Source organism: Anguilla anguilla, chromosome 2 (assembly GCF_013347855.1).
Source record: "Anguilla anguilla isolate fAngAng1 chromosome 2, fAngAng1.pri, whole genome shotgun sequence".
Classification (NCBI taxonomy): Eukaryota; Metazoa; Chordata; class Actinopteri; order Anguilliformes; family Anguillidae; genus Anguilla; species Anguilla anguilla.
Window position 1 is genome coordinate 17,437,552 of NC_049202.1, and position 119,065 is coordinate 17,556,616.

General features: G+C 43.0%; 6 protein-coding genes across 14 annotated transcripts in view; 3 read left to right on the forward strand and 3 right to left on the reverse strand.

Moving 5' to 3' along the window:
* The window catches only part of r3hcc1l (R3H domain and coiled-coil containing 1-like), a 6,469-nt gene extending 3,983 nt beyond the window's left edge, over window positions 1–2,486 (forward strand). Inside the window, exons 4-7 of the mRNA XM_035406870.1 lie at window positions 83–153; window positions 558–653; window positions 1,088–1,228; window positions 2,310–2,486. Of these exons, the coding sequence (XP_035262761.1) occupies window positions 83–153; window positions 558–653; window positions 1,088–1,228; window positions 2,310–2,362 (361 nt within the window). The 3' untranslated portion in view covers window positions 2,363–2,486. The remainder of the gene's footprint in view (window positions 1–82; window positions 154–557; window positions 654–1,087; window positions 1,229–2,309) is intronic.
* A 4,010-nt stretch (window positions 2,487–6,496) lies between these two features.
* Window positions 6,497–42,338, reverse strand: LOC118219716 (lysyl oxidase homolog 4-like). The gene is made up of 18 exons (XM_035403051.1): window positions 42,321–42,338; window positions 41,664–41,702; window positions 39,865–40,140; window positions 37,561–37,994; window positions 37,149–37,223; window positions 36,977–37,042; window positions 35,973–36,187; window positions 25,686–25,724; window positions 24,739–24,952; window positions 24,227–24,407; window positions 20,165–20,319; window positions 19,080–19,247; window positions 17,370–17,532; window positions 17,016–17,259; window positions 13,892–14,007; window positions 12,640–12,776; window positions 9,136–9,247; window positions 6,497–8,960 (listed from the first exon to the last, which is right to left on the reverse strand). Exons 3-18 carry the CDS (start codon window positions 40,121–40,123, stop codon window positions 8,890–8,892), a joined length of 2,649 nt encoding a protein of 882 aa, XP_035258942.1. The 5' UTR covers window positions 40,124–40,140; window positions 41,664–41,702; window positions 42,321–42,338; the 3' UTR covers window positions 6,497–8,889.
* Window positions 42,339–47,279: 4,941 nt separating this feature from the next.
* On the reverse strand, window positions 47,280–69,444 carry zgc:123010 (uncharacterized protein LOC641500 homolog). Of its 5 annotated transcripts, none has more exons than XM_035406420.1 (16): window positions 69,212–69,441; window positions 61,048–61,124; window positions 60,851–60,931; window positions 60,084–60,140; window positions 59,461–59,646; window positions 58,607–58,732; window positions 57,561–57,606; window positions 56,786–56,876; window positions 56,148–56,289; window positions 55,380–55,484; window positions 54,398–54,488; window positions 53,871–53,904; window positions 52,533–52,610; window positions 51,931–52,033; window positions 51,617–51,747; window positions 47,280–50,942 (listed from the first exon to the last, which is right to left on the reverse strand). In XM_035406420.1, the coding sequence occupies exons 1-16, from the start codon at window positions 69,267–69,269 to the stop codon at window positions 50,807–50,809; spliced, it is 1,542 nt and encodes a 513-aa protein (XP_035262311.1). In that variant the 5' UTR covers window positions 69,270–69,441; the 3' UTR covers window positions 47,280–50,806. The 5 variants fall into 5 exon arrangements, with proteins under 5 accessions (XP_035262311.1, XP_035262310.1, XP_035262308.1 ...); XM_035406419.1 differs by having other exon boundaries at window positions 59,461–59,643; window positions 61,048–61,127; XM_035406417.1 differs by having other exon boundaries at window positions 61,048–61,127.
* Window positions 69,445–78,280: 8,836 nt separating this feature from the next.
* atpv0e2 (ATPase H+ transporting V0 subunit e2) lies at window positions 78,281–81,293 on the forward strand. The gene is made up of 4 exons (XM_035401248.1): window positions 78,281–78,508; window positions 78,868–78,915; window positions 79,656–79,762; window positions 80,015–81,293. Exons 1-3 carry the CDS (start codon window positions 78,405–78,407, stop codon window positions 79,747–79,749), a joined length of 246 nt encoding a protein of 81 aa, XP_035257139.1. The 5' UTR covers window positions 78,281–78,404; the 3' UTR covers window positions 79,750–79,762; window positions 80,015–81,293.
* Window positions 81,294–85,394: 4,101 nt separating this feature from the next.
* Window positions 85,395–100,701, forward strand: LOC118220315 (CREB3 regulatory factor-like). 4 transcript variants are annotated; one of them, XM_035404134.1, is made up of 9 exons: window positions 85,395–86,151; window positions 88,240–88,371; window positions 88,691–88,807; window positions 89,019–89,598; window positions 92,251–92,457; window positions 93,380–93,569; window positions 94,408–94,481; window positions 96,109–96,231; window positions 96,515–100,701. In XM_035404134.1, exons 2-9 carry the CDS (start codon window positions 88,363–88,365, stop codon window positions 96,619–96,621), a joined length of 1,407 nt encoding a protein of 468 aa, XP_035260025.1. In that variant the 5' UTR covers window positions 85,395–86,151; window positions 88,240–88,362; the 3' UTR covers window positions 96,622–100,701. The 4 variants fall into 4 exon arrangements, with proteins under 4 accessions (XP_035260025.1, XP_035260024.1, XP_035260026.1 ...); XM_035404133.1 differs by having other exon boundaries at window positions 85,395–86,089; XM_035404135.1 differs by having other exon boundaries at window positions 85,395–85,823.
* Window positions 100,702–100,880: 179 nt separating this feature from the next.
* On the reverse strand, window positions 100,881–116,387 carry LOC118220314 (ectonucleoside triphosphate diphosphohydrolase 7-like). Of its 2 annotated transcripts, none has more exons than XM_035404131.1 (13): window positions 116,195–116,387; window positions 115,548–115,633; window positions 114,566–114,742; window positions 110,361–110,566; window positions 109,694–109,844; window positions 108,567–108,670; window positions 108,391–108,450; window positions 107,411–107,562; window positions 106,486–106,652; window positions 105,179–105,500; window positions 104,905–104,990; window positions 104,531–104,692; window positions 100,881–103,445 (listed from the first exon to the last, which is right to left on the reverse strand). In XM_035404131.1, the coding sequence occupies exons 2-13, from the start codon at window positions 115,553–115,555 to the stop codon at window positions 103,229–103,231; spliced, it is 1,812 nt and encodes a 603-aa protein (XP_035260022.1). In that variant the 5' UTR covers window positions 115,556–115,633; window positions 116,195–116,387; the 3' UTR covers window positions 100,881–103,228. The 2 variants fall into 2 exon arrangements, with proteins under 2 accessions (XP_035260022.1, XP_035260023.1); XM_035404132.1 differs by having other exon boundaries at window positions 115,548–115,709.
* Between the last annotated feature and the right edge of the window lie 2,678 nt (window positions 116,388–119,065).

The window sequence follows — 119,065 nt, forward strand, 5'->3', positions numbered from 1 at the left end:
CGTCAGAGCGGTAGCCTTACACCATGCGGGCCAGCTGATGAAGCGATGTTTAACCGTTACATCTTCTCTCTTTCGTGGGCAGGCAGAGGGGCTTCGACATCCAGTGGGTGGATGACGCGCACGCTCTCGGACTCTTCTCCAGCCCCATCGCGGGTGAGTCTCTGACAGACGGGGGCGCTTGGCGGGGTTTCACATTGCTTATTGGAGATCCCTTTGTCCTACACCTGCCTCAGGACAGCTAGGCAGTTCCGAGTCCAGAGGTTAAGCAGCGCGCACCTTCTACCGCGGTGTTCCTCAGGCCTGGTCCTGGAGGTCCGCGGCTCACACCGCTTTTTCTTTGCAAGCCCGCGCTCGGCCAATCAGTCGAGGCGGTCTGTTATGCGGCTGGCTCAACTTGCTCCTCAGGTCCTGAATTGGGTTTTGGTTTTAAGGTGAAAACGGATGCAAACAGACCGCACAGCCAGTGTTGGGCATCAGTGTGAGTTACCTTGTTACAGTGTACACACCCTCTCCACTGCCGCCCTTACCCATCTTCCCCTGCTCTCTCCCCTCTTCAGCCAGAGACGCCCTCATGTCCAAACACCCCATGATGAAGGTGCGCCCCCTCTCCCAGGCGTCGGCCGCCACCAAGGCCAAAGCCCGCAGCTGCTCAGGTAACTGCGCTATTAAAAGCGCGCTTATGTGTACACTGCTAACAATGCACCAGTATGCCAGAGCTTCTTCCTGTACAGCACACCGTAGCAGTTCTTTGCAGAGTTCTCACTGGAGCTTGGAAGAGCTTCATTTCGGAAGTGGGACATGGAAGGTTATGAAAGGGCTTGATAGTTGTGAATGTGCTCTATAATGCGTAATGCTGTTGGGGTATGCATTTTAGTAAAATCCTCAGCTGTGAATCAAAACTGTGGTAGGGCAGAATCGTTCCAATTAAGTCAAATTGCTCTTCTTGCAGCGTTTTATGTGTATGAGATTGTTCAATGATACAAAATAATATCTTGGAAAAATTGGTCCTTAAATGAAGGATGTGGCAGTAGATGTATATGTGTGTGTGGGGGTGGATTCTTAAGTGAAATGTGTCCCCCTCTCCCAGACTACCTCCTGCCCGCTAAGGAGCGCCCCCAGACCAGCGCGGCCCTGGCCCGCAGGCTGGTCATCGGGGCGCTGGGTGTGCGGAGCCCGCAGAGCCGCGACGACAGGGAGGCCGAGAGGAAGAAACTGCAGGAGGCGCGAGGTGAGAGTCTCCCCCATGCCCTTATCTGACCGCCCCTTTCTTTCTCCCTGTCATCTGTCCTGTCTGCTGCCTCTGCCTTCATGCTGAACCCACCCTGAAGCCTTTACCTCTTTTCAGTTGGTGGCCTCCACCACTAGATGGAGCTATATTTCAAAGAATACTCTTAGCAAAGGTTCATTATAATGTGTATAAGTCCTAGATATCCACATTTAACTAGACAGGAAAGCGCGCCTTCCGCTAACTTAAACTTGTAAACCCCCGGAAGTAAGTCTGCTGTGCGTGTTGAGGGCAAAGCATTGGAGCTTCCGTTGAATTGAATTGGTAATATCAGACATTTGAAGGCAAAATAAAACTTACCTGATTGTATTTTGAAACGTTATTAACAATCATTACGTTTCATATGAAAAGCATATGTAATATATAAATATATATATGTACATTTTAATCAAAATTTTCCCAAAATGTCTGGACCAAAACAACCATTGTTTCACAAACCACTATACATAATGAAATTTGAAATGAATCATCTTGATTTTCTACATTGAATTCAATGGGCAGCAAGCTCTTTTTCCTTCAACATTGTGCAGTAGAGGCTAGTTTCCTGTTACTTCCTTGGCTTCACCACCTGGAACCTCCTACCCTCTCCAGTTCCTACGTACGCTCTGTGGTATTAATTTGTTGTGATTTGTGGGTGAAAAGCAATAGCAATTTACAAAAAAAAACATTACACCTCCTCCCCCCACCAACTAAGTGTCCTGTATTCTGTGTGGAAGTTGTTCTCCCCTGTCCACCCTATAATCAGCTTAATTCAGCAACCTTGTAGCCTTTACAGTTAGCCCACTTTCCTGTTTCCTTTCACAGCCAATCAGCCATGAATAACCAATCTCAAACTCATACACCCCATCACACCCTCGGATCACATGATTTGTTCTGTGATAATGTATGAATGTATAAATGTATGTAGATGTTTTGAGAAATGGATGGAGTTGTTTAACCCCAGAAATTGTACACTTTACTTCCGCAGAATAAAATTGAAAATGGCTGTGAAGCACACTGAGTTCGTGTTTCTTTTTCCTTTCAGAGAAAAAGCGTCTGGAAGCTAAACAGCGCGATGATGCGTGGGAAGGGAAGTGAAGGAGGAGTGCTCTCCATCTCTCTCTCTGTCTCACACACAGACACACACATGCACCCACACACACACACACACACAGACACACACACACCCACGCACACACACAGACACACACACACCCACGCGCGCACACACACACACACACACACACACACACACATACACCCGCACACACACACACACACACACACACAGACACACACACACACGCACACACTCACACATACACCCGCACACTCACGCGCACACCTACGCACACACACACACACACACCCCCCAGTAGGAGATGGCAGTTTCTCAGGTGGATCGCCACAAGTTATGCCACTTGTTTAGTGTACTGAAGTCAGAATCACCAGAATGTTCTGACTTCTGCAGCTGCAGATTTTTGCAGATGGCAGCAGCTCTAGCGAATAGTCATTAGAGTAAGAGAACAGAGCACAAGAAAGCCAAAATCATTTCCAAATTATTGGAAACCAAAGTCCAAAAAATGTTTTTACAAGACTGGAATTCAACTATAGAGAATTCTAACAATTTATCAACAGGGTATGCAAATTTAGAAATTCTTTTAATGGTATTTTCAAACAAAATGTCCAAAGAGAGTCTGAAATGGATATGATGGAAATAGAGAGGGAGATTACTGTCCCTTCCCCAATATGCTTTCTCTAAAGCTGTACAGTCACTTTAGAAATGTGCTTGAGTGAGGAGAAGTGGTTTAGTTGCTCTTGCCTCATTTATTCTAGTCTTGTACATTAGACTTACCCAGTCCAGTAAGTGACGTCAGGCATTAGGCCCCGCCTCTACTATGTTCACTCCAGACATTTATTCAAGAGCAGGTTATATGTGAACATCTGTATTTTTAGAACCAAAAATGGCTGCAGTATGTGGGTTGAAACCAGGACACACAGAACTTGGCGAATCCCTTTGCTTCCGGATGCACAGCTTTGCTGCTTTGACAGTGGAGCCTTCGTTATCCGCTCACAAGCCCTTTTGGCTTCTTTGCTGAAAGGTGATTGGACGGCGCATGGTCGCGAGACAGCGAGGCAGCCATGTTGGGATTCATCCGGAGATAAAGGACAGGCAAAGCACCCCACAGCAGTCCGTCTGACTGGCCTAGATTCAACCGACTATCTGATTCGCAAGTTATTTTCAGCACAAACACAGTTAAACAGTCACCAAAATGAATCCCCCAAATTGTTCTTATGAAGAAAAAGGGACTGAGGTGTTTATTTGCAAAGTTTGGCCCTTGTGGGTTACTCTATTCCCAGTCACCTCGCCTTTTAGGACATGTGAGAAAAATAATTGAATATTTTATTGCTGCCTGTGATTCCAGCTCTAGGATCTGCACTTTTCAGGTGTCATAGAGAATACCTGTGGAAGGTCACACCAAATACCCTTTTCTGCAGAAACACATCTGTCTATCCTGAAAGTGTGTTCATTTTTATACTTTTTACCCAGTATACTGTACATGGTGTCTTCACTCATTTGTGATCTAATAAATAATTTTAAACGTCAACGACTTGTTTCTTATTATTGTTTTGTCGGGGGGCAGAGAGGCATTGAGTTCGGTGATTGGCTCGAGAAAGAACCTTGTCATGAATTGGTCATTGGTCTTTGGGGTTACTGGTTGTTTTATTTGTGAAGGCAAGGCAAGTGATGGAAGAGCTAGTCTTCCTCAAACATGTGCAGCTGCCCTGTACTGACCCAGATATTTCATCCAGTCATACTGTTTGGAAGTAGTCAGCTAGGTAATTTAGTTGGTTCAGTATCAATGACAAGCATCAACCAATGGAAGGTTGTTAAGGCACGAAATGGCTGGCCAGTGTCTGTAAGCAGAGAACCTTGGTTGTAGTAGACGAAGTGATGAGCCGAGATGAGCTGAGTGGCCCGTTCTCATTTTCAGAAATCCTTATGTGGCAGGTCCAACCACAGCTAGGTTCACAAAGCCTCACTTTCCCATCACTGAATATATTTAAGTACCGGAGTTCAGTTTCCTATGTTTTGCTACCATCCTGGTGTAATGTAAAGTCCAGAGGTTGTTGGAGAGCTCAGTTGAGCTTAGCCTGTAATTTTACCTCCCATTAGCAGTTCTTTTCCAGGGGGAGCTCAGACCCCTTGTTCTTGGTGAAGGCTCGCCTCCAGCCATACACCAGAACTGTCAAAGGAACCCCAGTTTTGCTAGTGTATTGTTGAGCGCTTCAGTTCATCAAGGTGGTGTTTGCAACAATACTCCATCCCATAGACTTTGGGGTGTGTCGTTGGAAGCGCGTAATTCTTGTGGGCTGACTGAAAACATTCCTGGCGTCGTGGACATGACGCCAGATCTGGCTTTCCCCCGGCACAGCCGAACCGGAGCCCCAGGGTGACGCCATCATCCGCGCTTTGTTTGCCGACAGGAGCCGAGGCAGCCGGAGGCGCAGCGCGACGGCCGCTGCCAGCAAACACAGACGTCCTTGTGGGGCCGCGCTCCCCAGAGAGCGCCGGAAAGCTCTCCCGTACAAACACGCACCTTAAAATAAAAGCCTGCTCTGGCAAACAGGAAGCCGGCTCTCCGGGATGAAAGGAGAACAGGTCCACCGGCCGCTCACAGAAGCTCGTGATCTGTTCCCATCTCTGACGGGAAGAACCGAGACTGGGACGCGCAATGCAAAGTTTGGCATCGGACGTGTCCTCTTTCAAGTCGGTCCGCTTGTTTACGTGTTTCAACTAAAAACAAAAAAACAGCTTTTCATAGGATTTAGAGTTCTTGGAATGACCACAGACGTGGGCTTTTTTAAATGGGCAGGCTGAAGTGGTCGCAGTTCTTTTAAGGGGGAAACTTGCGCATTTGAGGTCAGGTTTCTAGATTTCTGGTTTAAAACCAATCTGACAGTTAATTTTTTTCACAAAATGTGAGAATTGTTTTATGAAACGTTCGTTAGTAAATAAGAATTTTTCCTTTTGCAGTTGAGTATTTTGCTCTTGGACATCCATTTTAAGATCAGCTTCTTGCTTTGCAAAGCAGTTGTAAGCATAAAACAAGCGGCATGCTATTTTAAACACAAACCTGGTAGGTGAAGAACAAGAATCTTGGTGAAACAAAGCTGATGCTTTGGCCCTTGAGTATGGGCCCACCATTAAAAAAAAACAGCTTCATTATTTTTAAAAACTATAATTTGGAGGTTGGAGAGGTTTCTTCCTTCCATAAAAGCTATGACCATCTCCCGTAATTTTTAAACATGTTGTGGTGTGTAAGGATTTAACAGTTCCAAGAATTGGTGGGTTTTAGCTGGCTTTGTGACCGAGGATAACTCGAAGTGCGTTTAGTTTGGCTGCCTCCACAGGAAGAATTCATTCATATTAAGTAATGGAGGCATCCTTGTTTTTCACAGTGTCAAATGGACCAAATCAAAATAAGGGTAAAGAAAATGTTTGAAAATGGAAACATAATTGCACATTATAGACTGTACATTGTAATGTTGTTGTAAAACCAATCAACATACAGTATACTGTTGTTGAGTAATCTCAGTTGGTCTGCATTTTTATAACGGACAACTATAGAAAGAGTAGCCTTAATTATCAGGCTCATAGCCTGACAGTTCTATGTAACATTTAATTCTGCAGTCTAATTCATGCACTTAAAACAAACAAATAAACAAACAGAAAAGGAAAATTCAGACATTCAGTTTGCATCAGGATACTTTATTGGTTCACAGAAGACAGCTGTCCGTGGAGAGCCTGAATATGTAATAGTACACCTAAAGCCATTAGTTTGCATTGCCTGTTTTTTCCATTGACATTATTTATTCAAAATGCCCCGTTTATGTGTAGTGCTGTTCATGAAGGTTAAGGATCCATTGGTTCCTGAACTGACCACAGATTCTCTAAGATTGGATGGCAAAGCAATGAGCACAGGCGTTTAAAATTCTTGAGCACACAGAACGTCCGTCACCTATTGACTTTAGAATATGCCTCCTCTGTTTCCTCGCAGACAACTTAGACAGCTAGCAGGAGACTCTGAGGCAGTATTATTCCAAGCTAAATTCAGAGTTAAAAATATAACAGGCCAAGGGAAAGCAACAGTAAGCAAGGAAATGTTAGAAATACCTGTCCATTAATAAGTTAAATGATTTTAAAACATTTGCAGTGTGCTAAATGTATCCATTTCCAAGTCTTTATTTTATTTCTGGAGTAATCTCGAAAAAAACATTTCTTTGCTTTGCACTTCTACATCGTACTTTATGTGGGGGCACTGCTGGTACAGGTAGCACAGCCAAAATAGGATTTTGTTTAGCTGAGAATTTAACAAAGATAAAATTTTATACACCCGCATGCATGCACATAAAATAAATTCTAAAAGAAGAAATGCTTAACACTATTTTGCAGCAGGGAGATGAGAGACAGTATTTACATTATTTTTAAAAGACGAGCATTTTAATGAATATTAAAGTACATTGACTTGTTAAACCAAATAAAACAAATAAAAATAAACCAACAGCATCTCTAGCAGAACTTAAAAAGATCTGTTACTTTTTTAAGATTAAAAAAATGTTTCCATCCTCACGGAATCCTCTCAGCCAACAGTAAGATTTGGGATGGCTATAAATGTGGTTTTGTGGTGAGGGGTGGGTGTTGGGGGGAGGTGGGGGGTAGGGGGGTGGTTTGGGGGCTGTTTTCATGTCCATGTTGTCCTCTCAAGGAGTTTTCCATCCTTTAGCAAGAGAAAAGGGGGAGGACGTTACACAGTCCAGGCTATCCTGGTTAAAATGGGGTTTCTCCTTTTTGAGAATCCATGCTCTGCACTGGGTTTGTCGCCCATTAATGAATCTGTTGAGCTGATCTTTGCTGAGGAAATTTGTCCTGGGAACACATTAACAGTACTGACACCATTTCACATTACCATCATTGAACGATTGTAGCTGACTAATTAAAAAGTCAGACTGCAGACTACCCTACTACTATCATATAAACTAAGTTAAACTTATGTTATATAAAAAGTTACTTGTACTATACACAAATGTTTAAGCCAAATAATATGGTCTTTTTGTGCTGTCACCATTGAATCTGTAATATTTAATAAAATAGCACTAAATATGAAAGCTTGGATATTTAAACTGCAAGGTCATTCAGGAAAAAACAATCTTTAAATAACAATAGTCTGATGACCATTTTGTAAATTTACACTGTTTATTTTTTCAATGTTGGGTATCTTTATTGGGCAATTCCAATTCCAACAAACAGAACTGCTTGAATACTGACGATAAAACAGATAAAAGTGCATCCTTTCATTAATATAACTTCACCTGTTATGACAGTATTTCCTAAAACAGAGTAAAAGACAAAACATTTTCATCTGAAATATCTAAAACTACAGCTCTACCGGAATTTATGTATTTGTTTTACTTTGGCAACACTGAGAACTGTACATGACAATGCATGTGCATTACCTTATAACATTTATTTTAAAATAGCAAAATCTAACAACAAAAATATTCCTATTTATACACAATAACACACACTGTCTTTGAAGGTAATACTGTGTGATAAATAGAAGAAATAGCACCATGATAACAAAAAAACACTGAAGCACCAATATCCAGATAGATAGTATATATCCGGGGAAAAACAAGGTAAACCTGCATTTTCAAAGCAGCTTCTTTTGTAATAAAGAGATATGTTCCCTGCACATGTACAGCTGGACTTGTTATAGGATCCAACATGAAATTATCTTACTTGTTAATTTGTTCTCTGTCTTGTTCATTCACAAAAGAGTGTTACATATTAGCGACAGAGGGCTGCCTTTGCTTATAATGTTCAATAATACCATTATATTTGAACTTATTGAAGACAAATGCCATCTTAAAACTTGTTTTTTTTTTGTCTTAGTTTTAATATATATAATAATCTGTGTGTAAATTCAAGCTTTGGTAGGTGTTAAAACATACCTTCGATTAAGTTATACATAGTGAGGAAAAAATGAAAGAAAATTAACAGAGGAATCAATGTCTGTTTGGATCTGAGATTTAATGGAGAGGCAGTTCTTAAGTACACTATGCCCGTTGCCACGGCAACACCTGTCCCCTGGCATTGCGGTGAAGAGCCCTCCTTCCTCCTGGCAAGTTCTTGGGTGCAGGCAAGTCAGAGTTTCAGGGGAATCATGATGTTCTCGCTCATGTAATTGATGAAACAGTCAATTCAGTTGAGGAAGAGGAGGACTAATTGATGTGATAGCCATGCCCTGCTCCTTAGTGGCCATGGTGAGACTAACCACAGAGCTGTTCGCTCTCTCTCTCTCCTCTCTTTCTCTCTCTCAGCTCTCCCTCTCTCTCTCTCCCCATCTCTCACTTTCTCTCTCTCTCTCTCTCCTCTCACTGAGTGGGCATCCATTGTCGTGTGCAATGCTCCATAAATGGCCAGGTGCCGTCAGTGACCCCTGTGATGTGACGTGTGCACCGAGACGCGTGCCTCCGTGACCCCCCCCCCATCCTGACCCCGTCCCATCCCGCCCCGTCCGTGGGGCGTTCCGGACTCGCAACCCGGGTCAGAGCTGGGGTTAGATGAAGTTGTTGGAGAGCTGCTGCTGGTGATCAAACAGGTCCTCCACCTCTGCACTGTAGGCATCTCCTGGTAGATGCCAGAGAAGACAGGAAACAATGTGTATTAGTGTGTGTGTGTGTGAGAGAGAGAGAGAGAGAGAGAGAGAGAGACAGAGAGAGAGAGACAGAAGCATAGAGTGAGTGTGTGTACAGTGCAGAAGTATGTATGTATGTATGTATGTATACAGATTACATGGTTGTACCTGTGTGACAGCCATGGAGGAAGACTCTGTTCCCATCATACTTGCAGCGACAGCGCATCACGTTGTTCAGGAAATCTGACTCTGCCATGTCCAATGAGGGGTTTACCCGCACCTGTGGAATGTGGAAGAACAGGAGAGTCCATTATCAGTATCAAACTTTCACTAATTTGCATAAGAATGCCATTCAATAGGGTGCCATGATTATGATGTTGATTACTACCACTTCTATTACTACCGATAAATATAATACAAATAATGTTAATCATAATAATAATAATGATAATAATAGTAATAATAATAATATAATAGAAGAAGAAGAAGAAGAATTATTATTATTATTATTATTATTATTATTATTATTATTATTATTATTATTAACATTTTAAAAACTATAATAATATGGGAGCTTCATAATAGTTATGAGGTCATGTTGGGATATTTAAGTGTGTTCTAAGTGTGAGGAAGGAATCAAAAGTAAGCAGGCTGTACTCCATCCACATGCCACTACTCGTGATTCAATAAATAATATCAGCTGAACCATGCCATGAATATTCTCTGATGGTCTTTCATTAAACAGCAGTCATGGTTAGTATTGTTTTAACGGACCATCTCATTCCTATCCATAAAAACACAAATTACTTTTCCATAATTCAGCGAGAGAGATAAATGCAGCATATATAAAAGTGTTCCACTTTTATACCCACTGTATTAAACATGTTTTAAAGAAATGTATTTTTATTTAAAAATCAAAAGACGATTCTCCATTTAAAGTTTAATTTCACATGTCATTATATATTCATTTATAATATACCCTTCTTGGTACTATTTTGAGCACACAACAAAATGCTAGTGTGTTTAAATGTTTTTTAGGAAAAAAATCAACATGTACTACCAGGTACAGATCAATACAGAATCTGAAAGAAATACTCAAGCTGTTTACACAGGATGTTAGGACAACCCTATTGCTTTTGCTATTTTCTGAACTGCCAAAAAGGCATAGTCAGTTTTCATATACGCATGAGTCAAGAATTTAAATGTACATTCCCCTAATTGCTATCTCCAGTACTTGGCTTTGTTTCAGGGAAACGCCTAGCAATTTCAGTGACTGCTCTACAGTAAACTTTATTGCTGTCAAAAAAGAGAAAAGACCAGCATAGCCCTGGAAAAGAAGGAAAATGACGTGGTTTCACAATGTACTGTAATACTGTAGGCCTATAATAGTATTTCTGTGCCTATGTCACACATGCTAATAGCACTCGCATGGGAGTGCCACCAGACAACTCCCGTTTAAATTAAAATCTTTTATCTCTGCAGAGAGATGTAGGGAAAATACTCACAGTGTACACTGTAACCATAGTTACAAACACCATTTATTGTGTTTTGTGGGGTTTAAATGAGAAAAGAGGACAGTCGGCAACCCCTGTGAAGTGTGAAGGGGCTTTGTATTGTGGTACACTGCCCACACTCTGCCTTTAAAGGGTACTGCAGGCAGGCCTCTGAAAAACTAATCAGTAGCTCAGTGTACAGTTATCAGTAATGCCTCAATCTGACTGTATCTTAAAATGAACCTCCCATTGCTACTAATGATAATTTGGTATGGAGAAAAAGTCTCATTGACATGCTGAACTGTGAGTGGATTTAGTGTGCGTCATACCATAGCTAAGGGAATATATAGCAGTAGAAAGAGGTGGGGCGGAGCAAAGTTTGGACAAGGAGAAAAAAGAATAAGCAAGGAATACAGACTTGCAGATTGGCCTCAACTTTAGCAGACAAGTCCAAGGAACTAGCTGTTCCTTTAATTTAGTAATTAAACAACATAAATCATAAAGATAAAAATGGTATGTTAGCGCTAAGATTACTTTTCCTTTATCCCCTGACCAGAAAAAAACTGAAGGCTTGATTCCTTTTGTAAGCAATTCCAAGTTTTTACTGGGCTGTAGTTTTTACATTTTATACAAATTATAAACACTGTAATTTTTTTCACATTAATTATACATAATAAATGACTGTAGCAAGGCAATTATATGCTGTAAATACTTCTCATTTTGAAATGATATTTTAATTCATAGCCAAATTTGGAGCACCCCACAACACAAAAATATAACTCTTTCTGGTCTGTGCGCTGCCATTCTGTAATAGCTTGGTTATTTACAGATCGGCTGTTAAACTGCTGATACAACTGTACTGTTCTTCCTGCTTGCTTTTCACATGGATTCACTTTGGACCATTTTCTTAATAGCAACTTTCTAGATTACCCCACCATTTTAAACACAGGGTCTTTCCTTTGCCTAATTAAAACATCCTCAAATTACATAACTATTTAAGCGTATGAACCTGTCTGCCAATGGAACGTGCAAACACATGCAAATGAATAATAGTAGAAATAAAGCAGGGAATTATTTTAGATAATTCAGACATTTCACATGGGAATTGGGGACTTTAAAACAAGTGCAAATTTTCCTTCTAGCTATTTCTGTTCAGCTATTTCTCCAAGATAGGATTTACCCTTTTTCCTGAATTGAGCCATTTGATTAGTGATTGGTTCAAGACCTACCTGAGCTACAGTCCTGATTTTTATAAAATTACAAAAAGACATAATGGGGGGGGGGTGTGTGTTAAAAAATGAACCTGTTCAATCTATACTTCCCCAAAAAAGGGCCTAAGAGCCCGGATGGAACCGTATTTCTGTTTTTTGTCTGTAATTGGGATTGCTACTCTGCATTTCTGTTAGAGACAAACATCTCTGTCTCACCACAGCTCTCCTAAGAGTGCCACAGCCTTGGGATTAAGCGTGCTTGACGACTCCAAAAATACACACGCATCTTTCACTGCTACAAATCGAGTAAATAAACAGAAGTGAGCTGGCTGCACCGTGTAATTAAAGTAGAACTTCCAATTCACCCATCTTTTTATGGTTTGCGATGGATAAAAATAAAGTTAGCTAAATCCAAGGATTTTATCTTTATTGGGACTGGGATACGGCAGCGATTTGACATGATCTGAACAATCTCATGCAGAATGATTCTGCAGCGTACAGAGGCCAGCAGCTGATTCATGCATGAAATTGGCAGTAATTATTGCGACAAAAATTCTCCATTGCTTTTAAAGTCAAAGTCTCTGTTTAAACTTAAGCAATCCAGGCAAAACTCATTGAGAGATAAAGGCATGTATCTGCAACTGGGGTATCTGGGTAAATAAACATTCAGACAGAGATGAGTGGGCACAGCAGTGATGGACAAGTGCAACTTCACAAACCCCAGCAAAAAAACAACAAGTATTTTTAATCACTATCTTGCATGGATCAGTCAAACGATGCTGCTCTCCCAAGTGACTCAGACATTAAAAGCAATTTGAGCCCTATAGATTGGACGATGTAAGTGTCATTCTAGGCTATGGTATTATTAGCATTGTGGCATTATCCCACTCAAACCAAGCTAGCGTTCTGGTCCAAAATGGCTGCCGCGCTACACATTGATGAGGTGTGAAGTGACTACGGACGCTGACCTGGAAGAGGTAGTCCCCAGGCCTGACGTCCGTGATGTCGATCCACTGGCAGTCGATGTCATGGCGATAGGTATCCCAGCAGCCCACAGAGATTCCCTGCTCCCCCATGTTATAACAGGCAAAGCGTTTCTGCAGACCTGCCCACCAAGGAACAAAACGCTTTTAAGTTTTTGAAGACCCATGAAAGGTATGCTGGGAATGCATAAATACACCATTGAGTGGGTGTGTGCTTGGTACCACAGATTACATACAACATTTAGCAGACATTCTTGTTCAAAGTGATTAGCACAGATGACATTTTACATTAGCATAATCCATTTACACCACTGTATATTTTACTGAAGCAATCCAGGTTAAGCACATTGCTCAAGGCTACAATGACAGCAGCCCCAGTTGAAGACTAAACCCGCAACCTTTGAGCAACCCAGACAATTACCCAAATACTCATCTTATCCCCAAAAACAATTATAATCTTAAATTTTAAATTAAACAAACATAAAAACATTATAAAGCTAAAGGGGTGGCCTTTAACACAGCCATAAATATATTTTCATGTATCTTATAATACATTTATAGTGATTAATAATATATGTGCAACTTACTAAAGAAATGCCACATGTGAGTTCAAAAGGTTGAAATAAAGGACACATACATCTTCACTTCACACTGATTACAGTCTTTGTTTTGTTATTTCTGCATGGATAACATGCCAATTAGCTGGATAATCCAGGGCCACTGGCAGGTAATTTCCCTTTCTCTAAATTGTATATAATGTGGTAGAGCTCTTTTTAATAACATTACTTAAGAGACTTAAATAGTATAAAGCTTAATTCTGCCAAGTCTATTTAATCCTTACAAAGACTACATAAGCACATTGCCCTGTAATTGCGTATGGTACAAGCATAAGCTTTGATTGCAAAGCACCCAAAAAAAGGATGGTGATTAGTGAATTCCATTTGGACAATGTGTGCACATTCATGAGTGTTTAAAGCATTCACGGTCTGCACAAATGAACTCATCTTTGCATGGACATCATGCCCTGGTTTTGGGAGACCAGGGGAAAAAATCCACACGGTCAAGGAATTTGTGGCCAAATGCTGTGCAAATTTCTGTTGTAAAGAGATTCTACCATATAATATGATGAGGAAAAAGGGAATCCACTGCAGACTAATATGAATTATGCAGGAGGTGTGATAAGTATTTCTATGTCCTCTTTTTCAGGCTTGTGAATCACGCGGTGTGTGTGACTTACCGTCAGGGCAGGTAGTGTCCTCCAGACAGAAGCTGGCTTTGTGACCTTCAGCGATCTTGGTGCCATTGAGCGTCAGGAGGTCATAGTGCGTGAACACCTCAATACTGTGGTAATGCCTGGAAGAAACAGAGAGTGGAGTTGCAAGGCGTCAAGGATATGAGCTTATTAAAGGAGTGTTTGCTGCCTGCATGCTATTCAGTGTGGTTTTTAAAGTTTCTGGAGCAAAAAGCATCAAAGGAGGCAACAGGCTGTACATGGTAAAACAGAACTGAACTTTTGAAATAGACAGTTATCTCTGGAGGCATGCATGAACAGTATTTCAGAGTTTTGCTTTTTTGATCAAATGAGGTAGAGTGCCATTATCACAGCTACAACAACACGGGGCACACTTTCACTTTCACTGAGTGTGTGTGTGTATGTGTGTGTGTGTGTGTTCCCCAGACCTTCTTAAGAATGCAAACATGGTAACATAGTGAGTCACAAAGCTAAAGAACATTGTCCCTGCTTGACTGCAAACCCTCCACAACAACCACAGATATTGCAGGGAACAGCATACTTCAGCTATGCGATAAGTAAAGATTCAGGCCAAGAGGGCTTACATTTATCCTAAATGATCATTGAAATCCCCCCCCCCCCCATCATACCCACCATGATTTGATAGTGGTGAAAAATACCATGATTTGATAGTGGTGAAAAAGGTCCTTCTATAGAAGTTACTATAGCCAGGATAATTAACTTTGTTTTGTGTCAGTCTTTATATATTTCACATTGGAACAGGGATCTAAGTATCCACTGGCTGGCATTGTATGCTGTGCTCGGTGGCTGGGACAGGATCCAGCCTTTTCTTTCCAGAGGCCACAATAGCACAGCCACTGCCATAAAGAACCTGCTCATGTGAGAGCTTTGGGGTAGAGACTAGCTATGGATGCACAAGCATTGAACTGGATTCAGGGTACACCACGGTCCTGTTGTAGCCGCAAAAACATTCTTGACGCAATGCTGAAGACCAAGTGCAATGACTTCCCATCATGCAACAGTTCCATTTTATATGCACAGATCACTGAAGCTCAGACCATTGACACAGCGCTGAAATCAGCTATTCAGCATGCAAAAATGACAAGACTATTTGGGCTGAATGACCTGTTATTAAAAGATCTTTAGCTCAGACTCTCTTGGCAGGGAGGGCTCCTTTTTTCCAGGACACCTTTGTGAAGTTTAAAGCCACTGACCAGAATCTGGAGCACTATCTGTTGATCTTTGACCCGACTGCTGCAGCGAGAGAGTGACAGTTGCACTGTAGCCTGTCTTGTTCAGTATTAAGGCAGTGATGTTACTGAGCCCCATCCTTGCGAACGGCCTCATTTGTGTGATAGACTACTGTAGGTTGCTGCAGTTGACCACAGTTAATCAGCCATTAGTGCAGGAAATTTCTCCCTGTGACGTAAGTCAGGGGCACAGGCACTTGAGACCATTGATGTTACCCAGCCATGGGTACTGTATAGTCCCTGCAATAACAACCTATATGCAGGGTTTATTTCCTCTGTGGGATAACTACAGAAAGAATAGAGTCAGAGGCCTATATTTCACCTAAATGACATCATAGTGGTGTATAAAATATCATTTTGCTCAGTGGTTGTTTGTTAATACTGATAGCTTTGACTGGGAACAGGTTGTTTTTTTACTTTAGACTATTTTTGTTGGTTTACATTATTGGATTAAACAGTGAAATACATTGGGCCTCATTCACAAAACTTCTCTTAAATTATTCTTACTTTTGTTCTTAAAAATGTTCCAAGAAAAAAAAACAATATGGGATTCATGACACGTACAGACCTTTGTTTTTGTGCATATCCCAGGTGTATGAAAAGATCAATGCTGACTGTAAATTTCATGCACAATCCCATTCATGTGATTAGCATAAGGAAACAGCCATGAACAAATACACATCAGAGAAAAAAATGACGAATGCCAAAATGCTCTTGGAAACGCTCTTGCAAAAAATGTGACGATACATGTTTCGTGAATGAGATCCATTGTTTCTATATTTTCCAGCAGTTGCCTTAATCTAAAGCAGTTAGATGAATCCTTGTGTGTGCTGGTTTTAATTCCAGCTAATCTTTTAATGAATTAAGGTTATTGAAAACATGGGTTGAAGTTCCATATATCTGTGCTGAAACAGACATTAATACAGTGCAGGTTAGGCATGTTACCAATTGGTTTTACATTTTCCACAAACATTTTAGCTTCAATGACAAGTGGTCCACAGTTTCAACGGGAGTTCACTGCAAACTGTAACATCTTTCAAAAGAAATGATTTGCCACAGTGCAATACAGGAAATTAAAGCTTTATTTGTCTGAAAACTTGTTTGACCAATTAAAAGTCCATAGGTTTATATGAAATATTCATTATGTAGCTGTTCCTGGCGTAATATACTTTAAGAGAGTAAACCATCCCTCATAAGACATTAAAACATCCCACTTAAAACAATGAACAGTTCTTTATACTTTAGGAACTGCAATTCATTTTGGAAAGAACACCAGTATACAGATTCTCCATGAACAGGGCTGCAAAACCCCTGATCTAGAGTGATTGCACTTCAGTCGCTTAATTATTCATAATTTGTACAACTGTATAATTACTGAGGCATCTCTTCTTAATTTCTTTGCTCACAGGTACAAAAACAACCACTGCTTGGGAATTAAACCTGCACACATCCAGTTATTAGCCCAGTTACACATGCTGTGTTAACGTAACCCCTGTAAAATGTTCTTCACAAGGATTTTGAGCTTATGAACTGGGTTGTTTGTGCATAAGAGGTGGTTTCAGGTTGTTCAATGTTGTCCATATGCTTTAGCAATGCTAGTAAAAACTAAGACTAGCAATCGATATCGCAACAAAGATTGACTTGACCAGATTCCAGTTTCACATCAAATTTTTAAGCTAAGGGGTTTTACTCCCTAATAAAGTACAAATACACACACATTCATATACTGTATGTTTCTTTATGGGAGGGAGAGGGCTTTGGAGGCAGACTCCCAATAATGTATCCAACACCTTTTCCATTGTATTGTTAGAAAGAAGCCGCAGTTGCATTTGAAAGCTGGGATTAAAGAGGCGCCTCACCTGTGGCACTGGTGCCAGACCCAGGACTCGCGGGAGGCGCGGGGGCGGAAGTCGGCCCTGCCCAGGTTGTGGATGCGCGAGGAGAAGCGCAGCAGCCGGCGGTGCCCGTAGGGCCAGGTCATGCGGGCGGCGGAGGACGACAGGCAGTTCTCCTCGTGGGCGCAGGTGAGCAGGTGCAGGGGCCGGTCCTCCAGGTAGGCCGTCTCCTGGACCAGCTGAGCGTCGATGACTAGGTCGGGGGCCACTGTTGGGGAAGGGGGGTTTTGTAAAAGGTGGTCAGGCACATGCACATACATCCATTCAGTAGTCATAAAAACACAGTGTGTGTGAGTGTGTGTGCATGCGTGTACTCACTCTCCGCACAGGTAACTCCCGCTGCCCTGGAGTCTCCCCCGCGGGGGCAGTACACGTTGTCATTCCTGCGACACCTCTGAATGGAGAGCTCATTCCCTGTGCAGTGGGTCCCACTCAGGACCACCATACTGGCACTGGGGTCTCCTGGCCAGTACCACGTTTCCTGTATCATAGTGGGTCATTAGCACACCTAGCAACACCATTCAGCTTTTCACACGCACTGTTCTTCATATAGAAACACCGAATCCCAACACCCAGCAACGTTAATACGTTTTGACAAACACAGTGTTCTCCTTAGTAACTTAACTTCCCGCCACTCAGGAACACAAATCATTATTTACACACACAATTTCCTTAGCAACTTCCCTGAGCCCAACCAAACACACCAGTAATTTCACACACAAAAGGGTCCCCTTAGCAATGTGGGTACCCACACCCAGCAACACCAGCCAGCTTCTAACACACATCATATCCACAGCGGAAAAGGCATCCACACTTACCAGAAACAGTCACGTTTTTACACAGCAGTTAGGTCTGCTAATATGCAGCCATTATTTGATACACATCATGGCATTTTTGCTATTTCTCTCGCCACAGACAATTCAGTGTGCAAGTGCCAATAAACCATAACGTTTCTTTCTCCATTCAGAGCAACAAAGATCTATTTTTAAGTGTGTTTTCTTAAGTTTGGAGTTTCTCTTCTGGAGTGGTCAAGCGTTATTTGAGAAGCCTGCAATTACCTCTGCTCAGGAAACAAGGCAGGATGGAAAAACAACCATTGCGAACAGTATCCCAATGTACCCAACATACATACACCGCGAAAGGTTTATGAACTATCTGCATTTTCCGTGACAGTATATTTCACTCATACACCATAAAATTAATTTTACTAAAATAACAGTTGTGGACAAATGTTTTGTGGGGTACCTTCTTTGGGGGCCAACATTTTGCCCCGCAAATCCCAGAGAGAGCGAGAAGACCTATGAGGTCCCAGCCTAAGGACAGTTTTGGTCGATGTTCTTTGAAGCAATACATTCTGAAAGAAACCTTTCATTTCAGATCTTTTTCTTCAGGCTGTCGCCCATTCCCGTAATGTCTTCATCACGTTTCCACTCCTGTTTCTAAATCAGTCAACTTTATTTTTCCACTGTTCCTGCTCACTGCTTGAAGACAAACATTGTACAGTATAGACATGCTTTAACACTTAAACGCAGCTTTCATTGATTAACCCCACAGAAACAGAAAAGCAAAACCTGAGGCGTGAACGTACTGTAATCCTGACCTCAGATCTCTAAGACCTACTGGCACCTCGAAAATCCCAGCCTACCACAAACAACCGTCTTTGATTTACTCCTATGTCCCATCAGGCCCCAAACCACAAGAGTAATTAGAACAGCGCGTGCAAGACGACCGCTTGTAGTCTAAAAAAAGTAAAAAGTAAAAGATACCATAAATATAAAACACGTTGCATCATCGTTTGCGGCTGGCAGTCACGGAGACAGACATTTCCATTTAGCAGATTGGCAGTGGTGAAAGCCTTTGAGGAGCAGCTACGTGTTAGCACTACGTTTCCCAATTTAGTTTACGCCCTCGTCCAGGAACAAGAGAGTGAGAGTGAGAGAGTGAGAGAACAACACAGTTCAAGTGAGAGTAGAGGACACCCTTTGAGCGTAGAGCCCATCTCCCTCACCGTATGGCGGCGGGTCTCACCTGATGGGCACTGGAAGCGAAGCCGAAGCCCAGCTGGCGGCACACCACCATCGCCTCATTGATGCCCCAGTTCTCGCTGCAGACCGCGCCCCAGCGCCTGTGCCCACCCACGTCCATCAGCACCTCTACACGCCCCTCGCCCGGTGCCCTCCCCCCGGCCAGCCGCACCTGGGCCACGCAGGAGACAAGGAGGGGAAGGGAGGTGGAGAGAGTGAGAAAAAAAAAAACAGAAAAAAGTTAGTCTGTGGTTTTCAATATACAATATGTCTGAGATTGTACAGCTTAAATTTCCTAGATCAAATCCTAAAATGTGTTTCCAATGATAATGGTGTTTTGGTAACTATGGGTGTTTTAAATAAAAAGAAAACCCCATCATTCACTGTCCTTGTGTTTGTTTTGATGTTTTTTTTTAAAATAATAGTTCTATGCTGCCAATGGTGTGCTGTTAACTGTTAATTGATATTGGGGATGGGCTATTGTTTGATGGTGTTTCTGATGTGTTGTTGATAGTCTGAAGATGTTAACAATGTTGTTAAGGGTTTGGTGCTGTATTACACAGTAGCTGTCAATAACCTTACTGAGTTTTATGGTGTTGATTATATTTGGCTAGCTTTGCGGATGCATTGCTTTAATTTGATGGTTATGGTGGTGTGCGGCTGACACTTCCATGGCACTAGTGACATGTTGCTGACAGAGTAACGGGGCTAATAATAGCATTTGTTTTGGTGAGGTATTGCAGTTAATTTTACAGTGACCCACTCCTGATGGTGGATGGATTTGATGAGTTTTATGTTGTCAGTGATGTGTTACTGGCAATTTGATGGTATTGGTGATGTCTTGATGACAGTTATATGGAGTTAACGATGATAGTTTTTTGTACATTTCTGCTTGTAATTTTATGGTGGTGATATCATGTTAATAGTTTTATGGTGTTTGAAGATGTGGTTTTATTGTTTTATTGTAACATCATGTCACCAACACTGGCTTATTGTGTTGGTAACACAATGTTTTTAGTTTGATGGTGTAATGTGTTGCTTACAGTGCATTGTACTGGTGATGGTTTGGTGGTGTCAGTGATGCCTCACCGTGTTCTCCAGGCCCGTTTGGGGCACGTTGCAGCGGACAGACGAGTCCTGGCTGTGTTTGCAGGTCCTGAGGGGAACCTCCTGGTACTGGCACTGCATGATGGAGCGCTCCCTCCCCGTGCACTGCACCGAGTTCATGTGGATGGGCCCCGTCCCTGCAAACAGAGGGGCCGCGCCGTTAGCACCACATTAGCCGCGCAGTACCGATAAAACATCGCGTACCCAGAGCTGGAAGTTACACCCCAGTCCAGTGGCGGCAAACTGTGGGAAGTTTAGCGATGTGTTACGAGTTTATTTTTCTGGTCAGTGGGACCTCTCAAAGGCAATTTGCAGCACTTACAAAACATCCTGTGGCCCCATATGTGCAGACTCCTTCCACACAGTGAGTGACACAGAATGCCTTAGCTTGCTCAAGGGTGCTAACAGCAGGCTTGGTTTCAGAACACTGTTAGCAAAGGAGATCCAGAGTGTGTGGTGTTTTTAATCTCTGTTCCCCACAGCTGCGCCTCCCACAAACCAGCTGCTCTCATCTCCTTTTCTATACAACAGTGACGCAGACACGCATGAGCGGTTTTTGTGTGGAGGGTTTTGAGAAAGGTGAGATAAGTAGGGCCACAGTGACGCTTGCTTGCCCGCTGTGCGTCAAATAGGCCTGCCCAGTGAATAGTGAGGCTGTCCATATCTCTAACATCTGATCGCAGCAAAGAGCAACATGTTCCGAGGTCACGTTTGAGATTGTTACCCATAGTTCCTTCTTCTACAACAAAGGGAAAGAGATAAACACATTTTTGAGTCAAAGGCAGATAACCGAGTTGAGACCACAGAAAACAGAGCGCCATGACAGGCGTCAGGTAACAGGGCAACTCATGGGCCCTTCTTCATATTATAGAAGCCCTCTCATTCTCAAAAAGCATCTCATGTGCCCCAGGAAACACATATAACCAGAGCACCAAAGCTAAAAACATACATCAGATTAAATTAGATTGCACACTGGATAAACTTAAATTAAATGTCTATTAGATAAGAAATGTATAGTAAATTAGAAGACAGTGAAGTATACACACAGCCTCATAGATGCATGGTAAGGACAAAGGAAATTAGTGCACTGCTGCTGCTCACAAATGTTGTGATGGGCAGTCATAAAGGCCAATGTTTCAAACACACAGATCTTCGTCGAAGAGCTTGTCAGAACAGCCATTATCTTGTGGGGAGACTTGTGATTTGTCAAAAACTCAGGCACCAGTCTATCATACAGTAGCTTTGAGCTGTACTCTCCAACAAATTTTTTAATCCAGACTGTCTCAAAAGGCTATGAAAAGTAACTCTCTTAGCACTATGGACAGTTTTGGCAGAGTGGAGTAGATGATTGAAAATAACCAGGATTCTAGAGTGGTGTAAAAAAAAATTCATGCGCTGTGTAAAAGCAAGACAGCGGGAAGCCGCTGGAGGCTAATTCTCAGAAAATGTTTCTGGATTCATTCCTGGCTGATGGGAATTTGTCCCCCCCCGGTCTCTCTCATTGGGGCAACACAGCATTTAGTTAAATTTACATGCTGGGTTCTACTGTATTTGGCAGGAGATCTGAGAGCCTTTGGTAGCCATGAAAGAAGTCACCATACGGTGATCAAAACCTGACAAACCCAGCGTTCTGATGTGGAAGAAGGGCCCTTGAGTGAATTGTACCTCACGGGGGAAATTACATATAGACACAGAAACCGCTGGCATATACTTGAGAATACTGTAACAGTTAAAATGGGAAATGAGTGTACGAGAGCATCGCTCCTCCCTGTAATTTGTGTGGCTGATGATGTGATTGAGAATCTCAACAGATGTGTGTAATTTTGCTCACTCGTCTGGTGTGTGTGTGTGTGTGTGTGTGTGTGTCTGTGTCTGTGCGTGTACTTTCAAAATTTCATCCTGTCATCATTTGGCTATTCGCCTCACCAAAGACTTGCAGATATTACAGCCAGAGACACAAAATCAGTCGGTTCTCCCGCTGGACTTTACAGACTGCGACAATCCGCACTGATTTCAGAAATAAAACAGAAACCTAAGACCTAAAACCATAAACCAAAAACCACCTTCCTGGATGGTTAATGTCTATAATCACATTTGATGCTGAATTAGGTCTTCAGGAGACAAACTCCATCGGCAGTTCAATGGCTCAGAGTCAGAGCTCTGTTTGGCATCACTGTAGGACACCTTGCAATTTATATGCACAATTTCAGGCATGCACAATTTCAACAGAAAGAGGCACAGTGCTGACCCTGTACCATCATTCTTAAAAAAGAAAAAAAAGAGTCATTGAGTGACATCCTGGCTCTTTCACTCTCAGTCAGATGAGAAAATGGTAGGATCTGGTTATGGTCTCCACCACCCCTTTACAAACCCTGCAGGAGTTGGGGCCCATAGGATTGTGGTTTGCTGTGGTGTCATTCAACGGGCAACTGGACTTACATGCCAACTTAATGCTAACTTCACTAAGGCATTAGCAGCACAACATGTAGCATGGTAAATGTAAACATTGCATAAGTATTATGATATGAAATTTTAAGCAGATCACAAGTTTTTACAAGTGAGTGTAAATCAAATGGTACGAAGACTGAGTTGTGAATTAATTTTTTTAAATGCAGAATTTCAGGATAGTGGTTAGCATCTGAAAGCAATGTTAAGCCACCAAAGAAAATTATGACACTTTAAAAAAAACTTTTATCTTATTTCTGAACAGTGCACTGGATGTGTTGAAATCCATGTTGAAACTTGAGACCTGGGAGTGACGCCATTTCTACAGAATGTTTCTGTAGTTCTAGAAAAGTTTACCTTTCACGGTCACCACCATCACAAAATATTTCCCCAAACAAATTCCACATCAGAACATAGAGTTACAGGACTGGCCCATGGTAAACACTCAAAGAAATAAAAAAAAACAAGCAACATTTCACATCAAACCATACCCTCCCTCCCCCCTTCCCTGTCCTGGATTTTCGACTGTGCCGGTTTAGGTGAAGAATGGCATACTGTAAGTCAAGCAGGACCAAGGGAGTTCCTCAGATGTACACAGTACAGTTCAAATCCTAACCGTGCAGCTCAGAGATGCGCATCTCTTCCTTTCTTTTAAAATCCATCAAGCTCACCTGCCCACAAAATCCAAATAAATGACTGAATGTGTGAATTACGACAAGGCCAGGACCTTTTCTATGCTCCGTAAGAGTGGTGAATACAATGCCTTTGGTCTGTAGAGGACACTGGCAAAGCCTACATTTTGTGTCATGGTGCCATTGCTTCAATTGTTAAGACTAAACCTGACCACACACTCTTCTTTTGATGAGCTGTGGTGTGTTTCCTCTCACACAGCTCTCAAACAATGAGCCACCATGAAGCTCTTCATCATTTATGAATCAACACCGCCATTTTGGCTCTACCGCAGGCAGGAAAACATGGTTAGCAGCATAAAAATAGTATTTTTCTGTTGCCCAATGAAATCACAGCAACCAAGAGCAACACCAGGGCAATGGTTTTCTGCATTTCTATAAATGATTTCCTTTGTCTTCACCTTGCACGTGTAATTATGTTTGACGTGTGTACACCTCACTGTATCCTAAATAATGTATATTTTAATCTAAAGCACATTTAACTTAAGCTTGTGTAAAGTACAATCTCGCATAATGTAATGCACAAATCTAATCTAATGTCTTTGGCATCAGTGCTTTAGTTTTCTGGCTTCCTTGGGGAAAACAGAGACTGTGAAATAGAATAGGTTAGCCTGTAAGGAACTGTAAGTTATCACAAGTGCACCCAGGCTGAATGTCTGGCAATTCGGGAAGATTTCAGATGAGCCAGTCCACTTTTGGGCCACGATTTCCATTTAACAGTACCAATTCACACAGCCATTTAACTGTACTCACAATGTTTAGCATATTTGCATTGGTTTCAATGTGTTGCTGTGATGCAGTGAGTTTGGGTTTGCATTCTATACAACGCAGTGGCATGATTTACTCAATGTGTAGATCAATAAAGCAAACTGAGAGTGAGAGACGGTTTTAAAGAGGAAGAGTCGCTCACCTTGGCCCATGTAAGCACGGTGCAGAGCCTCCTTGGCGGTTCCAAATCCGAGCTCCCTGCACACCACGCTGGCGGCGGTAATGTCCCAGAGGTGGTCACACACGGTGCCCCACTTCCCCTCCCGCAGAACCTCCACCCGCCCCTCACCTAGGCGGGGCCCCGACTTCAGCCGCACCACCGGCTGGGTGTAGGCAGGGAGAGAGAGAGAAATTACATTCTAACAGCGCATTAAATGAGAAAGCTTACGTCGAAAACGGTTCAGTCAGTAAAAAAATATCACACATGCAAGTCCATAAACCTCAATGCTGATAGGAGCTGTCAATTAAATGTCAATCCCTGACTTGCCTGAACCAATTAAAATGCCGCACTTAAAAGCAAAATGGTCACTGATTGGTAGAAAATTAACTCGTTGAGTCACTGGTAACACACTGCACATCGCTTAAATGTGGTGGGAGGCCGGAGCTTAGTTCACAAAATATTTTTCTTAAAATTGCTGGAGGGGAGCCCCTCACCTGCACCAAGTAGGGTGCCTGAGGTCTCCCGGGCGCCATCCTGGAGAACTGTCGTCCCGGGACGCAGCGGGCGACGGCGTGCATGCCGCCGATGCAGGGCTGGTCATTGCGCGCGATGGACAGCTGACCCGGGCAGTCGGACAGGCTGTTCTCTGCGCCCGCGCACAGCACCTTCTCCACCCAGTAGCCCTTCTTACTGGACATGGTTCTGAGTCTGAGAGGGAGAGAGAGCAGGATCACTCAATGTCTCCACGTGTACCGTGCCGCCTGTGAACCATCAGAGCCACACATATCACACCTTCTTCCACATATTCATATCCATAGTATGTACAAGACCTCTCATACTGAGTGCTTGTCAGTTACGTGTAAATAGTTTAACCCTTAAATTCAAATTCTCCCTCATTCTGTTTAAAATGAGTATTATTAGATGCCAGTGTCTAATTTAAAAAGCTATTGGGTCTTACTAAATCCAAATTATTATTTTGTGCGATATTTTACTGTAACTCTAGATATTTAGGAGTGGTATGTAAATAATAATAATAATAAGAAGAAGATCACTGAATGAATGTACATTAGCACAATGTTAAGGTTATGTTTCTTACAGATTGTTTTTAGGCACAATGTCTATCATACTTGAAGTTGATATTTTATTTTAGGATTATTTTAGGCACTGTACATTATGAATACCCATTACATTTTATATATATTTTTAATGTCAAGATTTCTAAGACATACACTTCCTCATCACTGTACTGCTTCCTGTTTTTTATCTGTGCACGTTTGCAGCATTATGATAAAACAAGTATAGTGTCTATTTGTATGCATTTTGTATTTGGTATAAAATACATGCTAATCATCACATTGATGTTGAATTTCAGGAGAATTGCGCGTATTTTAGCACAAAACTAATACAGACTTTGAAGAGTTGCAATGAAAAGACGCCATACCTGGTTGATGGATCTGCTAACTTTGTATTCCACATTTTCCTGTAAAATGGATCAAAGGGAGAGGCAGTTAGTAATCACCCTGGGAGCTCAATGTGTCATCACTGTCCTAGTTTACAAACCACAATGACGTCTCATCGGTTCTTCACTTGTTACCATTGGACCAAAATCATTCCGACGAGTTCACCACTGTACTTGGTTTTCTACCACTCCATATGCCTACAGAAGCTGCAAACCTACCATAGCCCACTGCCGCCATCAGAACTTTAATAAACCTGCTGTTCGCCCACCAGCTGTGATCTGACCTCCAGTCCATACCAATCACTGGATGTACTGTATCAGTGCATCCAGGCCCACGGGGATCAGGGTGTGCTGCACCATCAGACCGTCGCTTGACTCAGTCGTACAGTGACTGGTGAGTAAACACGTTATAAATACCACAGAGACAAAACAAGCAAAATGGGGCCCTGTGGCTTTGTGGTGGAAGGGCTGGTTGCCGGTTGCTGGGAGGCCTCAATGTTCCCGTTGTTAGGGCCCAGTCGGCTCCCCTGCCCTCTCCATTCCCATCCGGATATTTCTGTCCCCTCTGGGGGACGTCTAGTCTGAATGAGGGGGGCCATGGAGACGCCATTATGGGGTGATCCCACAAACAGCATATTTGTAAATATGTAAGATGGAGCCACTGTGGTCTTGCCTTGCATAGCCATACTGTACATAAAAGAGTTGGTAGTGGGGTGGTGGAGGGACCACACCAAAGACATCAAAACATATTCAATGCTGTTTTTTTGCTTTACTGGTCATACATAAACCGCCTTACCCTTTCTGGAAAGGTGGTACAGTTATATTACACTGTATGTGGTATGAATTCAGTTAAATATTGCATACTCTAGCAATAAATCTGAAACCGCAGCATATAATAGCCAATGTTATTAAGTTGAATATCACATGCTATAGAAATAAATCTGAAATTGTACCATATAATAGCCAATGTTATTTAGTTTCCAATAACCTGACATGAAATTATATGGTACATTGATACAGATGACCCACTATGAAAAATATTCATGCTTGAAAACACACTACTGTTTCCAAGACTAAAAAAAAGTGAATTTCCAAATTATTCCTCCCTAACTGGAGCTATATGTGGACAGGGTCGGGAACAGTGGAAAATCACACTGAAGTTTAATACAAGAGCCGTCGGGCTGGGTTTCAGGCACAGAGCTCACCCAGGACCAGGATTAATGCCACCCCCCCAGCCCACAGTCCTCAGAATACAGTATGTTGACTCACAAAGCAGGAATCCCACTCTCCTGGCCAGGGGACAAGAGTCACAGGTGGGCACTGGCTCCTCTGTCCACGGCTCATTCCCTACACCCCCCCCCCTCCCTCCCTTCCTTCCCTCCAATTTATGATTCGCATCGGTACCCTGGCACACGAGCAAAGAGCAGCGGGCGCTAATCCTGGCCCGACAGCGTGTGAAGTTGTAAAGAACAGAAATGAAAAGAAAACACCTGGAGGGGGCATAGAAGGAGTTTAATGAGGCATTTACTCCCGAACACCTCCTCTCGCAGCACTGGGAGAAACAAACAAGAGTCCACACATGCCTCCAGTCGCAACGCATAGCCAGAGCAAAGCAACCTGCCTGCCTGCCGTTCCAGTCATACTGGCGACCGGCAGGGGGCGCCCTGCCTCTCACTGGAAAAAACCAACCATGTCTGGGAATTCAGGAGGATGAAAGGAGGAGAGGAAAGATAGAGGAGGAGAGAAAAGATAGATGAGGAGAGGAGAGAAGAGAGAGGACAGGAGAAATGCGCCATGACCAGCCATCGCCCTGCACTAGGCCTGAAAGCAGACGTGGTTTACTCAGGCCAGGTGGCCTGGTTTCCTAATTCTCCCACAGACGGGTGTATGAGCACACACTGTACCTACGCTGGCCCCAAAGCCCACAAGTTTGCGTGCAGTGGTTTTGTGTTTTTTTTCTCCCTCTCTCTGGGGGCAGGGGGGAGGGGGTTCCATGTGTGGATACTCCCAAAATGAACACCCCCCCACCCCCCACCCCCACACACACACACCCTTACCCCATTACTTTGGGTGTTTATTGGTGTGCCTGGCTTGTAATCAGACCTGTCAAATTTGCACATTAAACAGAAGCAATTTTCTCCAATATTAGACTGTATATAAGACTGTAAATTTTTGTCAGTACCATTTCAATTAAAATTCTCAGGGACCCCCAGGAATGCTTTTTTTATTTTATTAGTTCGATTGTATTTACAATATGTACTTGACATTGCATGTAATGCAGTACTTGTATTGTATGCAATGTGCATGCAATTGTCTAACTTATTTGTCATCATTATTGTGAATATTTTTTGTATTCTGTTCCATTGTATATATTATCCACAGTATGGGAATTGAGCAGCTTAAACAAATCTATAAGTCTATGTAAAACAGACAATAATGTATTATTTTAATTAATGTCTTGCACAACATTTCTTCCCATCTAGAGGCTTGTGAATGTTTGTGGAACACACCCGCATGAATCTGCACTGAATTTATGACAGCCTCTGATTGTGTGGTCTGCACCATCTCTAACAAGCAGGGTGTCATTTTCTGCTTTGGGGGGGGGGGGGGCGTCGTGGAAACGGAGAGAGTGCGCAAGAGAGAGAGAGAGGCTCTAGGAAAGAATGCTTCAGGCGATGTGGTTTATTAAGATGAAGAGATGCTAACTTTAGCTGTTCCTCCACAGCGGTGACTAGGCATGTAAAACCGCCTGGATGTGTCTGCCATGTGGTTCCGTAGTAGCATGTTGCTGCAGAGACCAGACAGTAAAGTATACTTCATCTGAAGAGTTTCACCATTTAAAAAAACCTTTGGAAAAACAAAAAAAAGCCTGTCTGCAGCAGGAAGCCCAGAAACATGTATCACTCAATATAGCTAGTGTGCCTCTACTTCCCAATCCCAGACTGAAATTACTCCAGCTCTTGATTTTGATTTTAGCTTAACATGATCAATTGCCTTTTCTGGAAAATATATAAGTGGTATTAACTGTATGACAGTATGACAAAACTACAAAAGCTATTATTTAACACTTTATCTTTGGAATTTCAATTAAATCAATAGGTAGCGGAGCATAATACTTGAAGTATATTCAAAGAAAAGTAATGGTAATAACCTTAAAGTTTTGCTAATCATTTATCAATAATAACTGTCTAAGCTTTAGTGATTGTCACCAGAGTTGCTGCTGCAATCAAAATTTTAAAATCAGGTTGTAAGACTGCTCACTATATTAATTTAGACATTTAGCTGATTCAAATTTTCCCCTTGTGAAAGGAGATCCTTATATGAAGAGTACTATATGCAATATCCTTTATAGTGTGTAGTTATATTGTATTACATTATAAGTATGTGTGTACTGTATGTACAATATATGCTTTATTAAGGTAAATTATACATAAGGCACATATAACAAAGCTACAGTAACATCATGCAAATAACCATTGCTGGGACCTACACAATAAAATTTCCAGTGTTAATTCAACACTACCAGCATTAGGTCAGCTCTTAACAGATAACATTTGCCCCCACTCTGGAATGTCAGATCAAATGTTATCTGTTAAGAGTTGAATTAACACTGTTGGAGTCGAATCAACACAGGACATTTTACTGTGTAGAAGCTATGTGCACAATGCACTGGAGTGTGTCTTTCTGTTTGACTCCTGCCGTGGATATGTATTACTAAATGAACCAAAAAAATAGCAATGCACAGCAGGATGTTAGCACTTGCACGGCTGGTTTATAAATGCCCCATGCGCCCAGCCAAACAGCTGCACCTGCTTCCCACTGAGCCCTCAACAAGTTCTTCCTTAATCCAGACTTAACTTGAAAAACAGTTTACACACTAAAGGCTATGGCACAGCAAGCCGTCAGCAGTGTACTGCCAGGACAGTCATTTTGAGTCACACGTGTACCTTAACTATGCATACAGTGGCAAGAAATGTATAGTCGTGCAGAAAAGTTACTGGAAAAAATAACCAATGTAGACTTGAACTGTTTAGACTATGCAATGGCCCATATTATTCCTTTTTAGAAACCAGCTGAGCAGAAAGATGCTATTGAAGCGTAGTGTTTAACTAAACAGGAGATGGGTGACAGATAGACAGACAGTGACGTATCTGAATTTGAGGTGAATTTTACAGACAGCGCCCAATGCTTCTTTAGGTGACTAAACACAGAAAAACTGAAAAAGGTGTGGTTTTTTTCTCATTCTATATATTTTTGTTGAAGTAATCCTTCCTCTCCAACCCTCTCCTCCTCACCTGCCTCTGTAATTAGGCCTTAAACCAAACCCCAGAAGTTTATAAGCCGACAAATGACAAACGAGAGAAGGGCTATGCCTATCTGTTTGATGACAACAGAACTGTTATTGTGACAACCGAACTACTTTTGCAGCTGCAAGCTCTCACCTTTAAAGTGAAGGAGGTTTATCAAATGTTTAAATAGCCACACTAAGTAAACCAGACTAAAAATGTGATTATGGTATCAGGGAACCCCACGGCTCATTGTAAGTCCGAAATACTTTAATGACCACAGCGAGTCAGGACCACCATTTTAAAAAAAAATCATCCAAGAGCCATCAATGTCACTTCCAGCAAAAATTTTACTCAAGAGGCCTTCCAAGCAGAAACCAGGTCCAGCCTTTCTTAGCTTAGCTTTAGCCATTAGGCAGGTGTTAAGGTACAAGGTGGTGTGTCTGATCCCAGCAACTGGATTCTACTGGGCTTTGTCATAAGAGCAATTTTCATCCACCCAAGCAACAAATACAGTATCATCCTTCAAGCTCTTGAGCAACCATAGGCGAGAAGCCAGGACTGTGCTTCTGCTACCATAAAAAAGATACAACAAGGAGTCAACATATAGCTTGAAGGCACTGGGTTTGATGCTGCTCTGAGGTTGTGCAACCCACTGAATGCAGTTACCCAGCCTTGACACTTCCTTGACCCACTTTCGTCAGGACCGGGGTATGATTAAAACAGACTAAATTAAAAACCCAAGCAGGAAAATTACTTAGAGGCACCATAACAAAGGAATGGCAATTAAGCTAAAAAAAAACAACATGATGGTAACAAAATATATCACGTTAAGCAAAGAAAAAATTCTATTTCCAGCAGAGAAATACCGATAGTTTGGTTTGCAAAAATGGTTTAAAAGAGAAAAAGGAGAGAGAGAGAGAGAGAGAAAGGGAGGGAGGGAGAGAGAGAGAGAGAAAGGGAGGGAGAGAGAAACCACTGCTGACACAGCAGAGTAGTATAGGGCAAAGCTATTAAAGAAAAAAAAAATCCTTCTTAGACCTTGAAACTTATAATCATAGAATCTTCACCCGGATTTCCAGGAGACGCAGCTCCAAACATAGAGGAGCCAGGCTACGTGACAGTGCCCACAAAAACCCGGCGAGGACACAAGGAGAGTCACCTCGGGGTGGCCGCTGAACCTGCTCCAGGTCGGGGTTTATGCTCGAAGCGAAGCCAGCAGGTACCTCACATCACCGCACACCGACCACAGCATTGCGCAGAGACCGCGAGTAACCATCGCGACTCCATGCATTCTGTTTACCCGAAAAGAGGAAGCCCGGGAAACCGCTTCAACCCCAAACCCCCTTTTTGTTAAAATTAGAGATTGAACTTGCCCATAATGACAATGTGAATTTGGCCAGCGCCACAAAGCCCTCTTATCTGGGCACTTTGTGTAGTCGTGCAGAAAACAGAACGCTCCTGCTTCATTCTTCTACTTTGTTTTTTTTTCTGTGAATTTAGATAACAATCCTCTTGGAAAAAAAAAAAAAAAAACAGGTTGTCATGCCATGATTTCCACTGAGCCCCTTGTTAAAGTATAGCAATGGAGTCAGCTGGCTTTGCATTCCAACTATTTCAAGCTACACCAACCATACACTCTGCTATGGTTGTTAAAAATCTTATTTCCAATTGGACTGTGGCCAGGCTTGGCCAGGATGGCGCCACTTCCCTACAGTTTGCTTGACGCAATTCTGAAAAGACAGGGTTTGTGGGGGTGGGGGGGGGGGGGGTGGTGATAGGAAATTCAATCAAAGCAGAATTAACTTTAACCTCAAACTTTTTTTTATATTTCCATTTTATAGAAACATTTGTTGTTGCTTGCCAGCGTACCATCCTCTTATCCTCTTGACTCATGCAGTCATCCCCAGCTCCTTTTACCCTCATAGCCCACCAGCTGAGCCAATGCAGGCAGCCAATCCACCAGAGGCTTGATCACAAGCATCCAATCAGAATTGGCGCTGTTGACTGAAGTGGAAGAGGATGCCCCTGCCAGCTGAAACCCTGCCACCATGGGCAATGCTGTGTACAGTTAGATGAGCCTCCCAGCCCCACTCAGCACTGGCACAGCACAGTGAGCAATAAGGTGAACCAGTGCACTGCGCGCAGAAGCCTCTGAGTGGTGCACCGCAAAAGAGCCCATACGACTTTTATCTTAGATTGAACATACCCCTACGTGACCACTGTCAGCCAAAATAACTTTTTAAAGGGCATACAGCATGTCTGTAACACATATTCCATATTCCAGGACATGCACCAGCACAAGTCTGTGAGGCTGACTTTGGAAGATTCAGCAGAAAATCAGCACAATCAATCAAAACACATCTTGCTATATATTTTTTCCCTCCATTGCACATTACTTCCTTCCCACTCACATCTACCAGTAAGAGGCGGTGCCTTGAAAGGCAATATGTCACTAGGCACCAAGTGTATATCATTACCACAAACAATGTAACAAGAATAAGCATGTTACTTCAAGAAAACCATAAAACATTGAAAAACGAGAGAAACGAATTTGATCTATAAAAAGTTACGCACGTCCTCTATTTTTCTGGGTTAAGACTACAGTGTCTGTCTGTCTGTCTCTTTGGTGGCTGGGTTATTTACAGCAACTTTGAGGCAAACGGTCAGGGTAATTCAGACATTACGGCTCTTAGGGATAGGATATAATGGCTTTTAATGGTTACTTCTAAAGGGTAAGGATGTGTTGCCTAGTTATTAAATCAGGGAATCTCTAAAATTGGTCTGAATGGGAATATGTGGCATCAGAAGTTTGTATAAGCCCAGTGAGGAAATGTGAAAGCTATTATCTTTCTACTGTATGCCTGTCACAGGTACAATGTTTTTTTTTATCTCTTCTTTTCACCATTAGAAAACAGTTAATCACTGGAGTTTCTGTTGCTGTGAGTGCAGAGAAGGATGTTGCAGTGTTTGTCCCAAAACAGTAATGCAAACCAAATCCACTGAGCTTCCTACACATGTAGACAAATGCTACTACAGACACTGAGACCTATGCCAACAATGTTAGGGATTAATATTAAGACCAGAAACACAGCTGTCATCACTCAGAACACTGTGTTGCTAGGAGCCCTTAAACTACGAGACACTGGCTTTGGCAATGCTGTTGAGGGGAACTAGAGGCAGAAATAAGAATTGAATGCCCACAAATCTTAAAAGTTCTGTCAGTCTTGTGCCGATAAGTGACTTTATGGAGTGCTTCACAGAGAAGAAATGCAGTGTTAAGTGAGAATCCGTCATAGCATAAAAAGGACAGGTAAAGAGAGTGGTCTTAATGAGATACGACAATAGCCTTTTTTTTTATCAAGCAAGCACCTACAAGAAACGAAAAAAAAAAAGGATTTCGACATGGTTTGGAGGCCTATCGTGGAAACGCTCGCAGGGCCGTTCCAACAGTTTAATGACACGGCTGAAGAGCTATTTAAAGCAGATGCGATAAGCACCAGCGTGTTTTAGCTGCATTGTGCTGTTTTCCTCATGTGGATTTCCAGAGGGTTTCCGGAAGGCAAAACGCGGCAGCGATAATGACACTTCTCACAAGATCGGCTCACTCGCTTACCTTTTCCTCATTCAGCCTTTTCATGCCTCCAATTCTAGTCGATCCAAACATATCTTTCCTGGGCATACGTAAGACTGGGCTTTGTTAAATTGGAATCGTAGTTAAGTCTTTTTGCAACACTCTGTCAGACAAATCATTTCCTAATTCTTATTTCTAAACAAAGCCAGGGGAAGCAGCACCCCTAGGCTTTGTGGAGACACCACCCTTGTGTAATAGCTTCTGGATATAGTTCCCATTTTATCACCTCAGCTTTTATGTTTGACCTACTTTTCTGAAACAATACAGTCACACTGGACTTCTTAAAAGGGTTGGAGACAAACTGTCAATATGTGTGATAACGAGTGTGTGGTGAGCACACTTGCGTTTGTATGTAATTGCATGCATGCATGTGTGTGTGTGCGTGTGAGAGTCTGTGCTCCTGTGTGTGTGTGTGTAACTGCCTGTGGGTAAGTACAGCTGCTTGTGTGGAGACTCAGTCCAGTCATAGTGCCACATGGACAGGCAGTTATTTTTAGGCTTCAGAATGAGGCTGTTTAAAGTTTAAATATAGAGGCCTGCAGTAGAGTCCAATGGTCTCCCCCTCCCAAAAGCCCTTTTCCAACTGCTTTATATTCTCTGTGGCATCCCATAAGGTTCCACATTGGCACTGGAGGGCACTTACTCTCTGCCACACATGCCCGTCATGCCCCACACATACACACACACACACACGCGTGCGCGGGCACACACACACACACAAGCACACACACACTAACAAACAAACAGACATATATGTAATTACACACACACAAACATGTAATTATGCAATTACCCAACACACACACACACACACACAGGAGCACACACAAACACACACCAGAATCCTCTCCCAGTTAAGACAGTTGTAGCAAATACCCTGATGAAACACTGAGCTTCACAATCCCCACAGTGGTCGTTTTCACTCAGATTATCCTTAAAAACAATCTCATCTTTGAGCGATTAACTCAGCAGATCCCAGAGATGACAGCTGTATAATACAAATGCAATTTTCTATTCTTCTTTAAGTATTGGGCTGTGAGAGCCATAAGTCACCACCGTCTTAGCTCCTCCTAGCCGTCTAGCCAGCCTGATGAACAACTGGAATACCCCTTTGCATTGAAAATAGCCAGTATATTCAATATGTCGCAATCAAAAGCTTTACAAAGGTGGAAACCACAAAGGCTGCCATGTCAAGACATGAAAATTATCTTACGAGGAGTTATTAGCAGGTCAGTCTAATCAAAAGCACATCCATACCAACCATCATCCGGCAACTGACCACCTTTCGGCAAGCTACTGACACAAGCCCACTCATATAAATCAAGAAATTCCATATCTTTTGGCACTTGAAAGATCTAGAGATTTCATGAGTCAGAGATTACAATCACAGTCATTACTTTGAGGGGAAAAGACCAACTAAAACAACCAAAGGGTTGAAGTTCAAAAACACCCATTCAGCCAACAGAAATGTGGGTGGGAATGCAAATTTTCTGGTAAAAAAAACTCTTAAACTCTTATTTATCACTGTTGAAAATCAAGAGTTAATTTCAGGGCAGTATCCCAGCAGGAAAGCATGCTGGGATACTATACAACATACTTGTAGCAGTATACTTCACAACAGCCAAAAAAATCCACCTGCTTCCTGCACCTAATATTTCTCTTTGAAACCTTTTATCCCTGATGTTGTTTAATTACATTTTTTTCATAAGCTTGTCATAAAGCTGCAACCTTGTCTGTCAATTCAGAAAATCACAGGCAAGCATGCATTATCTTTTCAAAGCTCATTCTGGAGTGGTTTACTTAATGAGTAACAGGCATCTCATCAACCACAGGAACAATTCTCATTGGATGGAACAGTAGAAGCCCTGTCCAAAAAGCTCATCCCTCCTCGGGTAAATCTACTGTCACAGGCCATGTCGTAAGGTATGTAACTATACTGAGCTTTAACGGGATATCACCACTGTTGACAGTCGCTCATCTACATTATGTCTGTCAAGAAACATCCTTCTGGGCCCCAAGGTCTAGTATAGAATCTAGGCTTATCTCTAGGACTGTGCCAGTACTAGATGTAACCAGCAGACCTACAGGACAACATATAGGCTCATCAGCTGTGGTATCGCCCAGGGAAGAGAGGGATGCCAGTTGGGATGATGTTCATATCTACTCAATCTGAAATACTGGATGGCCACAGTGTCCCTGCACAAGCTACACAAGAAGTGTCCTCTTCCAGCTCAATGTCTACAAGTCTGACTGGAAGATTGCAGTGAAAAGAAGTCTGACACCACGCCACACATTTGGAAAGAGAATGACTTGCCAGCGTGGTCTTACGAACAAACAATCAGGGCTCACCGGTACATGGCAACATCATGTTGTTCTGCGGCAGGGAATCCCAGCATGCCACAAGCCACACGGCTACTGCTCAGGCTCCAACCCTGGTCACACACGTGCCTCCACCTCCCAGCATGCTTCACTTCAATCACACCTTCTGAGATGAGGCCCTGGTTCCTGGCGCCCGCTACGATGGGTCTCAGCCGGACCTCCTCGATCCTCAACTTACTGAGAGCCTGCGGGTCAAAGTGAAAAGCCCAATTATTCTCTGGAATGAGAAGTAGACTTTGACATTATTTTAGTCGACAGGTTGAAACCAGGCAGAGGTGTGCAGAAAAAAAGAATTTCAGCAACTCCATTCAAGATCCACACTCAACTTTTTTCAGTAGACTTTAAACTCTTGGTAAAGAGTTAAAAATGTAAGTGTTCCTTCCTCAGTATTTAAAATCAATTATATTTAATGGTTAGTGTCATGTGGAGCGGATGTGGAACAAGGTTTCTGAGATACAGGGGCATCAGTTCAGCTCATTCAGCTTCATGGAGAATTTATTTCAATCATTCTAGTTATAGTCATGTTTTTTGTAAATTGATAAGGATGACATCAATTTGTTAGGTAGGAGACATTTACCATTGATACGCCAGATGCTTGACAAAGGTGCTGTTCTGGATTCTCATAAAAATACATGTTAAAACATCACTTTCTTTTTATGTTGCAAACTAGCGATACCACCTGTCTTTCCTTCCTGGCTAACCACATGGAAACAGAAGGTCCTCTGTGGAAACTCACCAGCTGAACATAGTGAAATGTAAATTTTGGGTCTAAATATACAGAGAGGTAGTATTTGTGGGGTGGTGAACTGCATAGTGCCTGCATTGAACAATGGATCTTTTTTCTTATAGGGTCAGGTTGAGGGTGTGTGGTGTACAGTTAATCACTGAAATTAAACCTTCAGCCTCCTCAGCAATTAACACCCATGCAGGAAAGTGACATAACTCATACAACACAGGCATTTGTATTAACTCACAGAATTATGGCTATTGCTCTCTTCTCGTCTGGTTTGCTGGCCATACGGATATTGGTCCTCGTAGCCCTGTTAAGAAAGAGAGTCCCATTACTGACAGTGCAAGAGTGCGTGAGAGAGAGTTTCCTCAGTCCCGTAGCACACGATGGGATCCTGCTTTCTTCTCACTGCTCACCGTATTGTAGTGGTTGTCAACCCTGTTATGTTCCTGTCGGGTTGAGTGTCCATACTGTGCAGCAGTTTCTTGTCCCTGTTGAGAAAGAGACAGCATTACAGTGAAAGCAAAGATGGAGGAAGTCAGACAGTGAACCAGTCAGAGGCAGAAAAGATTTTGTATTTGTGTTAAATAGTGTTTCAATTCACTCATTAAGAAATTAGTTCATTAATGCTTTTGAAAAACACTGTTTCCCTTGTGCAGTTATTGTTACTATTAGTGTAATTGTAGGATGTTGAATTACATTTCATTTAAACAGTTTTTGCGATACTATGCCCACATATGTGTATGCAGCAAAGCATATTTAAGTTTGAGTTTGCAGTTTCCACAGTGATGGGTAGCGAGGGGAGGAGATGTCTCTTTAAAGCCGTACCTGACTGTACTGGTGTCTCTCCTGCTCCTGCCTGGTGCTTTGCTGCTGCCGGTACGCACCGCTGTTCCCGAGCCGGGCCGGGATCTCGTGCCCGCGCGGCAGGCGGCGCTCGTTGCCACGCGCGAGCGCGTTGTCGGACCCGCCGCGCAGCTGGATGCTGTGACCGCGGGCCGACGTGGACGGGTAACTCGTCCGCGGCCAGTTTGAGTTCCGGCCCAGGGCGATCTCGTGACCCCGCACCGGCGCCGTGACCCGCCCGTACGGAGACACCGCCGGCGTCATCGGCTGGCGGTAGCCGGACCGCCTCTCGCCGCTGCAGACCACGCCCAGGTCCTCCGCGTGCGTGCAGTCATGGGTGCCCCAGTCGTTGGACTGGCACTCTGCCAGGGACCTCTCTGTGCCCACACAGCGCACGTTGTCCAGCCAGATCACTCCTACGAGGGGGTAGTGAACCACAGTCTTGAGGAAACCTTTTCCTGAACAGCACGCAACCGCCCAGACCATCACATAGAGCAGTGGTTCTCAAACTCGGTCCTGGGGGACCCCTGTGTATTCTGGTTTTCATTCCAACCTCAACACCAATCCCAGAATTTTAACAAGCCGTTAATTTCTCTTAATTAGGTGCTTTTCATGTTTTAGATCTGGGGTTCCAGAAAGGGCCAGTGTGGGTGCACACACCTGATACTACTAATCAATCACTAGAGTCATTGCTAAGCACCTTGATTAGTAGAATCAGGATCAGGTGTGTGCACCCACGCTGGCCCTTTCTGGATAAGACTGGAAACCCCAGCTCTAAAACATGAAAAGCAGCTAATTAAGAGAAATTAACAGCTTGTTAAAATTCTGGGATTGCTGTTGAGGTTGGAATGAAAACCAGCATACACAGGGGTCCCCCAGGAACGAGTTTGAGAACCACTGACATAGGGAAGACAATTCACTAAACCCAAATTTTAAAGAACTATTAAAGGTATTCTGAGATATGATCAACTAAGTAATATTTGCAATACCATTGTCACAAAGCTAGTGTACACAGCACAATTTTAACCCCAATCTGGTAGTTGCTCTACACTACACCTATACTATAATGAGTACGTGAGCATGAAGCAAATGAACAGCGCTGATATGGACTGTGGTTTGGCACCACTGGAACTCCATTATATACAGGAATGTCATCTTTACACTCATTATTTTGTACCATGACCTGAGGCAAATGTGCCTCTTATTTCTAATGATCATTGTTAGGTGCATGTCAGTAGGGAGAGAGCACGTGGCTCTTGTTAAGTTTGTCAGACGCAACCTATATTCTGAAACAGTTATTGTGTGATTATGTTTTAGCACCGCTTTCATCCTGGTGCTTATTTACCGCATTGCAGCCTGTTCTTTACTCTCTCATCTTCCCTGTTGCTCCAGTGATATTTAAAGTATTGTAGCATGATCACAGTTGTCATGTTCTCTGATTGCAATGTATTTTGACAGATTTAAAACTCTGGATAAAGGTATCTGCCAAAGAACATTTACTACAATTTACAGTAATAATAGAGAACATGTTATTAATGATAATTAGATTTTCTTATGAGCAGAAGTAGTAGGAGAAACAGTAGAACTATTTGATAACTTCATGCACCTGCCAGAAGCCAAAAGCAGCCAAAAGCCAGCTGACTGACAGCCTCTACATTATAAAATACAAACAAAGTGAAGTAACCAACCACTGAAGCCTTAAAGAGCATGCTCAATACAAAACTCAGAATTAAGTGTGGAAAATCCCAGTCATTAAAAAGTAGTAAATTACATAGAACTATTACAGGATTCCAAGCAAAACAATGTATCTGGTATGGGGGCATGCTGGAAAGTTTGCTTAATGATAATGATAGCGTTCTTCTGCCAGCGTTATGCTTTCTCTAGTCTTGGTTTATAGACCTCTCTACGTTTTGATCAAAGGGAAGTTTTCAGGACAGCAAGGCAATGTGGCCTGGGGCCACGGCTCTTTGGGAAATGTCGAATGAAAATTTTAAATCCAGTGGGCATCAAAATTCACCGCAATCACTGAAAAGACAGCACAGTACCAAACTGGATAATTGCTGGTCCAAGCTGGGCAGTGCTGGTTTTATGCCGGTCAAGTTGGTCAAGCTGTTAATGAAAACAGCTGTGCTGGTAGACTAACTTAGTTACTGGTTATGTGATGAACACATGATTATGCTGGCTATGCTGGTACCAGCTGTTCTAGCATGACCAAGCTAATCTACTAGCATGGTAGAAAGTTTGCAACACCTACTGCATTCTGAGTCTCAATCGTGGGATACTTGCCTTGGCCTTCCCCGAACCTGGCGCTGTGTGCCCAGGTGAGGCCGCGCTGGAAGCCCAGCTCTCTACAGACAACGTTTGTCAGCGTCAAGTCCACGTCGTCATCGCAAACGGTACCCCAGGCGTTGTTGTAGAACACCTCCAAGCGGCCCTCATTTTCTCGTTGCCTGTTGCCGGCTAAGCGCAACTGGAAGGATCCTGGCGGCGAGGGAAGTCCGTGTGCCAAGAGGAAAAGCACAGGGCCGAGGAACAAGCCCAGCATCTTCGCTGTCGCGGCGTCTGCCATAAAGACACAAACAGGGGTTAATCAGAGAGAAATTAAACGACCGATTGGTTTAATTTGGTTTGACTTACATGAGGATCAATTGCTATGGTTGAATTTTAGTTTGCAGTCATTGTCATTGTGAGGGGCGTTGGTGGTAGAGCTCCCGCCTGCCACGCCGGCGGCCTGGGTTCGTATCCCAGCCAATGCCCCAAAAACCCAGCCACTGGGGATGCACAAGTCAGTGCAATCGTAGTGCCGGTCCCAAGCCCAGATAAATGGGAGGGTTGTGTCAGGAAGGGCAGCCGGCGTAAAATATATGCTAAATCAAATGTGGCGACCCCGAACGGGAACAGCCGAAAGAAGAAAGAAAGTCATTGTCATTGTGCACAAACAGACACACTTGTCAATATCTAAGATTATATTTCATATTCGCCATGTAACTTTTTGTTAGATTATATTGTTTTTTTGTTTTTTGGATATTGCTTAAATTACGGCTTTTTGATTCCATGCACTTTATTCATAGTACACACCACTGCTCTGTACCGCACACATTAAAAGGTATAATATGGTGAAAAACAGACACGCTACATGAACATGAGCAGGAATCTCAAGAAAAAATAAAAATAAAATACAGTGCTACACACAGTTGTACAGTAGGCAACTCCAGTTGCAGGTTACATTCTTTAAAAAATGCCCATGCACTTGCTGGTTTCAGGTACTGTAATGTACTATCTTCTGCTTACAGCTGTGTTCTGTCCAGGCTGTACAGTCACTGGTCTCTGTGATTTCATTCTTCTCTCTCTGTCACATTCAATCTTGGGCTCTGCAGCACATTAAGGCTATATGTCTACATACACAGGACCATTCACCAGAGACTGTTAACTAAGTGAAGAAAAATAAATCTAAAAATGTGTACATGTAGGGTGTCAGTTTCTAAATATATATTATTTATAATATTTATATTATTTATATAATTATATATAATATGTACATATAATATGTACTGTTTGTTTGTAAGCTTCAGTGTCTGGTGTCAGGCATTTGAAAAACCATGCACATGCCACACATCTATGAAATAAAAATAAGTACTTTCCAAAGGCAGACATTTAATTAGCAATGCAAATAAATAAACTTATTTTAACAGCATCGCAGCCAAATCCAACTGAATCCCAGTCCCATAACAAGTATGAAAATATTACCCAGGAGCAACAACACACTAAAACTTAAGCCAAAAAAAGAAAACCAAAGTCTAAATGTGGACAAACTCAATCTATCTGCCAAAACCATCAAGCAAATATGCAAGCACTACTGTCTACTGGATATGAGACAGAAATTCAAAATCCCCCTCACAAAACAAACATGAACTCCTTGGGAATTAATCATGTGCATTGCAGAAAAATTAACAGTATGTACAATATCAGTGTTAATGCAAAAACACTGGCACCTATTAAAATAAACTGTAAATTAAGCATTGAATCTAAGTACTGGAGTGTTGTGCAGAGGTATGGCTGGGATTAGAAGAGAAGTCTTAGCTCACCTTAGAACCGGTCCCGTCAAAAGTCACTCACGCTGCTGACTGGGAGAAAGTTAATGAGTTAAGGAGGGTGCTAAACTCAGGTCTTTGGTTTTGCCTTCTACTTTCCATCCCTCCCATTTTTCTGCCCTCCCTTCAATCACTTTCTCCATCATCCCTCCCATCTCTCCCTCTCTCTCTCTCTCTTTCTCTCTCTCACTCTCTCTCTCTGTTTCGCTTTTTCTTTCTTTATCTTTCTTTATCTTAATCTTCCTTGCTGCATTTACAAAAAAAGATTAGCTTTTTGTGGAGTAGGACTGGGTAGGATCTTTTTAGGACATACGACATTCATCCTAAGAAATGTTTGTGCACAGTTAAGATTCCCCAAATCTTGATTAAATGCTGTATATGAATCAAAATATATTAATAACATATATGGTGCCATTGCATTTTTAACTAAGAGAAGTTTTGGCGGTCACAGAGCTGGTAATAAGGAACTCTCTTAGCAAGCAATAAAACATTAATGACCATTCTCCATAAATGTATTTCTTTGTGGAAATAAAATAGAACATAGCAGACTCTTTTGACCTATAAATGATCCAAAAAAGACTAAATTGAAATAGAATATTTTGATAAATTGAAACCTAGACGTAAACAGATGTAAATAGCTTTAAAGTGCACCTCCAGTATTCTCCATCAAGGTCTTGGTTGTTCCTCTGGCACGAATGGAACAACAGAAGAAGCTGCCTAGCAACAGCAGCAGGCCACTTCCTGTTGTTTAGAAGCCTGTATTTTTGGCCTCCGACTTGCGGCATCTCTTGGTTTTGTTCTGGGGCGCTCTGTCTGGTGTTTCACGGGAACAAAGCATTACTGCAGCCCAAGAAGAGTATTCTAGAGAGCCCCTTGTGCAGTTTTGAATGATTTTCCCAGTCTTAGTGCACCCTCAAAACTGAGACCATTTTTGTTAGCCCAGTCATATTCAAGGCATTGCCTCTCCACCTAGCCTTCTGCCTCTAAAGTTCCATATTGTTATTTGAGTATTTGATATATTTCTGGAATGCCCAGTCATCATAGGTTTGGTTTCACCTCTTGCCCTTCCGCATTTCAAACCCTCCAAACCATTTTGTCACGGAGCATTGTGCGTAGAAAAATCCAGAAAATTCTGGAATAGAGAATAATGAGGTCAGTGGCAAGCCACAGGACCACACAACAAACATGTCCTTGCCTGGTTCATTGAACACCTCAAATTACTGCAATAACCAGATCATCTATTTGAGAGATCCCCCCACCTCTTCTTCCTTATATTACTAATCCATAGACTGCAGAAGTCCTCCTTGTCTTCAAACCTTTGTTGGAAGAATGGAGCCATGTTCACGCTCTCAAATTCTGCACAGTGCGCATACCACTCTTTCCAGGTTTTTCCTTAAGACTACGCAGGTATGCAGCTAACAGCTTATTGGCTAATTGTGAAGTGATCGATAGTAACAAGGTTTTATTTGTCTTTGTCTTAAAATATGAACATATATAGCTGAATTCTAGGTTTTGCTGAGTTGGGTACTTTCCTCTGTGTGCGTGGTGGTTTGCACGGCACGTCTTTTTCTGGCTTGCAACGACAAGCTTTTTGTTTTTCCGGAATATGCCAGGAATTCATACCACTTTTTTTGTCACAAAAATGCTGTCTGTATTTTGTTTCCCTGTTTTAAGAATAACAACTTTCAGTAGCTGAACAAATCCAATAACAATTACCATAATTAAGTGCAAACTGTACCAGCAGTTGTTTACATCATTATTGTAATGATGTAAACAAGCCCTTTATATGAAAGGTCCTATGACTGAAAAAGGGTAAGGTCATATTTTTGTTAGTAAGATTACACAGGAGAGGGAACTCATATCAAAGAGAATTAAGTTGGTGGGTACTAGAGAGGGATGGAAGAAAAAAAATGTGTTTTGGATGAAGCACAGGGAGAAAGAATGAAGGCGTGGGCCATTTATTGTAATAAAAAGGGGAAAGTCATGTTTCTTATTGCTGATAATGCGGTCCCAACCTGTCAAGCATCCACATCCCTATTCACTTATTCAGAAGGTTCTGATACCAAAATATACTGTTTAATGTTAAACCACTGGCAGTTTTCACGTACACTTCAATGCATGTGACTGTTGGAACGGAAACAGTTGAAATGGAAAATCAACAAAGCTTTCAAATTGGCCAGGCCAATATTATTTAAGCTTCTTTTAAAAAAAGATATTTTCCTCCTGAGTCGAAAACTAGCAATTTAGCTGTTTGCATGGCCAGGATTTGTATAACTGAGAGTGTTTCCCTCCCTTGTTTGGTTAACCATGACAGAAAGCCCAGGTTCCTATCAGAGGGACTCAATCAAGGAGAGATCCTTAATTACATCAGGGCACGTGCCAAAAACCCACATGTGGCCTGGCCTGGCCGCCTCCTGCACCCCTGGCATTATGGCAAAGCTTTTATTTAAATACTAGAGCCCAAATTTCAACTGGTAGTCTCCGCTGGGCAAGTCTCTCAAAGAACGGCCAAGAAACATTCACATATAACATTTTACGCAAACCAGATCAGAAGACGGATGGAAAGTCCACTTAAATCTCTCCATTTCTAAATCGAACGCAGAACAAGGTTTTCAGTCACCGTTAAGCACAGCCGCATTGGCAGTGGCAGCAGTACGGTTTTTACTCCTCGCCAACAGCGATATTGCGCAGCCCTCCCGTCGCACAAAGTGAAACGTGTAAACTTAAAAAAAAAAAAAAAAAAAAAAAAAAAACGTGTGTCTACCTGCTGGTACGTAGCCTACGAACACAGCCCGCATCCCCTTCCCCGCCCTGGAGTGTGAACGTGACCGCGCGGGGCAGTCCATGTGAGCCAGTTACACAAGGCTGCTGTAGCGCCTTTAAGCGGCGCTGTCTCTGCCTCCGTAATTACAGCCTGGGAGCCACGGCTCCAACTTCACCCGCAATATGCGGTGCGTCGAGATAAATACGTGCTCTCCAACAATAAACAACTGCCTCTGCAGATTGTGGCATCTCTTCTGGTTTCTTCCTCGCTCTCCTCATTTCTTTTTATCCTTCCTTCTCCACTTTCTTTTTTGGCGTCTTCTTGTGAACAGAGGAGAAGCAGGCCAGTTACTTAGCAGCTCCTGAACATTCATTGTAAGGACTGAAGAATAAGGCTAGGACTGGCTTGAGCAACATACTGTGATTTTTATATTTATACTGCTTTAGTGCAAAGCGAGGGGCATGTGGTGTTTCATATATGACAAGTAAAGGCATTAGAAAGGCATTAGAAAAGGTGGCATGTTTTATTGATGAACATGGCATCACCTTTGAGAGGCGGTATGTGTAGGGATGTCCAAAAAAAGAGATTTGTTCTCTGGTTCTCCACATGAGTGGAGTTTCAGTAAATTGGGAAACTTTTCATGCCCCTGCAATGAACGTGACATCACTTAATTCATGTTTCTTAAATAGGAGCTGAGGTCTAGAAATCTGTGGGGTTTTTGTATACATAGCAATAAAAAGGCATGCGGTTATATGTATTCTTATCCCTGCAAGATAATTAGTACAGGGTGCTATATTTACCTTGATGCACTCTTTAACATTTTCTCACCAAATGCTCTTGAATACATCGTTCTTTTTACATTAATGTAATAGTTCCAAAAATAACCAGCCTTTCATCTTTCATTCACAAGGAAAATATCACTTCAGTGCATTACATTATGTTACATTTAGACATTTAGCAGACAATCACATCCAGCGCTTTCAAAAGTGCATACAAAAGATTAAGCAAAGAGCAGAGACAAAAAGCAGCACCCAGTACATCCACCTACAATGCAATGTTAAGTGCCATTGCAGGATACAGTGAAATAAGCAGCAAATTCATTTGATGGTATAATCTCAAATCTAGCACAATTAGGGTTATTCAACCCAGAATAAATGTTCAGAGTTCTGGATTTGTTCAACCAAGATACAGTAAACAGGCAGTTCTGCAGTTTGTAGATTAGATGCAGTTTTTCAGCAGGAGCATTCTGTATGAGGCGGTAGGGCCAGCAAGGAGAGAAGTGCAACAGTCCTGTCAGGACCATACAGGACTGAACAAGGAGATAGCATCCAACTCAAAATGTCATTGAGGCAGGCATACATCAGTGGGTGGAAAGGGGGGAAATGGTACCATCAGCATTGCAATGGTAGGAGAAACCATGGGAGGATATAGTGGGGGGCAGGGACTCCTACTGTAAAACTAGGACTCTGAGACAGCGCCACAGCAGGCTACTTAATACAGTACATGCAACCAACTTGGTTGCGACAATAGCATTCAATCTCGATGACATTATCATCATCATTATTATTATTTACAAACAATATATTATTCATATTTAGAATGGAAAGAGCAAAGTATTATTAGCACAGCACCAGTACACAAGCTGTTCTTATTTGTAAGAGTTTGTAACTAAATACAGTAGTTATAGTATTGTACAACAAAACAATATTGTCCCTTTTTTAGGAATGTGAATCTTTAATGCATGAACACAATACAATGCTGCATCTGAACTTCAGCTGACCTTCAACTAAATGTGTAAAACATTAAACTCAACTGTGACATGAGATTAACCCAATTCAACCTCAATTGTTTTTACTAAATTAAAGTTGCTCTATTATACTGCCTCTAATGAAGGGTCAAAATTGTGAACCTTTTCATTGACAGCACTTTTATTTGGTTACTAATTAACTCAAAAATGGGGCACTGTATTACAGACATATTTGAGCAGCATTTCAACAGGATCCATTCCGTCCCACCTTTCATCACTAGATCCAGGTTGCCCCTACATCCATTACATTCTTAAGTGGGTTACATTGTTTCCATGGAAGGGCTGCTGGGTGGCTCAACCGTGGTAAGTCACATGTCGGTAGCATGTTGATGCACAGCACGGTCTGGCATCGAGTTTATACCATGTCAAATTTCTGAACAATGTCCAGAGGCCACAAATGTATGCAACCCCAGACCATAAGCTGCAAGTGAACACATTGTTCCCCGATTTACTCCACAAGTTTTGTTTTTATGGAAGCGGTTATCCACGAATGTATGGCGGAGTATCACAATGGGCCTCAGCCGATACCGCAGCACTGCTTGTTTCTCCATTACCATTGTGTTCCGATTAATTTAGCAGATCTTGGAAAAATGCAGCTATGCTGTATGCTGTTTTAAACCATCAATCATATATGGTCAGCTTTAGAACTCTGTCCTATGAATTTTTTCAGTTGAGCGTGTTCTCCAAGCAAAGTTGCCTCCACGTCTACAAGAACTTTGATTTGTATCAATGCAATGCAAACACTGACGGACACAAGGCCTCCTAGTGGTAGGAGGCAGCTACGTCTCCTTCACTTGCCATGACACACTGGCCCACTTACATCATTCCACTTGCTTATTAATCTGGGTTAAGGGCCTTGTAAAAGACTGGTTACTTTTAAATAAGTCATTGTTTTACAGCATTGCCACCATGTTGATGAGCAACGTATGTGTGCCTTTGAAACTATTTTTAACCAGAAGCATGAAGAATACCACCCACATTGAACTGCACTATGACGACAGGCAGATAAGTGAAAGAACAGAGCAAGACCATGGGAATGGTAATTGTAAAATTGAAAATGTAATGTTTACTGCACTCTTTGGCAGCAACACACAAACTAATTCAGTAACATTTATCACAAGTAGTCATACTTAAGAAAAATATTACAGTGACTACTTTGGTAAACTTTTTCACCCTTAATAATCAATTTATTGACATCTTTGGGGGGGGAATGTGCATTTCCAACAGCCTCTACAGAGTTAAGAGGAGTACAGAGCACAAACAACCAATAAAAAACATCAATGAGTGTTATCAAATTAGAAAATCTAGACAAAAAAGTGAGAGAAACAAGGACCTGAAATAAAGCATAACTTTGAAATTCAGAATTCAAATTCCTTAAATTTGTTAAAATCAGACAAAGAAATCAACACATTTTCTGGCATCTATACTAGTTCCTGAGTGGGCGGGGAAAGGGGTGGGCCAAAATGGCAGGTCCCTTTGGTTAACACTCCTCAAACATAAAAAATGGCCAGTTGGAAAGGCAGCTTTGTTGTCCAAATATCTATAGAACAATTTTCCACAAATTAAAAGTTTTCACCTTTCCAAGTGCATTTTCTCCAAGCAGCCATTTACTTGTATAACTAATGCTTACATTATATATCATTACCGTGTGAATGCTTTGTTAATGAGTAGAAAAATCTAGCTCAATCCTCAAATGTAAATGATACTGGAAACAGTGCCACACCGTTCTCATCCCACCATTCTACTAGCACACAAAACAGTGGAGCAAACATTTTTCACTCTCAAGCCCATCAAAATGTCATGGCCAGAATCAGAGCAAGAACAGACACACCCATGTGGTAAAGTGCAAGGGCGGCTGTCCCAAATTCACTGTCCAGAAATCGTAACTTGATGCTCGAACAGCTGGCTTGACAGAGCAGCCCTCTGAGGGATGGGGGGTGGGGGTGGAATTGCATCGGAGAGGCTGGCAAAAAAGTGCGCCAGGAAAATTTGCTTGGTTTCATTGTTCTCCACCAGACAGCAGCCTTAACTTACACCATCCACTTTCAGCAATTACCAGCTCAACTTCATGCTTAAGTAACTCTGCTGCAGACATTTCCAAACAACCTGAAATTAAAAACACCCCCCATCCCATCCCTAATTGAGGTCTATTACTGTTCATAATTAACTCTAATGTGAAGCCCAGATGAAATAAAAACAAAGTAGAAAGGCCCTCTCTTCATGGCCACTTTATGACAGAAAAAAACAAAATAAATAAAATAAAGCTTTTAGATAGCTGGTGACTCCAGATTAATGTGGGAACAAACATGCAACGATACATTTTAAAAAATCTAAACTTTCTTATTAGAGTGTTCAGTCATCCACTTCAATTTTACACGTCGTAAAGGTGAATGGGTGGAGGCATCACACTATCAGAGACCTTAACTAAAGGCTATGGACAATTCACATAGTTTCAGCAAGCGCAAAAAGCAAGCGGCGAGGACTGGCGTCTTTACAGAAACCCGAGCAGTACGCATAAATGCAATACAAAGCCGTACCGATGCAGTGAGTACGGGGGTCCCTTAGGAGACCTGCACTACTTGGTTTTGTTGCGTATAGTGTGGCTAGTTCACTATCCAGGATTTGGAAGTTCTGGATGTCGAAGCTCCATCCAGGCCAGATCAGCCATACCATCGGGCGCGGCCCTTCTTGCCGACCGTCCGCAAATCCCACGCACCATCGCCCGCTCTTCCCAGACCACATCAGGCGGGAGTGCGACCGGCGGTGCGTTCTGGCCGTGACGACAGCCGCAGCGGACGGTCCCATCGCGGCAACCGCGTTCGCATAAACAGCGTCAGCCACGCGTCGACCGTTTTCCTGAGAGACGACCGTCAGTTCAAAGAAGAGCGGTTAAACCCGCGGTCCAGGCTTCAGAGCGGAAAGTGGCATAAACCCTTCCTGAGAACAATGACCAGGCTGAACTTATCCAGAGAAACAAACAGGTCGAATCAGGACACCGACTGACTCAGGCAGTTTGATATTGCTTTTGAATTTAAAAAAATTTAAAAAACAAACAAGCAAACTTACACAGACATAAAGATTGATTATACATTTTCATAATTAAAGAGTCACTTCTTGTATGACCTGATAAAAAAAAAAAAATTTAATTGATGGACTTGGGAGGTTAACTGCATGAGCCCACAACAGCAATTCAAAAGCCACAAAGAACATAGTGTCTTGGAAGATGGATTCCCATCTGGGGCAAAAATAATTTCATTCAGGTCAGAAGGCTCAGCATTGACTGCTTCCCCTGCTACAAAATATATTATGTAATAGCCTGCCACCTAGTGGGGGAAAGATGTACCATAGCCAAAGGTCTTCCTCCACAAAGGGTCAACTGAAAGAAAATAATTGGAAAGTGCCACATCATAGATGGGTAGAAACAATGTACCGTACTCTCTTCCAGGTTTTCGATAAGAAACACAGGCACCATCAATAACACTACATTTGTGAACCTTTCTCCTTTTCAGTTAACTAATCCAATATACCTGCCTCCAAAGCATCCAATCAAAAGCAAGTTAGGCACACAGGGCACCCCTTCAGGGTGAACATCACTATAAATAAGCAGAGATGTCCTGAAGGTCTGAGTCTGTCTTACAGTAAGTGGTTCACACACGTTTAATTACAGTCCTATAACAGGACATCTCAACTCCGGCCCAGTAGAGCAGCAGTACTGCAGGGTTTCCACTTCAACGAACGACTAACAATCTCAAAACTGGGAAGGGAAGATAAAAACGGACAAGATCTGAGTGACATCAGCGGAATCAGAAGGCTAAATGACTCGTCTAAATTGAAGTCTGCAGCTATACTGGAATTGAGAAACCCTGGAGTGATTCCCTTCTTCTTACGCAATTAAACAAAATAAGTTAATCTTTTAAAAACTAAAACACTGAAAGTATACCAGCAATGCATTTGTGAATACAGTCAGTGGTGCAAATATCAATACGACCGCTTTCCACCTGTGCCAGGGAAACCATTGCTAGGACCTTGCACTTAAGGGGAAGGGCTCACAAGGGAACTCACACTCAAGGCAACAGCACCCTCATGTGGACAGGTGAAGTAAGGAACACTTGGTTTTGGCACAGAGAAGAAAGATTGAGGGGTTAACGGTAATACTAAAAACATCAGCTGAGTGCAAAACTGGAGCCTCTAAACATGGATTCAACTGCCGGCACCATTTCTTATTCCAAGATTGCGGCTGGTTGTTGCATGAAACAGGCCTGCATCTGCTTGAATCTGAGGCAGATTTTTTTTAAACGCACACATACACACACACACACACACACACACACACACACACACACACACACACACACACACACACACACACACACACACATATATACACAAAACAGCTGCAACTGGGGACTTCAAGGCACTTGTAAGTGTCTCTGGGACTTTTCTAGACTGGCCCAGAGGCCAGCTCCTGCACACCCCCCCCCCCCCCTTGTTCATATGGACCCAGCCTCAGCTTTCTCAGTCTCTGTTTTTCTCTGGCCATGCTTGCATGACGAGGCTTCAAAGTTCTCAGGGTTGCCATGGTTTCCGGTCCCGGCCTTGCTGCTCTGGAATGTGTTTGTAGCGACACTTGTCCCCAAAGTGGCAGCCCGTGGTCCTCCAGAAGTAGCACTCATTCCCATTGATGGGACCCTGTCGTCTGGGCCTGTGACAAGAGACAAAGGGGAATAATGAGACTGGGCCCACCTCCCAAGAAGAGAGATACAACCATCACAAGCCAAAGACCAAGTTCCCCAGCCAAGGGAAGCAATTACACTGCTATTTTAGCTAAGGCTGTTGAAGCCACTTTCTGCAGCAGACACACATCACAGACAGCAGATGATCACCTCTACATTCTTAATATTGAACAGTTCTGTGGCTCAACAGCCAGAACAAAAATATTCCAACTTGTTGCATCTTGAAAGTGCCTCTGTCCTTAATTTTCTCATAAATATTCATGAACTGCAATATATCTCCAATTTCTGTAACCCCCCCCGCCAGTAAATTCCAGTCCAATCTCTCTCAAGTGTGACACAATGTACATTATTCACCATGTACCAGGAATAGGAATACAGGAATTTAGCAGACACTCTTATCCAGAGCAACTTACATTGTATCTAGTTATACAGCTGGATATATACTGGAGCAATGCAGGTTAAGTACCTTGCTCAAGGGTACAATGGCAGTGTCCTACCAGGAATCGAACCTGCAACCTTTAGGTTACAAGACCAAATCCTTAGCCATTCTACTACACTGCCGCACCATAAAATACACAGACAAGTGCATATGTGTATGTTCATGGTAAACGTGTGTGTGTGTGTGTATGGGAGATGTAACTACCCAGCAGCAGCAGCCTGTTGTGACACTAAGGGGGCGACACAGGGGGCGGTCCTCAGTGGGGAGGGTGGGGCTCTCAGTGGGCGACGGTCTGGGTAGCGAATCACCAGCCTGGTGTTTTCAATCTCCTTTCCCTGTCGTGGGAAAGCACACAAAAGCAGACACTGACACTGAAAACCTAGACATGACTCACCATGACTGATCTCAGATCAGTGCTTGAAGACACAGTCCCCTGCAGCACACCCTGGTGTGGAGTCAATGGATGATAATGCACAGATAACACACACGTAACGCATTACAGAAAAACCCAATCAGACCTGTAGTGTTTCCAGAGCACGTGCAGCCATGTTCGCGTTCTTGAAGTTGACGAAGGCACAGAAGCGCTCGTGTAGGACACGGATGCTGTCAATCTCCCCACACCTGTAGATGGGGCGGGAGGAGACACGAAAGCTAAAGAGGTTCATATAAACGCACACGAGTAGAGGGGGTTGGAGTGGTGAATAATGTGTGCCTTCGACTAGTTCCAGTAGATTCATTGTCCAACCGTCCAACATTCAGGGCTCTATACTATACACATGTGCTAAAAAAGTTGAAAAATTTAGGAACACAATACTGTGTCCCAATTAGTAGATATTCTCCTGAATAATTTGCCAATGAGCACATATCAATTTTCAACAGCAAATGCTCCTAAAATGGAGGCACTGTAGAGCCCAGACATGAACACAGTGTAATGTATGAGATGAAACTCAGCTACAGTACTACTGGAGAGCTGCCTAACAAAGTTAATCAAATAAAAGGTCAATATTGCCACAACCAGCAGGGGCAGAGAGGGTTGGAATGACAACACAAACAGAAGCTATCCCAACCAGCAGAACATCTTCCCAACAGCATACAGACAAGGGCTATATGTAGAGCCTACGTTTTGAAGAGGTCTCGAAGTTGCTTCTCTGTCAAGTCCACAGTGACATTTCCTACCCACAGAGATGGACAGGGAGCTCTGGAAGGCATGGTTGAGAAAAATTAAATCAGGCTACTTCAGAAATTGCATTGTAGGTGAGAGAACGGTCATTTTTAGATGCATTAGTACTACAATAATTTCTGCTTGCACAAACACAGATGTGCAGAAGCACTTTGCAGTAAATACCAGTCACCAAGACAATAACTTCCAGTTGTGAATGTAGACTACAAGCAGTAGAGTCTGTGAATACGCGTGCTTTCCAGTAGTCTCAACAGATCTGTTAGCAAACAACAGTGTATTATATAAAAAGTTAACGTTTTCAGGGAGTTGGCCTTTTCTCGTTTGAAAAAACTATTTTTCTATTTTCTTTAACATTTTTCACTTCAATTGTATATTTGACCAATGTAACTGATGTCTCCCTGAACTTTCCAAAATGAAAATATTCCCAACAGACCATGGGAACGCACACCACTAGTCATACTTTTGATTAAGGTGGTTCCCATGGTTCCCAATCTCCTAGAAACATTGACATTTCAGTATGATTCTCATTACATTACTGCCATTTGGACTGTAGTCTGGGGAAGTATGGCCATTAGAGACAGTACACTGCAAAATTCAGCTGATTTGAAACAGCTCTGACAAGCTAATTAAGTTATAGAAAAAAGTAAATAGGACAGACTCAGGAAACAAATACTTGCTTTAATGTTTCCATTGGCAGCATAAATGGTAGAATGAGGGGCTGCTGGGTGGCTCAGCCTATTAAGGCACTGCTCTAGTGCATTGATGGGACCCACGGTCTGGGATCAAATCCCAACCTTGCCTGTGCCAAATGTGGCTGGTAGCCCTGCAGGGGGCTGAATATTTGGCAGTAATGTAGTGAAGGGTTAAGGAGGGCTCAGGGGGCTGGGATCCAAGTCTCATCTCTCAGGAGAACCTCCGCTGGTCGATCAGGGTCTGCTTGCTATCGCCGCACATGAAGTAGCTTCCCCATCCGTGCAGGCTTGGCTTGAGGGTGTGCAAAATCTGCTCTAGAGGAGATTTTCTACTCCAAAGGAGTAGTCTTTGTCCATACCCTCCTGACCTGGCTGCAGAGACTGCAGTATGAGCATGGTTGTATATGACTAGGCATACCAAACTAGATGGAATATGTTTTTTAAAAGGCTTGAGCATAGACCTAATCTATAGAGGGTGGACAGAGCTCCTTTGGTTACCCCTCACATTAGCTTCCCCCAAGGCACACACAGGTTACTGTCAGCAAGAGATACTACATTAAATAAAAAACTTTCAGTGTTCACCCACCCTGATTGGTCCTGCAAAGGGTCAAGGTCATCCCCTGAAAAAAAGGAAAATAAGATTGAGCATCAGTAAGAGAAAGACACTGGTGACAGAATGCAGCTTGCAGTGAATTACTATCTTCAATTACTATTACATTACATTACATTACAGGCATTTAGCAGACGCTCTTATCCAGAGAGCGACTTACACAACTTTTACATAGCATTTTACATTGTATCCATTTATACAGCTGGATATATACTGAAGCAATTTCGGTTAAGTACCTTGCTCAAGGGTACAACGGCAGTGTCCTACCCGGGAATCGAACCTGCGACCTTTCGGTTACAAGTCCAGTTCCTTACCCACTGTGCTACACTCCGTACATTCCGTCTATCTTTTTATCTTCAAAATATTCTGCCATGGACTTGTTTGCTTTGGAATGTGTACTCTGTCGCCCTCTAGTAGGGTATGCAAGTGCAGTTCCTCTACTTTCAGATCAGGTTACTCGTTCATTCATAAAATTGATCACATCCTCCTTGCGCTGCACGTACCTTTGGCCACCTCTAGGGAGCTCAGCACAGCCTTAACTGTGGAAAACTTCTTCAGCAGCAACACACTTTGTGGCTCCTCAAACCCCAGCTCCTGACACACACAGATAGAGGAAAACACACATTTAATACATAGTACGTGTATGTAGACACCCAAACATCACACCCTTGTTGAACATCTCATCCCAAAACCATGGGCATTAATAAGGAGTTAGTCTGGACCGCCAGACAGTGAGCCGTGATTCGTCACACCAGAGAACGCGTTTTCACTGTTGCAGAGTCCAATTGCGGTGTGCTTTACACCACTCCAGCCGACCCTTGGCATTGCGCATGGTGATCTTAGGCTTGTGTACGGCTGCTTGGCCGTGAAAACCCATTTCATGAAGCTCCTGGCGAACAGTTCTTGTGCTGACGGCGCTTTCAGAGGCTTCAGGAACTCGGCAGTGAGCGTTGCAAACGAGGACAGATGATTTTTACGTGTTATGGGCTTCAGGACTCTGCGGTCCCGTTCTGTGAGCTTGTGTGGCCTACCACTTTGCGGGCTGAGCTGTTGTTGCTCCTAGACATTTACACTTGACAATAATAGCACATTAGTTGACCTCTAGTTGAGCTCTAGTAGGGTAGATATTTGACAAACTGACTCTTTGGAAATGTGGCAACCTATGACAGTGCCACGTTGAAAGTCACTGAGCTCTTCTGTATGACACGTTTTAATGCCAATGTTTGTCTATGGAGACTGCATGGCTGTATGCTTGATTTTATAGACCTGTTAGCAATGGGCGTGGCCAAAGTAACCAAACCCATGTCCACAAACTTTCGGCCATGTTCTGTATACAATTATACATTAAAATAAACATCATTAGTTGTTACCCACACATTGCACCACCACCACAAAAAAAGAGAAGTTAACCGAAAGAAGAGTCCACGTTTGAATCTATCGAGCTCCACTAACCAGGGACAATGGAAGCCCAGTAGGCACACTTACCACGAGCTGCAGGACTCTGCAGGTGAAAAGATCATTCCGTGCCTCCTCACAGTCATTATCCAGCCTCAGAACCTGCTCCATGGCTTTCTCTGCTTCACGGTACCGCTGGGTATCAAACACACAGAGGTGAAAGGTTAGCCATAGCCATAAGCAACAACAGAGAGGGGTCAATAGGCAAACAGCAAATGCATCAATGTCCAGTAACACAGAGGACACAGACCACAGGTGGCTACAACCAGGCTCAGTAACACAGGGGCCTCACACACTCACAAAAACACGAACACACACGCTTAGTTCCCACTACGCAAAAATGATAATAATTATTGGTGCTTAACTCTAACCAACAGTAAGATTTGTCTAGTTCCAGATGTTGATGTCCTTCTTCACCATTTATAATGTCCTGATGACAGCCTGAAAAATATTCTGTAGTTTCCTTCAAACCCTTTTAAGTTTCATACCTGGAACCAATTTAGGTTGGTACATTTTATATATGGAACAAACTTATTATTGTACTTTTTCAAGAGCTTTAATCTTTCTTATGAGGGGCCCAGAACTGGACATAATACTTTGATAATATGTTTACAAACTTGCACTCAAATATTTTACAAGGGGAAAGATGTCATTTACGTCATGAATCTAACCACAACCCATGAGAACATTTTAAGCCAATTTCAACAAGTGATTGACAACACATGGTAGCTCCAACCAAATACAGGATTCAGTGAAGCGTCACTCTCTCATCACAAACATAGCCCACCAGTAACTCACCTTCAACCCCATAAGTGCACTCCCTTTGCGAAAATAGCCCTTTGGCCAATCAGGGGCCAGCTGGATGGACCGCTCTGCATCAGAGAGAGCCATGGCATATTGATCCAAGCAGGCATAACAGTAGGAGCGATTCCCAAAAAACCTGCCACAGAAACGGAGACACTGATGACAGTTCCCACAAAGCACCCCCCCCCCCAAAATAAAAAAGTACTAACTTATTTTTCCCAGAATCCCCAGATGAAGAAAGCCACAACTGATTATTTCTTTACCACATTAGTCAACGAGGATCTTGTTATATATGGCCGCCATTTCCAATATGTTATGATATTAATTTAATTAATTCCTTTTTAAAAACGTTACGATTTAAAGCTCTGACACCACAAAAGGTGAAAACTGTAAAAGTGTTTAAATACTTTTGCAAGCTACTATATATACAAGTCATGGCTTGGAGGTGACAGGAAGTGTGCTCTGAACCTAACCAAATATGTCAGTCCTGCATACTCGCAAACTAGGCAAGTTGTACTCATTGATATGCAGAACAGTTTGTTCCAGCAACAGCATACAGTATGAATACCTGGAAAAAAGGCTCCACCCCAAAGAGGAAACCATGCTAAGGGAAACCCTGTTAAAGTGGTTACCTGTAATCGTTGGGGATGTAGTGGATTGCCTCTGTAAACTTGCTGATGGCATCAGCATACTGCCCCTTCTGCACCAACCGGATTCCCTTCTCTGCAGAGAAATGACAAAAGTCTAATTCTGAGAAACTGAAAACAAATATTCATGACAGACTGATTAGCCACCCCACCCCCTTCCCCCCCAACAAAATACAAATAAAAAACCACAACCCCAGCCTGCAAAGCCAGTGTGACAATAAGAGCAGTCACAGGGAGAGAGAAAAGGAAGTCATTCCAACAGGTGGCTTTGCTTTATGTGGCATATTCCTGGTGCGGTGACACCAGTGACTCTTCCGGAGTGAGTTTTTCCAAGACTGGGAAACTACTCAAATATCAAAGTACCAAGTCATCTGACCCATATAAAGGCTACCTAAACCTGAGCTTGTTTAAACAAAGTAATTATTCTCTCAGGCAGTGGAGAATAGAATCTCTGAGTGCTTTTTGCTTGCAACAGCGCTGTGGATAAAGCCTTACAACAGACACCCTCTCCACTACCCGTGGCTAGATGGCACTGTACTATACTGTCTGTGTACATGGATTACTCACCATTGCTAACAAAGTTGCAGTATGAATGTGGCTTCTTTAAACAAGTGGGCAGACACCGGCGAGCGTTCAAACTTGTTCAGTGAACAGACTTGTTTCCCCAGCTGTTCACAACTGGCTCCATCTGTGTTTACAAGCCTACCCAGTCCCTCGCCTTCAGGACACGCCCCCTTCGCCAAGGTTACGGCAGACTCACCTGTGAGCGAGGCGCCCTTTTTGGTCACGGCATCCGCCATGGTCTCCTGAAACAGCACCAGGTTACCACATCACAGTGCGAGGAAAATATGTTTGCTTAGCAAAAATCCTAACAATCCCCGACACCCCCAACACGCCCACTTACCCCTAGGGAGCCAAACAGACAGTCTAAACGCGCAGCAAAGACATGTCAGACATGGCCTTATGGCAGCGTAACGAGGCTGGCTGACAGCGCTGTTTGTTCACAATGAGCAAAGGATATTCCAAGAACTGTTTATCTGGCTTTAAGCCCCATTCTTTACTGATGAATCAGCTGCTGCAGTTTTAACCACCGCATCAAATGTCTGAGAAGCATTTGTGTTTAAAGCTCAGGTGGAAGACTTGAGCCGGCCACAAATGCAGCACAGAGCCTGAAGTATTTGGCTGCTCGGTCAACAGCACCACTGGTTAAAGGCATACTATGCAGGAGTATAATATTTTACCTTGAAAATATTATAAAATAACCGTGCTCAGTCATATCTATGATGCACTGGCTCTGTCTTCTGGCACATTTTCAGAATCTGTGGTTCTCTGCCTGTATTTCTTCTTCTAAGATGTGTTTGGGACATTTCTGGGCTTGACGCTCTTTTCTGTGTGGGGAGGGGTGGGTGTGGCTTGTGGAGATCAGGGATCAGGTTTCAGCGGAGCATTTGTAGCTAGCTACCTACTGCAATGGTGGAAATGCAGAAACGCAAGCACAGCGAAGCGAAATAACAAGCTAACAGTTCGAAAACTAGAGTCAACCTTGGAATTGCTTTTCTTTGATGGCCACAGATATCGAAAAGTGGAGATATAAAAATAAAAAGGTATGAAAATGGATACAAAATACAAAACGGAGGTGGACGGGCAGAGTTGAAGATGAAGGAAGAGACTTCTTTGATTGTAAACACAGGATCCACAGCAAAGCTAAAAATCCAGCATAGTATGCCTTTAAACCCTTTCTTGATGCTACTCCTTAGGCACAACATGGGGGAGTGGGAATGGACAAGGAAGGGATGCGGTGCTAACCTCCCCGGTTCTGGCCTCATTCTCCTTGTTCTCCTTGGACCCAGAACCCGACTTGGTTCTGCCCTTGGGTCGGATGTGACTGGCGGCATTCGCGACGAAGGCACTGCTGACATCCCACTCTGGCTCCTGCCCAGAAAAGGGAGAATCCAGTAAGAAGGGGGGCTGTCAGTTCACCAAACAAGCTTTAGAAACAAACTAAACACAGTACATTTATAATATTATTATTTTGCACCTAGAACACCAAAAATGGCCATGTTGTGCCTGTGAGTGAACCAGTCACTCATATTTCCCTATAGGGAATAATGAAGTGTCACATGACTTGATTTGTCTTGAGAAGGGTTACTGCTGGCATTATGGGGGTAAAGCACCTTAGTACTGTTACTGTTACATGTGGCATTAAGGCCTCCAACCTCAGGTGATGCATTTCAGAACACGAGGTGCTTTACTGAGTAATTATACAGTACGGTCCATTTTGGAGCTTTCCGTTAGAAGTACACTTAAATACCTTGGTTATGTTCACAATTTAAAAAATGAGCTTTAGGGAAACGTTCAGTGATAAATAAAATAAAACTATGTAGGGGCCTTGAATTTTTATGGAATTGCCTACTTCAAATGCCAGTTGGGAGGTAGACCAAAAATATTTTTAATCAGGACAAGGTGCAACAGCACCCTTGGTCAAAGTAGGTAAATGCATTATTTACTGTATTAGATCAAAAATGCATGTTCATAAATAATCTACACTGCAGCTAGAATTTAACCAAGCAAAATAAATAATTAGAAGGTTATACAGAAAAACTGAAGATGATGTATGGGCCAAAGTCCTCATCATCATCATCATCATAACCACCACCTACCTCCTCACAGGAGCTCAGCTGTGCGGTTTGGTTGCTTTGGTTCCCAAAAGCAACGAGCAGGGGGGCGGTCCTGTCTTTGCAGTACTGAACAGCGACCTGCTCCTCCTCTACCACCTCCTCTTCCTCATCATTCTCGCTCTCCTCGCTCTCCAGCTCTGTGTGGCCCTCCTTGTCCTCGGTGCCCTGCTCCAGATGAAACGGCTCCATATCACACTGAGACACTGGAGCCCCAGCCACAGCAACCATGTCTCCTCCTCCCTCCTTCAGGCTAGTATGTACACATGACATGACTACATACAATTAAGCGTTTTTAAATGGGTGGCAGCATAGCATAACGGTTAGGGAACTGAGCTTGCAACCAAGGTGTAGCACTGCCGTTGTACCATAGAGCAAGGTGCTTAACCAGAATTGCTTCAGTATGTACCCAGATGTATAAACAGATTGCATGACAAAGAATCTGGATCACAACATTGAAAGAACACTCGTTTTGTCTTACAATTGCACTCATATTAATTATAATAAACAGATTATAAATCGCACATCATACATTTGATATCCCTCTAACTCTCCCCCGTTTTTTCTCTTCCCTACCCCCAACCCATCTCTCACTCAAACCCCTTTACCTCCTCAGCACTCTCATTCTTTTCCACTCTCTCCATCTTCTTCCTCTCTCGCTGACGCTGAAAAAATGAGAAGCAGGGCCCATTTGAAAGCAAAAGCATCCAATAAATAAGGTTTAAACCTTAAACCCAGAAAAACTTTATATTGCCCTCCAATGCTAATCAATCACCTTTGTCGTCAGTACTGTTCAGCAGCAGCAACCCACCCAGGATTTGAACCTACGACCTCCTGTCCTGTGCACCTTATAATCCCCGCCCTGTCTCACAGTGTCCAGGCCACATAAACATGCCCCAGGTTAGCCGGCTGAATGATCCCTCTCTCCTCACTTCAGCCCACATGTGATGAGAGTTCTGGCTCCAAACCGCTGCTGTACATCACCAAGGTGGGTGATACGCATTGAGGGAGGCTGAGGTGAGTTCAGCTTTCATTCTCAACTTGAACGTACTTTGAGATCATGAAAAGCATTATATAAATGAAATCTATCAGTAGCAGTATTCTATCAGTATCAGAAATCTAACTAGTAGTATTACTAGTAGTTGTACTAGCTGTAGTAGTAGTATTAGTACTATACTGGTAATAGTAGTAATACCAGTAGTAGTTCTTGTAGTAGTACTAGTACTATAGTAGTAGTAATAGTACTAGTACTACTAGAAGTATTTCTTGTAGTAGTATTAATAGAAGTAGCAGTAATCGTAGTAGTCATAATAGTAGTAGTACTAGTAGTAGAACTAATACTATAGTAGTAGTAGTTGTAGTAGTATGGGCTTACCTTCCTCTTAGCTCTACGTCTCTCTGCCCTCCGTCTGGCCCGCTCCTCCTCACTGAGCCCCTCCTCCCCATTCAGGATATCCTATAAAAGGAGGCAGTCAGAGCCACAGGCCTAAGCCGGTTGGGCACAGACGTCCACAGTAGCAACCAAACCTCAATCTCAGCTGCATTATCATCATATATCATCATACACCATACCTGAGAGAGCAAATCATCTTGGGAATTCTGAGCACGGACCCCACACTCCATCTCCTCCTGTTGCTGCTCACCAGGGCCTTCTGGGAAAGCGAGATGCTCGTCACACACTGATGATGGCAGAGGCAGGTCACAGGCCTCTGAATAACATCAGACAACTACGGCGATGCTTCTGACCAATCAAAGAGGGCAGTGAAAACAAACAGATTATGTGAAAGTGACCACAAAGCAAAAGCTAAATATCACTGTTAAAAAATCATCCTGGCCCTCATCTTTACAGTAACTGAGCTTGTGCAACAGTACGAGCTGAAAACATATTTAATAATGCAAACCAGGAAAAACTGCCACAAAATAGAGTAAATGGGTCTCCACATTCAACAACTTCAAATTTGTTTTAAAGATTCAGCTTTCAATTAATTTGAAAAATGTCATGTACCTGTTTGATCGTGAGTGTAACTGGCAAGACACCTGCTAGTAATATCAGCACACTTGTACGGCACAACTTAGTAAAAGGCAAATTACCTCAAGCCAGTTGAAAAGAAAGATGGACAATTTACTTTTCTGAACTTGAGAAACTAGGACTTTTCCAGGACCGTGAGCTGTGAGAAATTCAATGACTGTTCCACTAGTCACTAGTGACAACTGATTTTCTTTGGAAAGGAGTAAAGAAAAATGTGACAGCTGCATTATACCATCCACCTCTATAGTGGTGGGGCAGACTGTGGAGAGGGGGAGGGGAGTATGGTCTCACAAAATTCATTTAGGGGGAATCCTTGTGACAACTGCAGCAGTTAACAGTCTGGTTACAATCTTGCTGTAGGCCTGGTGTTATCTACCTCTGCTCTGCTGGATGACGCAATGCTCTCAGTGTGCAGAGACGCAATGTGATTACACTCTGGCTGGCTGGACGCAATACTGTATGATTCTGCAGGAGTTTGGACTGGAGGGTTTCTATGCAAAACAACTGTTTAATCCCCATTCTTTCCTTTTATCCCAAATGGTAGGCCACAGCAGTAGACCCTGAGAGAAACATGTTGCATGAGTTCAGGAGGGTACACATTACCGTGGGAGTCCACTGAAATGTATGCGGCCTGTCTGTTCAGGACAAATAAACTATCTATCTATCTATCTATCTACACGCTACCATGGGACTCCCCTGAAATGCATGCAGCCAGTCAGTTCAGGAGGGTACACGCTACCATGGGACTCCCCTGAAATGCATGCAGCCAGAAGCCACTGCTGTTCACTCTACAATCCACCTGTTGAGCTGTGTAATAACTGCAGAGAGGCAGGCAGACCGCAGAAGAGCAATCAACCAACCAAATTGGCACAGGCAGGATTAGATCCAAACTGTAGTGTCACCATGATTAAATCAAGCGTGCAAATCAATACGCCACAACATCATAAATAGGACAACTATCTGTGTAACTTACAAGGACATAAACTGATTTCAGACTTCTGCGACTACTGACAGTACAAGAAGCTCCTATTCCAGTTGTGGATGAGGTGGAAAGAAGAACTAACAAGCAACTCCAAAGGTAGTTGGGAGTCCCTCTAAGCATCACATCAGTATGGCTCTCCATAAGATTTGGCCACCTACAGCTCCCACTGTCTTCTGTGATAGAAGAATTCAAGGTGGAAAAGTGAAGGGTTGTGATGACAATCAAGGCATCCAGGGATGACCTTGTCAGAGGTACGGGAGTCACAACAAGATCAGACTGCAAGTGGGCAGCAAATGTAGCAGGTGGTCAGGTGGAAAGTGTGCTGAAGCTGCAGGACGTCATTGGAAACCCATTCACAGAAAGACAAGGACTTGGAAACTCCCACATGCAGCAATGGGGAAAGGTAGACATGAGGGACTGGAGAGCCATGAAACAAGCTGAAGTATGGAATCTAGTGGAGGAGGAACAAAGATGAGGAGCTTGGATCTCAAGCAGCCAGGACAACAGGGACCTCCCCAAGAGGAAGATATCATAGGCGAAATAATGGAGGTTGCAGCCCTTCCATACATCTTTCCTGCTGCTATGACCAACAAATCTGAACAGGTGGGACAAGAGAAAGTGAAACCTGCACAGGTGGAGCAGGAGAGATGCAAATAACACCAGAACAATAAAAAACCAACAAAAATAAACAAATTTGTCAGGGGGGTAGAGACAAAATTTTGTATAAAATAACCAAGATCAACTTGCTGCATAAGGCTCAATCATGGGAAAAGAGGGTGGACCTGGGGGAAAAGCTGCAGTTTCCCCAAGTTGTTCAAACAACCCTGAGGCCAGATGTGGTCATTTGGTCTGAAGAGGCCAGAAGAATTATCCTGATAGACTTGACAATTCCATGGAAGGAGGCCTGCACCCAAGACTCAGAGGGAAAGTGCAATAAATACCGAGACTTGGTACAGGACCGCAGTGACAAGGGTTGGCAAAAATAGCTGTTCCTGGTTGAGGTAAGCCACAGAGAATTCCCTGAGAAGTGTGTGTAGGGAATGCTAACAGCCATTGGAATAGATGGGAGGGTAAGGACGACAGGCTGGGGAAGGCAGAAGAAAGAGTTGTGCTGGTTGTGGAATATGAGGGATGAGTTGAACTAGAAACAGGAGAAGATGGGCAGAAATTTGGCCACCACTGCTTTCCTGCAAACTAGACTGGATTACGGTTGAGGGTCGAAAGTTGGACACCATCTAATCTAATGACAAACTCCTGGCTTAGGCAACAGTTATGTGACTATACGTAAAGCATCCTTTGAGTATTTACTCCATTCAATCTGAAACCAATATTCCATTTACTGCTGCTGAAACTCATGGTTTGAGTCTCAGCAGCAGTAATGTGTAGATATGTAGCGTTTCAAATTTTGGAGCAAGGTCCATGAGAGGGAACTGCATCAAATCTGATCCGGTTTTGGATCAAATTTGGACCATGCCAGCGCCGACTGTGGTCGGTAGCTCCAAATGGAAATGCATGATTGCCGATTGTGTTGCCCTGGTTAGGAGAGGGTTCAGTCAATAAGGGGTCTGCATCTCATTGCTCTCTAGTGACCCCAGCTGGTCAATCAGTGTGCCCGTAGACTGTATGTCAAAGCCGTGTATGGCAGGTCTTCCTATGACTCCACTCTAAGTGAGCTTAGCTACAGTGGAAATAAGAAGATTGGCAACACCACGTGTTTTGGAGGAAAACAGCAGGTGTCTACACTCTCCCGAATTGGCAGTGGGATTCACGCATTAACACAGTAATTGGACATTCCAATTTAAGGTGGGAACTGAATATGTATAGCCCCATATTGGGTACCAAATATTTTTTAAAAGGCAAATGGCTGTAGAAGACAACACTTAATTCAACAAAAACACAATTTTATAAACCCCCAGAGAGAATCGCATGTTAGTACACAAGGCCTGAGGTGCTTACTCCTGGAAACTGGAGTCAGTAAGTCCAACTTCCCCACTCCAGTCATACCAAAGACTTTCAAAATAGACCCCAAGCCACTCTCCAAGGCATTCTGCATGTGAGAGGAATACGATTAATGGCCAAAGGATGGGTTACTGTATTGTCCAGTGGGCATAATTACACATCTCTGTTTGACCCCAAGGCCCAACTAAGCCCAAGCATGTTTTCTGTTACTGAGACCCTTGGGATAAATACATGTATATACATGCTCATATTAGGTTTCCAACAGAAACCATATGCCCCCTAACACATTGGGAAAGGTTTAGGCTACAGGAATTCAATGAGCAAGAGAAGATGGTTTTTATTGCTTTGTACAATGAAGACAGTAATAAAAACCATTTGCACAAATGGATCTACTCAAACATATATGAGAAAAAAGGCGAGAGGGATCAACATGTTTTACACCAGTGTCTCTGAAGACTTAAAAGTCAGTCAGACATTTCCCAGGTTTCTTGTTGTATTACTTCATGAACATAACACCGTGTGAGCCTTATGCAAAGAACACACAGCATCAAATCTTAGCCTTCCCAAAGTCAGAAAATATATTTCATACCGCTTATATAAGCAGAACTTTTTTAAATAAACTGTCTGTAAAAGAAAGAAACCCATCTGAGAAAGCTCGTCCTTCAGTTTTTAACAAAAGTTTAAATTCCATTTAAATTTTTCTAATTACGTCAGAAAAAATACCGCAAAAGCAACATTCAGTTCTCTCCCTCACTGGTTCAAATGCAAAATGTTACATTCAGACAGACGGCAGAAAGAAAAAAATAGTGAGACACAGGAGAGTGAACTGTTCTTCCAGAGGAAAGGTTCACACTTCTATTGAACTTAACCTTGAGAAAAAAGTTATTTTCATGAGAACACACAACCCACTGCCAAAATGTGACATGACAAAATATGCACTGCCTTAACAGAAGTAAAGCAACACTGCACAAAAAAATAATTTGGTGCTTCCATTTGTACACCAGTACACGTGTTGACTTTCTAGAATTACAATATAAAACTGTCAGCATATCATACAATTCCACAGATGAAGCCAGTATACCATAATATTACAATCTTTAGCATAGTGCAAGCCTTTTAGAAATGTAGTCACAACAGTAACTGCACAACATTTCTATTTAAAACTTGAACAGAATGGAATAAAGGACATAAGGTAGCACATTGCCTTTCATGAAATCTTTTCTTTCATTAAAACAAATGTTTCATTGTGTTATTGTGAATCAGTTGAACCTCCGTACTGAAAAGCATACTGCAAAAAACAATTATTATCATTCTTATTCTTAATACCATAATCATTTGGCATTCAAAATAGTACAGGCAGGATCATGTCCCCATTTCTATGAGGACCATACAGAACTAACTGTTCGTTCATCCAGTACTTCTCTCATCTCTGTCAGAATTTCATACCTCAGCATGAGAACAAACTACAGCCAAGATTAAAATGAAATTCTACCTGTCACTAAAGATGTGGGTAAACATTGCAAAAGACAAAAATAAAATCAGAGTTTTTGTTTTGTGAGGTCAAAGGGTAGATATCAAAAACATCTGCTTGTCTAGGCCACTCCCCAAGGCCAGCAACATAGCCAGTCCCTTTCAGTACAGACAACCCACAATTTAACAGAGATGTTTCAAACCCTCAATAATAGGCTCCTTTCACTAGTGGACACTTTTAATGCAGTCTGGGCACTGAAACTTGATTCACACAAGAGTAAGCCAACAGCATCTCCTTGTTATTTAATTAACACTAAATGACTGTTGACAAAGTATTCAGAAATTGTGCATGGGAGAAACAAGATATTTTCTTGGACTGGTTCAAACATGCTGTATACTACCATGATGTTCTAACTGCATTTTAAAAAATAATGAAGTACTATAAGAATATTGCAGCATATACCATAATACATATGAATAACTCACTACAACATGTGAATAACTCATCCCAACCAGTGTCAGTGCACAAACAGAAACCACATGGCACTGAGCCAATAACTGTAAATTCCAGATTACACATTCTGACAAAGAGAGAAAGAGAAAGAGAAAGAGAGCCAGAGCAAAACAGAAGCAGCTAAAGTAAATGCAAAGCAGATGCCTCTTCCTATCTCTGAGAAGGAAAAATCCCAGTGACTGCCATAAAGAGAGAAAGAAATAAACAAAGAAACAAACAACCTTTCGAGGAGGATGGATCTGCATTCCTTTACTGTAATGCCATCATCTCTGTGGCATAACACAGCCACATCACAGACTGCTGCATAATGTTCCCCAAACAGAAACACATACTCTCAAATGACTTCCAAAACAGAACTCCCCTGCTGATGTGTGGTGACCATTCAGGAGCAAAATGGCTGCCATGCATCAGCCACAACAACAGACACCAACCTGGCTGATGCATTGTGGTGGTTGAGGTGACTTACGGTGTGTAACCCTAACCCACTACAAAGTACTTTCAGATGCAATGTAAAACACTTCCAGGTTAAATCTTATGTAATGTATTATTATTATAATAATAATAATAATAATAATAATAATAATAATAATAATAATAACTGAGACTGTGTGATTTATGGCCAGATCTGTAGGTTGGCCTGCAAGGACTCCGGTAACTGACAGGACAGTAGCCTTGAAAAGCATAGTAGAGGACCAAAGGCAGGGCAACCACATGGCACAGAGACCAGGGACTATAATGGAATCTGCCTTTTAACATTTCTCAGTGAAACTGGCACGTTGGCATGGGGGAAATGCCTCATACGTCTATGCTGAGCTGTACATTACAAATCCAGTCTCACTACAGAACATACAAGCAGATGTTACGCCATCAACAAAACAGTCATTAACACACTAACACACCTTTTCATTACACTCCCCAAAGCGGAACGAACAAGAATGAGAGGAGGTTCAATTTGACTAGCTGGAGTGAAAGCTGGACCCAGCAAGAACAAAGGCTGACTAGGTGCAGGGCTGGCTTCCCAGCACACCCAGCGCCAATGGAAGGAGCTATCAAAGTAACATTTATGGTGCGCTGGAGTAAACCACATTATCGGTTTTCCCGAAACCGAAGACAGCCTCGGGGTTGCCCTCTTCCAATGGCTGACCCCACTAGCCTTTAGCCACACCCTTCAGCAAGAGCTGGAAAAGAACAAAAATACATGAAGACAGCATGTGTCACTAATTTCCCCTCCCCCTTCCCAAATTGTAGAAGATTTCACACCCGGAACCAACGGGCCTTTTCTATTTTTAATATAACCAGGGTCTCTATACAAGCATATGATGCCTTAATGACTCTTCAGTCAGTTCAGGTAGGAGCACTGAGAAAAAAATACAATAAAAAGTAATAATAATAATAATAAGTACTAGATAAATATGAATTAATGAATTACCACGATGTGATTAATCTAAACTGACATACTTTCAACATGTCCCCCCCCCCTTTTTTTTTTTTTTTTACATGCTAGTGCACCATTTACAGAATATTAAAAGACTATGCAATAAAAGCAAACACATAATATTTTCTTACATTTTGTAACTAAAACATTTACATGAAAGAGCACTGCATTTCGGAGGAATGGAGAACTGGCTTGGGAAAAGTCCCAAAAGCTAAGATCTTTACTATATTTGAGCTGAATGTAAAGAGAAAATCCAAAAGACAAACATTCTTGTTTTGCATGTTGAATACAAATGTAGGATTCAAACTGTAATATCTTCAATTTAATCAACAATAACTTTCACCAGCCATGACATAACATGTTGCTACAGCCTAGTCTCTTGCGCCAGGAATCCATCACAATGGGCCATGGAATTCATCCCTTCCGCTCTGTTTTACTAAAATCGTAGCCTTAAGTAATGAACAACTGATGCAATAATTACTATTTCAAAAAAGGAAAGAAACCGAAACCACATAAAAGGACCTTAAGCTTAGGGCATGCGAAACCAAAACAACGTAAAAGTAACCATACCACAATGTTAGCAAGTTCAGCAGTGAAAATGGAATCTCAATAAAACAGTTGTGGATGCACGAAGCAGTGAGACTTCAAGAGACTCACTCTTGAAGGTAAAAATATGTGGACCCTGGGACACACGAAGACCGCCGAACCAGAATCCCCACCAACAAACGTGTCACTTCCAGAACAATTCTTGAATTAGCTGCCTGATTGCAACGTAGCCTGATACTGACTAATGCACCAGAGAACCGAAAGCACGTATAGACAATTTCTGGTATTTTTCTTGACAATCCATATTCCCATCAGATTTACATTCCATGGGCTATAATCTAAAAAGAAAGAGTCACTGGGGGGTTCTCTTTTGGGCTAAATTACTTCATTTTTAGAACACAGCATAGTTTGTCTATTTATGACAATGCTGAATACATAGAGCTTTTGAGGTTCACTCACGAGTCCAAAAGTATGCAATTGTAAATATAACTTTTCGGTCACGTGGTTGAACATAAACACTAAATGCTTCGCTGTGGCTAGCAAGCCACCTAGCTAAATAACTATAAATGAATAGCCTATAATTGCGTCGTGTCGCTTAATTGTATTCCCTTCGAGACTAAACAGTAACATGCGAGATACAAAATTGCAACAATGTTCAATCAAATCAAACGCAAACCGATCTTCAAGAACAAAAAAGTTGTGCATTGTTTAGCCAACACTACGGCAAATTGGGAAGGTACGGACCGCCCAAGCGACAAAGAACTTGACAGTTTTTAAAAGTTTACCAGAAGCATTACTTACCGCTTATTATTCCCAAGAATCTGCAAATGTTTTTGGTGAATCTCATCAGAGCGACCATCCAGCATTATTGGTTCAAGTGAAACTTGATTTTAAAGTATGTCTGTTCGCTACATTTACGCAAAGACACGCCGGGTACACGGCATAACACGAAGTTAACGTCAGATATCATAGGGAATCTCAGTTGTTCCTCCGCTTCCTGAGACCGTCAAACAGTCGGCATATTTGGCTTTAACGCCACCCATCAACGTCTTAAAGGGGCCCAAACCAGCGCGCTATTTCACAATCGCAAGACGGTATGATTTACCACAGTCATATGAAGACACACTTTTTAGTGACTTTTTGCTGGGACATACAATGCACATAAAACTAACTGCGGTGGTGATCACACAATAATACTAAAATACCTACATTTTAAAAGCTACGGAATTCGTACTCGCCGCAGAATAGACTGTAGAACAACTGTTTAAATTTAAACGCGTGAGTTTAGATTGGCCCTTAACACCAGAGTCTGAGACAACGTGTGAGATATATGATTACTGCCAAGACCAAAATTACAGAGATTGTACCAAGTGATAAAAAATATTTGAGCTAAATATGATCATCACAATAACTAGGCTACTTAACTGTCCTAGCATGCATGTGCTCTCAGCCCACATAAGCTTCTGTTGTGGAGGGATGGGAACAGTGGCATGTTGAAAGCATTTTCTTAAGTTACATACTGAATTTTGGTTCTTGTCAGACTCAGATGGCAAATGCGACAGTGTTATCCTGCCAAACACATGCACATATATAAGGTATGGATTAATCTCATATCACACATCACAGAACAATAATAAATGCATAATATGACAAGTGTCACAGCAAACTATATTGACTTAATTATATCTGTGGATTTTGCACAACTATGCATGTTTTACAAGAAATATCTTTCTAAACCTTTTGAAAAGAACAGATTAATCTAAAATGATATCTTTATGAAAAGTTAATCTTTCTGATCTTCTTGTTTTAGCCTAACACTATGATACCTGGTTCAACTAGTTAGCTAAGAATGGTCTTCAATCAAGACCTAGATGAGTAGAATCAGGTGTCTTAATACTGCTAGGCTAAAACAAAAACCTGAACCCACACCGGCCATTTTTGGATAGGATTGGACACTCCAGGCTTTAATAGAGTCACCTCATCTTATCTGGATCTGCACAAAATTTACAATATTGCAGTAACAGTTAATTTTCTTAGAGTTCTTAAAATTTGGGCACAAAGAATACACATCCTTGTAAACAGTGCAAACCGCAAATCCTGAGATTGGCATGATTTAATTGTTTTCATTATATAGAGCTCAGGTACACAGAAATAGTTATCTTTTTGTGGATTTCATGTTGGCTTGAACTTGAGCAGCCAATTTATGCACTCCTCATTTAGACCAACTCTACAGACTTTAAATATGATTTTAACAGTGAAGCAAAATCTGGGTCAGTGTCTTTTCTTCGTACACTTCATGGCCAAAAATTTGTGGACACTGGAACATCACACCCGTATGTACTTGTTGAACATCTCATTTCAAAACCATGGGCATTAGTATGGAGTTGGTCCCCGCTTTGCTGCTATAACACTCTTCTGGGAAGGCTTTCCACTAGATTTTGGAACATGGCTGTGGGTATTCACTTCCATTCAGCCTCACGAGCATTTGTGAGTTTGGGCACTGATGTTGGGCGAAAAGGCCTGGCTGGCAGTTTGGGTTTCAATTCGTCCCAGAAGTGTTCGATGGGGTTGAGATCAGGGCTCTGTGCAGGTCAGTCAAGTTCATCCACACCAGACTTGGTAAACGTTTTTTTTATGGATCTCGCTTTGTGCATGGGGGCGTTATCAAGTTGAAACAGGAAAGGGCCTTCCTCAAACTGTTGCCACAATGTTGGAAGCGTACAATTCTCTTGAATGTCTTTGTGTGCTGTAGTATTAATATTTCCCTTCACTGGAACTAAGGGACCTAACCCAAACCACGAAAAACAGCCCCAGACCAAGGGGTGTCCGTATACTTTTGGTCATATAGTGTATGGAATTGAAAAATATTACACTTTATCAACGATTCAATGGAAACTTTCCACTTCTGTGAGCTTGTGTGGCCTATCGCCTTGCAGCTGAGCTGTTGTTGCTCCTAGACATTTACACTTCACAATAACAGCATTTAGTTGACCGGGGCAGATCTACTAGGGCAGAAATTTGACAAACTGACTTGTGTGAAAAGTGGCATCCTATGACAGTGCCACGTTGAAAGTCACTGAGCTCTTCAGTACGACCCATTCTACTGCTATTGTTTGTCTATGGAGATTGCATGGCTATATGCTTGATTTTATGCACCTGTTAGCAAAGGGTGTGGTGGAAGTAGCCAAACCCACTAATTAGAAGAGGCGCCTACACACTTTTGGCCATGTAGTGTACTTGTCTCAACCTTTCTCCAAGCTACATTATTGCCAATATTTGTTTATACCTCTTTCATACACATAAGGTGGTTGGCCTAGTGGTGTAGTGGTTCATGACTTGGCCTTGTGACTCCAGTGGAACAGTTCTGCAGGAAGCTGAATGCTGCTCTATACAACAAGTCATCTGAATCAGAGGTTTTCAAGCTTTTCTGATTCAGGGAACCCCACCCAGTTTCAAAGGCCAGGAGACCCCTATCATAAGTTAAAAGGATTATTATTATTATTATTATTATTATTATTATAAAGGAGCAGTTTTAGCAGATTCAGGTGCTTTACCTGCTGTAAATCAGTATCATCGACTCAAAGCATGTTGGTGGATAATATTGCCAAAGGTAAGCATTTGCTCTGTGTCAAGAACTTTTTGGAACGACTTGTGCAACAGCAGCAGTGGTGCTTGAATGCCTGCTGACAGTAAAAACTGCTTTCTGACAGGCAGGCAAGATTGAACCAGCAAAAAAAAGAAAAGAAAAAACTGCTAGAAAAAAATGTGTGAGTCAGTGGCAGGATATTGTGGCTAACAGCACTGAAGATGTGCTGCGTTTCAAAAGCGATGAAATAGTAAGATAGTTAGTACCTGCTGGGAACAGTGGCGGTGCTGAATGACATATTATGTTCAGGACTGCATGAGTCTGTTTTTAATAAGTGCCAGTGGTTTAGTTACCTTTTGCGCTATCCGAAACTTCGTTTTTTAATAGTAGTATCAAATGAGGGCATTTGATTGTACTGTTTCGGTAGGGCAAATAATGACGTGGCTGGACATATTCAATTCATTCTTGACCCCTCTGTTATCCAGAACTTCTGTGCTGTTTCTCTTTTTTTCCTTTCTCTCTTAAACCCTTGAACCTGCTGTTTTCAAGCACTCTACTGCTACAATGTCCCCTAGGGTTTAGTCTGTTTTTTTGTCATTGCTACACTGATGACAAACAACTTTTTCTCTCCTTCCATCCCTCTGATACATTGACCTTAGTACGCATCAGCTTGCCTACGAGACTTCTCAGACTAGAAGGAAATTGCCTCCTGAAGCTCATCTTGACTGAAACAGATATGCTACACTTCCCAGCCAAGTCCTCTCCCTGCTTGACGTTGGACTCACCATGGACTGCACAGCAGTTTCAAACTGTTCATCTGCAAGGAATCTCCGAGTGGTAATGAACAACAAACAGTCTTTCTCTGTGAACATCACGGTGGTATTTCAGGCTTGCAGATTCTTCCTTCGCAACATCTGGCCAATCTGCTTCTTTCTCAAAACCTACTCAACCCAGCTCCAGACTTCTATTTTCTACTACCTCTATTTTCATGCCCCCCTCCCCCATGTGCCTGCATTTCACAATCATGTCTCTTATCTGTTCTGGTACTCCATTGATGGACTGAGCTTAACACTGTGGTCAGGAATCCTACCCATCTTCCAAGAACCACCTCTTCAGTCTGCACCATGGATCTTCTGACCCTCTTTAACTATCTTCTTTATTTCTTTTTGGATTTCTTTTTGAGGTTAATAATGCTACAGGTATAGCTGTGCAGAGATGCATAGATAAATTTTGTTTGCAATACTAATTTTTGGTGTGTTAGGTTAACTTTACATTTATGTACTGAGTACAGATGAGCCTTCTGTAGCTTCTTGGTGATATTGCACTTTCGCATTCCTAAGACTAACACTGATATTCCCTCTATATAACAGCTTCTGTTATGTACAGTAGCTGTAATGTAAGTTAAAATGATCGCCCAGACCAGAGCATTTCTAGCCCTCCAGTACTTCCTAAAACTTGATTGGGTTTGACAAACTAATTTAATTCAAGGTACACATAAGTTAGTGCATATGCAATGCATTCAATGAGTTGACCTTGCTTTGTAATTAGTTCCAAAGGTCTTATGGGTGTCAGGATAAGCAGAGAACAAATAAAGGCAAGATTTTTCTTTATAAGCCGTTGCTATCCATTAGCAAACCTCTGGCTTTTTTGCCACAGAAATGCAGCCATTGTGTTGGGGAGTGCTCATTGAAAATTAGGGCAAAAGCTGTTTCAGACAAGTGACACTTACTCAGGAAAAAAGAAGAAGTCAACATGTGTCGTGGTAGCTTGTAAACTGAAAGGCCTCAAATTCTGAAACTTCCGTCTTAATGACTTATTTGAGATATACAAAACTGAAGGAGGCGCGTGCTTACAAAGATAACCTCTCAAGCTAACTGCCAGCACACTTGACCATGCAACTGCTTTCCTGATTACATAACTTCCCTATCAACCCTTAGCCTCCATATCAGATGAGTAAGTGCTGCGTTATGCTAAAAACACTACCTTACTGAAAGCCTATGGCAAGCCGTTTTAGCTTTAATTCATTTCTAGAGGATATCGCAAATACAATTCTAACTAGTTAGAATTGTATTTGTATTGTCAAACCCAAATATTCAAACCCTACATGCCAGCCAGACCCCTCCGTTCTGCTACCTCAGGACGCCTGGCACCTCCCCCTCTTCGCACCTGCGCTTCCCGAACACGTCTCCTGTCTGTTCTGGCCCCACGGTGGTGGAATGACCTCCCCGTGGAGGTCAGAACAGCTGAGACACTGACCCACTTCAAGCGACGACTGAAGACTCACCTCTTCAGTCTGCACCTCTCCCCATCCCACCCTACCTCCCTGTAAATGCTTAGGGTTGTAACTAGGTAGCTGTTTTGTAGGTGACTTAGTTAATGCACCTGTCTTAACTACTGCTTGTATTTTTGCATAGACTGCGTTGTTGCTGTTCTCGTTTGTGTTAGTGTTAAACAGTTTAACCTTCAGGGTTCAAGTTGAACTATGCGGTTGTTCCCTGCACTTGGACCGGTACTTCTCTCTAGGGTTTTCGTCATACTTGTTCCTGGTTATGGTTAAACACTTTGTTGTACGTCGCTCTGGATAAGAGCGTCTGCCAAATGCCTGTAATGTAATGTAATGTAATGGCTTGCCATAAAAGCCCCATATTTCTGTAACAGAAAATATAGGTAGTTATTATTAATCTATAAAAATGTTTCTTTGTTTTGCTTAAAAACTCATGTATAGTAGTCAGCTGCTTTTAAATCACGTATTCACTATATATTCATAATCATTGACTGACTATGGTTTCACAGTAAGGACATTTTCCACTAGAGGGGGTTGCAGGCCTTGTCTGCTTAGTGTTGGACTAACTGGTGTTTCTTCTGAACTCCCAATGCAAAGCATCACAGAGACGCCCACATTAACATGCTATACAGTTTTAACCCTTAATTAAGCAATACACTTTAGCAGAACTCAGTTAAACAAGTCTCGTAATAGCATGCAATCTGAGCTGCTGAATGTGGGTGTCTGCTTAGCAAATAATAATAATAATAATAATAATAATAATAATAAGGCTGGGGGAACTCTTGTAATTTCCTTATTATTCACAGATAGCACTTTGGTGTGTTAAGCTCAAAACCTGCTAGAAAGCCACAAAGCAATTCAGCCATACAATGCTACTGTGCAAACTACAGATTGTAGATTTATCTGGTTCTGTCTTCCTCCAGAAATTGGCTGTACCAAACCATTTGCCTTCCGCTCACATGAAAATTTATGTACTGATGTGATATGTGGGGGGAAAAAATGGACTCTTCTTGTCAGCAAGAATTGTGCACATGGGGAAATCACAGATTTTAAACAAACCTGAGAACACTTGGAATGTTGCTGTTAATAAATGGCCAGGGTCCAGAACAAATGCTTTGAATTTTGAGGAAATTTTAAGCAGCTAACAACTCAACTACTGCATAACACAAATAGGCGAGAATGCTGGCAGTTTTCCTGAGCAGACCATATCAAGCAAGGTACATTCAGTTGTAGTCAAACGCATGAGTATGTCTATCATCTTTAAAAATGTAATAAAATCTGTGTTTCAAGGTTACACCACCAACGGAGCAGTAAAAAATAAAAAATAGAAGAAACAAGAGAAATAAACAGTACCAGACACTAATTCAATCAGTAACTCATTGTGATCATCTTTTTTTCTGATGACAATGTGGCCTTCAGAGAACTCTGGACTGTTCTTCCCTTGTTTTAGACCTTTCAATAAAAATCAATCTCAACAATTGAGGCTAGGTATTTACTATGGTGATTAAAGAAGATTGTAAAAGTGCTTTGATTTAGGATATTTTTCAATGGCAGCGGACAGCTGTTATCCTGTGGTAGATTGTTGTAGATAACAATTATTTTATCCAGAATGACCTGTAACATGTGATCTTGTGTCTAGCCCTGTGCTGTAGAGTTGCAGACTACCATACACATTACAGTGAATAGTTGCAGATAATATTTTTATAGTGGACCAACGTTATGGTGGGAGGGGTATGATCTGCTTCATATCATAGAGGCTGGGATAAACTTCAAAAATCCTGCCCCTGGTCAGGTTTGAGCATGGCTTCTCTTTTTTCCCTCATGTAATTCTATGTAGAATCCTGACTTCAGCTTTTGAAAAAAACCCTATTTCCAGAATGTGTCCTTGACAATTGCAAAGAAACTCATGACTGTTAAGAAACAAATGAATTGCCACAAGTATGTTCAAACTGAAGGACATGACTTACAGCTGTTCTGTCTCAGTACCACATTTGCATGCTTTGGACTTTGGCACCAAAACCACCTGGATGAATTGCCGTAACTTGCTTGTCTTTGTGAATGAGTATAACATAAACCATGGCCACATGAACCAAGCAGTGCTGTGTAGTTTTCTGTCTTTGTCATGTTGTCAAAAGCATGTGCACCTGCAATATAATCCTCGTTTTCATATTTTAAAAACCTTTCATTTCAGTGAGAGGTATATTATGCTCTGAATATAAACACATTATGGTAACTTAGATATTTTCTGTCATGTCCTACTGAAGTAACATGATGAGCAGAGCATGCCTGTCTAACGTAGCCCCTCCCCTTGTCCAGTGATGACAGCTTACATTGGGGTGAAGGCCCTGAAGGGGCACATATTTTACCATTTCAGGGCTATGTTTCTAAACACATAGAGATACTGGAGTAATTCTATTTTTATTGGGATTTTCTTTCAATAGAAATACATCAGTCACATAATACATAACTACCATTCTACGTTCCCCCTATGAAATATGCCTGAAAAGACTATATGTAGGTTCTATGGCAGATTTTTGCGTAGATTAACTGTTAATTGGGGTTCATCAATGTATTTTACAATACTCTGTCCTAATATAGTCCCCTGTCTCACTGTGATAGATCTTTAACATGTTGATTTCTCAGAAAGTCAGAAAAACTTTTTTGAAATCTATGACTGACAAATCTGTTTGTGACACATAGCTCTACTATCAGCTTCCATGCAATGCAAATGCCAGTGACAGATGACTGTGAGCAGTAGTGGTGCCAGGATTTTTTCCCTGGAGATGCTAAGGGGGAGCTAGTTCAATAATGGAGGCGCTGATAATTTTTGGCTATGCCATAATTTTTTGGCTATTTATTACAGGGCCCAGTTTGTCCCCATTTGTGTCGCCACTGACTGTGAGGTAGCTATAGATCCCCTCAGAGGACACAAGGCACCTCTAGAAAGTGCTGTTTGTGGGGGTAGGGTGACAGCTCTAATACATGCAGTGTCAGAGCATCATAATTTGACTTTGTGTAAACAGGGATAGAGTGAAAGGCTTTGAATTTCAAAATAAGGGGAAAAACAAGCTGGCCAATCTTTATACAATTGCATTTTTTAAAACTGAGAACAAAAATGCAGGCTGTGAAAACAACGTTCCTGCCTGTGTATTCAACTTAACTCCTTAAACACTCACCATATCTGAATATGATGTATACTGTGTGTGATCTCATTGTGGTGAGAAATTCAGCTCTGGCTTACATGGAATAACATGGAACCCATCTTAGTAAGGATTGAGCAAAATCATGTCAAGCCCCAACTTTAATTCTTAACAAAAGATAAATTTTGCCTCAGGAGCAAGGGCTTTTGTAATCATTGATCAACTATGTGGATCATAATTTTTTGATGTGCTTATTTTAGTTTTCAATCCAATTTAGTATACCTTTATACATATCTTTGTTTGCAGAAAAAGAGAGATTACAAGTTATTCATAAAACATTTGTAAAGTTAGTGAATGACTGTGATTAATGTCTGGCTTTTACCAGCTGATCTGCATCTCCTCTGTTTTTTTCTTTAAAAAATTCCTTTTGCACTATTTATATTTTACTGTCAACGTATAATCTTTATTGTGTATTTGCTCTACTGCATGTGTTTTTGTTGCTTTGCCAAGTTAACTAAAGCCTAAATAGAAGAACATCTATGATGACGATGATGAAGTGATGATGATGATGATGATGATGATTATTATTATTGTTATTATTATTATTATTATTTCTCATGTTATCTGAATCACGTCGTCCAATCTACTTAAAAATGTACTGCTTTTCGGAAATACGTCCTTTGATGACGAAATTTTCGTCATTTCCCTTACGCGCAACTCTGTGTCGGTCTCTGTCGTTGCTTGTAGCCAGTACCAATCCCTGATTTAATGAACTGATTGATGGCACGTGTAAACCAATAAAATAAATAGAAAGTAGAAAAGCAAGCCAATCAAATGTGTTCTGCTAAAAATAGGTGGGGATTAAGGGGAATCTACCTAGAAACAGCTTGTAGGAGAAGGCTATAGCGGAGCGCTTCTGTGCTTGGCTTGGGGACATTTTGCTGTCGTTTTTCGCATATTCAGCTCCTAATTTAAGAGATAAAGATGGTTTCTCACTCGCTCACGTTGCCGATGATCTGCTTCACTACGTTGTGGGCGCTGGTAGGTTGTGTCGCCCCATTTTTCGTTCCGAAAGGACCGAATCGTGGGTAAGTAGAATGCAATTTAGCAAATCAAATAAAAACATAAAATTAATAGCGTTAGCTATATGTATTAAGTTATACCCAGGCAGTTGTTATTTATGTATTTTCATTTTATTTGTAATAATGAATTGCATATATATCGGTTTGCATTTTTTAAATAAATGCCATAATAGGCCAAATCACCTACTACCTTCAAGATGCCCACAGTCATGCCAGTAAATGGCTGCAACCAACCAATAATGTTACAGTTTTTAAATTGCATCTTATTTTGTAAGAGAATTTTAAATGTCGGCATTGTGTCCCCTTGGTTTGTGGGTTACTAATTGTACCGTTACATGTATGTGCCACTCTTTTTATCTTTGCAGAGTTGTTATCACGATGATGATATTGACAGCGGTGTGCTGCTACTTATTGTGAGTATGAAAAGGCGAGAACAGTTTATATAACTTTGAATCATTTAACCCACTACATTAGCGGAAAAGGGCATCATGGGGCCTCATCATAATATAGGTGTCATGTCAGGAATTGGCTTTTTATCTGAACAGTATAAAGGTGTAATGCACATATGTGTATGGGTCTGTATCTCGTAACCGCAGCGGTTGGGAAATTCAGGATGTGAATAACAGTGCTTCTGGAAGTAGGCCTTTGATTTGGTACACAAATTTGGTAGGCATTTTGACGTTATGTGCTTTCCAGTTTTTTCCAATCCAATTTTTGGTTATGCTGAAAAAACAAGTAATATTTTTAAAACAATTCACCAAAAGTATTGGCTTGTACAATATACTGAATTTGATTTCATTATAAATTTTAAAGTACTGAGCACTACATTTGGTGTTCCTGGTTCTTGAGTATATTTTCCTATGTCATTTCTGCATGAAAAGCAGGAACAGACTGATGTGTGCACACATGCCATAAGAAAACCAGGAAACAAATGGAGCTGTTTCAATCCTGTTTGGCACAAATGCAGGACATACTCTATATCTTTACATCAAAAAATGTGTTGCCCCTTTTACTGTTTCCTAAATGTAATGAACTTCTAACTGCTGCTTGATAAAGTGCCTGTGTGTGCCATCTTCAGTCACATGTAAATGAGCTTAACTGTTTGGATTTAGTGCAATTAAATCTGTAAGGCCGATATGTGCACTTTTCACAGCTGGCTGATAGCAATTCTGGCCCAGGCTAACCCTCTGTTTGGACCTCAGCTGAAGAATGAAACCATCTGGTACCTGCGGTACTTCTGGGAGTGAATTTCTCCTCATGGTAAATACAATATGTGTTCTGAAACATTCTGGTTCAGCAGCTTCAACACATGATCCAGAGGTTTTGCCTATGATATCAGTCACAGGGCATGGACTAAAGAGGCTTCTTGCCAAATGTCTGGCCATGAATTTGCATGCATTTTACACAATAGATAATCTTTTTTTGTGATAAAGTAGTCACAAACTCCGTCAAATACATCTGTCTCTATTATGCTGAATATTTATTAACACAAGATGTTTTGTTTGCTTCTAGAGTCACATTGCCTATTTGGGGACCATCTCTTTTTTCCAATGTTTTCTCCAAGACATTGTTTGGATTTGACTATCTCAACAGCTTCTCATAAAACCACAATGAGGAAGTGGAGGACAATAACCTCACCAGTTATTTATTTAATCAAACACCGGGCCACGCAGACACACAACTCTCTTCACTAGATTAACAGGAACCTGAGCCTCTGACTCCCAGTCTGACAACATATTGCTTGTCTTAGTCAGCCACAGTGTATGCATATGAATTTTTCTTCCCATTTTCAAAAATGATTCCTCCTTTCTTTTAAAAGATACAGAGAAGTACTGTAGGCACCAACAAATCCAACTGACTTGGAATGGTCTCACGACATTTCTGTAGTGTTACAACAGTGTTGTCACATTAGAGCTACCTTGTGAGAGTGTGCCCGTAAGCTTGGAAAACCGCTTTAGGGTAGTGGAAAGAAGTGATGATCTCTGAATGTTAGTGATATTGTGTAGGTATCACATTTTTCCCTCCTTTCTGTCTCCTGTGGTCAAATGTGCAGTTCCTGGGACCTTCAATATCAAGTGTTTGGTAAACTGATGTATTTTAGGTAAATATTTATTGAATGTTTTTATTTATTTTTTATTTATTATTTGTATTTATTTGTTTTACTTATGTGAGCGCTCTGAAATTATTTCAAGGAGAAATGTGCAGGTTCAAACCACATTATATCATTTTGTGTATAAGCAGTTATCAGAATGGATTTGGATGCGGGCCATATGAAACAAGCAGCCCAGCTCTGTTTCTCTGTCCTGAAATAGGTACCATGAAACAGTTCTGTTTATTTTCTCATTAGAGTACAGTGCCAGAACCCATGGTTAACACAATGAATGCTTTAGGCCACGCCACAACCGTCAAACTTCTTTGTAAACAGTGTGTACTGTGTTTGACTGTGACTGTTTGCCACTAGAGTAGCCATACTTTTTTTTTTTTCTCGATATACAGCTGCTTTTAGAGAGACCAAAACAAATTATCTGCATCTATTGCCATAGTAAAGTCAATAATAGGTACATTGATTACAATATGAACTGTAATTATGGATTTTTGAAGTGGTCAATATTGATTATACCTTTCAAATATGGTTTTGTTTGCCAGAAGTAGATGTTGTATGTATTACACAGCAAAGACAACAGCAAATGTGAAGTCATGTGCATGCTGTATAGACGTTTACATGGTTATACTGTCCTCCTGTGTCAAAATGACCCTTCCCTGTCAAAATTATAATAATTCATGAAAAAAAATGCTTTTGTGTCATGTTTTCTTCTCCATTTATGTTTTTCGCTTATGGGCAACTGGTTTTAAGGGCACAGACACATTTACCTTGTGTGACAGATGCAATTCAGCTCTCCTGGAATGTTTCATTTCTCACTGTCATGTAGAATAATACAATTGTCGTGCTGAAACAGGAAAGGGCCTTCTCCAAACTGTTGCTACATAGTTGGAAGTATAGTATTGTCTAGCCCAAACCATGAAAAACAGCCAAAGACCAAGTGTCCATATAGTTTTGGTCATATAGTGTATGTAATTGGAAAATATTACACTTTATCAATGATTCAATGGAATGAACAAAAACACATTTTCCAAATGATACATTTATTTCCAAAAGGAACAGGCTTCATAATTATTACCACTGTGTACCACTGTGATTGGTTCAGCCTCCCCTGGCAAGGATAACATCACTTGAAGTCTTTTATATAATGTTAGTTAAGGTTGTAGAATATGCTTGGAGGGATCTTGAACCATTCCACTGTGCAAAACCTTTCGAGATTCTCCAAAGCTTTGTATTTGTATGTAAGGATTGCCCTCTTCAATTCAGACAGCAGGTTTGCAGAAGGGTTTATATTCAGAGACTAAGATGGCCATTACAATACTTTGATTTTCATAGAATAATTTCTGTGTTGTCATTAAGGCATGTTTGGGTTCATTTTCTTGTTGGAAGGTCCACCTATGGCCAAGTCTCTGCCTCCTGGCAAGAGCAAACCCAGTTTTAGTTTAAAATGTCCTGGATCTTGGTGGAATTTATTATGCTATACACAAGTGTCCCTGGACGACTGGCTGCAAAACAACCCCAAAGCATCAATGATCATCCTGCATATTTGACAGAAAGTATGAGGTGCTTTTCCTTGTATGTATCCCTCTTTTGATACCAAACATACCAGTGGTGGACATGGGCAAAAAGTTACATTTTGGTTCATCTAACCATAGCATCCCATTTCCATCAATTCAATCATTTGCCTGTACAGACACTTGAATTTTTTAGTTGCTCTCAGTAAGTGCTTTCTTCATGAAAACCTTCCAAAGCCTGTTGGTATGGAGGTGGCATTTTATTGTAGATTTTCATTCTGGCTGACACACGGATGCATCTAAGTTCTGTGGTTCTTGAACTGTCGTGCTTGTGTTCTTCTTTGCCTCCCTCATCATCCTCCTTACTGTGCTTGGGGACAACATGCACTTGCATCCTCTTCCTGGCAATTTGGTAACTGTTTCAGATGTTTGAACCTTTTTGATTATCGGCACGAAAGTGCTAAGTCGTGTGATTAACAATGTTTGCATTCTTTGAGCTTATTATCAGATTTTTGTTGGTCAACAACCATCTGTCTCATTTGTTTTGACAGTTCTTTGGCTTTCCCCATGGTGATGGATAACTCCATGTGGGTTACCTGATTTTTTATATCCTAGTTCAACGGGAAGTGATGGAAGGCCTTTCCTTAAGACTGAGATGAACTGAAATAAGTAGAATTTTATCACAGGTTAACCAGAATTTTATTTAAGGGGTGCCAATAATATTTGGGTTTACATTCCATGTTTATTTATAATTTTAATTAATTATACTCAGAATAATAGTATTACTCAGTAAAAAGAAAACAAAACTTACTTTTTAAAGAATAAATTCTATTAAAATAGAAGTATAGTTTTTCTGTGTTTGATCATAAAATATAGTTTATTGTAAATACATTTTTATAGCCTTTTTCCCACATTTTCACTAATGGTGCCAAAAAGAGGAATACATAAATTGCAATCTTCCCTAAATAATTATGAGGACTTGAGAAGAAATAATTAAGAGGAGTCAGAAACGTTGACATGGTCAACATCAGCATCTGCTCATCATTCTCCAAGAATAAAAATGAAAGGGTTGCTGTACTGTAGGCCCTACCCTGAGGCCAGCCAATATTATAGGGTCGAGAGGCTTGCATTTATCATGACTGTCCATGCAGATTAGTATTTTCAATAGGAACAGATCTGTAAAGCAGCCAACAGTTAACCGTATCCACCGACAGGTTTGTACGTCATCATGCAAAGGTCACTTCAGGTCATTACCGAGTGAGTAGCCATTTAGACCAGTTAAACATTTAACATTGTTTTTTAATTCTTTGTTTTTTTTAACTTTTGGTAACACAACACGATCACACATGCGCGCATACTCGCGCGCCCGCGCACGCACGCGCGCGCGCACACCACCACAGGGTCATCAGCCTTTTATGCACAGCATGACTTAAGGAGGAGGGTTGCTGTCGTTCTGGATATGTGACTTTACTATAGGGTTTGACAGGATCCATACCTGTCCTATCGGGGCCATTATGCAAGAAAAATCAATAAAATCAGATTCGCTTGTGGTCATATTAACGGCATGTGTCTTATAGCTTGCTTGTGAATCCCTTCATCGATGCGAAACACTGGGATCCATAAGAATTCCTGTAAATTGTTTGATAATTGGCCTCATTTTCTAGGTTCCAATCAGAACCGTTTCATTTGCTTCAGTTATTGTTATGAGGTGCAGTGGGTCTGCGTATTCCCTGTTTGGTATGTTCCTCATTAAAAATAACAGACTGAGTTTGCATTTCGTGTTTTTAGCATGCATTATAACAATGAGTAGCATAGAGTCTAGGCTACCAAATGCAAACAGAAACATGTTTCGAAAACTGATATGGATTTTGTTATGCAGCATTGTCCAGCTCAAATGGTGACAGTTCCGCACCGCGTGATAGTTTACAAATTGCTTATTTAACATGTTATAAATTAGTTTCTAAAAGACATGGGAACATGAGGTACAGTAGCGGTGCTCTTGGAAAAATGATCAATTTTGAAGCAGGAATGGATTACAATAGTTGAAATACATAAAGGTATATAGGCTACATAATACGTGGGGTGGGGGTTGCTCTGATAACAAAGATTAAAAGGACCACTGTGAAAATCTGTAATTTGTGATGATATACGAAATATGTGAATCCGACAGATTTTCGGTTTCCACCTGAGAACAGTGAAATAACAGGCCTTTGCTTAAATGACTCCTTGGTATAGTGCTTGAATGAACCTACCACATAATACTGTATAGGTTAGCATACTTGGAACTCTAGTTTACATTAACCTGACTGTGTTCCCATTATTTTTTATTTATTTTTATTTTTACAAATAACTGACGATAAGCACTAATTTTACATACAAATTAAATAGTCAAAGAATTGTTGGATTTTTTTTTTAGCGCGCATCCCTAGATTCAGGTCCGATTCAGCAGTTTTCTTTGAGAATGCTGCACGCATCAGTGCAATAGATACGTTTTCCTCAACAGAGCGCGCTATTATTTTCATTCGGTTATTCAGAGTACAAAGGACTATTTTATAATAAACTATTTTCTATAAATTCATTTACTATGATTAGCAAATTATGATCCGGGGGTTTCATTTTCACCACAACGAGACTATTGGTAAGGAGGGGTCAGCTATTACACAAGGACATCTTCATTTAGGCCTACATTTTTTTAAGCGTCTAAAAAAAGTATTTCTAGATAACTGTCATTTGATGTGCTTTCTAAGAAAAGAATATGCTCACTAACAGCATGCTTTGACTCGCATATTACCGTAACAAGAGTCGTGTTACGACATCGGTCTGGAGAACTAAATTATTGCATGCTAACCCTTGTACGTTAACGATCTCCACAACAACATAGGCCACACGATTTGAATATAACAATGAGAGGCTAGTTCCTAAATGTTGCCCTCCTAGTCGAGTCACATGAATCCGCCCGCTAACGCTGGATTCGCTCGTTCCCAGCCATATCCGTTTTCAGTGGAATTAAGTGCTTCGTCCTCAAATGCCCTTTTCACCAATGTAGTGTTTACCGCTGACACAGTTTCCATTTTACATAAGGAGGTCTCCCTACAAACCAGTTTCGCTTTTACCATCACTAATGTACCCTTCGGGTTCTTAAAAATATTTGTAAAAATTGTAAACCGTACCCTCGCTGCAATTCTGCACACCCCTTACAGGGGACGTTGAAAAAGAAAGTGCCATCTTTCCGCAGAAAAAGAAAGTATTTTTCCTTTAATTCTGAGTCATGTGGGCGACACCATGTCCGGTGTTAGGGGGTTACACACTTTTTGGGGGCATTTCTTAAGAGCGAGTAGAAATTAGAAAAATAAAATGGTTCCCCTCAGCAGGCATGACGTATGGAATAATTGAACTATTATCTATGCAATCAGGATTTCCCCCAAACTATGTTGTATCCTCGCATGGGATAATATTTTTTGTCTTGATTTCCCTTTTATTTACCATGGATCAGCTCAATACCAGCTGTTTAAAACTAACTTCCTTTATATGGGATAAATAATTTGTTTGCTGTGTATCGGTAATTTTTAACGGTATATTATTGGACTCGGTTTTGGGTGATTATTCATTTTTGGAGCTGCCAAGCCAAGGCAGACATTTTCCATTTGTGTAACCTTGTGCTTGCCTGGGGAAATCTCTCAAGGGGAGCCCGACGACACCTAATAAGGTAGCTAGCGAGATAGCTTAGCCACTTATTTAATTTAGTGAAGTTGCCATCACTACAGTGTTGCCCTTTTCGATAACTAGTATCAGTTTTAGCCATTGTAGGAGTACTATAGGAAGCGATAGGAGTACCGTGCATAACTTGAGAAGGAGGGTTTTATGTCGAAGGCACAGCAGAATTTCCCGAACCCGTTTAACTTTCGCTGTGAGCTGTCACTGTCTGGTCCGTGTGGATTGCACTCAGGTGGAGAAAGACAAGGAGGAAAAGAGGTAACTTCCTTCTTACCCTGTTTTCCCCCCTGCAAACCCATGTGTCAGTGAGGCCGAACGAGGTGAGTATTTCGTTTTATTTAGCTAGGTAGCTACACCGCCCGTCTTTTATTCTGGCCGCGGTACAGAACTAACAATTAATAATAGGCATTCGATGGAGTTCCCAGCTGCGCCCCAAATTGTAACATTTTTCGCTTCCGCGAGGTGATTTATAGATTTTTTGGGGCCCGAAAGCGTCCCGCAGACGTCAGCTAGCCCTTTGATTTGGGCTTTATTGAAGATTTCGACTTGATTATCAGTTTATAGTGCCTGAACATCTTGCAAGTCGTTTTGCGGTATGGCTAATCGTTACTTATATTTAGGCAGGGTTGCATGTCGTGTTAAGAGTTGCGAGGACTCTAGTAGGGTCTTTGGTTTAGACAGACTTATAATATGAGTGATTTACTTTGCCTGTATAGCTTTATAAACAGATTATTGAATGTTTAAGACGTTATTTTTACATTTTGTGACATACCGAGCGAATTACTCTGCTGTGAAATGGAAACGTATGCATCTTATTCGTTATTAGATGAGATTATAAAATAAATCATCTGTAGCATTTTAAAACTTGCTTTATGACAGAATAACCGATGAACGCTGATGTGATTTTGTAAATGTTTATAATTGATTTTGTAAACTAAAAATAATCGGCAAGAAAAACGGTTGAAATCGGTTAGAGAGGATGAAATGTCTGTTTTTAAAATGTTATTAGGCTACTACAGTCTTCTTTAATAGACAATGGCATGTGCATATTTTCTGCTCGGTCATCACTGTTCGTATTTGGCAACACCGACATGTCCATGTATTGTACACTGACTGGCTTAATGCTGTACACAAATAAAACGGGCTATATGATATTTTACTTAGGTCATTTAGCCTATGTACTGTGCGGGCCCTCATTGGTTGCTATTAGCAGAGATCTCGGCTTGTAGGGAAAGAATGATGCATCATTTCTGCCACTTCGCAAAGCTCTCTTTCTTGCCACCGCTCCTGTGTCCACCGCTCCTGTGTCCACCACTCCTGTGTGGAATTCCACCTTTCCACATGTTGGCCAGCGGAGCAGCCCAGACATTGCATATTACAATTTAATTAAAATATATGAATGCAGAAATGCATATATTATGCAATGGTTTGACTGTCAAACAAGGACCACGTATGGTCCTCACGTCTCACTACCGTATAGTCTGTGAACTAGATATTCTGACGTGCCTTTTTTGTTACATGTACTGATAAAAATCAATACATGTTGTAGATATCACGGTATTATGACAGGGGTTAAGGACTCAGGACTTGTAATTTGGTGAAAGTTGCAAGTTTATTAACTAAACAGAGAGAGAGATGGGGGGTGTTAAGGAGCAGCTGTTAGGAAATGTGACTTGAAGCCAGTATATTCTTTATCTGGGATGGAATCCTGCTGCTGTAGCCTACATGTAATGACGTTTTATACATAATTGCTGGCAGTTCAAAAAAAAGAAAGAAAAAGAAACATGAATAAGATCATAAAGGTATGCTGTTTAACTTGGTAACCATGCAAACAATATCATGTTTCAGGATATGAAGTGATAGACCCACAGCGCAGGTTTGTGGGAATAATGGTAAAGAATATGAGTGTACTTAGTCCTCATCCTCGCATTGGACAAAAACGCTTTGCGCCGTTGGTGCTAGTGTTGTGCCAACAGAGTAATTAAGCTAATTCACGTGTGGTTCCCTCCAAACTAATTCAGCAGTGTTATCCTTGTGAATGGAGGGGGCATAAATTCCTGAAATCAGTTGTGGGTATTTGTGGTGCTTTTTTCTGGGAAGTAAATGTATAATTACAGAAATGTTTGGTTGATTCCATTGAATCCCTATCGAAGTAGAATGTTTTGCCGCGTTTAAGAATGAAATTATAGCTCTGTACCTGCATTACTTATTTTGTGCAGTATTTTTCTTCATACTTTTTTCAAACCTTTTTCAAAAGTATGAATTACTTTGGAGGGCATTGTGCATTTCTATGTATGTGTGAAAGAGAATGTGAGGGAATTGCTATTTTATTTTAATTTATAATGATTATATTTTTCATTCCACAAACAGCATATCATTTGACTTGCTGTGTCACCCCTTGCCTTCAGACCTTTACTGTGCGGATGGTCCATCAGTGGTCTAGAACAGAAGCCCGGCTTGTCGGTGTGTTCGGTCTGCGACTGCTGAACACACTGCCTGCCTGAAAAACCCTGAGCACCACAGTGTTGGGTATGCCTCAGGTAGGACGCTAAGTTGGTTGTTATTCCATTTGCATGTGTCTATTTACTGACATACCAGTTTCTATTTGCATTTTTCTGCAGGGATGCAAGGTCAGTATACGTAGCAATAGACCGGAAAACACACTTCGAAAAATCATTTAAACTGCACCAATTTTGCTAGAAGTCATTGATTTTAATGTATGTGATCTGCTCTACCCCCGCTCCCCCTCCCCCACTCGGTTGTTAGGCAACTATTTTTACAGTCCTGGTGCCTAGTTTAAGAGCTTACTGTAAACGTGACTGTCATTAGTAACGAGGCGTGTGGTTCCTGTCCCTCCAGCCGGGGTTAAATGGGATGGAGCCTGTGTTCGGCGAGGCCTACGGGACCCACCGATCCCTCTGGTCCTCATACCCATCAGCTTTCTCCCCACAGGGGGGCGCCACTGAGTATGACGAGGTACGTGAGTGCGGCCTGCTCCAATACTCTTGGCACCCACCTCATTGACTTCATAAATTCATGCAGACTTTCTGAATGTAGTCGAATGGCTTGAGATGTAGAAACATGAACTAACACGAGAATATTTTGGTCTTTATTTATAATGGTCATTATCACTTTAGCTACAGGAATAATCAGATTTTTCCTCTCTGCACTTGTTTCTGCCCACCAGGGTGTGGTCCTGATGCTGGGGTCCCCGGCGTTGCCCCGGAAACGTCCCTTCGAGCTGCTTAGCGACCTGGTGGACGATGGCTTCAGCGAGGACCTCCACCACGAGTTCTGGGACATCTCGGCTCTTGACGACCTCACGCGCTACTCCAAGGGGAACTTGGAGGGGGACCTGGCAAACTCGGAGGGCATGCTGATGGCTCGGTGGAGCAGCAGGGAGGAGTTGACCGTGCCGGAGACCACGCCCGCTGGGTCAGATGCGGGGCCCGCTGGGCGGGAGTCGCCGTCGATGGCGGCGGCGGCGGCGGAGGGAGAGGTCCGGTGCCGAGAGGTCGCCGAGGTCCCCGTCGTGGCGGAGGTTTACCAGACGCCGCCGGAGGCCGGTTCCGCCTCTCCGGGCTCCAGCCTGGAGCTCCGATGCGAGGAGCACAACTACTCCCTCCAGGCCGACCGGCACTCCGCTTCCAGCCAGGGGTCGGACAGCGAGACACCCGACACCGAGGAGGAGGAGGAGGAGGAGGAAGAGGAGGGCCCTGAGGAAGGCGAAGAGGCTGGGGACAGCACCTCCTCAGGAGCTGAGTGTGGTGAGTCATCTATATCGGCCCCCCCCCCCACCCTCCCTCCCCCCCACCCCCAAGTGCTTAATCACGGTACATTATTGGCTTGCATTGTAATCTGTGGGACTTAAAAAGGTTTGCTTCAGACCTTTTCCAAAAGCGCACATTAGATTAATGTTTTCATTCTCTGGGTATCCAAGGAGCATTTTTTTTTGTTTTCTTTTCTTCACAAATAACTTTTCAATTTTATCGTGGTTCTTGCGTGTTTTTTAAAATATTTTAAGATGTTAAAAGTGGTGTTTTGTTGTCTGGTTTATACTTTAAGCCGTCTCTGCTTTTGACGGTGAGAGCTGCTTTGTGACGCTCTTTGTGGTTAGCCGCCATTGTCAAGAGAAGCCTCGAGCATTTCGGTTTTCTTTCTAGTGGCCTGAGCTAATCATGCTAGACCTTCGTATAGAGTTACCTTCCCTTTGGCAGAACTGTTTCCCTCCCAGTAAAGACAAGGAAATGCTTGTTTACTATGACAGGAACATATTTTACGTTGACAGGTTATTTTTGTCTATGAATGTGACACAGGCACCATGAAGAGCAGTTTGGATACTGTGTGAATAGCATTGATCTGCTAGCAGGAGAAAGGAATGGACCACAGTCCGGAACGTATTAATCATAAACATAAACTTCATTCTTGAACGCCGAAGCGCAACGACAAGCCTGTCCCATCACCGCAGCACCCTCTGTAAGTTAGCGGACACGTAGGCTGTCCTCCAAAACGCAAGCGGCCGGCCGTTTTAACACTGAAACTGTGCGGCCATTGCACAGGATGGCCGAGCGCGCAGCACAGTCGCTCCGCGCAGCCACTTAGCAGTCTGCAGGAGTCCGGCAGCCTGGGAGAGTCGCTGTCGCACAATGAGGTGGGGGGGGGCACCCTGCTGCCAAAAACCCTCCCTCCCTGGGTGACACTACGGCTAGATCTAATTATCCCCCGAGGGACTCCCAAACTACGGTTTGGCTATGGCCTGGTCGAGATTCGGCTCCCCCCCCCCCCCAGAACGGGGGGGGGTCCTTCTTTGTACGGTGTGCCGTTTTTTTCACCGTTGCATTTGAGCACGTCGGCCATAGAAAGTTTGAACCAGTTGGGATTGTCCTTTGCTGCGGGTCCATTCGAGGGACCCCGCCCCGCCGATCGTGGCAGGGGCCCCGTTTGCGCACCGACTCCCGCGCCCGCCCTCTGATTCCAGTTGCCCACAGCGGGTGACACTGTAAATGTGTCTGTTGCAGATTAGTGTCCTCAGAAGTTTAATCCTGCCGCCCATCACAAAGGGGCAAAGCAGATGTGCTCTTAATACAGGCCAGCAAACTAAAATGTTTGTGTGCTTTTTCCCACACACTCTACGGGTTTGGGCTATGATTTGTCCTAGTATAGCGCAGTACAGCAACTCACTCAAGAAGATAATCCATAGAAGATATTTTTTTCTCTTGCAAGCAGGATATGCATTTCATTGAATGGAATGACCATATTTGTGTAAATAAGGTGTATCAATGAATTACAGCCATGTTGTATTAGCGAATATTGATGGAGACAGCCTTGTGTCAAACATAATTCTTACTAAAAGAGTAGCTGCATTCTGTGCAGTAGAACTATCTTACATCGGTTTTTTTAGGGAATGAGAATTTCTAGCACAGGACCTACAAGCAGATGCTGCATCTGAATTTTGTTAAATGGAAATGTTGCAGTCATCCAGTGGCAGAGTCAAATCAACTAAAACGTACACCTGGCACATATTATTTAAACCTCAGTTGTTAAGAATGAAAGTTTTATTGCTGGATTTTCAGATTATTCTGAAGATTTTTCCAAAGAATACGCTACAGCTAAATGTACTTTTGAAACATAAACTAATCTTTTCGCTCACGTCATTAAGTAATATGGCAGCAATCGCAAAGTAGCGTTACTCTTTGATGAATTTGTCCGGTGCTAAACAATTCCTTCACACTTTTTAATGTGTTGCCAATTCATATTAATTTGCTGGCTCTGATTTTGCAGTTTTATCCCAGTCTGAGAAGTTCTGTGAGCGTAGACTGGGGGCGGGGGGGGGGGGGGGGGGGCGGGGGGTTTTCATTTCCAGACTGTCACAATATTTTATCGGGCGACATTTCTCGTGGCAGAAAAAAACATTCTTTTTGCTCCTTTCCCGAAGAACGCTTATTTTATGTGGTAACTTAAGACGTTTCATTTGAGGCGGAAAGACTGGGTAGGTTATGCAAGAGGATACAGATTTCCTACAAAAATGCTTTATTTGAAAGCTGATTCATTGTGCTGAATAGAAAAGGATCATTAATGTATCACTGGCATTACTACGTTGTGTATGCTGTGAATACTTAATGTTTTCACTCTGCCTTATTACTTGTGAAGCACTGAAACAGCGTTTGAATAGGAACGATTCTGTCTCACGGTATTTCGTCAATACATTTGATTGCTTACCAGCAGGTTCCACCGTAGTATGATTTTCCCAGTTCAGACCGTTCTCATGCCCTTGTGGTTATAACCAGCTCTACCTGATTATATTCAATGCGCTCTTTTGAGTTCTTTTCATTAAGAGGTTGAAGGTCGGTTGGTGAAGGTCGGTAACGAGGTTGGTAAATTTTGACTGAATGTCGACCCTGGAATGCTTCACCCCCTAGAGCCGGAGCCCGAACCCGAGCCGGAGCCGGAGCCCGTCAGCCAAGCCGAGCCCTGCCGGAGGCCCCAGAAGCGCCGGTGCTTCTGGGAATACAACCACGGCCACGGCCACGGTCACGGCCAGGAGGCGGGGCCGAAGAGGGGGGGCTTCAGGTGGCCGCTGTCCTGGAGCTCCAGCACTCTGCCGAGCAGCTTGTACAGGAGGGAGGGTGAGTCCGGCAGCGGCGAGCTGTCTGTAAGCACGCCCGCGCAGCGCTGCGCTGCGTCGCCGTCGAGCCCAGAGGACGAGGGCGCACGCGGCTCACAGAGCTTCAGGTTTTATGAAGCTGAAACGCACAAAACCTGAAGTCCATCCAACTCCATCAAGGGTGCAGCAGCTTTGTCCCTGTCTGGATTAAAACCAGCAAGCCTGGTTATATGGTCTTATCCACAGCCTCCAAGGCCTATGTCCTGATGGTGATGTCACTCTCAGAGTCCATCCATTAGCCCCACCCACCCCACACTCCTTTATGAAGTTAAATAGAAATCCTCATGTTTAGCAAAGATTTCACCTGAAAAAAGTACTTCAGAAGTGAGGTGTGCGTCCTTTCACAAATGTAACGGTGCATTGGGAGGATTCGTTATTTACCAAATATTTTAGGTATTGCCTTTTAAAAAAGAAAAAAACAAAAAGTATTTTTACTTCTCTCCTAATTTGTGTTGCCTTGTAGTATTTGTGGGCCTGTCACAATGCTGCAACATCCTGTGTCAGTGCAGTAGGGCAGAGACCACACACACACACACACACACACACACGCACGCACACACACACGCTCTGATGCATGTGCAGCCATGCAGTTATACTGTGTCCTCGCATAGCTGGCAGGTGCCCGTTCGACCGACGAGGCTGGAAAATCTCGGTCGAAGCGCAACCTCCCCTCCCCCGATGACACAGCGGTCAGTTATGCGGCACGGGCACATCCCAGCACCAGGAAATGCGTTTCGTAAACTACGCCCGTCCCCCAGTAGGCTTTGCATGTGGCATTACAGCCAAAGGTAACTCAGTGTCTGCAGTCCAGTCCTTTACAAAGCCTACGGACCGATAGCCTTTCTGGGCACCGCTTGTACTTAACGTATCCCCCCCCACCCCAGGCAAGAAGGGTCGGCGCAAGGCCCGGAAAACGGACGCCAGCGACCTGACGCCGAACCCGCAGAAGCTGCGCAACATCGGCGAGCAGCTGACCAAGCTCAACGCCGCCATCGACGGGATGAGGCACGTCAACGACCTGCCCGTGGTGGCCCGGGCCCGGTCCCGAAAGGAGAAGAACAAACTGGCCTCCAGGTGGGAAAGTACAGAGGACACGGAGAGAGAGCGAGAGAGAGAGGGGAGAGAGTGAGAGGGGGAGAAACTGATAGAGAAAGCGACAGAGCGAGGGAGAGAGATTCGTTCATTTCAGATTCCTGGCACCTCCAGTAAATCAGGCCGTTCTCAATCTTGCGCTGGGCCACTGTGTCCTGGGTGTAACAATCTGTACCGAAAGCAACTCGCCGGAACGTCCCGAGAGATCCGGTGCCGAGCGCCGCTCGCTCTCTGTGACTGTTTCAGCTTATCAGTCCTTAGCGCGTGCACTTCTCTCTGACATCACTGCATTGGTTACATAATCACGTTTTTTATTTTTATTTATCCTTTATTTAAGCAGGGGGCCCCACTGAGACCAAGATCTCTTTTTCGGGGGGGGGCTGCATTGCCCCCCCCCCCCCCCCCCCCACACAGCATTGACAGCATTACATACACAGTACATGTAAAGTGAAAGTGAATAGAATGAGTTATAAACAATGGAGACACTTATAAAAAAAACACGAGTAGGTGTGTATCCGTGGCAGGACAGTTGGGAAAGTTAGGCCTAGAACACACTAGCACTGGCTTAGGCAGGTACAAGTGGATTCCATCTCTAGTAAATTAACAACTAGGGTTTTTAAAATGATCAAGACAAACCAGGGAAGTCAGCTTGAGAGATTCTTGAAGTTTGCTCCATAGGTTCAGTGCAGAAACACTGAATGAACTTTTACCCAGGTCAGTCCTAAAACGCGGTGCATCCAATAAAATCCAGGGATCTGGCGGGATTATTTGATTGACAGTTGCGCCCGCCTTCAGCGTGTTCTCGCTCTGCGTTTCCCAGGGCCTGTCGCCTTAAGAAGAAAGCGCAGCACGAAGCCAACAAGATCAAGCTGTGGGGGCTGAACCAGGAGTACGGTAAGGGTCTTTTAAGGACTCGCGCAGTTCCCAGAAGCGCCACGCGCACGCGTAGTGTGCGTCCCCGCGTGTGCGTCCCCGTACGCCCTCTGCCGCTCGCCGGAGCCCTGCCCCCCTTCCCCGCGGCTGACCTCCAGCCTGGAGCCGCGCCAAGCCCGGAGCAGCGGGGATTTGTGTGTCAGGAAACTGCGTGTGGAAGAGGCCCCACCCCCACGGAATTCCACACAGCGCGAACCTGACACCACGTCGGCTTCGCATGCTACTATAGAACGGGGGGGGGTGGTGGTGGGAAGCGGGCGGGTTTGTGGGAGGAGCGGCGGTTGGAGCGCGCTCATTTCTGCTCCCAGCTTCTCCGAGCGCGTCAGATGTTTACCATGTAACACAGCCCCCCCCCCCCCAACCCCCCACCCTCCCCCTCCCCCCGCCCACCTCGAATATCATGCAAAACCAGTCATGGTTTTATATGTCTCTAGAGACATGCAGCGGAGCGCAACTTCTTGTTTAAAGAGGCCCACCGGCCCCCGGGCCCTCCCTCGAGCGTGAAAGGCGCGGTCTTTTTGTTGGCACGGAAGAGTGAACGAGCGCTCGTCGCTGACGGGCGGCGAGGTAGCGGGGGTAACCTTTAGTGACCGGCTTGTGCGGCGGGCAGAAATTCCCGCTGATTGTAACTCTCGGACTCGCGCGACCGTGACCGTGACCTGTGCTTAGTTTAGATTTTTTATTGCTCTTCCCTCACCTCGAGTAACCTCGCCTGAGGCGCCGCCAGCAGCAGGCCTCGCCTGCTCGCTTTCCAGTATGTCACTAGAAGTGGCTGAAGGTGCCTCCAATGGAAGCAGGCGCAGTTTTTAAAGTTTTTTTTTTTGCGGTGGTACATATTCATACACCTTAGAAAGAAATTCATTCATCTCAAAAAAAACTACACTGCAATGAGCATTCCTTGCATTGTGGGCAAAGAACTGAACAATAAATGCTTTTCGTTTAAAAAGCTCTGTCGTTATGTGGCTAGCTACTGTAGCTAACTGCCCAACATTAAACCCTCGATTTCCTCAAATTACCCGTTTTAAAGTAATTGCAGTCTTACAGATTATGCAAGAACAGTGCTTCAATGGCGGTTCACTTGCAGTTTAATTGCTGCCTGTGAAAAATACACTGAATGTTTTACATGGTGCTAAAAAATTCCAAAACAAAGTAGTGGTTTTCAACTCAGCTACAAAAAAGTAGTCGTTTTTTTGTGCACAGACATAGGAGTAAATAGGAGTAGAGTAAGGGGCAGTTGACCTCTGACCCTTCGCAAAGGGTTAAGTATACCTCCTGGAAGTCATAGGAAATACGAATGACCATTTTTAAAGAACTCCAGAACCCACAATGCACAGACCAGGTGCACTCAGATATGGCCGCTGGGTACACCGTAATGGTGTCTGTTGAGAGGAAACAGGCTCAGTGTGGATGTGCACTTGTGATGTGACTGGGCATTTTACTAAAAATAGCAGATAAAAAACTCCATTAAAGTAAATAAATCAATTTTTCTTTATGTATTATAGCCTCTCTCACTGCAGTAGGGTGGGGCAACAGCACAGTTAGTGGGGGAAGTACAAGGCGGGCCCATCAGCTGCGTTTGTGCTTGCAGACAACCTGCTGGGGGCGCTGTTGCGTATCAAGGACATGATACGGCAAAGAGTGGAGAGCGGCGAGGTGGACAGCGAGCAGGGGATGACCGAGAAGCTGGAGAGCCTGCTGAAGGAGTCTGCCGGTAAGCGCCGCCATCTGCAACTGCCCTGCGCATACGGCAGATCACGGCTAGCTTTTACACCTTCTAATACGCCGCCGATCATCGAAAAAAACCTCCGACCGGCTCCCGCAACCTTTGGGTCAATTTTTGTTGTTCATTCTCCAAATGTTTGTGTTGTTTTGCCCTTCTCTCCTGTTTCCAATTCCGTAAGCTGAATGAACAGTCGATGTTTAGAAAGGTGTGAAAAAACAGACTTGGCTGCTGTGACTGAAAATTCTGTCGTTACTGTCTCCTGACTGAGCAGGTCCGCTGGTGGCTGGACGGACCAAGGATTTCGTGGAGAGAATTTTGGAGTGCAGTGCTGCTGGCCAGGGGCAAAAGGGACCCCAGGAGCAGGGGCAGTCGGTGTGACCCTGCCTTCCTCTTCTTCCTCCATCTATCTATCCATCCATCCATCCATCCATCCACTCTTCCTTTCCCTCTCACTCCAACTTCTCACCTCCTCTTGTCCACTCTCACATGGGAGGGAGGGGAGGGGGGTAGAGACACTGTCTGATAGAAATATTTTTAGTATTTCCCCCCACCCCCCTGAATTGTGTTTTCCCCTAAACTTCAGTAGCAGTAGGTAATCTTCTGAGGGTGCTCACTGCAAGCTAGCTGCTACGGTCTCTGTGTGCGTTAGTGTGTGTCGCGTGTGAGCGAGCGCGTCATTGCCCGTGTCCGCGCGGGGTGCGCGTGTGTGCGCGTGCGTGCGTGTGTGTGTGTGCCAGATTTATCTCTCCCGATACTGAGTATTTTTATCCTATTGTGCCTAAAAATAGACACTGCACTGCTCGTTGTAGCTGTTGGCTGAGATGGAAGGGGTTTGATATGGAGGATGTGCAGCAGCAGGAAATTGAACAGCCGGGGAGAGGGGAATCGCTGGGACTGGAACATTTTTTTTTTTTTTTAAATCGGTGCTTCTGTCAAGAGGGCACAAAGAAGCACTTTGTCTGCACGCTCGCGTTGGAGAGCTGCGAAATACGCTAGCGCGCGCACGCTGGCGTATTTGATCGCATTCAGTTCGTTTTTTTTTTAATGGGGGGGGGGGGGGGGGGGGGTACCAATGGGTCATGCCCCTGCGTTATGGATAGGAGCAGAGGGGCGCTGCACATCGCTCGCGATATCGGCCCTTCGTCGGCCAAGGGATATGTTTTCCATGCCTATTGTATGCCTTTCTGTTAAAACTGTGGTGAACTAATGTGAACTCGAAAAAGAGTACTCGTACTGGAATGTCGAAAATGTGAAGAGGTCTCTCTGTGCCGTTCTGAAGAAGGCCCGGCGGTTGGCTGAGGGCTCGACGGCCCACGCTAGCGCAGATCGGACGCCGAGAGGAAGAGGCTGGGTCCGCAGTATTCTATTGGCGAAGCACCGCGGAACGTTTTGTAGAAGGGGCTGCTGGGAGGTGGAGTCAAATGCACTTCAAAATCCCAAGCTCTGGGCCGTGTCCGAATCAGCGCAATAGCCTGCTATTGAGTGTACTTGTTGAGTACACTGCATGAGAGGATTGTAAGGTGGCAAAACTCTCAATGTAGTGTACTTAAAATCCTGGGATGATATACTCATTTTTGTGGTTTCGCTGAGTATATATGGGAGCGTAGTTTTCAGGAAATAAACAACCATTTTTGTCTCATAAATATGACACGCAGCTCCACTGACGTTCTCCTTAAGTGACATCAGCGATGACACGAGTATGGCTGTATGAGGGTGGAACGTCTTAGGACATTTCCAAAGTGCAGTTGGAAAGTATGGAGGATAATTTTTTCATATTGCCCATTGCGTACTAAACCATATGCAGTAGACAGTAAATACTTTGAGGACACAGTAGTTAGGAGGCTGATTCGGACACAGCCCTGGACTTCACCTCCCAGTATGCACTCTGTGAAATGTTTTGTGCTGCCCCGCCTTTTGGATACCCCTCCTAGGCATTTGATCTTGCCCTCAAGACACCAAAGAGCATTAGGCCCAGATTTAGTCTACCCGCAACGCACTTCAATTTTCAAATTTGAACTATTGCACCTGCGTCTTTTGACTCCTTGATTGCACAACCTGACCGCATCGATGATGATGTGTGTGGATTCAGAAAAAGTGCTACAAGCTTTTACTGAATCTGTTTTGTAAATGAAGACGAAGTGCACTGCACTCAAATCTGGGCATTGGTGCTGAGGTTACTGATCAAGGTTTTTGGACTTAAAAAAGATAATCATAGTTGACCTTGGTCTCGGCCTCTGACTTTAGGGAACCAAGAGCAAAATCTGTTGATAAAGTAAGGACAGTGTTACGCTGGCGGTCTGGATATTTGTTCACAGAGAGTACAAGAAACGGGGGAGGGGGCTGAGATTGTAATGAGGAAATACTGTAGCTACAAAGACATCGGACACAAACAGGGTCACGGACCCCTGTCTCGATAATCTGTTAATGTCGCGAGCGCGCGGTATTTTTTCCACCGTCGCAGGCCGGCGTGTTGTCATGGCGCTCTCTCCACGATGCCTTTCTGAAGTGCCTGGAGTTTAAAGCCATGCCGACGGATGTGATTCGATCACGCCAGAGGCGGCGGCTTTTTGCCTAGCAGCTGGATTGTTGGTGGGGAGGGGGGGAACCAACGCGTCTGGAGTAACAGCGTACCGGCTGTGGGGGGAATTAAGCATATTCCAGTGTCAATGGAACTGAAAAGTAAAGGAAAAATAACGGAGCTTCTTACTGGTACACATTGCCACTTCATCGACGAGCAATATTGTTAAGTGTGTTCTCTGGATTAAACCAGACTAAAAAAAAAACTGAATTTGTGATGGAAAAATGTGATACCAAAGACCGCTGTCCCAAGGAAAATAATAACAAAAGAAAATGCGTTAAAATGTTAGATTCTTCTGCTGATGCACTAGACCATGATGTCCAAAAAAAAAAATGCTGCCCAAAATGCTGAAATTTTGTACTTCATTTGATATCATGCACAATTGCCTGTCAAACGTGTGTTCTGATTTAAATCTAAATGCTATAATGTCTAAACTGTTGGGGCGAAACGGTCACTTTGGTAATTTCCATTTACCCAGACAAAATGTATTCATTCTTTTGTGACCCGATGCCATGGAAGTTATATGATTTGCAAGCAAATGCACTAAACATTGCGACTTCTTAAAATGTTTGCAAATCGTGTATTTTCAATGCTGCCAAAGCGTCGACGACGACGATGATGATGGTGAATTGCGTTTATATGGCGCGTTTCATCGCTATCGAGGAAAACGTGAAAGGGAGTGGCGGGGGAGGGGGTGCAGGTGTGAGACTCGCACCAACCCTCACAACTAAGTGCTGAATTGTTACACCGAATGACTAGTTTTTATACCGAATGACTCCACAGCGCTTTGCTTGTAACTGCCTGGGTATTTACAGGGTTAATGTACAGGGGGAGCCGCTCCTGCTGCCATTGCCGAGCGTAACATAAACCTCGTGTTTACATTCCTTTCTTCCAACACAGACGCTTAAAATACCCTCGCCTTGCGTTCTATTTACTCGAGGGACAGAGCGCGGAAAGGTGAAAACATCTCGGAGAAATATTTCACAGCACACTGCAACGTGCGCGTTTCAGTTTTTTTTTTATTAGTTTTTTTTTATTTAGCTAACTGCGGCCCTGCCGTAATAGAGGTCGAGAAAAACACATGAGTGAGATCCGTCCTGGGAGCTGTGTAAAAAAAAAAAAAAAAACTACGCCATTAAAAACGAGGCTGGAAACGTAAATTTCCTGTTTTCGTACGTGCTGCATTCAGAAAACACAGCCCGCCCCCTTGAAACGTTGGAAGCACTCTGCCTGTTCGGCAGCTGCTCCGCGTATGAATGATCACTTGTGTACATGTGCCTGTCCACTGCGCTCCCCCTCTGCACAGATGGATATTGCCCTGCCCCAAATAAGCATTTCGTTTTTTTTTTTTTTGTTTTTTTTTCGTAGTTACATTTCAGATGTTTTGGGGCTGTGGTCCCAAATTCACACACTTATCTCAGCTAGAAAAAAAAGAATTATATTTGAGGATCGCATTTCTGAGGAGGAGATATTTTACAACTTAAGGAAATGGTTCAAAATAAAAAGGGAGAAAAGTGGGAATGAGAAAAACCTGCAGAAAGAGAAATCCCCACCAGACTACAAAGAGTCATTCCAGAACGCTTCTTTTGTGTTGTACAGTGATCCCTGCAGGAGTCTGTAGCCTGTCTGTCTCATATAACCCAGTGGTGGAGCCGTGTCATGCTTTGGTCTGGCAAAAAGTCATTAACACTTGTATGTACCCACATTTTCACAGTAACGTTAACCATGAAAAGTACAAAAAAGCAAAAAAAAAAAAAAAGTGCCGTAAAAATAGAACCCTAATATTTTGTTTCCTGTGAGTGTACTGTATTCTTGTATAATGTATATTTTAATATTTATAAGCAGCTGTTGTATTAATAAAGTATATTTTTTAAAATGCTTCCTTTTTGCAGTTTATTTGCAGTGAAAAATTGCCATAATTTGCCTAACTGAGTGGGTTGTTATGGTAAAGGTTTCTGCCCTCTTTGCAATGGATTAGTCTTTTGGTGTGGAGGTACCCTCTTAAGTCTGGCAACTTCCTGTCACAAAAGTGGGGATGGACTCTGACCCACAGACAGAGTTCAGACAGAATTTTTAATGTAAAAGTTAAAGTACGATACTTTTTGGTACAATTTCTTTCCAAGGACCTTTTCAAATGAATTACCTTACACACTTTAGTAAAAACATTTCACGGTTATAATAAAAAATGTAGCAATTACGCTAACCAGTTTATAGATGATAGCTGATGTCACTGATTGAAATTCTATCACAACAAAGTTTGTGTTTCCCATATTCAAGCATTACTCAAGCATTTTCTCAGCCATGCAGGCAGAGAAGACAAAAATAAACAAACCAAAAACCAAACTTTTTTAAAAACTGAATTAAAAATTTAATACAACATATCACAACAATACATTTTGTCTTGATTTTTTAAACACTTCATGTTATTGGTCCCTTTGCTCAAGTTCACATTGCACAGTGCCCAGATCACCAATGATTTCCTTAAAGCTATCTTTAATCCTTTAATCAACAACCCACACTCCTGAGGGCATTACATCAACAGCCGTTGGTCCAACAACCCAAATGGAGCCTACGGGTCCCCTACATCTCCAAGGGTCTTTGAAAATTGTAAAATTTAATGCCGCAGCACACCTTTAAGTGTACATTTAGAAATGTTTTTGGACGAGGGTGTACAGAATCGAGAGACTGAGTGACAGGAAAGATCGGGGGACTCCACATTTAGCACATTTTTGCCTGAAACGCAGCTAGCAGTCTATAAACAGCACTTTCGAACCGACAGAACGCGAACCCGTCGCATAGGGTTTTTCCTGTCGTAGCCATTTTAGAAACCAGCGTCAAAAACGTGTAAACACCTGGACACAAATACCGCTTGGTAAGAAACGGAGGGACTGCTGCTCCTGTTCTCACAGAAGCTAAATTAAACGGTTGAAAAGGAGACGACTCGCCACAGCCTGATTACAGGCTGCTTCCAGGAAGGTCCGACCGAAATAATGACCAGGTCAAGACCTCTGCTGGACTCTGCAATCCATTCGTCGCGGTCTGAAACCAGCCTGTCACAGAACTGACACGACAATTACAGTCCTGCCAACAGCAAGAGCAAAGAAACAAATAAAAAACAAAGGCCGACTGTAGGAATGCACACATTTACAATGGAATGCCGCACTGTTGCATTGGCTCATAAATTACCCGAACACATAATATCAATTACAGTCCATCAGATCCGCGAAATAGTCAAAACCTACTTGTTACAATTTACCAAAATTAACATCCTTTCATCAAACAAAGCTCGCTGCATTTGAAGAAAAAAAACAAAACAAAAAAAAAAATGGCGCACAAAATTGTACTACTGGCCTGCAATCCACCACAACGTTTCAGTCATAATTACACAGGGCTGTTCCGCTCCTGTCACGGAGGCGGTCTCTGGCACGAGCAGCAGCAGTCTAGTGTGGGCTCATCATGGCAGCTTCTGCCCAGAGAAACGGGACTCTCCGATCGGCTTCCGCTTCGGGCCGCCGTGCGCCGGACGCTAACGGATCGTAGCTAACGCCGGCTCGCGGTCGCCCGAGCGACACGGAAGCTGGAACGCGGACTTCCCGTCAGCAGCCACAGTTTATCCGGTTGGCGCGCTGGGGACCCGCTGGCACGCAGAGGGGGGCGGTTCGGCTCGGGCCCTCGTCCGCCGCGAAACGACGAAGGGCACGAGGGACCGGCCGCGGCCTCCAGAGTTCCGACGCGACCGGGAAACGGACCCGGCACTTCCCCCGCGCGGCTCCGCGGCGGGCCGGGGGAAATGGAAAAAAGAGAAGCACGATTAAAATGGCCGCTCCTGTTCAAAAAATGGGTGTTGCTGTTCACATCTGCCGGGATCTCCCTGATTGGTTTATCGTCCCGCGGTTCCCTCCGGGGAAACGTCAAGGACTCGTCCTCCGCATAGTTTCGTGTCGATGGCGAGGTTGGAGGAGGTCACGGTCCCTCTACTCGACGCGGTCAGCACCCTCCCACCGTCCTCCATGTCGGGCATTTCCCTACTGCCGACATATCGACCTCCTCCTAGCGTCAGTCGCTACCCACACTTCATCTGAAATTTCTCTGAAATGTCTCTGAGACGAATGAAAGGAGACTTCACGGAACTACAAAATAGGAACCGCCAGACAGACTATCGATGTCACCCTGATTTACAACGATTGCTGCTTTGTGCAATGGAGAACACAGCACTGCTAACACCGCTGACTTTTGATTGGCTCAAGGTCGCTGTGGGGGCGTGAACGAAACCCCGCTGTCCCGTTGCTTTCCGGGAGGGGCTCCCGTCTCTTCCTCTTCCTGATCCGTATCCTCCCCGCCCAGCCCAGCCCAGCCCAGCCCAGCCCAGCCTAGCCCCACCCTCTGGCCCAGCGGCACCTCCCCCCCTCAGGCGATGAGCACCTCCCCCTCCTCGGCCCACAGCAGGTCCAGGGCCTCGGCCTGGCGCAGCTCCCTCTGGTGGATGCGCCTCAGGCGGAGGATGTAGAGCAGGATGGCCAGCAGCACCACCAGGATGCAGGCGAAGAACAGGTAGTGGTTGTAGACGAAGGAGGCGCGCAGCCAGCTGGGGTGCGACTGGCGGAAGGCCTCCTGCTGGCGGTCCCTGAGGGCCACAACCGAGAGAGAGAGAGAGAGAGAGAGAGAGAGAGGCCTTACTTCCCCTTCATTAGGTAAACCTGGTGGGGATTTCACTAAGCAGGATTACCGAGCTGGATAAGTGCACCGAGTAAAACCCGGACCAAATCTGGAACATGGACTGAAGAGGAAAGAGCTGTTCCGGGTTTTACTCAGCGCGGTTATACAGTTAACTCAGTAATCCTGCCTTGTGAAACAGGGCCCTGATTACTTCTGTTACGGAAAAAACATTTACCTAACATGAAATATTAACCCATATGACAAATCTGGAAAAAAACAAAACAACAAAAAAAACTATTTAAAAACTACACAAAAAGAAAAATCCTAAAAACAGACTGGCAAGAATGGTAGAGAGAGAGAGAAATTTGGAAAGCGATATCTCTGAATATTTTTGTTCATTTAGAAGTATGCATGTGTTATGCACATAAAGTGACCTGAACTTTAAGTTGAGAGAAAATATGAGATGAGAAGGAGGGGGGATAAGTAGGGGATAGAGAGAAACAAGTACTGTATTTCTCTTACAATGTATGTTTACTTATAAAGATCATTAAATATGTTTCCTTGTGCTTTCTCACTGGTTTGGCAACATAACCATGCTCTTGCAGTGCTAATGCAGCTCATTCGATCCTGAACTTGAGTGAAACACGGTCAGAAGAGAAAGAAAAAAAAAAGGTGGACAGAGAGAAGTGAAGAAATAAACGGGGGGAGAGAGAAACGGGAGGAAAACGAGGGAGGGAAAGGGAGGGAGAAAGGGAAATGCTCTTTGACCAGCATGAGGCCGCAGCAGGCATGCCCGATATGCCACGACAGGATTCCTACGTCGCTTTATTTACTCTAGGAGGCGGAGCTGAGCTTCCAAAGGGCTTGGGGGTAATTCATTCATAACAGCTGCGACTGACATGAATGAGTCATCAAGCACGCGTAGCATATAGTTCATATAGCAGAGGGCCGGGGCTTTCTGTCCTGACAACTGACAGGATTGGGGGGGGGGGGGGGGGGGGGAGGGGGTTACCCAAGTGGCAAGGTGTGAAAAAGGGGTGGAGCCGGGGTTACCTGAGTGGCATGAAGCGTGTTTTAAACAGCATGGCTCCAAGGGTCCACTGCACCTCCTTGTCATAGACGAGCTGAGCCGTCTTCAGGCTGGGGTAATCCTGAGGAAAGCGGAACCCGGAGTGCAGGACCTCGTACATCCAGGCCGACTTGAAGCACTGGTACCTAAGGAAACACGAGGGGGGCGGGGCACAGGGCCATGGACCAATCGGAGAATGCCACAAGAGAGAAGAGGGAACAGAGAGAAGTTGATGCAAGAGAGAGTTAGAGGGCATATAACATCCATGTCCACAGGCATGCATTCACAGGTGCACACACACACACACACACACACACACACACGCACTCACACACACTCACACGTTAAATAATCATACTTCAGTCTGGAGAGGTCAGCTTGTGAAGAGTAGAGCTTGCTGTCCAGCCGCTGTTTTAACGTTGACCACTCAGTGGCGCAATAGTCCTGCATCAGAGGAAGAAAACGACATTTTCAGACACTTATCACATTGAGAGGAAGAGACAGAACTTTCTAGAAGAGAATTCTCAAAATAGCCTCATCGCAATCTGCAACAGACCAAATATTAAAAGCCACAGTTTACAACATCGTCGTTGGCAGTGCCCGTCTCGGAAACGGGCGCGGACGAGGCTCACCGTGGCGGCCTTGGCGTACTTGGCGCTGTCGTACTGGCCCCCGATGCGCAGGACGTCCTCCGTGCAGTAGTAGAACTCGGAGAAGCCGTAGAACTCGCTGTTGCGGAAGTCGATGGGGGCCTGGTAGACCCCCCGGAGGGACAGCGTGCCGTTGTGCAGGCCCAGGAAGGGCCTCACCGCCGCCTGGCACCGGGGCCAGTCCCCCTGGCCGCGCAGGTACGCCGCCCGGCCCCCCCGCTGCGCCGTCTCCGACAGGCCCCTGGGCAGGCACGGGTCCAGGTAGGGGGTAGACTCCCCTGTGCCCGTCGTATCTCCAGTCAGCCTAACGGCAAATCAAATCAATTCTGTCTGTATGGCGCTTTTTACAGAAAGCTGTCACAAAGATGCTTTATAGAGTGGCAAAAAAAAAGAGCAAAAACAGAGCAAGAACCGAGTAAAAACCTGGCCTGAACCCCCAAATAGCAAGCACACGAGGTAAAAAAAAAAACTTCCAGTGGGGAGAAAAACCCTCAAACGGCAGCATAAAAAACTCTCCAATGGGAAGAAATCTTGGGAGGAACCCGGCTATAAAGGGGGGAACCCATCCTCTGCTGGCTGTCAATAATGACCATGGAAATAAAAACACATTTTATTTGTTTGTATTTTTTTAGTCACAAAAAGTTACTGGAACCTGTGCATACAGACAGCCTGGAAAAGCCTGATGCTTTTAAAACAAAATATACGTCTTTGCCAAGTTGGGATATCAAACAGGAAAAAAGGCTCACATTTTGCTCAAGGTATAGTTTTCACCTCTCATTCAGAACTTTTTTAAAGAGACACTCTAATGGAGTATTTATACAGATGTGGCATTCGTATTTATATTTTTATTTATTTTAAATTATTTATACAGATGTTGCATTCACCCATAATTTATTTTTTGTTTTACCGTAGGTACACCATGCAAACCCTTCCTGAACGTTTCAATGATGCAGCAGGCGCCACCTTGTGGAAGACTGGTGCACCCAAAAATTTGAGAGGTCCAAAAGCCACTTCTTGCTGAATGCCTGTGTGTCTCGTGTGCAGTGTACTGTTAACTGTACCGTGTCTGAATTTGTTCTCAGTGCAGTGACGGGAGGTGGGAACAACAACGTTGTAGAGTGAAAAGAATCTTTTTTTCTAGAGTGAAAAGAAGTGAAAAGAAACCAATACTGAACGCACAGGAGTGTTCTGCCTGATCTCAGATAATGAGCTCTTACTCAACACCTGTGTGCGTGCGATACCTGCTTTTAAGCAGTGCGCTGTTATTGTTAACTTGGTGCGTGTCATACCTGTTCTTAGACAGCGTGGCGTTGATGAGGTCATCCTCGTAGCGCTGGCGGGCCATGTTGCCGCCGAAGCCCAGGAACGTGGTGACGTAGACGCGGTAGACGTGCTGCGTGTGCTCCACGTCGCAGCCCAGATTGAACTCCGCCAGCAGGCTCTTCGCCGCCTCCTCCTGGGAGGGGGGGGGGGGGAAGTGCACGGTTAGGCCACGCCCAACAACCCTGAAGGGCACTCGACCAATCGAACCGTATCATTCAGCATAGCACTTCTCGCATTCAAACTGTAACCCCGCCCTTTTTCCAGACTGAATAACAAAAAGTATAAAACAAAAACTACGGAAAAGTAAAATAAAATTAAAAAAACAATTGTCGGAAAAACTGCAGAAAACTAGAAAAAAATATTGTTGGAGCCAATTGGTAAGAATAAATAATATTATTAATAGTATTCCCAGAGATTATTTCCACTTACTATGTGATAGCTCCTGGAAAGCAGTGGGATACTATAAATAGCAGAATGATTAACAACATTGAGCATGAACATATGGTGACTGTGAATATTTTTTTGTATGGGGTTACTTCCTCTCAAGAGTACATTTTTTATGTAATGCCTTGCAGGAAAAGTGCTGTAGCCATAAAAAAAACTTTAAAAGGCCAACCGAGTGCTGTGACTTACAATAAGAAGTACCAAAATAATTCAGTGGAGGTTATTTTCTGATGTATTTTAACTTTAAAGCATTATGTGCAGTTACTGGTACCACACTACAAAAAGCATATAGAAGCCCTAAGAAAAGTAGAAAGAAGGGCAACCAAATGGGTTCCTGGTACAAAAGCTATGAAAGATATGACGCATCATTTATTAAGGCTTAGCAAATGAAGACTAAGGAAGGGCAGAGGATTAACACTCACACAGGCTCACACAATCAGGCCTTACCTGCTCAGGTGAGCTGAAGGAAATGGCACCGGGCACTTCATAGGCTATCTGCAGCGAGGCTCCGCCCATGTCAATGATACCCACAGTGCGCCGCCGGCTGATTGGCTCCTGGTTTTGCCCTCCGGTAGTAACTTCGACCACTGCCTCTTCCCCTTCAGGACACAACCATTTTTTCTCAATATTTCATATACTCTAGTTCCTTTCCCCCCTTTCCTCTGCCCAATTTTGAGTCGGCAATTATGCTTCAAGGTACCATTATTCCACTCACACCTGCAAACCAGGAGCAGTGCAGCTGAACTTTGCACACTTCTTTGATCCAGTTGATTATATTACACCCTACAGTCCACATAGTACTACAGGAGAGAGCTAGTATCAGAAGAGAGGCATGTCTTTCACTGACATGTGGTGGACTGTGGGTGAACAGCATGTCATTGGTAGAAACAATAATAAAAAATATAACAGAAAGAAAGTCTGGGCAACTTATAATGCCCTTTGAAATGTATACACTCCCATGTAATTTAACTGCCTATACAAAAAACAGCAGACTAATTTCACTATAAGATATCCTCAATATAAAATGAGAAAAGGTCAGCGGAATTATGAAACTGCTAGTGCACGTTGTATCACATATATGACTCCAAGGTCATGGTCATTGTTATCAGTATGATTTCCATCAATCTGTCTAAGTAAACATTACAAGGCAGGAAATTACACAAAACAAAAAAGTGCTTGTAAATAGGCAGAAGGCATTACACACAATCTCAAGAACCAGTCTGACAATGTGACGCTCCTGAGGGCAGTGAACCCTTGAACTGGTCACTGTTTGCGGTTGACTGATACAGACCACAGGTTCAGTTTCACAGTTTGGATTTGGTGAAAGGAGACCAGTCGATCTTTAAGAAAGCGACTTCTCAAAATGGTTTCGAGTTTTCCATATCCCTGGTGTGTCTTCCCTTTTGACCCGATTATCACACACTCACCCTCTTCAGCATGGTCAAAGCGGCCCAACACAAAGTTAATTCCAATCCATGCGTACACACCTGGGGAGAGAAGCAGAGGCGTAAGCGAGCGAACGCAAACTGCGCACGGGTGTGCACCAGTGCTGCTACTGCGGTCGGGAGGTGTTCCATTCCAAGGGGCGCTGTGACCTTCCTACCTTCCTGTTTCCCAGAGATCACCTCTGCATGCGAGCTGGAGAACAGGAAGTCAAACTCCACTGGCACGTCTGTAACCAGGTCCTCCAGGATGGCGGCCTGTTGGCTGGAACGCAGAGGAGACCGGTGGTTAATTCAACGGACTGTTGTCACGACAACTGCACAACTCTATCACTTCCTCATTTTAACCACATATCACATCCGACTGAGGCCAGAGCCACTGGCAATAAATGGAGCTCCACAGAACAGCATTGTTTGAGAACCACAGATTGTATCTGCCCTTAAATCAAAATGATTTGAATAAGAAATAAATATGAAAGAAAGGGCAGACTTAGGCCGGGATTCAATCAGCATTCGTCCTTAACTTTGACCAGCAGTTAACCGCAATCATTTTTTCCTTTACAAACACAGTTTAGCGAGCTGACCAATTGAAAGTGAAATGCTTGCATTTACTTGTAAGTTAAGGACAAATGGTGACAGAATACAGGTTTTGCAACCGAAACTGTTTTTGCATATTCAGAATTCCTGCTGTTCACATGGTGTCCTTTCAGTTCACAACTGCTTAACTGCAGGAATACAGAACAACTTCTCATTAAAACCACAGAAGGCACAGAAATAGACCAGTGAACCAGTGTCAATGTCTGAGCTACCCATCCCCAACAGAGAAATAAGTAAACACAGGCAATGAAAATTCCTGTGTTAATCCAGTACATATCACTCATTCTGAAATACTGAGCGATACGTACTATGCAGAATAACATTAAGTGAACTCAGAGATTGCTGGTTCAAAAACTGCTGCTGTACCCCAGAGCAAGTGGCTTAACATGAAACATCTCAGTGAAATAAAAAATAAAATCCGTGGTTGCTGCCCTACATGAAGACTCTTAGCCTACATCAGAGGTGCCCAACCCTGTTCCTGAAGATCTAGGCCACAGGTACACTTCACTCCAACCCTAACAAAGCACACATCAATCAACAGTTACCGATCACGCTGAGCTGCTAATTATGAGAGTCAGGTGTGCCAAGTTAGGGTTCAAATGAAAACCCGTTCCTGGAGGGTAGATCTCCAGGAACGGGGTTGGGCAGAAGTTAGCCTAATTTTTTTTTTTTTTTAAATGAAGAGGCCAACCTGTCAGTCAGGAGCCTCATGCCTGCAGTGCACAGGATGTACAAAGGCGTCTCCCTGTGCTTCTTCTTGGGTATGTGAGCCGCCGCGAAGCTCAGCAGGGGGTGGAGGTAGTCGCTGGCTTTCTCGGGGGTGAGCGCCAACGTGGAAATGCCTACAGCAAGGCCAGATACAAACACCAAGCATTAGGCCCGTCCGCACTAGAAAGAGAAGTTTCGTTTTTCACACGCCTGCGACTGACGTAACGTCTCGGCTATTTAGAGAATCTCCGTACTCGTGAAGAACTATAATTGCTATATCCTGGATGGACGGGTGAGATACGGCAACTTTCAAAGGGGAAACCACCTCTCCCCAAACACACAGCTAATTTGCGTATGAAAGCCAATGACACATCCTACTGTACAGGAAAGGGGGGGAAAAATGCAATCAACGTACAGATTTGTGACACGTGCCACGTTACCACAGAAACCACTTGGATACCGTTTTGCTAGAAGTCCAAAGTACCATGGCTCTCATCTGTCCTGAAGATAACAGCTTGGTATGCACAGTATTAGCCAGACTAGCTTTATAGCCACAGTTAAAACCACAGTGCGGACACATGAATGCTTCCCACCCTCATGCCTCCTCCTCAGTCACGCAGCGGTCACCAGCTCAGAGGCACCCCCCTCACCTGGCTTAATCTTCTTGACCACGGGGGTGTGGTCTTGCGCCCTCATCTGCCGGATGTCCAGGAGGGTGTGGGGGTTGCCGTTGTGCGGGGGCCAGTAGTACACGAAGACCCGCGAGCCGCTGCTGCCGCAGTCCACCACTATCCCGTAGTTCAGCAAGGGGTTCAGCACATCTGTCGCCTCCATGTTCTCAACAATAGACAGATACCTGCGCCAAGGGACACACAAGCTATCACTTAGCCACCATGCTAACACTGCACACGCAAAACATTGGTGGATGGCAACTGACTGACAAGTAACGCAATACATGGCAGGTACACATTGATTTGGTAAATTATTCTGAATTTTTCATATAACAGGGACTTTTTCAGAGGCAAACGGCAGTACAGACACACATTTTGTGGAACTGTGGGAAGTGAGGTAGCCATATAAACAAGGTTGGAAAAGATTCAGAACAGAATCAGAACAAACACAGGTACGGGTACACAACCTGCCTGTTAATACTTTGAAGCATACGATACTGTACTGTACACATTCCACTGTAAACTACAAAAATTCCATTAGTCATTGCAAAAACATGAGGAAATAAGCTTGGGAGCCTATCGTATCATCTTAGCCATATAACAGCTGTGACATGAATCAGAGTGCTTTTTTCTTTAGTTAAGCAATGAGAATACACAAAAAACAAAATCTGATTGCTGTAGTCTATATTATATATTTCATGTAAATGTTTAAGGGAAACGTGTGTGTGTGTGCATGTGAGGGGGGGGGGCAAAGAACAGTTACACAAACCCAAGTAAAGTAGTTAACTGTCACTCAGACTTGATCAATGCACCTTGTTTTGCTTACGATGTGAAATATTAGGCCTATTCCCCAATGGTGGAGCAGGGCCTTTTGAGGGGTGCATAGCAAGGAGTCAGCCCTCTATTACCGATCTTGGGTTTCCCAACATCTGCCCGCAGCACCTCTTCGAGGGCAAGCTGATACGCATTAGGGTCAGGGCAGAAAAAACCAGCGCCTCCCCTAGTGGGTGCTCCACTTGTCTGGCCCGAGAGATCGATGCCGTTAATCAGCACAATCGGCCTAAACTCGATCAGCGCCGGAGGAATCTGTTCACGCAAGCAGAAATTAACACTTTATTCCTCTCTGTCGGCAGAAACCCGACACCGCCGTCTCGGAGGGCGCTTGGCCGGCCGTAGAGATGTAAACGAGATTAGCTGACCACGGGCGGGGGCAAGGAAACGGATTAGCTCCATTTTCGGTCAAATTAGCTAGTTTCTTTCTTCCCGGCTGAAGTGAAAGGGGGGGGGGGGGGGGGGGAGGTGGAGACGCAGACTGCGTTAGCAAAAGGATCGGTCAGGTGGGTCCCGGAGTGGTTAAGGCCCCTCTCACAAAGACGATTACCTTCTTACAAAGATGATGAGGTCACAGGAAGGGGCACCTTCCACATGAGGGAGCTATCGGTCTACTCACGCACAAACATCACATGAGCTACCCCGTTGAGTTTCTTTTAAAGCCATGTAGATGATTTCAGTCCGCTAATAATGGGTAACCTCACCTAATGAAGCACTTTATATCAATTAATGCCTTAACACCTCTTAAAAACAAATAAATATGCATAGTATGACAAAAAGTCAAGGTTACAAAGGTCAAAAGAGAGATTGAATTTATGCAAGTTTCTGCCACTTTTGGTTAAGATGATCAAATAAAACATTGTACAAGCAATGAGATATATTTTAGGTCTCTGACATGTAGAAAATATTCAATTTTAATGATTCAGTGAAATCAATCAAAATAACACTTTTTCTTAGACCACCTTTCACTCAGAATCTTTCAAGATCTTTCAGATAGCCTACTTCACAAGATATGCTTGTGGACTGCCATCTTTAATTCCAAAAACAAATGTTCTTCGGGTTCGAGTCTGGAGACTGAGAAGGAAAAAAACAGCAAAACCATAATTATGTGGTCAGTCCGTTTCTTGGTTGACTCTGAGACATGCTTGTGCCCCTTCAATGTTTCTTAGCGTTCCAAATCTACCTCACTGAGTAAGCTGTGCTGGGGAGAGCACTTAAGTCCTCTAACAGGCAGACTAACCACTGCTCCTCATTCGTCATTACTGACCAAACAGTACACCGTGGTACACTACATGGCCGAAAGTATGTGGACACCCCTTCTAATTAGTGGGTTTGGCTACTTCAGCCACACCCTTTGCTAACAAGTGCATAAACTCAAACAGACAGCCATTCAATCTCCACAGACACACATTAGCGGTAGAATGGGTCGTACTGAAGAGCTCAGTGACTTTCAATGTGGCACTGTCGTAGGATGGCACCTTATCAACAAGTCAGTCAAATTTCTGCCCTGCTAGAGCTGCCCCCCTCAACTGGAAGTGCAGTGAAGTGGAAGCATCGAGGAGCAACAGCAGCTCAGGCGTGAAGCGGTAGGGCACACGTGGTCACAGAACAGGACCGGCGAGTGCTGTAGGGCGTGGCGCATAAAAATCATCGGTCTTCAGCTGCAACACTCACTACCGAGTTTCAGGTTGCCTCTGGAAGCAACCTCAGCACAAGAACTGTTCTTCGAGAGCTTCATGAAATGGGTTTCCATGGCCAAGCAGCCACACACAAGCCTAAGATCACCATGCGCAATGACAAGTGTCAGCTGGACTGGTGTAAAGCACACCGCTATTGGACAGTGGAGCAGTAAAAAGCAGGTAATGGAGTGACGAATCATGCTTCACTATCTGGCAGTCTGACGAATGAATCTCGGTTTGGCAAATGCCAGGAGAATGCTACCTTTGGTGGAGGAGGAATAATGGTCAAGGGCTGTTTTAATGGTTTGGGCTAGGCCTCTTAGTTCCAGTGAATTTAAATCATAATGCTACAGCATACAATAACATTCGAGGGAATTGTATGCTTCCAACTTTGTGGCAACAGTTTGGGGAAGGCCCTCCCTTTCCTGTTTCAGCATGACAATGCCCCCATGCACAAAGTGAGGTCCATAAAGAACTGGTTTTGCCAAGTTTGGTGTGAAAGAACTTGACTGGCCTGCCCAGAGCCCTGACCTCAACCCCATCTAACACCTTTGGGATGAACTAGAACACAGACTGTGAACCAGGCCTTATTTCCCAACATCAGTGCCCCACCTCACTAATGCTTTGTGGCTGAATGGAAGCAAATCCTTGCAGTCATGTTCCAAAATCAAGTGAAAAGCCTTCCCAGAAGAGTGGAGGCTGTTATAGAACTGGAATGAGATGTTCAACAAGCACATTTGGGTGTGGTCTTTGTGTGCCCACATACGTTTGGCTAAGTAGTGTATCTTTTGTTTTTTATTTGTTTGTCTTTTAACTTGAGAAGGTCAACAACCATTTATCTGTCTGGTGAGAGTTCTTTTCCTTGCCCCATGCGTAAGCATGACACACAGGTTTCAAATACTTCTTATCTCTTTCTTAGACCGGTGAAACAGGAAGCCATGGATTTATATATGTAACCCAATACAGTTGCCTTAGACTGAAAGTTCAGAAGCATGTAAAAAAAAAGGCTTCTTTTTGTCTAATTTATTTTAAATAATCGTTTGGAGCGTGTATAATTGTGTATAATCTTTTTGTCTAAATATTTTTTTCTCAACAACTGTATTGGTATAAAATAATTTAATTTTCCATACAATGTACCTCATTGCACATGGTGTACATTTTATACAGCCTTGTGTGCATGTCTATCAAGATTGTGAATAATTTTGGAGGGCACCATAGGTCATTTTAAGAGTAACCACTGGTGCTTTGTTTTATTTTTTTTGAACAATCTGATAATGGAGACATAGCGTACTACTCCCTTAGACATCACATATAAGTAGTCCACGCAAGGGTGAAGACTAAGATAAACCACAAACATCAAAATAGCTTTTTACAAAGGTAAAACGCATATCTGGGAATGGACCTTATGACCCTCAGGTCCAGAGTCCAGCACCATCAACCATTATATAAGAAGCTTCCTTTACCAGGAGAAACCTCAGACATATCTTAACTTTATTTGCTTTGACAATTTAACTTACACACGCATATCCACAGCACAAAGTTCCCCATGCTAATCTATGGAACTAGCTCCCGCAATGTCAACTCCAAACGCGCAAATCCTGTTTGATTAACTCTACCGGGAAAAGGGGACCCAGGCTCCGGCTGGAGCCGGACCCTGCTCGGGGAAAGACTCACTTGTTGACACGGCCGCCCCTGGGTGCCGGGCCCCAGTGGTCTGTCTGGTACAAGGTCAGGAGGAGCAGGAGGAAGCAGGTGAAGAAGATGGCACAGAAGACCCTCTGTCTTGCCACGCACCCCAGCAGGGACAGGCTGAAGTGCCATGAGGCAGGCAGCAGGCAGGAGAAACTGATCCTACACGGAGCAGCAATGAAGACTTTTCACATTTTACAAGTGACCATGCAATTTGCATTTCACATTGAACATGTTTTCCTGCCCAGAGACAGTAGCTTTAGAACTAAAACAAGCTTCAGAACCAACAGGTACAACTAATCAAGTGGGTGCATGGGCCTAACGAAGTAGAAAAAAAGGTGTTTTGGTGCTTATTTCTACAATATTAAAGTTTATCACCAGTGTTGTTCAAAAATCTTGTATGTCCATTTTAGAGTTTTTTTTCTTCATATATTGAAGGTTTGCATCAAGTTAAATGTACCATAAAAGTATTTCACTTTTTTTTAACACGTTTTTGCTAATGTTTCTGATAACAGCTGCAGCAATTTAGATATAAAAAATATTTAGTAGAAGAAACTTACTATACCTATGAGGTGTATAAAGACTAGACACAGTGCTGGATAATCTCGGCTGAAGTCAAAGTGGAGAGTTGAATGCCATGTTCTTGTCATCATGCATTCTCATAAACCCAGTTAATTTTCCTACAGCACATTGTTAGCCCACACTGTGACCTGCAATCTATTGTCACAGCAGTTAGGTAGTCTGGGGCAGGGAGACAGAAGTCCACAATGCCTTTTTATAGATGATGTGCATTATAATTCAAATCAACAAAGCTAGGGATCACAATCAATCAGATTATATGCTGCACGTCTCCACATTTAATACCAATGACATTCCGACTAACCAGTTATATTACAAATTCATGTCCATGTATATTACCGTTAGAGCTGTAATTAAACCCTAATTAATGTCAGGTATGGGACAATACCTTGCCATATGTTTCGGCTGAATATGCCAGTAGAACTTCACGTGCTGTCACCTCCTCATGATGGTGTGTTTTCTGTGTGGGCCCAGCTGTTCGTTTCCCGCGATGGCCGGATTTGTGGAAAATTCAGAGGGAGGGGACAGGAAAAGCGGTGTCCTTCAAACGCTGAAGTAGATGCACTAAACCTCAATCATGCGATTATAAGCGTGGGAAGAAAGTAAACTTAAAGACTCTCGTTACAAGTCTCTAATTAATTTTATTAAACGCAAGAGCTGGTATTCAGTTAACTCAAAAGCCCAAGACTACTTAGCTAACTGGCTATCATAATCATAAGATGAGCGTTACATAACTTCATTTTCAAACTGACATGTAGTCTGTGATGTCAAAATCATTTTAAAGCGCTGTCATTTACACCGAATTTTCACAATTGTGTCATTCATATCACATAAAGTAAAATCAGCTAGCTAGCTGAGCAGTAGCTATATTCGATCATAAAACAAGGACTAAAATATACGATTAACTCAATCATACGCAAGCTAAGGAACGTTAGCGAGCTAACCGGTTAAGGCAAGTGTGAATAACGTTAGCCTAGCGGTATTTTGAGGAACACCAGCTAGCTAATGCTAACAAGAAAACTAATGTATCGTTACCTAAAACAGATGGATGGAAAACGACGCTTTGCTCCACGACGGTGTCAACGCTGGAAACATGTCTTTAAAATTTTACCTCCCTAAATGCAATGGGAGTTTTTGATCCATGTCTAAAACAACTCGGATTTCCCAGTTAGCTAGCTACTTACAAAAAAAACACCTTCCGGAATACGGCGCCACGTCACCAGGGAAACGAGGACTGTCGCAAATAACTTCCTGGTGATTTCCCCCCCCCCCCCCCCAAGTTCACCTTGTGCTGTGGTAGGGGGCAGACTTGTGCTAAGCGTAACTTACATTGTAATCAGCCATTTAAGAATGGAATATGTTTGTAGTTGATGTTGAGCACATAGCTGTCATCATACTTAAATGTAGGTTGGCTCTAGCAGGGCTTCTTATTTCTCCCCAAAGCATCCACCTTCTCGCCAAGCTTGTACTTCCTGGTCACATCTGCTGCCTGTTCTGGCCACTGAACTGGTTCTGGCCTCTCAGAGATGGACTGAGCCTCACACAGAAGTATGAACAGCAGGGGTGTTGGTCATCTACCAATACAGACTGAGGACCTACTTCTTCAGGCAGCATCTCAGCTCTTCAGCCCTGCTTCTCTCTAGGGCTTTTAGCTAGTCCCAACACCAGATGAGATGAAACTTCTATTTGTACCTGTGGTTATTTGCTGTTGTTCATTTAATGTAGTTTAATACGCACTGGGGCAGTTTTGTAAGTTTGTTTACTGTTCAATTGGGTAATTGATAAGCTTTCAGTTGAGTCTGCACTTTATGTACTTGCTGTCTTTCTTGAGACAATTCTTTCCCCTTTTAGCAAATTACTAGCAAATTCCTGATCTTTGAACTTACTGTATGTTTGCACTGTAGGGTGGTCTGGATAAGAGTGTCTACTGAATGCCAGTGAAGTAAGTTTATTTAAAAAAACCAAAGGCATGTTTAAAGATTTTTCTATAGATCATTAAACAGCAGGTTCAGATACACATATTTTTTTTTTTTTTTTAAATCAAATTCATGTACTTTTTAGATTTATACTTTTTATTATGCTCAGGTTTTCTAGTTATATGAAGGTTCTTATGCATCTCACAGCAACAGTTGTAAAAATCAGAAGGAAGGGGTAATGTCATACTACTATGGCTACAAGGTACCCAATAGTTATTAATATGACCTTTGTCCCATAGTTTGATTTAGCAAAACTGGGAAAATCTGAAGAGAAAATATATTTCATCTGAATGTTCTAATGAATAGGCTATTTTTCTAAAAACATTAAATAGAATGTGTGTCTCAGTGTTTAAAAGCTTATATCAACATCCGGTTGGCTTTTTAATCCTGTCAGTTAACAAATACTATAGCAGCCAACCTGCCCTCATGGTGATTCCCTCTACAGAATAAGACAGTCACACATAGGTTTTCCATAGTTTTACTAATTATCAATCACTATATGAAGCAGAAATAGTTTGCACAGCATAAGAATGAATCAGCAATGACAACAGAAAAAAAATCCCATAGTAAATAATGGGACACAAGCATGTAGTAAATAGAAGCCACAAAAAAGTGACCTTCATCATCTAGTTGGCTGATGTTGAGTTCCTTGCATTACATGGATGGCTAGAGTCTATGGTGATTACAAAGACAACTGTTAAGATAAGATGGAGAATAATGGCCTTAGCACTGAGGACATGCGGGTATTTATGCATGTGAATATATTTCACATGCATAAATACACCCCAGGATTTTCTTGTTCCAAATGGCCAACCACTTTTGGTTAAAAAAAATAAAAATTGATACACATGAATGCCTGCCAACAAAGAAGACCTCTTCCACAGTTCATGGTTTATGACACCATATACAAAATAACTGAAAAAAAACACCATAAACATGCATGTGATCTGTGATCTTTTCCCCCTTTTATCTCCTCTCATGAATGGAATGATTTATTTCAGTAATTGACTGTAAAAACAAACTCTCCTATCCTCAGTTAGAAAATACTTCTAACACTTGAGGGTCTCACTTACACCTTCTCTGTTCCATGCAGGTCACAAGTGCCATAAAGATGGTTTGACAATGATATAAAACAAAGATAACCGAGAGAAAGTATGATGCAGGCATATTTTAACTGCAGCAAAAATGCATGAGATGGGTCCAAAGACATTCAATGCAGAACAAATGCACTGGGGCATACTGTGGACGATATGTACCCAGCCCGGACTTCATGAAAGTATAAGTCTCTGGCTCCGATTTGTACAACATAGTGGGACTTCCACAGCTTCAAAACGATTTTCACAATCCTATGGAAATGAAACGGGTGCTGTCACAGTCATTTTGTCCATATTTTTTTCTATGGATTGTGCCATAGACCCACTGAACTGTAATTCATTGCATAGACCCACAGCATCACCATCACCCAGGGAATGAGGGTTCAGGTTTGCAGGACATCATGCAACTGTGACTCCTCTGGTGGACTGGACTACTGCAGCCTGCCCACACCAACTATGCTAGCTGCGCATTTTTCTGGTGCAACGGCTGCCCACTTCAACAAGAATCTGTGTAGTTCTAGCGTGCATCCATATAATCACAAAGTTTACTTTACTGGTGTGCATCCATATAATCACACATTTACCTATTTAAAACGTCTGTGGTAACAAACAGGCTATACGGGAATGTAGCCTGCTTATACATGTGTTGTGTTATTTCCAATGTTAAGCTACTGTATAGTTAGGTAACAACATTTTAAATAATATGAAATGACAAAATGCGAGAACAAACTTTTCTTTCTGCGTTCCTGGCTTAATGTGCCATTATACATGGCGACCTCCATGGTTGTCCTTGTTTGAGGACTTGAACTTTCTGTCACAGGCCACGTGGGGGCTAC

Excerpts from the sequence above, each read along its gene's own strand:
- LOC118220315 (XM_035404134.1), top strand. Across the intron at positions 88,808-89,018 it reads GCGCCACTGAGTATGACGAG|GGTGTGGTCCTGATGCTGGG; the intron begins GTACGTGAGTGC and ends TCTGCCCACCAG. Across the intron at positions 94,482-96,108 it reads GGGGCTGAACCAGGAGTACG|ACAACCTGCTGGGGGCGCTG; the intron begins GTAAGGGTCTTT and ends TTGTGCTTGCAG.
- LOC118219716 (XM_035403051.1), bottom strand. The coding sequence starts at position 40,123 with ATGCTGGGCTTGTTCCTCGGCCCTGTGCTTTTCCTCTTGGCACACGGA. Across the intron at positions 37,995-39,864 it reads CAGGTTCGGGGAAGGCCAAG|GAGTGATCTGGCTGGACAAC; the intron begins GCAAGTATCCCA and ends ACCCCCTCGTAG. Across the intron at positions 25,725-35,972 it reads CATGATGTTGCCATGTACCG|GAAAATGTGGAATACAAAGT; the intron begins GTGAGCCCTGAT and ends TCCATTTTACAG.
- atpv0e2 (XM_035401248.1), top strand. The coding sequence starts at position 78,405 with ATGGTTTCTCACTCGCTCACGTTGCCGATGATCTGCTTCACTACGTTG. Across the intron at positions 78,509-78,867 it reads CCGAAAGGACCGAATCGTGG|AGTTGTTATCACGATGATGA; the intron begins GTAAGTAGAATG and ends TTATCTTTGCAG. Across the intron at positions 78,916-79,655 it reads GCGGTGTGCTGCTACTTATT|CTGGCTGATAGCAATTCTGG; the intron begins GTGAGTATGAAA and ends CACTTTTCACAG.
- LOC118220314 (XM_035404131.1), bottom strand. Across the intron at positions 107,563-108,390 it reads CTTTGACCATGCTGAAGAGG|GGGAAGAGGCAGTGGTCGAA; the intron begins GTGAGTGTGTGA and ends TGTGTCCTGAAG. Across the intron at positions 103,446-104,530 it reads ACACGCTTCATGCCACTCAG|GGACCGCCAGCAGGAGGCCT; the intron begins GTAACCCCGGCT and ends TGTGGCCCTCAG.
- zgc:123010 (XM_035406417.1), bottom strand. The coding sequence starts at position 69,269 with ATGGTCGCTCTGATGAGATTCACCAAAAACATTTGCAGATTCTTGGGA. Across the intron at positions 56,290-56,785 it reads TACATCCCCAACGATTACAG|GTTTTTTGGGAATCGCTCCT; the intron begins GTAACCACTTTA and ends TTTCTGTGGCAG. Across the intron at positions 52,034-52,532 it reads CTTCGAGACCTCTTCAAAAC|GTGTGGGGAGATTGACAGCA; the intron begins GTAGGCTCTACA and ends CCCCATCTACAG.